Raw genomic sequence first — 122,679 nt, 5'->3', positions numbered from 1 at the left:
CCAGTTGCTTAGGAGAGATCTGAAGTGTGACCCTTGTCTCAGAATTGACAGTAATTCCTGAGTTATAGTGCAAGTAAATGTAGCAAAAGAGACATTTGCCTTGGACCAGGAGCTCACTGCTGATCACCAATGAAGATCAAAGGTGGAATGTGGATACTCCTGCACTGTTCTCTGCCAAGGTGAATAACTGGCTGCAACTGTCTAGGTGTAATTGCATTGCCTATAAAATTAGTAAAATATGGCATCACACCAAAGGAACAAGCACAAGAATGATATCCTCCAAGGCTAAAAAACTGCATAATTAGATGAAAGGGAAAATTATATCTAACTTCAAAGTATAGGTAACCAAAAATTCTTGCCGAGGTTAATTACACTTAACCACAAGCATCAAATTCTCATTCATTTTACCATTAGGTGGCCACTAACATGGTACCATTTGTCTAAAATGGGAGCCACAGGAATAAGCTTGACAAGACATAGTCCCAGGGATGTGATGTTTATGCTCCTGTTGTGGACTTTAAAATGGAATAGGTCAGGTAATTTTGGAGCAGTTAGCCTCTCATTGGTAGAAAAGTTGAAGGATTACTATTTAAAATGACAATGAATTTAACCAAGGGCAATTAGGATGGATTTGTTTATAGAGGCCAGTGTCAACCCCTAATTTTTTTTTGAGGTAAGTTAGGGTCAATAGATTATTCCAAGGCACTTGATAATGTCTATAACAGAGCAGATCAAAAAAAATTGAAGACAAGTGTCAAGTGTCCAAATTCAGCTCAATAACAAAGGGCTACAGGGTTGTGAGTGGAAGGCTGCTTGCAGGTAAGGACTTGGGTTCTGCAGGACTCAGTATTGTCTTTTCATGGTATACACCGATTTAGACAAACATTGGATGGAATTATTAATGCTGCAGAAATTACAAATTGCATGCATTCCTGAGAACAGTAGCCTACACAACTGTACCAATAGAGTGGTTGCATGGGGAGAAAGTGGCTATTAATCTCAAAGCCTGAAGTCATGTATTTGCAGGGAAAACAAGGCAAGAAATAGGAAATGGTAGAATGTCACATGCTGGAGGGAGAGTAACCAAGGGAGTACACAGCTAAAGGTTCCTGATGGTGATGGGCCAAAGTGTCTCCTGTGGTTTAAATTTCTGATCTACCATAGTGTGTGTGGTTTCTTCTGCCCATTTCCAAATCTCAAACTGGACTTTCTCTTATGTCATTGTTTTTTTAAAAAAAAATTTCCCCTTTCTTACGTTCTTGTACCTATGATATCTGGTCTTCCTTTATATATATCACATACCTGCCAACACTGTAAAGACAAAGAAAACAACCTGGATTAAGAAAAAAATGGTTGACAACACTGGTGGAAGAGTTAAGACAAGATGGGTAGACAGTCTGATCATTATAAAACAATGCTATATACAAGGGTAGAATCATAGGATCAGCATGTGGGAAGAGATGTCAGATGAAGTTGCAGCAATTGGAAACAGCAACAAATGAGAGGAAACCAAGGAAATTATGTTAGAGGATGTACTACACTGCAATTATATACCAAACATGGGCTTTAGCCAAGGGGATCAGTAAAGTCTACGTAAAGCTTATCCATATGATAGATGGTAAGCACATCCCCCTAGGACGAAGGGAAAAATATTTTCTGACAATGCATGATGTACAGCATGACCATCCAGGCATCAAAACAAAACTGGTCTCATTCCCAGTGAAGAGCTGTTGAATATGGCACAACTTCAACACTATACACCACACATTTACCAACCAGATGTATAAAAATAGTACACACCTTTAAAACATAACTCAAGCGAAAATTAAGACAACACACTGATAATTTTTAATTTCCTTTCATTCAAATTATATGGGTAGCAAGTCAAGGAAAGGTACAGTACTATAGATCTAGGTCTCCAATATTTCAACAAAGCAGATATCTAAATGCAACACTGATCAATAAGTTATTTAATACTGTCTACTAAAACCAAGCCAAATCCACATCTTAAGTAGAAATCCAGGTGTTGGGGTGGGGGGGGGGAGAAAGAGTGGAGGTGGTATGCATCCTAAGTAAAAAAAAAAATCAGAAGTAGACATCTCATTGCAGAATCCTATTAAATATTAGCCACTGCTGTTCACAAGACAAAAGGAGCAGAAGTAGGCCATTTGGCCCATTGAGTCTGCTCTGCCACTTCACTATGAGCTAAACTATTCTCCCATCTAGCCCCAATTCCTGGCCTTTTCCCATATCCCTTGATACCCTGACTAATTAGATACCTATCAATCTCCACCTCAAACAGCCCCAATGATCGTGCCTCCACAGCTGTACATGGCAACAAATTCCATAAATCCACGACCCTCTGGCTAAAGAAATTTCTCCGCATCTGTTCTAAATGGGTACCCTCTAATTCTAAGACTGTGCCTTCTAGTCCTGGACTCACCCACCAAGGGAAACAACTTAGCCACATCTACTCTGTCCAGTCCTTTCAACATTTGAAATGTTTCTATGGGGTCCCCTCTCATTCTTCTGTACTCCAATGAATACAGTCCAAGAACTGACAAACGCTCCTCATATGTCAGCCCTTTCATTCCAGGAATCATCTTCGTAAATCTTCTCTGAACCTTCTCCAACATCAGTACATCCTTTCTAAGGAAAGGGGCTCAGCAAGTAGATAGTATACATGCTGCTATTGGTTTTACACAGTCCACACAAGTTTAGGTTCCCACTCTTGGATGCTAGCCAGTTTCATTAAAATGGACATTGGGGCAAGGACAATGTCAATGAATAACAGCATAATGCTGCAATTCATAATGAGTACTTGGGGAAAATACTACAGGCACCTAGCAATCCATTCCCAAAATGGAGGGAAAGTACATTTCCCTCATGTGTACACACCCCATTCATTCTGGTATACACAGTTGATGCACAGACATTAAGGGGAACAATTTTCCTGCTTTTTTTAAAAATAGACAATGAACAGTCCTGTTTCACATCAAATATTTATCTTGATTAATTGAATTACAAATAGTAAGATTTGGACAAATAGCACCCATACTGAAACTAAATATTTATAATAGTGAGTTACAGAGAAACATTTTTAAGTGAGCCTTCTTTCATCTTTACACCAGCAATATGCAGCAGCATTATACATTGCTGTTTTAATGCAACAGTTTCATATTTAATGAGCATGTCAGCATATTAGAGAAGCACTACAATAGGTGCTCATTAATACTCCCCTGTACTAATTTAACAAAGGCCCTCTCTGTTCCTGAATTTCCTTTATAGCACATTCTTGGGACCAAGAGAGTGGAAAGTGACCTAATCTTCTACTAACAAGAACTTGGGAAGAACACCCAAGGAGGACATCTCCCAGCATTTCTTTACTGTATTTAGGGAAGACTAGGATCCCTGTTGACAACACAAAACTATATCCAATGGCACACTGCAGTTGTATTCATGCTCTACAAAAAATGTTCATTTGGAAGTGTAAAATATTAAAAATATGCAGGAAATGAAACTGACAACAGGCTGCTACAGAAGCCATAGAAATTTAGAGAACACAATTAGCTCTTAAATGCCCCTTTGAGATTAAGTATCGCATATTAACACTTATTACTACAGAACATATTGAATTCATTGGGAAAACAGAGTATAACACCTGATATACCAAAAATCACCACCTTGTTTTTATTTTAAACAGACAGTACCAAGAGCCAATTGAAGCAGTGCTACTAGATATTAAAACTTGTATTGATGTGCCTCAATTCTATACATCAGTGATATATAGAAATAGATTCCTAATCTATGAAGGGATTACATTCCAGAAACATGATTAGCTCCCATTCACACAACCTATGATCCAACAGGTCAAAAGCAGACAGTTTGCAAGTTCCAGAAAGGGATAGTTTTATCAGACCAAAGCTTAAATTTTCTATTTTTCCCCAGGGATTAGGCAAGGAGGTATTTTTCAAAATATATTCCACACCCCCCCTCAACTGCCCAGATCAATATTAATTACAACACTACTAATTTTTTTTTCTTAAAACTAGAGTATTTTAATAGTGTCCCTGGCTGGTCAAAGCCATAGATCAGATAAAGACCTAATAGTTTCCTAAAGCCATTTTTGTTTGGGCGTGGGGAATGGTGCAGAGCTGTGGAGGGGCTGGTCAAAGCCATAGATCAGATAAAGACCTAATAGTTTCCTAAAGCCATTTTTGTTTGGGCGTGGGGAATGGTGCAGAGCTGTGGAGGGGAGAGGATACAAGAGTTGGTTTTTAACCATAGTTATACATCACATACCACTGAAAAAAGACCAAGTTTCTGAATCTGTATTTTCATTTTAAATAAACACAAACTACCAATACAAATACTTAATTTTATAATGACAAAGCATCTATCCAATAATGTTTAAAAACAAGTATTAGAAATCAAAACAATGCTGCAACAAGCAAAGGAGACTGAGCTGCACTGGAAACAGAATGGAAGTTTAGTACATCAATTGTTATTAGCCCATTTACGAATTATGAAAGAGCAACAAAAATCAAGTTTCCATAAATGGCAATTACTGCTTTCCTTTAACTGTATCTTATACACAATGTTTATTAACTGACTGAACAGAGGTTCAGTATTTACAAAGCTGCATGTTAGAAAGCACTATCAAATAAAGATCAAAAGTTTGTCAACAAAATCTCATGTTGATCTTGCAGCACAATTGGCCAACACTGTTTCTTGGTCAACCTGCTAAATTCAATGGAGCTGGAAAAGGTTCTTTTCTCCCACTAGCTAAACCTACACTTCTAGAATCATATTGTTTTATATTTGAGACTTTCATCCTGACTGGAGCTCTTAAGAACCAAAACATAATAGACATTTGGCCATTTAAGTTTTTCCAGAAGAGCAAAAGGGAAGGTAATTTTCTAGATGAGAAGTTGTATTTTTTTTATTCCAACCCCCACTGATATAAACCACTTCCCTAAGGACTCACTGTTCAACTTTTTAACACCATGAATCAGACTTGACGCTTTTGCATAGCACACTATATTATGCTGGCTGGGAAGAAAAAGAATGTCTTTGGCACGTTAATACACCAGAAGTATTAAAAACAGGGCCAAGTTGCAAAACACATCTTACAAGTACAGATTTCAGACTACTGAATAACATTATATTTCAAAACTTTAAAGGGGAGGAAGTAAACAAAATTGCTGCAAATATCTACAAGTAAATAAAAATTGTATTATCAAGTACAAATGTCATGTCAAAGATTAAAAACTGCAGAAACATAAACCACCCACTGTATTTACATAATACACACCCCAAGGCTGCTTTAAACTTTGTTCTGAATTTAACTTGTTTTAAACTGTACACAAATATACAAATATAGTAACATGGCTATACATCTCTGCTGAAGACATAACCAAAAGATAGGCAAGTGGATCTGCTTATTAGAGTAAATGAAACAACTCAATTCTTTCAAAAGCAAAACATGTGGATGCTGGAAATTGGAAGCACAGAAATTTATGGAAAACTCAGGAGAGAAAGTTAATCTTTTAGGCTAATGACAATTCTGATGAACAGCCACTAACCCGAAATATTAACTCTTCATCTTTTCCCATAGATCCTACTAGTACCCACTGCGCATTTTTCAGGTTTTTTTTTGCTCAATTCTTTCAAAAAAAAAAGCCATCCATTTGATCCAAACAAGATGACCAATTTTGGAAGAGCACTGACAGCCCTAACAATGAAACACTTAAAATAGATTCTTGGCTCTTCTAAACCACATAACGTGCATTATTTGTGGACAAAAAAAATTACCATTGCAATGGCACTGACCACCAACATCACCTGGTTAGCTTGTTCATGCTCTTACACAACTGGTAAGGGCCCACTTAAAATATCCATGTATATACAATTAATAGTTCTAAAAACAAGTGTAAATGGAGTTGCCACATGCCCACACGAAAATAAGTTGTGATGAGTTCAAAATCTGAAGACCATGTGAGGATAAGGAAGATTGGGAGACACCATCTTCATTTTTACTTCCTCTACAAGAATTTCCACAGGAGGTATCTGTAACCATCATTAGCATTACCGATGGCATACAAGCAAATTCATTTGGCTCATCAGTCTGTGATCAAGTTCAAACTACTCTCCACAGAGATCCTACAAAAACCTGGACCCAAGCTTTCTGGATTCAGTCCATCTCGGATTATACAGTTTATTAAAAATGATTCCAATATTTTTCTTCAGTCATCAATCGTGGGTAACCAAAATGCCTGCAAAGAAAGTAGAACAGTCACCAGATACCAACTTAAAATGAATACACCAATATTAAGAGAAGTCCTGTTTTACCAAATAATTCCACCAATATTACTACACGAGTTTAAGATTTTAATGTAGGTTTATAATGAATATTTACACTCCTAGAAATCCTTCGTGCTAATTTGTAAAAGACAGTCTTATACCAGAAAGCATGGCCTCGAGAGAGAAAGTGCTTAAACACACAATAGAAATAAAGTAACAGTAAGTGAGGAACTTAAAAAAAAGGTGAAGAATATGGAAATACAAAGATCTTTAAAACATCTCAAAAAGTTCCCAGATTCAAACTGACAAGAATTTTCCAAATCCATTCACATTTGATTGGTTAGCACATTTAAAAAAAATACAAGGGTTTATTACAAAAATGGCAACTAAATAGAATAATCCTTCTATTTACAAAGTGGCTTTATTTCAGATAAACTGTAGCATGCCAAGCTGAAGCAAAATTGATCGAGTAAAATGCAAATTTATTGATGGTGGAAGGGTAGCCAGGTCACTGCATTGACAGCACTTTCAAAACAAATGAGAAGACACATGGAGGGCAGATGCTTTCTTCTGCTGCAATAACATCTGGCATTTGGCCCATTCAGAAATACGCTGCCTGATGTGGAATTAATCTATGTACAGACCACAAATTATTCCAGCTGAGTTGGTTAACTTATGATGGATAAGCAAAAAAAGTCATAGAAAAAGGTAAATAATGTGACAACCAAAAATTATTTTAACAAATGAGTATGCATACTTACCATGTTAGAACACGCACTGGCAAATGTCATAAATTTGGGATTAAACTGAAGACAAGAAACAGGACCTGTATGTTTTCCATCTAAAACAGCCACCTTTAAACCACTTTCGGCATTCCACACATGAACTTTGCCATCCTCTGACCCTACAAATCAATACACAAATTAAATGGAGCAATCCGTTTCATGAATTTGAAGGAAAAAACACTAATTAAAAAGTTTAGAGAAATGGTCAACACCAGGAGATAGCTGGATACTCTAGTTCAAATGTTGCTTTGAAATGAGTGGAAGGCCCAGGTGGTTCCTCACATAGGGAAATCAAAAGAGCTAATTAACTTCATTTACCTTCAGGGAACCAATTATGATGCATCATGATAACATATCATGGAGAGAATATTTAGTTTTTATTGGTCTCACTTACCCCACCTCTTACTGTCAGATGAAAAGCAATTCAATTGTATTTTAATGGAAAATAAGAGCGGAAAGTTGATTTCTGCAAGTATAATATCAAATGAAAACAAGAATGCAAGCCATGCTGATCCCTACACTTTACTTGCTGTTATCTTGCTTGTCAGAGATAGATGCAATGTATGGAGGCCTCTTCATAGAAGAAAGAACATAGAAAATTACAGCACAGTACAGGCCCTTCTGCCCACGATGTTGTGCCGACATTTTATCCTGCTCTAAGATCTATCTAACCCTTCCCTCCCACATAGCCCTCCATTTCTCTATCATTCATGTGTCTAAGAGACTTTTAAATGTCCCTAATGTATCTGCTCCCACAAACTCTGCCAGCAATGCATTCCTCGCACCCACCACTAAAAAAAACATACCCCTGACATCCCCCTTATATCTTCCTCCAATCACCTTAAAATTATGCCCCCTTATGCCACCTTAAAATTATGACAAAATTATTGTCGCACTTGGAAAGAGTCTCTGACTGTCCACTCGATCTATGCCTCTTATCATCTTGTACACCTCTATCAAGTCACCTCTCTTCCTCCTTCGCTCCAAAGAGACCAGCCCTACCTCGTTCAACCTATCCTCATAAGACATGCTCTCCAATCCAGGCAGCATCCTGGTAAATCTCCTCTGCACCCTCTCTAAAGCTTCCACATCCTTCCTATAATGAGGCAACCAGAACTGAACACAATACTCCAAGTGTGGTCTAACCAGAGTTCTATAGAACTGCAACATTACCTCATGGCTCTTGAACTCAATTACCAAGGCCAACACACCGTACGCCTTCTTAACAACCTTATCAACCTGCGCGGCAACCTTGAGGGATCAACGGATGTGGGCCCCAAGATCCCTCCGTTCCTCCTGCTAAGAACACTCCACACTTGAAGAGTTGCCTCCAGTGAAGTTTCGTCATGTTGAAGTGCAATACAATTTTCTTCAACTCCAACAGTTTCAAAACCTCGTGACCCATACTTCCTTAAAAAAAAATAGGGGGCTGTCATGTCTATCTGGTCTACACTGGCTCTCAAAGCAATTCTGTCAATCTTATTCCCCCAGTAATTTATTCCCTCACATGCCCATCAATTCCTGAAATTCTCCTACCATCCACCAACACTTGGGGTGATTTAACCAATAAACCAGCACGCCTTTGGGATGCACATCCAATTTTGTTGAAAAAAATTAATGAAACCCCCAAAAAACTCAATGCTGATGTAACAAAATGTCAATGCTCTAAACAGAGCGAAATAGTTCCAGTATATAGTTATGGTTGATACATTAACAAATTATTGGAAGTAGTGTTCAGACTTACCTATCATCACAAACTGAGAATCTGGAGTGAATGATGCCTCCAAACTGATACCCTTATTGTTGTTGTATCCCTAAAACAAAGGGCATTTGAGCATAAAACAGCCATGTTTTCACTGATTGAGAAATTAAAGCAGATTTACTCTCTAAAAGTACAATCTTCCTCAGAATTAAACATTGCATTAAACTACACTATGCAGTGCCAAAATAGAAATAAAATTTTCTCATTTATAACTATACCCTTGCCATACAGATGTAGCAAAGCAGAAAATAAACCAATACTCTCTTATCATACATGCACATTGTCTCAATCATTGACAAAATTTGAAAATGTAGTCAAATGTAAGGACAGCAATAGACCAAGGAAACAGACATTATAGGAATGGACATCAGATAAGTGTTAAGAAATGTGAAGTGTTACATTTTGGTAGGAATGAGAAAAGCAATATAAACCAGTGTGTTAAACAAAAAGGTTAAAAGCTGGATCCAAGGCTTTATTAATAGAGAGACAGAGCCAAAGAGCAAGAGAATGAATGAACCTTTATAAAAGATCGACTTAGCCACAACTGTACCCAGTTCTGGGCTCCTGACCTTAGGAAAGATGTGAAGCACTGGAGGGCATACAAAACAGATTTACCAAACCAATTCCAGGAACAAGAGGCTTTAAGTTATGTGGAAAGACTGGAGAAACTGGGTTTGTTCTGCTTGGAGCAGAGGAGATTTAAGAGAGGTATTTAAAAGTCAAGGAGGATATAGACAGTAGGTAGAAACTAGGAAGCAAGAATTAAGGGATGTAGTCTGAAGTGACTGGCAAAATAACCAAGTACCCGAGGATGGGACTTTTTTCCCTTAAAGGAAGTGAGTGATCAGGATAGTAATGGTGACACATTCAATTGCAGCATAAGGGACTTGGATAATATGGGAAAGGGAAGAATTTGTGCAGAAAATAAAGGGGAGTGCATCAACTAGATTATTTTTATACAGCTGGTAAAGATGCAGTGATTGGAATGGCCTCCTTCCTTGCTTTATTTATTCTGAGATGTCACAAGTGGTTTGCACTCCAAGAAAACAGAATAACCCATATAGCCAGAGATCAAAAAACAAATTGCTGGAGAATCTCAGCAGATCAGGCATCATCTGTGGAGGCGGAGAGATGGCTGACATTTTGGATCAAGACCTTGTGCCAGGACTAGAGATCAATTTAGCAAAGTAAATTTTAAAATACACAAGATAAAATTGGTAGGAATGGATATTAAAAGGTGGTTTAAAGATGTTACTATATGGTATTTGACAAAATCAATAACATTAAGTATCTGACTGTACACTGTAGGTACATTGCGTAGAGACTTTTTAAATACTTGATAAACTGTCTTCCAGGAGGCTTCTAATAAAACAGCAGACAGTATAAAAGCTGAATGGAGACATTGATTAAAAAAATGGACTAAATTAAATGGATGTTACTTGAGTCAAGTTGAAATATGCATGGGACAGGTCAGTCTTGTTCTTAGTATACATAGACAATTTTGTATTTTAGTATGGAGAGAACAATTTTGAAATTCATTGACAGCAAAAGTAGGAAACTGAGTAATACAAATTACTTGTAGGTCAGTGAAGTAAAGGAATGGGCAGAGAAGCGACAGATGATATTTAGCACGGAGAAATGGGAGGCAACATTCTGGGAAAAGCATATGGAAGGAAATTACTGAGGGTGCAGAGGAGATTTACCAGAATGCTGCCTGGATTGGAGAGCATGTCTTATGAGAATAGGTTGAGTGAGCTAGGGCTTGTTTCTTTGGAGAGGAGGATGAGAGGTGACTTGATAGAGGTGTATAAGATGAAGAGGCATAGACCGAGTGGACAGTCAGAGACCCATTTTCCCAGGCGAAAATGGCTAACACAAGGGGATAATTTTATGGAGGTAAGTTGTTGTTGTTTTTACACAGAGAGTGGTGGGTGCGTGGAACACACTTGCCAGCAGAAGTTGTGGGGGCAGATACATTAGGGACATTTAAGAGACTCTTAGATAGCCACATGAATGATAGAAAAATGGAGGGCTATGTGGGAGGGAAGGGTTAGATAGATCTTAGAGCAGGATAAAACGTTGGCACAACATCATGGGCCGAAGGGCCTGTATTGTGCTGTAATGTTCTATGTACTGATGGTACACATGAACTATCTGTAGGATTTTAAGTACATGATTCCCTGAAAGCCATTTAAGAAAGAATGGGTACAGGGTACCCAGATAAATTTGCACAAGGTCAGAATAAGATGCAAGTTGAATGCTGTACCCCACAAGCACGAACGCAGAGTAAACCCAACAGAAATGATACCAGGAATGGAAAGAACTAGAGAAATGGTTCACTGCCATTAAAGCCTCAGAGGTTTATTAAAAGCCTCTAAGATTATGGTAGGTTTTGACTGAGTGAACAGGAAAAGTCCCTTTTCTCTATTCAGAGGATCAATATCAATTTGACAACAGCTGTAGGAATCTCTTTTTGGCAGATTATTTTAGTGTGGGCACATTCTTTAAGAGAAAACTGTCACTAATGCTCCTGACATAAAAATAGAGGAACAAGGAGTCTCAAAGCCTGGAGGTTAGACAGAGGAGCAGGAAGAAAATCAGCAGATTCATATACCATGGAGAAATGAAAGGCAATGCATTTTAGGAAATGAATGCCATTCTTAAAAGGTAAATGCAATCTTAATACAAGTTAGAGCCTGACCACCTGCTCACTTGTCTTCTTGCAGCTTATTGTTCACCATCATAACAAGAATTCCACCTACCCCAAATGTTTGCAGTACTGCTCCTTTAAAAGCATCAATGAGTCGAACCATGCCACCATTGGTAGAGACCAGCATAAGTTTTCCATCATTGCTGAATTTCAATCCTGTCCACTCACAAGTCCGCTCATATTGCATCTTAAATGTGGCAAAAGGACCCTAACAAAACAAGTTGGAAATCTTTTCATTTTCTAGTTTAAATGTCATTGAATAATAAACCTAGTTGACTCAACTTAGATTCACTACTCCTTTCTCCATGTCAGCTTGAGTAAGGAGTTAACTACACTGTACTGCCAGATGTATGTACTGTATATTATTGGTTCAGTTACAAACCCAATCATCCACCTATGGAACAATATATTACATTAGAATATGTTTCACAACTGCTGAAAGCCAACCAAGAGCACACAATCTGATAAATAGGCCGTTTTAAAAAATATTTGTTCAAGGAAGTGAATGCAGGCAATGCCAGCATTTATTCAACCATTCTTTGCTTTGATAAAGCAAAGGTTTCTAAAACAAGAAGACCAGGCAAATGCATTATACTTAAATGCACGAAGTGGTGCACTAATCATTTTAGCAAAACTTTGTAAATCGAAGACACATACCCCAAAGAGTCAATGGTGTTACAACAGAAATTGAGAAATGAAGTGCTCACAAATCAAGGAATTATTATACTAACAGAAAACAAGGTCAGGCAGCATCTACAGAAGGAACAGCATCTGAGATCTTTGAAGGTCCTGAAAGGAAATCCAAAGGGCGTCACACTTGAAATGTTACCTGCTATTCTTTCCATAAATGCTCCCAGAACTGTGTTTTTATTTGTTTTTTGTTTGGATTTAAGGAATTATTATAGTCCATCCCCAGTTCCCCCTCAACTGAAACAGCAGTTGAAGATTTGCTGCATAAAAGACCAGATCAGGCAGGGACAGCAGATATCCTTCCTACAAACTAGTTTTATACTTGCCATTATAGAGGATAGCTTGTTTTTGTTTTAAATTCCAGATGTATTTAATTACTTGAATCGATTCCCCCCAGTGTTCAAGAACTCTAGATGCAAGTCCAATAATTCAATTGCTATGTCAACATATTCCCATGCAATTCCACAAATAATAAACAGAAAAGTGTGTGTGTGTGTGTGTGTGTGTGTGTGTGTGGCATGAAGTTTCTGCATCTTGTGACAGAGAACAATAGTACCCACCATCCACTTCTTCACAATTTTAAACTTGTTTCATTTCAATTTTTTCCAGTTTGATGAAGTTTTCATTGTACCATTAACTGTTTTTCTCTCCAATGACACTTCCTGACCACCCTCATACTTCTACATTTTCTGCTTTTATTTCAAAGCTCCAACAAAATTTCTCAAAGTTATCATGCTAACTGGACACCCCTGCACCACACCCCCCCAAAAAAAATTAGAATGTCTATTGTCAATTGAGAAACAAAAGAACTCAAATACAAAACTGGATTTGCACACTTAACTTGCAAAAGCAATGTTACTTCAAAAGCATTAATGTACCAGACACTACATAAACAGTGAAACCTTGAAAGATGGCATAAGGCAACAACACATTGCTCGTGAGTTCAGAAATCATAGCCAAGTCATGATTTGCTTCCACATCTGCTGATACAAGCAGCAGTACACAAATGGATTGAGAATTTACATTCTCAAACTATTAGAATTAACATACACTGTATTACGCACACACACAGAAACTAGTGACATACAGAAAGAACTAGAATTTACTTAATTTTGGAAGGCACTGCACCACAGCAACTGCTGAAATTCAAAAAAGTTAACCAACATGACTGAGAATTTTTACCTTGTCAAATGACCGCAAATCATACAGTTTAATTATCTCAGAATTCACACCAGCTGCAAATATAAGTCCCTCAGGATCAAAGGAACACGTTGGCCTCCCTTGAAGATGCATTAAGCCCTGGGCAAATGATAGGAGTAGAAAATGAGTATCAGCAGGCAACAAGATAAAGAATGGTAGATTATGACCGATTGTTCTGCTTTCCCCACCAAACACACATTAAAGGTAAACCTACATTTAAATTGATATCAACTTCCCCTTTCCATTATTCCTCTGTACTACACATCTGTGCTAAATGAACAACTAATTTGTCAGGTCTCTTCCTCTAAAACCAGCCAGTAGAAAGAGAATGAAAAAAAACTCAGACACATCTTCCTTCAGATTTTGGTATGTTTGGGAAAGCATCTTTTCTCTGTGGAACTGCAAAACACACTTACCTTGTGATAACATTTCAGGAATATATTCAATCGTTGTATTCAACACAACTTGCCTCAATTTGACTGACTTCTGAAGTTAGAAGTAACACTATGATAGATCTTTAATAACAATGTTCAAATTTTAGAGATTTTTTGACGTTATGATACCATCTCACATGTTAGTTACCATTAGCAAAGGATGTGGTCAAGCCTTCTTGCCACCTGCAAAAAGGACAAACTGAAGGAAACTTGCCTGTTGCTACGACCCAATTTTATTCGTTACAAGCCTACAGTCAGTCTCCCACAGCTATCTAGACTACCTTTTCCCACACTGTGTCCTTTAAGAACTCTATCCTAATGACTGTCTCGGTCATATCTGCTCAGAGAACAAGACTTTCCATATACAGTAGGTGCCTCTGAAATGTCTTCCTTCTTGAATAGTGGATTCCCCCCCTACCATTATAGATTGAGCCCTTGACTGCATCACATCTATTCCCCCACACTTCTACTCTCAGCTCTCCTCCTCCTGAATAGTTTATCCTTGCTGTCACATTCCACCCCATCAGTCTTCATGTTTAACAGATCATCCTTTCCAATATCCACCAGTTGCAACAAGCTTCCACTATGACCCTTCTTCCTTCCCATTTCAAAGGCACCGTTTCCTTTGCGACTCCCTGGTCCACTCTTCCATCCTCACCAACCACTCCCCTTACAGCAATTTCCCACCCAACCACAGGAGATCCAACACCTGTCCTTTCCATCCCAGCATCTAGGGATGCAAGCAGTCTTTCCAGGTGAAGTAGCAATTCATTTGCACTTCTTCCAAACTAATGTGCAGGTCTCTTCTACATTGGAGAAACAAAACAGTTTGGATGACCCCTTGCAGGGGTGTCCCCGAGCTTCCCGTTGCCTGTCAGTTTAATTCTCCATCTCACTTGGACCTACTGCACTGTTAACAAAGGAGGTCCAACACAAGCTTGTAGAACATCACTTCATCTTCCATCTGGGTATACTGCAGAATCAATAACAACTCCAGGTAACTGTTTTCTCTGTCCATATCAAAACCATTTGTTCTACAAGTCATCCTTCTATGATATTAGCTCAAATTTTCCTCTGTTAGCAGAACCTGACCTACTGAGCATATCCCACTGCTCTGCATTTCATAATGTAAATAGGTGTAAAACATTGTCACCCTCTGTTCCCATTATCCCACCGACCAGAGGATCTCTACCATTTATCCTGATGGCAATCCTGCTCTCACCCGGTCAGGTATTCCATTTGTTCCCACCTTCCTTCAACTTAAAATTAAAACTAAAACCAACTCATTTTTCTGTTTCACAGTTCTAACAAAGGGTCTTGGACCTGAAATACTAACTGTGTCTCTTTCCACAGATGCTGTCTGGCCTGCTGAATGTTTCCAGCACTTTTTTTTGTTTTTGTTTCAGATTTACAGCATCTGCAGTTTTCTTTTTTATTTTCAATTTCATCCCTTACTGAGACAGTAGTTAAGTTCCAATTATCAGTTTAATATTAAACTTTGCAATGCCAGCAATGAGGTAAAAATTTAAATTGCTATAAAAAATTATCTGCATACAATGTATACAATGTGGGATCTTCCACAAGAAAAGACCCAAGTGAAATATCATCTTTTGTCTTGCAGCTGCAATGACCAAACTGATGTACCTTCCATCTGTGTTACAGTGATAACACTTCTAGGTAGTTACCATGCTAAAAATGGGCATCCTAGTCACTGCAGCAAGTCCTCTTAAAGGACTTATGGAGGAAATGTCAAGTTCAAATGAGTGCAAGTAAAAGCAAGTGGAGAGAGTGGTTGTACTCACTCAATCCACAAACTTTTATTGTGCCACTTAAAGGAAATCTTCAAATTGGTAGTCAAAACAATTTGGTGGATATGTGAAAATTTAGAGGAATACAAAAAAGAATTAAAAAGAATTACATTTAGTGACTTTAACACCAAAGCAAGCTAAGGAGCTTTGCAGCTAACAGATAATTTTTTTTTGAAGTGTAGACAATAGTGAACACAGACCATTTACCCCCTAAAATAACAGTAATGCTTCATATTTTTTCTCTCAATATCAAATAAATACTTAACAGCACTGATTCATGGATAAATCAGAATTATTCTACATATGATTGCTTGAGAAATTGCCAAAGATCTCAAAATGCCCAAATAGCTGTTACATTGCATGGAATCTAAATATATATATTTGTAATGCTCAACCTCTACACAATAAAGAATATTTCAAATTTAATGTTATGTTTTGTGAGCAGTTTAGAACAAGAAATGGCAACTGTTAAAATAGCTTCAGTCAAGTCAAAAGGAACTACATGTTATTCTGCATGTCATGGAATCTCTTACATTTACCACAGCTCAGAGGTAAAGACCACTTATCTGCAGACAGTACTACGAATGTTCACGCAAGTTACAAATTCTGGTGCAAGACTTGATTGATAATGTATTAACATAGAGACAACAGTCTACCACTGAACCAAACATACTACCAATTCCCATTTTCCAAGACTGACAAACATAAATAGAATTATTTACATGACAGCAAGCAGAACTTACCTGGCAATTTGGTGATCGGAGGTCCCATAATCTGATAGTTTTATCCAAAGAACTAGACATGAAGGTGTCATCCACAGGAGACATACATAACGCTACAACTCTAAAACACGCAAAAAAAAATGTAAAGCAAGACTATTTTCTTCATACCAATATTGTTCAAATGAATGGAGTCTGCTTAACAGCAAACACATCTTTGGGTGATAAGGTACTCAAACAGTTCACATTTTTTGTAATTTTCCAAAAGATGTTGTAAGAGTTGACAAAATAGATTAATTTTCAGCAAACAAAAAAGTTAGAAATTATCTTAACATTTCCTGAAGCAGCAGAGAAAAGGCCACCAAGACATGTTTATTGGGATTTCTTCCCCCCCCCCCCCAATTTTGAAATTGAGATGTGTTAGTTGTGTAGAAAGTCTAACTGGTCAGACCCTCCCAGATGTACCACTGACAATGAGCGTTGGATAAATTATTCAACCATTCTCATCAACCCATCTTTGAATGCACTTTCAAAGCTTTCACTTCTGCTGGGGTTTGATGCTCAACTATGAAGCATAATCATACATTCAGCTAGATTACAAGGCATTTTATAAAATGCAATGACATAAAAAGCAAAGTCTTCCTAGCACTGGCGGCAGCAGCATCTTCTGCCTACTAGAGGAAACTTCACATATAACTTCATATTTGTTCCTAGTAAACACCAAATGGAAATTCCAAGGATAATCAGTGAATGTAGCTTTCTCCTGGGCGATGGCTCCGACCAACAAATTGTCTGTCAAACATGCCCAAGCACACAAAAAACTGACAAGGTTTCTACAGGCTACTGACATTTTTTGAAAGTGCACTCAACTAAAAAGGGACACAAGCACATACACAAAACATACTTTACTTTTGAAAGTAAATGATGTGAATATATTAAGAGCAAGATAGATTGCAACAATAACCTATTTTGACACTTTTGCTGCACCATGGTTTGTGAGAGACAGTCAAGAGCTTCAACTAAGAACTTCAATTTCTTATTTTGTACACAGAAATAGTCTAATGCATTTTTGACCAGATTACTACTGTAGTCCAAAAGAAAAGGCTTTTTACACAGGTGGACTTTACAAAAGTTAAAAGTTGATCAATTAACTTGAAATGTAGGTTTGGAGAAGATTGCTCAAAATCCCATGGACAGCAAGAACCACCAACAAATAAACCCTGATTCAAATAAAGCCTACCTGTTCTCCTGAGGTCCTGATGCTCAAGCAGACACTGACAAACTGATGAGGGTAAATAATGGAATGGATGGTGATGAAACTTGGTAAAATGGAAAAAAAGGAGGAAGACAGCAAATAAGGTGACTGATAGGATCAAAAAGTTGCTAGTGTGCATCTCTGCAGCTGCTTCAAGGTGTAGCTGATGAAAAACTTGCTCTCTCCAAGATGACCTACTGGGCCACTAGGTGTTGACACTTGGCTCAATAGCACCCAAACTGATGGGCCATTTGAATTTTTTTTGCTTACCTCTTACTGTGACCATGGAAGTATCTAATGTACTTGTTGTCATGAAGTGACAAGTAACGTATGGTATCTAAAAAGAAACAAGATGATATGCAATTTAAAACAGGAAGAACACTCGTTGTACAATAAAGCTAACATTTTTATCATTTGTTTTAGTGAGATTTACTAGCATGTAAAAATCAAAGGGAAAAATGATTTGTGGTCCTTTGTTTCTGTGACACATTGCATCATAATGTAGTAAGTATGTTATTCCCAGTCTTATTCATTTGTATTAATTAAAGCAGCTATCATACTGCCGATATGGTTTTACAGTCATCTGGCTTCCTCAGTTTACAACACAGTTTGATCCTGAAGATTATGTTTAGAGGTGGTGGCTACTTGAAGATTATTTGCAGGACACAATTCTGACATTAGACAACTGGTCAATTCTGGCAGCACCCTTTTCATAAAAGTTCTGAAGCCACCTGAAGCAGAAGTGCATTCTATCAGGCCTGAGCAGCTATCATCGCAATGATATCAAAAACGAGTTGCTTCTGAAGTGCAGTGATCAATTAGGTGGGCAAATGAAAAGGCACACTGTTCCTTGAAGACCCATACTTGAGATGTTGGAGAACTTCCAGAGGAGGCTTTTTAAAAAAAAATGTAAATGCTCAAGATGAACAGAACATCTCCCACTTCAGATCATAAAACAGGGCCAGATTTTATAAACTAATTGCCCCTCTTTGCAAGCCTATTGTGAGCTATACAATCACAAGATTCATGAATTTTGCTGACCTCCCAAATGAAAATTCTGAATTTTAAGGATCCAAATAACGTTCGATAAATTTTTACAAGCTGACTTATTTTTGCATGCTACAGTGAATTAGAACAGTTTTTTTTTGCAGGAAGTAAGTCTTATAATGGACTGTAGGCTAAAGGTTTAGCAGCTCTGCACAATTCAATACACATTAAAATATTAATCTTTTTAACAGAGGTTTATTCATAACTTCAAATAAAATATAACTTTGCACACTTAAGTACAATGGATCCTTTAATCTTCTGAAGATAGCAGGCGCATCCAAACAATAGCTCTCGGGCTCTTCAGGTGATGTAGGTGTCTGGCCCAGGCAAGGCAGTGGCTTGTACAGTTAACTCCATCAACCGGGTGGTGTCACAAACCCTCAAACTGTACAAACAACTACCTCTGCACAGGCACAGACAATCATGCAGAGACATCCAGCGCATTGGTAGATCACATGGGGCACAGGAAGTAAATACAAAGGTTCTGCAAATACAAAACACCAATGACAAGTCTCTACATTGGTATTCAAGCACTAATGTCAGTAGATCAAATTTGTTTCAGCTGGGCCACAAACCTTTCAAAAGGCAGAGCAGGTCTAATCGATTTTGATCCAGCAATCAATCCACATCACCTCGCATTTTCTGGATAAGTGTTCCAGGTAAACATAACACTCAAAGCATTAAACACACCTAATGTGCAGCTCCATATATCTAATTAACTTTTGAAAATCCTCTCATTGTCCAGGAAAGATCAACATTGGCTGACAGATGTTTTTTTTCTCTACAGAAGGATTATTAGCCTCATCAGATCATGATACCATTGTTCATTCCAACAAAACAATTAGGTAATTTAATATAGCAGTGAACAATGTCAAGACAGATTCAATCATGATTAAAGTTTATATTAAAATTAACTGGATTAATGTGAACTCATTGGATTGTTTAAAGCAGCCAACCTCTGTACACACATAAGCAGCCCTCCCTCCCTACACAAAAAAAGACAGGTCATTGGTTTGTCCTAATCCCAGAGCAATCTATACAGAACACCTCAAATACAGAAGTCCACAATGGTCAGAACAATATATTAGAGACAGCACAAAGAAAACAATGTTTTATTATACAAGCTTTTCAAAATGTCTCCAATGAGTCTTGAAGTTTTGACATCACTTATAATAAAACAGCTAATACAAATTGTTAAAATGAATGCAGTATGTATTAATAACGTCAAGTAAAAAAATATGAACTACAAGGAACTACCGAAAAAACACCATTATAGGCCAAAGGCCAAGTTACTAATTCAGACAGCAATGTTATGCTGGAAGCATATAACTCAGGACAGGTTAAATACATTAAATTCATCAAGAAGATACTATCAATTAGGGAAAGAATACTGATTAATAGATAAACAGCACACAGGAGGAGTTGAGACATCTAAGGGGCCATGACATTGGAGCAAAAGACAATTCTGACAGAATGCTAAACAGTAAATGTGAAAGTCCCATTCAAGGAATAGTTCAGACAGTAAGAAAGCAAACAAGGATGAGAAATAGGTTAATCTATAGAAAAGGAGTAATGAATAAAACAAAATGTAGCTCAGATGTCAGTTGATTAGCCTGCAATATCAAACAGAAAAATAGCATATACAAGTATGGTGGGGTCAGAAGAGAAAGGGAAGCGCGACCAGAAGGAAGAGAACCTGCACTGAAGCTGACAAGAGGAAAAGATACCATGTTGCACCCACACAGAAGGCTAATATCCAAGTTTTCAAGAAACCAATTCTGACTATAGTCTCTGTTAACAAACAGTTCTTTGTACTGAATGTAATCTGTTGTGCTTATAACCTCTATCCACAATAGTTTGACAGTAACGGAAAGGACTTTTGAGTTGGTTTAATTAAATCTTAAAAGTAAAACAAAACTATGAATTGGAACATCTTACTCATGGAATAATTGATATATTCAAAAATTACATACTCCAAAGTGTAAAAAGTCTTCTAACAAATGTACAATAATGAAAAGTAACATCACTGGCATCTTTCATACCAACTATTGTTTCATCAGTAAGCAGAGTTCTCAAATCATCTTGAGCCAGAGATAAATTTGCTGTGTAGGTTTAATATTTACTTTAAAGTCTTACAACAGTTGGACTGAAGTTGAATAATTCATGCTAGATAAGGCTAGAAGTTACAAATAATCAAAGGTATGACACTTTGTTTTGACATATACATTGATAAATAGACACTCACCAACAGACACCCAATGCCAGCCCCTGGTGTCAATATTTTACTATATTCATTGTAGGTTGTTTGTATTGTTCAGATTAACATTAATGGAATCACAAATACAAAGAAATTCTACTCAAATCTTTCTAATAAAAATTTACATTAATTATTCTTGGAACGTATCTTTGAGATTAATTTTTTTTGGATTTAATTTGGTGATTTTGCTTAAATGTTCAGTGATCAGGAATACTTTATTAGTGGTATATTATTTGACATTTTCAAGCATCCATGAGGTGCAGCAATAAGAATCTTCAAGCCAATCTCCTTTATATACATGTACATCATGCATTGATGCTGCATTTATTATAGCTACACAGGCAAGGTCGTTTCTGAATAAAGCTTCAAAGCAAAAGACAACTAATTTCAATGACCAACGTTGATGTTAATATTGCGATCCTGTTATTGATAAGGTTCTTCTGAATACCAGAAAATGTCCAGATACAGCGATGCTATATTATAAAATCAGCGTAGCAAAACATATATCTTATTTAATGAGAGTGATTTGAAGTACTTTCCACTGATAGATAACATTTTACCTCAAACAATTATCATGCAGGACTGGTGACTGAATTGGGTATAACCCAAAGTGCTTCAATTTCATTTTCCTCATACGGGCTCAGTTACTGAGTAGTGCTTGGTTTCATTAAAACTCACTTAAAATATGCAAGATACCAAAATAAAGGAAACAAAAAAATTAAATTCAACATTATTAACATGGGTATTGATATTGCTTGAAATATGATTAAGAGCAAAGCAGATGGGTTACACCCTCTAATAAATGGACATTGAACTGTATACATTCACCTTGTGTTGCATTTAAATTGTTTGGACTCTGGTGATTTTTCAGAAACTGTCTCAATTGCTGCCATTTCAAAACTTCTGAACAATAGTGGAAAAATTCCATGCCCAATCTGTGTTTATGAAGATCAATTCAGCCTGTGTGACACTGCATGTTTAATGGGCTGCCTTATCCTTGAAGTTGGGGGAATTGCTTGGGGCATCTGTGTGCTTCCATCTGGTGATCTGTGTTCTCCATGCCACTTGAATGCCCTTTGAGTGGTCATGTGCTGGGAAATCATAGGAATCAGTGGGAATGTTGCTTCTCCCCCACCCCCCACCCCCCCCCCACCCCCCCCCACCACCTAAGGAGGCCTCAAAAACATCCTTGATTTTTTTCCCTTCTAACCTGTGACAGAGCGCTCGGCTTCAATGTTGGGAATGTTAGTCTGGGAGAGGATCTTGATGATGCTTCTTTAATACTTAAGAGTGGATTTGGAGGACTTTGGAGGGAATATTAGTGGTATCTTTTCTAGTACCTTGAGTTGCCTGCTGTAGATAGCCCAAGGCTCAGAAGCATATGCAAGAGTAGTGATCCATGCTGCCTGGTCTTATGCCAGCTTTGAGGTGTTGATCTTCATTCACCTTTCTCCCTTCAGTCACTAAACACTCTGCTGTTGCACTGAAGCCATTGGTGAATTTCAACATCGATGTCTGCTTTTATTGAGAAAATGCCCCCAAGATGTGGAAAGTGGTTCACATTTTCTCGGGTCCTTCCTTGAATATTTATTGTCAGGGGGTGTTGTTGTACAGTGGGGGTAGGATGATGGAGGACCTTTGCCATATGGGTGCTGAGTTCAAGGCCTTTCTCTTGTATACTTCTGTGAATACTGTATTCTCAAGCCTTGAAATAGTATTTGAATCCACAGCTTTCTGATTTGGACCTAAAAACCCAGTTGACGCAGGAGGTGCGGAAGAGCAAGAAAGGATGAAATGGTATGGGGAAAAGGAGGTGGCTGAAGGGTGTTTCTGTGGCAAAAGATGTGAACTCCTCATTGGTTTGAAGGTTAATGATGTCTTTTCAGAGCATCCTGGAAAGGTGAACAATCGGAAATCCTGGTCCATACTGGTACTAATGATGTAGATAGAGAAAGAGATGAGGTCCTGCACTTAGCATTTGGGGAGCTAGGAAGGGGGTTAAATAGCAGTTTTAAAGTAGTAGTCTAAAGAACAAAGATTAGTCCAAAAATAGTACTAGAAAAATAATACTACTGGTGAGCTTGGAAAGCTGATAGTTCAAGGACCTGATGATCTACATGCTTGTTTTGAAGGTGGCGGCTTTGGAGATGGTGAATGCTCTGGTTGTAATTTTCCAGGGTTCAATAAATTCTGGAATTGTTCCTATGGATAAGAGGGTAGCAAATGTTACCCCATTATTTAAGAAGGGTGGGAGAATGTAATTTTGGAATTTCTGATCTGTAAAATTAACACCAGGGGTAGGGAGTCTGTAATGAAAGATGTGATAACAGAACACTTTGAAATTCATTGGTCAGGGATACAGACAAGAGGTTCAGTGGATGAGAACGAGATTCTCGGATGGTATGTTACCTCCCAGGTGCCAGGGTTAGAGATGTCTCAGATCAAGTCCATAGCATTCTTGGGGGGGGGTGGCGTGGAGAGAGAGGCGGGTACTTTTAGATCATTGGGCTCTCTTCCAGGGCAGGTGGGATCTTTACAAACAGGACGGTTTGCACCTGAACTGGAGGGGGACCAATATCCTTGCAGGAAGGTTTGCTAGTGCTGCCGGGGGGTGGGGGGTGCTTAAACTAGAGTTGCAGAGGGTGGGAACCAGAGCGGCAGGGCAGCAAATCAGCAAATGGAGAGGCTGTGGGGAAAGTAGATGTTAAGACTACAAACAGGGTTGAGCGTGATGGGACTGATGTTCTGATTTGTGTCTCTTTCAATGCAAGGAGTATTGTAGGTAAGGCAGATGAACTTAGAACATGGATCCGTATGTGGAATTATGATGTTAAGAGCCATTAGTGAGACTTGGTTGCAGGAGGGGCAGGACTGGCAGCTCAACGTTCTGGGGTTCTGTTGTTTTAGACATGATAGAGGGGGAGGTATTAAAGGGGGAGGGGTGGTATTACTCATCAGGGCAAATATCACAGTAGTGCTCAGAGAGAACATATTGGAGGGCTTGACTACAGAGGCAATTTGGGTGGAACTGAGGAATAAAAAAGTGACGACCATGTTAATAGGACTATATTATAGACCTCAGATAGTCAGCGGGATTTAGAGGAGCAAATCTGTAGGCAGATAGCAGACAGTTCCAGGAAATAAAGTTGTGACAGTAGGTGATTTTAACTTTCCACGCATTGACTGGGACTCCCACACTGTAAAAGGACCGGATGGGATCAGGTTTGTCATGTGTTCTGGAAGGTTTCCTTGATCAATATGTAGAGGTCCCAACTAGAGAGAATGCAATACTGGATGTCCTCTTAGGGAATGAGACAGGGCAGGTGACAAGTGAGTGTAGGGGAACACGTTGGATCTGATGATCATTAGTTTCAAGGTAATTATGGAAAAGGATAGGACTGGTCCTAGGGTTAAGATTCTAAACTGGAGGAAGGCCAATTTTGATGGCATCAAAAGGAATACGGCAGGCATAGATTGTTTCCCAGCGAAGATGCTTAGTAAGTGGGAGGCCTTCAAGAGTGAAATATTGAGAGTACAGAATCTGTATGTTCCTGTTAGGATAAAAGGCAAGGCTAACAGGTGTAGGCAACCTTGGTTATCGAGGGATATTGAGGCCCTGGTGAAGAAAAAGAAAGTGGTGCACATCAGGTATAGGCAGTTAAGATCAAATGAGGCACTTGGAGTATAAGAGATGCAAGAGTACACTTAAGAGAGTAATCAGGAAGGCTACAAGAGAACAAGGTTGCTCTGGCAGACAAGGTGAAAGAGAATCCAAAGGATTTCTACAGCTATATTAAGAGCAAAAGGATAGCAAGGGACAAAATTGGTCCTCTTGAAGATCAGCGTGGTCATCTATACATGGAGCCAAGATTATGGAAGAGGATGTGTTTGCTGTCTTGAGGCAAATTTGGGTGGATAAATCCCCAGGGCCTGACAAAGTGTCCCCTCGGACCTTGTGGGAGGCTAGTGCAGAAATTGCAAGGGCCCTGGAGAGATATTTAAAATGTCCATAACCACAGGTGAGGTGCCGGAGGACTGGAAGATAGCTAATGTTGTTCCGTTGTTTAAGAAAGGTTCTAAGAATAAGCCAGGAAATTATAGGCCAGTGAGCCTGACATCAGTCGTGAGTAAATTATTGGAAGTTATTCTGGGGGACAGGGTTATATAAGTATTGGATAGACAGGGCCTGATTAGGAACAGTCATCATAGCTTTGTGCGTGGCAGGTCACGTCTAACCAATCGAATAGAGTTTTTCGAGGAGATTACCAGTAAGGTCAAAGAAGGGAAGACCGTGGACGTTGTCTACATGGACTTTAGCAAGGCCTCTGACAAAGTCCCGCATGGGAGACTGTTCAAAAAGGTTAAGTCACTTCACATTCAAGATGAAGTAGTCAATTAGATTCAATGTTGGCTCAGCAGGAGAAGCCAGAGAGTAATAGATGGTTGTCTCTCTGATTGGAGGCCTGTGACTAGTGTGCTGGAGGGATCAGTGCTGGGTCCGTTGTTTATCATCTATAGTAATGATTTAGATGATAATGTGGTAAACTGGATCAGCAAATTTGCAGATGACACCAAGACTGTGGGTGTAGTGGACAGTGAGGAAGGCTATCAAAGCGATGTGGACCAGCTGGGAAAATAGGCTAAAAAATGGCAGATGGAATTTAATGCAGACAAGTGTGAGGTGATATACTTTGGGAGGACAAACCTGGTTAAGAATTACACAGTGAATGGTTGGGCACTGACATGTGCGGTAGAACAAAGGGACCTGGAAATACAGATCCCTAATTCCTTGAAAGTGGCACCGCCAGTACATCAGGTTGTAAAGAGAGCATTTGGCACATTGGCCTTCTTAACATCCCAACTCCAGTACTCACTGCCCTGATTTATGTTGAAGTTGTATAAGACGTTGGTGAGGCCAAATTTGAAGTTATTGTGTGCAGTTCTGGTCACCTACCTACAGGAAAGATATCAATAAGCTTGAAAGAATGCAGAGGAAATTTACACGGATGTTGCTGGGACTTGAGGACCTGAGTTATGGGGATAGGTTGAATAGGTTAGGACTTTATTCCCTGGAGTGCAGGAGAATGAGGGGAGATCTTAAGAGGTATACAAAATTATGAGAGGTTTTGATAGGGTGAATGCATGCAGGCTTTCTCCCCTCAGGTTGGTTTGGCTAGAGGTCACAGGTTTAGGGTGAAAGGTGAAATATTAAGGGGAATCTGAGGGGGAACTACTTCACTCAGAGGGCAGTGCAAGTGTGGAATGAGCTGCAAGCAGAAGTGGTAGATGTGATGCGGGTTCAATTGTAACATTTAAGAGGAGTTTGGATAGGTACATGAATGAGAGAGGTATTGTGGGCTATGGTCCGGGTGCAGGTAGATGGGCCCATTTCTGTGCTGTAGTGCTCTATGACTCTAACAGTAAGAATGAGAGGTGAGAACATGAACAATAATTTCCACCTAGTGTTACAGTCATTCACGGGCAATTTTTTTTTGGGGTATGGGGGGGTGTTGCTGAAGAAGGAAAACTAAGAGAGGATCAGATTTGACTGATCTAGGCTATAGCTCACCATGTCAAAAAGCATAACAACATTAAACTTCAAGGTCTATGCAAATAATTTGTATTTGGCTGAAGTATCAAATAATTGACAATCTTTCAAATTAAAATTTAGTCACCTAGATGGGAGAACACGTTTTGCACAACATGCATCAATTCACCCTCCTTCCCCCATAACTAATTGTTATACTCAACACTAAGAGATAATATAACTTTTGCATTTTATAACGATATGATTCAATTATCATGAAACTGTCCTAACATACAAATGACCAAAAGTTTTCAAAATGCTATGTTTTTACATCAATTAGGCAGAACCTTCATTAAGAATCAAGTGCAATTATAGCATGAAATTTAGAGAAGAAAATAAAGTATCCTAAAAGTAAAAACAAGCAATTATTTGACATAGTTGGTACTGCTGAAAGTAAATCGCAAGTTATTTAAATGATTGATTTATTATGTCATTACATTACAAATTGTTAACCTTATGTAATGTTTGGATTTGTGACATGAAAATTTTATACTCAGACAACTTTACAAGATGCAAAGAACAACCAGTCCTCAAGAATGTCAAAGAAACACATACCTGAAGACCAGAGTTTTGTACAAAACCAACTTACCATCAATTTTGTTTGAGCTGTAAACCACGGTGTTTGCTGCATGTGTGTATCTAATCAGGTCAACTCCATACTTCTTACTGTACAATGTCCTCTTTGGTCTAACAGGCAAGAAAAAGTTTACGTCAACTGACATTAGCAGTAGCTTAAAACCGAATTATTATTTGTTTTTATTTTGGAATAATTGTAAATTACTGTTTAGGACATAAATGGAACAAACAAGTACGACAAAATTAACTAGTCTGACTGCATAATTAGCAACTTCTGGTGCATTGATTGCAATAAATTTTAAAATGAACATCTTAAGATTTGACAGCAACTAGTTGACAGCTTCCAGCAAATCAGACGCTGCTGCATTCCATACAAGAGCAGATTTGTCTGGTCAGAGTGAAGCAACACTCACCTCTGAGCTCAGAGGAAGCAGCTCACAGTAATCTAGCAATCTGTGGTATGGACTTCCAGGTGTCAGATGTTAATTCAAAGGGATCCCTGCCATCCATCACAGGGATGTTATCCAGAAGGTTGAACAGCTAATTTTGCTGAAGGATTTGCATCAAATTAACAGTTCTTTTTAAAAATCACTATTTGTAAATGTTTACAGAGTAGGAAAATGAACTAGAACATGAGCATAAGGTAGAAGGTGAAAGATGAATGAAATTGGAAATTTTAAAAGTGAACTGTATTTTAAAGTATCTGAATTACAATCCATGGAATACATGCAGGCTAGAGATCACTTGGCATTCTACTATTAGAAATTCATGCAAATTGCCACAAGGAAACAATATTTCTCTCCTCATAGGATGTCTAACTACTGAGCAGCTCCAGTACTTGCTATAGTTAATAAAAATGCAAGTTCTTGTCAGATCATTAATTTCTGTAGAAGGCATCAGAGAAGGCAATAAAGCAGAGCGCACACAAGGACCAGCAAATCACCAATAGTTCCTAATTTCCATATTTAACCATGCATTTTCTAAATGCTGCTGTCAGCTTTAGTGTAATGTTCACTATCATTGCACGTGCAAAACCAAGGCCAACATTTCACCTTCCTGCATCTGTGACATCTCTTCTAAATAAGGTTTTCCCTCTCTCTCTATCCATCCAGAAATACCTTCCACTCTAGCAAAGGAGTTCCCAATTCATCAGTCAAAACCTTTTCCCCACGATAGGAGCATCAAAAACAAAAGGGCATGGATTTAAGATGAGATGTAGGAGATTTAAAAAGGGATCTTATTTTTTTTATTTTAAGAGAGTGGCTGATATCTTGAATGTATCTGGAACGAGAGGTGATGGAGCAATCAGATGCAAGTTTATAGGCAAGGCATAGACAGATATGGTCCTAATGCAGGCAAATAGGATTCGTGTCAATGGGTAAAAAGGTCAGAATGGACACGGAGGGCATTTCCGTGCTGTACAAATCTGATTCTATAACTAACTTTGGCTCCTCCTCCTCACAACCAATCACTGAAATTAGTTTTTCTCCAATTTCTCTTCTCACAGCAGTCTTTTGTCTTCTTCCTAGTTCTGCGCACTCATTTAAAAGTGAAATTAGTGGAAAAGATTTTGTATATTGCTGTAAAGTAGGACAAGTCTTTGGCTCAGTCCTTTTACAGAAAAGATGCAGGGCTCAATACTACTTCCAGGAAATACTCGCATAGGCAGATTGCAGCATTGACACTGCCTTCTGGATTGTCATCCAGTGAGGATGCTTTTTTTTGTTGGATATGCTAATCCATAAAGTGGTCACAACCTTGACAGCTGGCATAATGATGACTACAGACAAGGAAAAAAGCTCATATCAGTTTGTCAGTTAACATCAGTAATTATGACAATAAAATACATTTTCATGAAAAATAGTGAACCAGGTGTCTTTTTATTTTTCAAGATGAGAATATCCTTGAATGTGCTGAAGACCCTAATGTGCTTCAGGGAAGAATATCTGTCCACCTAGTTTGCCCTATATGACCTCAATGAAGTTGAATCAACCAATATGTTCCAATGACCTATTCCTCAGAGTAAGCAATAAAGACCAGCCTTTCCGAGACGCTCACAACTGGTCAATGACCACATAGACCATTCACTGACATGACTTCACACAAAAGTGCATGGAAATAGGGAAATTGGAAAATAATTGCACTGGTCCTGTTACATGTCCACTGTATTGCCACAGTTTAGTTACACGACCAAGGCCAAATATCAAAAATAAAGGACAGCAACAAAAGCATTCTCTCTGCTAGTTAACCAACTGTGGCAATATCCACAAACTCCAAGCATGATCACGTCAATGCTTTATTCAACCAAATTAAGCTGCACCAGTCAAATATCTTACCGTCCATCAAGAAAATAATCTGGGTCACCAAAAAAAATCTACCCTTAGCATCACAAATACTTGCTATCGTACTACCATACCTCCTCAATAGACAATCTTGGTTGTAGTGGCGAAAACAAATGAAAATCACAAACAGACTTATCATTGTGAAAAAAATTGTGGCACTCACTGTCCCTGTACCACTCACATTCCCTTTTAAACTAATTACACAATATGACAGAGTTAAGGTTTGAAACTCACCTTGTATAGGAAGAAAGTTGGCACATTAAATCATAGTCATATCCTGATAATATTCACTCTTCTACATTCCTGTCTGCTGAAGTGGTATATTTATTCTATGAACTGGGGCACCTAACATCAATCACGGCTGTGCAAGATTAACTTTTTTTTATTAAACGTGATCAATTACAACTCTTACCAGTGACTGAAAAATTGCAAGTAGCATCAATAAGCAGAGATTATCAAGCTCAAAAGATATAATGAAAGTACCACCAGCATTAAAATGCCAAGATTTAGGTATGGAATGAGCAGCAATCACAGAACTGTACCAAAGCAAGAATGGTAAGGAAATGAAACAATTTCTCTTCAAAAGATAGCTTAAAGATGCACAATGTACAGACCTACATATACTTAAGTCACATCACAACCTTGCCTCTTCTAACTCTAACCTTTTCAGCACCATACCCACTTTATGCGTTTCTTCCACTCTGGGCTCTCACAAGCATCACAACACCCCCCCCCCCCCCCCCCCCCACAATCACACGTACAGCCATGCTTTTCCTATCGCTGCCCCTTTTACCTCGTTTAGAAGCTCCGAAAATGTTTCCCCTAAGCGTTGCCCCCCCCCCCCCATCCTCTAAACCACAGTTCCAAGACCCTGCTTTCACTTGCCACTCTTAAGCAGCTGCTACTTTGGCTCGGCATGGATTTTTCATCTGGTTACACTTAGTGAGGCGCCTTGGGACTCGCTTTGCAACGTTGAAAGCGCCACATACATGCAGGTTCTTTCCCCCGGTATAATGTACGCGCTCAGCTACCGACGAATATTGCCTGGGTTTACACAATCCCCGTTTGTCAGCATTTTAAAAGAGACACTGCAAAGCTGGGTACAGATTTCCACTGGAGATCCCAAGACCACTTCCAGAGAAGCACAGGTCAAAAGATGCTGCTGGCATTAAAATAATCTCTCGCTCTATAATTCATTATTTCCCCATCTTCCAAAATAAAAACACCCACCCCTTCCAAAGGTGCAACTACCCTGATATATTATCCTTAGTCCCCGAGGATTGCTTTCATTCCAGTTTAGGGGGCGGCGAGACCAATATGAGAACTGCAGACTTTATAAATATTAAGTGATATATGACAACTGATTTTCCAGCTTCTCCGGCGGTCTCGGCCTGTGCCTGTCACCCCCGCCCCCCGGGAAACAGGTCCAGCCTTTGTGAAAATCGAGGCCGGGACCTGCAGGCCTCACAGGCAACGTGCTCGGCGTGATCTCCAACCGGACTGGGAGGGAGGGAGAAATGGGGGGAGTTAGAAGCCGATGGTTTCACTCACTTGCCCTCCTGGCAGTCGTACAGGACGATGGAGTCGTCGTCGCTGCTGGAGATGAGCGTCTCGCCATTAGGAGAGAAGTCGAAGCAGTTGATCTTGTCGGTGTTTTCCCGGAACACCTTGGCCACTCGGAAGCTGCGCAGCACGTTATCCGTCAGCTTCATTCTCCCTCCCCTCCTCCGGACGCTGTCAATGAAGAAAGGATTTGGAAGGGAGGGGGATGGGGAAGGGCGAGCGCTGAGGGGAAGACGATTAAATGCTGGGTCCTGCGGCGAGGAGGATCCGAAATGAAGCCGGTGGCAGCGGGTAAAATGGCGGCGCGGACGCAGCAGCCGCCGCCGACACGCCGCCTCCCGCGCGGGGCGTTCTGGGACCAGAGCCACGGTTGGCGGGAACCCGCCGTGACCCATAATGCCGTCGCGCTGGTTGTCAGGGGCAGGAGGGTGGCGGCTGGGCAGAATGGCCGCGGCGCGGAGTGAGGCCGCTGGAGGAGGTACCTCGTGTGTTAGAGCAGTCCAGATACTGTGCTCACTCTCTTCTACCAATCCCACATTTCAGTGTTATCGGTTTATTATCGTCACACGTACTGAGATACAGTGGAAAACTTGTTTTGTAAACTGGTTTATTATTGTTATATGTGCTGAGATAGAGTGAAAAAAACTTAGTTTTGCACACTGGTTTATTGTTGTCACATTATACCGAGATACCGTGAAAAACTTAGTTTTGTAAAATAATCAAAGACCCCACCCGCCCGGATCATTCTCTCTTCTCTCCTCTTCCATCCGGTAGAAGATACAGGAGCCTGAGGGCACGTACCACCAGACTTAAGGCCAACTTCTATCCACTGTGATAGGACTATTGAACGGTTGGCCTGTACGCTGAGATGGACTCTGACCTCACGGTCTACCTCGTTGTGACCTTGCACCATATTGCACTGCACTTTCTCTGTAGCTGTGACACTTTGTACTGTTATTGTTTTTACCTGTACTACATCAATGGACTCTGTACCAACTCAATGTAACTGCACTGTGTAATGAATTGACCTGTACGATTGGCATGCAAGACAAGTTTTTCACTGTACCTCGGTAGAAGTGACAATAATAAACCAAAACCAATACCACATGTACTGAGATACAGTTTTTCATGTCATCCACACAGATCACTTCATCGCATCAGTACATCGAGGTAGTACAAGGGAAAAGCAATAACAGAATGTAGAATATAATGCAACACAAAAGGTGTTGGAGGAACTCAACGGGTTAGGCTGCATCTATTGGAGGGAAATGGGGCAGTCAATGTTTTGGGTTGAGACCCTTCATCTTGACTGGTCCAGATGAAGGTTCCTGACCCGAAACGTCAACTGTCTCATTTCCCTCCATAAATGCTGCCTGACCTGCTGTGTTCCTCCAGTGCCTTTTATGTTGCTCTAGATTTCCAGCATCTGCAGTCTCTTGAGTCTGCATGTAGAATATAGTGTTACAGTCATAGAGAAAATGCAGTGCAGGCAGACAATAAGGTGCAAGGCCATGATGAGGTAGATTGTGAGCCATCCATATAGATCAATATCCAATATCAGACACTTATCCAGTTCTCCATTACACACAACAATGCCTCCATTATTATCTCTGCCAATATATATCTGTGTTTAAAAAAAATTCTTACTTCTGAGCATCTGCAATCTCTTGTATCTCGAAATTCTTACTTGTGCCTTCATTTGTCCCCTTTTCTCCCAGTGGAAACTTTTTCTGTCTACTTTGACTAGTTCCTTCATTATTTTAAATATGAAGCAGTTCAAGAAGACAGCTCACCACCTTCTCAAAGGCAACTACAGTTGGGCAATTAAATGCTGGCTCAGCCTGCAATGCCCACATCCCTTGAGTAAAATAAAGATTCTCTATTGACCTCCTCTGTTGGAAGGAGAACCAGCCCAGTTTCTCCAGTCTATCCAACTAACTAAAGTCTCTCCTTCCTATTTTCTTAAATCTCTGCTTCATCCTCTCTAGGGTCTTTGCATCTTTCTATAGGTGTGGTAACCAGAACTAGACATAATACGCCAGGTGTGTGTACTTATAAATAAAGCCCAAGGTCCTGTAATGTTTATTAAACCACTTTCAATGAAATAAGCACATATGCCCCCTCCACTTTTCTATCACTTTTTAGAATTATGTCATTTATATTGCCTTTTCTCATTCAATCTACCAAAAATGTAATATTGTACATTTCTGAGCACTGAATTTGTCCTGCTACCTATCCACCCATTTCATCAACCTTGTGTACCTGCTTGAAGGTTATCACTATCTGACTCATAGTTCCCTACACTTTCAAATTTTGGGTCGACTGGTTGCATCATGGCCTGGTGTGGGAACTCCAATGCACAGGAACGCAAGAGACTACAGAGAGTAGTGGACTCAAGCCAGTTTCATCATGGGTACAGCTCTCCCCACCATCGAGGACATCTACATGAGGCGATGTCTCAGGAAGGTGACATCCATCATTAAGGACCCCCACCATCTGGGCCATACCCTCTTCTCATTGCTGCCATTAGGCAGGAGGTACAGGAGCCTGAAGAGTCACACCTCAAGGTTCAGCAACAGCTTCTTCCCCACTGCCATCAGGTTTTTGAACCAACCTGAAAAACCTTAATTCTACCTCAGATTATATTTCCCTTAATTTACACTAATGTTATGTTTATTTTTATTTATTCTGTCATGTAAGTTATGTATAATTTGTTAATTTAAGTTTATGTAATTTATGTTTGTCATGTTTATAACGTACTGTGCTGCTGCTGCAAAAGCTGACTTTCACGGCATTTATACCCTGGGTATGTATGGACATGACAATAAACTTGAAACTTGATCTTCAGTTAAGAATGCGCCTTTTGAAGAGCATACATGTGCATATTTGCATGGTGAAACCTGCTGAAGTTTTTATGGTTACTGGAGAAATTAGGTTATTGGTATAATCATCTGTGCACTTGTTTTGGTGAAGCCAATTACATTGCCATCTTGTCTGCCAGCACCTGAAAGAATACACAGTTAATGACTTGGACTTGCATATTCATACTGGTGAAATGGACTATCCCATCATCTTCCTTTCCGGCAGAACATGGAATACTCAGTAGACAAAGGAAATCTATATGGTGGCTTTTTATTTTGCCTCTTTTGTGTTGCTTTCTATGAAGGAGGCTAAGTAAAAAGTGCCCCATAGTCAGTGAAGTACATTTAAAGTGTATGCACTGTTGTCATGTTGAAAACATAGCAATCAATTTGTGCTCAACAAGCGCTCACAATCAGAAAATAATAACAACTAAATAATTGGTTTGTAATATGGATTTAAGGTTAAATGTTAGTCAAGACACCAGAGAGAATTCCGCTGTTCTGTAAAGTAATAGTGACATAACGTGCAGTAACTTTCTATTATTCTGTAAGATATATTCCATGAGAGAGAAGATGGGGGCTTGGTTTAGCACTTCATCTGAAAGACAGCACCTTTGACAGTATACCAACCCCTTGGTGCTGCATTAGAGAATCAGCTTTAATTGCTGTGCTGATGTCAATGAAGTGAGACTTGAACCAAAAAGGTCCTGACATTTTTTACTCTCTCCACAGACACTGCCTGAACTTATGGGCATTTGCAACATTCTCCTTTTGGTTTCGATTCCTGCAACAGCTCTGACCTCCATTTCACAGCTTTTACATGTCCATTTGTTTGTTTTCTCTCTCTCTGACCTCCCACATTAATTTATCAAACAAATAGCTTCATAAACTGCTTTTCACCATAGTAACCCAGGCCTCATTTGGTCTGAACTAATTCCCTTTGTCCTACCTCTCCCACTACCACCCCCTCTGCAACTTAAATCTAACTCATTTTCTTACTTTTGAGTTCTGATGAAGTGTCTTCAGCCTGAAACATTAATTGTTTTTTCTTTCCACAGATGCTGTCTGAACTGTTTAATGTTTCTAGTATTTTCTGTTTTTATTCTGGATTTCCAGCGTCTGCGGTTTTTCTTTTGATTTTCAATGACTTACGGATTTAAGTGCTTCTAGCCAAGAATTTATTGTCCTATGTGATTACCTAAAGCAGATACTTTTACATTCTGTGATAATTATGTGAGAATATAGAAGTAGGAGCAGGTATTGGTTTATTATTGTCACTTGTACCGAGGTACAGTGAAAAACCTGTCTTGCATACTGTTCATACAGATCAATTCATTACACAGTGCATTGAAGTAGCACAGGGTAAAAACAATAACAGAATACAGAGTAAAGTGTCACAGCTACAGGGTAGTGCATTGCAGTTAGACAATAAGGTGCAAAGTCATAACAAGGTAGATTGTGAGTTCAAGAGTCCATCTCATCATACAAGGGAATCGTTTAATAGTCTTATCACAGTGGGGTAGAAGCTGTCTTTGAGCGTGATGCCCTCAAGCTCCTGTATCTTCGGCCTGATGGGAGAGGGGAGAAGAGGGAATGACCCGGTGGGTGGGGTCTTTGATTATGCTGGCTGCTTCACCAAGGCAGTGAGAGGGAGAGTCCATGGAGGGGAGGCTGGTTTCTGTGATGTGCTGGGCTGTGCTCATGGCTGATCTTCTACCTCAACACCATTTTCCTGTCCTATCCAAATACCTTTAATATCCATAAATCTATTGATCTGAAATTTTGAATCCAATCAATGAATGAACCTCCACAGTTCTTTGAAGCAGAGAATCCCAAAGATTCACCACCTGTGTGAAGAAACTTCTCCCTTCAATCCTAATTGGCCCACCTCTTACTTTGAGACTGTGACTGTGTTTGATATTCCTCAGCCAAGGGAAACCTCTTCCCTCTATCAATCCTGTTGAGCCCTCTAAGAATTTTGTATGTTTCAATGAGGTCATTTTTCCAGACTCTAAAGAATAGAAGGATGCCACAGCCAAGAAAATGCACTAGCGCCTCTACTTCCTCAGAAGGCCAAAGAAATTTGGCATGTCCCCTTTGACCCTCACCAATTTTTAACAATGCACCATAAAGGGTATCCTATCTGGATGCATCATGGCTTGGTATGGCAACTGCTCTGCCCGAGACCACAAGAAACTGCAGAGTTTTGGACACAGCTCAGCACAACCAGCCTCCCCTCCATGGACTCTGCCTACTCTTTTCACTGCCTTGGTAAAGTAGCCAGCATAATCAAAGACCCCACTCACCCCGAACATTCTCTCTTCTCCCCCCTCCCATTGGACGGAAGATAGAAAAGCCTGAAACATCTACCACCAGGCTCAAGGACAACTTCTATTCCCATTGTTATAAGACTACTGAACAGTTCCCTAATACAATAAGGTGGTCTCTTGATCTCACAATCTCCCTCATTATGGCCTTGCACCTGATTGTCTGTCTGCAATGCACTTTCTCTGTAACTGTAACATTTTATTCTGCATTCTGTTATTGTTTTCCCTTGTACTACCTCAATGCACTGTTGTAATGAAATGATCTGTATGGATGGCATGCAAAACAAAGTTTTTCACTGTACCTCGGTACAGTGAAACCAATTTACCAATCTCTCCTTATGTGACTGTCATAGAGCCATGCAGCACAGAAACAGGCCCTTCGGCCCACCATGTCCATGCTTACCATAAAGTATCTATTATACTAATTCTATTTACTAGCATTTTTTCTGCAGCATTGTATGCCTTGGTAATTCAAGCACTTGTCTAGATATGTTAAGAGAGTCTACCTCCACCACCCCCTCAGGCAGTGCATTCCAGAGTCCAACCATCCTCTGGGTACAAATGCTCTTCCTCAGATCCTCTCTAAACCACTCGCCCCTTCCCTTCAAACCTATGCCCTCCAGTTTTAGCTACCGTGGCTATAGGGAAAAGTTCCCTGCTATCTAGCTTATACATACCCCTCATAATTTTGAATACCTCTGTCAGGTTCCCCCTCAGCCTTCTCCGCTGCAAGGAAAGCAAATCCAGCCTATCATGTCCCCCTTCATAACTGAACTGCTCCATCCCAGGCAACGTCCTACTGATTCTCTTCTATGAAGAGAATCAACAGTGTGGCAACCAAAACTGTACACGGTACTCCAGCTGTGGCCTAACCAATACTTTATAAAATTATACCTTAACCTCCTTGCTCTTGTATTGTCTCAGTTTATAGAACATAGAACAGTACAGCACTGGAACAGGCCCTTGGTCCACGATGTCTGTGCCGACCATGATGCCAATATAAATTGCACATGGTCTCTATCATAGAACCATAGAAAAATACAGCACAATACAGGCCCTTTGGCCCACCATGTTGTGCTGACCTTTAAACCACGCCTGTCTATCTAACCCCTTCCTCCCACATATTTTAAATTCCTCTATATGCTTATCTAACAATCTCTTGAACTTGACCAACGTATCTGCCTCCACCACTACCCCAGGCAGCACATTCCATGCACCAACCACTCTCTGGGTGAAAAACCTTCCTCTGATATCTCCCTTGAACTTCCCACCCGTTACTTTAAAGCTATGCCCTCTTGTATTGAGCATTGGTGCCCTCGGAAAGAGGCACTGGCTGTCTACTCTATCTATTCCTCTTAATATTTTGTATACCTCTATCAAGTCTCCTCTCATCCTCCTTCTCTCCAAAGAGTAAAGCCCTAGCTCCCTTAGTCTCTCCTCATAATCCATACTCTCCAAACCAGGCAGCATCCTGGTAAATCTCCTCTGCACCCTTTCCAACGCTTCCACATCCTTCCTATAATGAGGTGACCAGAACTGGACACAGTACTCTAAGTGTGGTCTAACCAGAGTTTTGTAGAGCTGCATCATTACCTCACAGCTCTTAACTCGATCCCACGACTTATGAAAGCCAACATCCCATAAGCTTTCTTAACTACCCTATCCACCTGTGAGGCAACTTTCAGTGATCTGTGGATATGACCTTCAATTCCTTTTGTACTATCTCAAAATACTGATGTACGGTTGGACCTATATGGATGACGTGCATACCAGTTTTTCACGGTACATGTGACAATAATAAACCAATTACCAATTTTTGTTTTCTATTTGTTAACCAAATCTCCATCCACACAATGGTATCACCCCAATTCCATATGCTCTAACATTGTTTAGCAACCTCTTGTATGGGACATTATCACCAACTTTCCAAAAATCCAAATACAACTTGATCCCCCTTATTTACTAAGTACATCCTCAAAGAAATCCAAGAAGGGTGAATCTGCACCATCACATTATTACTTTCTAAATGTCTTGATTGGGCATCCCGGTGTATGACCAATTTGTCAGAAGTAGATACGAATCAGCCGAATGGTTTATTCCATAATAACAGCAGCCATCTTCCGCTACTTCTTTCTGTGGGCGTATCGTTCTTCCTAGTTCTGTACTTAATTCAGTTATGACTATCCTGTAAATATATTTGGTCTCCTTCTCCCACTTGAATGGATGCACATTCTCTAAAACAGTTAATGATTTAGTCTTCTGCTAAGGGTTGTTTACCTTTAAGAGGAGAAGGCTAGAAAGAGTTAAGAAAGGAGGAGGAGGAAGGGGAAGAGGCTGGATTGGTGACCGCTCACAATGCCATTCGTTACACAGTCGAGTTGCTCGCTGCCTTGTTTGAGGTTGCATTTCTCCTATTGCTCCAGTGATTCCTAATAATAAGGTAAGCGGACAGAACCAAACGCTTGCGCCTCAATACCACGTTAAACCTTTATCCGATTTACGACAGCAGGAAAGACGAATTATTTCCCGGATAGAACTGAAGCTTTTGACCCAGCGAGGATCGTGAATTGAGCTCTCGACTTTCACCAATCAGCTAAATTGTCAATGTCACTTAATAACGATTAGGTTTTCTATGGAAGGAGACGAAATCGTGGCAATGTTTTAATGTACAGTTCTTCGTTCTAACTATGCGGAGTCGTTTTGGGCAACTTTGAATCAGAACGTGTTTCTTAATCTAAAATTCCGCTGGTGACCAATGTTCTATCAATCATTAACAGCTGATTTTAGAATTGACCTCGGTTGGAGATCCAAACTCAGTTACTTCGTAACTAGTGTGCCGTTTAATCTTATGCGACCTTATTTCTTTATTAAATAATGCACTAAATAATTGGAAACATGTTTAATATTTTTGTTAAGAGAGATTTCAATTCATCGTTATCAGCAATTTTAATTGTAGTTTTTTAAAAATAAATTTTGACCTTGTTTTCAAATCCTTCCATGGTCTTCTTTCTCTCAATGTAAATTCCTCCACCCTTTAAGTTCACCAGACATCTCCTGTCCTTCAGCTGTAGCCTCTTGAGTATCCCTAAATTTAATCATTTGCCTATTGGTTGTGTGATGACTTCAGATGCCCCTTGGCCTCTCATTCCTATTTTAATACAGTCTTTAAAACTTTTTTTAAAAAATCAAACGTTTGATCATTGCCTCAATGTTGTCTTGTGTAACTTGGTACCAAACTTGCTGTATAGTGTTTTTGCTGTGTTAAGACAACAGATAAACAGTTGCAGTTGTAGGAGGAGTGAAGAAAGATGTACAACAGGACTAGAAGCTTGAGAGGAAAGTTTTAATTTTCCTCCCCCACCCTCCAACTTCCCCTCCAACAGTGGGTAATTAGGGTTTAATACTGGCCCTTCACTGAGCTTGTAAAAATCGATAATCAAGGATAATCCACACCAAAGCAGGTAAGTAGTTAAGGTGTATGTCAGCCAAAGCCAAATTAAATGGTAGAATAGGCTTGAAGGGCCGCATAGTCTACGTACAAAAGCCATGCACGAACACACAAGCCAAGTCCCAGTTTGAGAATCAATCCAGGGAGCATCATGGTTTGTTTGGCTCAATCACACGATGTATTAATCCATTGAATCTTTAAAAAAAATCAAAACTTGAAACAACACCATATTTCAAATATTTATTGGCCATTATTGTTGATGTTTTTCACCAAAATGTTATCATAAAATGAAAAGATCATTTATACACTACTAATCCGTAAACTTTCTGTTTCCTTTGATCAATAACCAATGTAATATTCTCACGCATGGTCCCTCACTTGTGTTTTGCTACTAATATATTCCGGCGCAGTACCCTCTCAAAAAATACCCTTTCACTGTCTTTAATTCCCATAGGGTCCAAAAGTATTTTTAAATTTAAATTTTATTTACAGCGTGGTAACAGGCCCTTCCGGCCTAAAGAGTCTGCGCCGCCCATTTTAAACCCAAATTACGTTCTCCCGTGTCTGCGTGGGTTTCCTCCAGGCTACGCTACGCTACTATCAATTTTAATTTTGAGTATGCTTTGCAAATGAGTTTGCACAACCCTCTGACAGAGAATTCCAAAGATTGACAATCCTTTGTAATAAATAGCCAACCTCTTATTCTATGACTATATCTCTCCCCCAACCCATCCCCCAGTTCTAGATTTCTCAGCCCAAGAAGACAAACTCTCTCAAAAATCTTGCATATTTCTCATTCTTCTCATTTCTTTTAAACTTCTCATTCTTTTAAACTCCATTCTTTTAATCATTCAGCTTGGTTTCCTCATAGGTCAACCCTCTAATCTACCAAAAAAGTAGCAATGATTTCCCCACCATCCTGTGGACAGCCTACACTGCCTCATTGCAGTAGAGAAGTGCTAATAACACTGTCTCTGCAAAGTCCTCCAAATCGATTGCTGCATTAGTGATCCAATGTCAGTGTTTTTTTTCCAGGCCAACATCCCCAAGCTTTAAGACTCTGATCCTGTTCAGCCAGGTTGATCATAAATTGGTCATGTCATATCCATGTGCCTGATACCAGGCTTTTGAAACAAGCATTCTGTTCTAAACTCCATCATAGCAAAAGATTTTTGGAATGCAGAAAATGCTTCAAGGATGTTCTCAAAGTCTCTATGGGGGAAAAAGTGCAACAAATTCAGCACTCCTAAGAATTTCTGGTCGGTGACACCTGAAAATGGAAAAGGAGCATTCAGTAGGTACCGATCGCCTTGAACCTCTGACAGGAACACTGGAAGGACACACTTGTGTGTCAAACAACCCACCTGTCTGCTTTGCCAAGCACAATCTGCTCCACTTGTGGGAATCATTAGTCAGCTGAGAGCCCATTGAACTGGAATGGAAACAAGTCATCCTTGACCCTGATGGATTACCTAAGCAAAAAAAACTATAACAGTTTATTGAACATTCATTCTAATGATATGTTTGTTTAAGTGACCAGAACTGTAAATTCAACAATAACCTTGGAAGTTAGGTCAAAATGTTATCATTAATCAGAAAATGCTGGCAACATTTAGCATGTCAGGCAGCATCTATGGAAAGAGACAGAGAATCAATATTTCAGGTCAAGGATCCTTTGTCTTCAACCTGAAATTTGTCCCTCTTTCTGTTGTGTGATTGTCTCAGTGTTTCCAGCAGTTCCTATTTTTATTTCAGATTTTAGTATCTTCAGTTTTTGATTTTCATTAAATCATTTTTTCTTTTATTAATTTAAATAATTTAATTTACATAAAGCAGTATCAGTATTTGGAAGGAACGTAGATAATTAGGCGCAGAAATGGGCCATTTGACTCCACAATTTTATACAACCATGACTGATCCGCTTCCCCAAAAATGAGATTTTCACTCTTTCCCCATACTTCGTGATATATGTGTGTCGAGAAGTCTGTCTCCCTCCTAAATGTACTCGGTGGTTTGGCCTCAAGCCTTTCTGAATCGGACAAGTTCTGAAGGAAAGGTTTCTTCTCTGAGACTGTAACCTCTGGTTCTAGAGCTATCCCACCTATGCCCCCCCCCCCCCACTCCCCTTTCGAGCTCTAAGCATTCTGTATTTCAATGAGATCTTTTGTTATTCTAAACTCTAGTGAATGCAGGCCTGGTCAATCCAATCTCTTCATCACAGTTCCACCATCCCAGGAATTGGTCTGGTGAACCTCTTTTGCACTCCCTCGCTGTCAAGTATATCTTCTTTGGTAAGAAGACCAAAACAGCACACATTACTCCAGGTGTGGTCTCACCAAGGCCCAGTATAATTGTGGTAAGACAACATAATTGCTTCTATACTCAAAACCTCTTGCAATGAGATCAATATGCCATTTGCCACCTTAACTAACTTCTGCACTTGCACGCTTACTTTGTGACTGGTTTACAAGAACACCCTGATCCCTTTTATACGTCAACATTTCCCAATCTATCACCATTTAAGTAATACTCTGTCCTTCTGCTTTTCCTGTGAAAGTGGATAATTTCCTATTTATCCATGTTATATTACATTTGCCATATATTTCTCCCTTCAATTTGTTTACATTACCTTGAAATCTCTTCCTCATAACTAACAATCCCACCCAATTTTGTGATATTAGCAAATTTAGAAATACTACATTTGTACATTTAGTTCCCTCATCCATGGACTAAGATTATGAATAACAAAGGCTCGAGATCTAATCCTTGCAGAACCCCACTAGTCACTGGCTGCCACCCCAAAAGAAAACACATTTATTCCTGTCCGTCATCCAATTTTCAGTCCGTGCCAGTATATTACTCCAAATCCCAAGTGGTTTAATTCTGCACACTCGTCACTTATGTATGACTTTATAAAAGCCCTTCTGAAAATCCAAATATGCTACATCCACTGGGTTCTCCCACATCTATTCAACCAGTTGCATCCTCAAAAGAAAAATTGAGTAGGTTTGTTGAACATGACTTCCTTTGTATAAATTCATGTTGACTTTGTTCTGTTGATACTTTCCTAATGTTCTGTTATCAATCCTTTGTTATAGTCTCTAACATCTCCCTACAAATGATGTTAGGCTTATCAGTCTGTAGTTTCCTGTTTTCTCTCCTTCCTTTGTAATCCCTCATACTCTAAATCGTAATGGTGTATAATTGGAGGGACTTGGCGTCTGATCTACCGGTACAAACCACACCTTAAGTTTCACAATGAGATATGGTGGAAGTAATCTATGCTTAATACCAAACTGAATTGTTACTAATCCACATTCGTTCCCTGGCAGGACGAAATCATTCCAAGGAATCAATGAACCTCAGTAATAAGGATGGCCTCTTCATTTAGAAGATACTTGTGGCTTTGTTCCAATCATCAACTCATTTCCAAGAACTGGCAGCCGAAGAGACTTTTAGTGAGTGCCTCTGTACTCAGCAGAGAAATGTCCCTTAAGCAGAAGGGCCTGGAGATATTTCAGACTGCAATCAATACCGTTTCACCTCAAAACATAATCAAGAATAATATTAGTGTGGAAGGAGAGAGGCTCCTGATACAAAATCAGTCTTTCCCAGTCCATAAAAATGTCCACCTTGCTGGATTTGGGAAGGCAGTGATGGGAATGGCAGCTGCTGTGGAACAGATACTAGGAGACCACTTGGTCCAAGGAGTGATCAGTGTTCCTCTTGGAATTCAGAAGGTTCTTCGTCTGGCTGGAAAAGAGTAAGAAAGAGGAAATTATCATGTGGATTATTCTTTTCTGCTAACTATAAGTCCTAATGACCCTTCCCCAATAAATCCAAGGAGGGATGTCACACTAGAAGAAGCATGAATATTGATTAGTTTTGGGCTTGCTTGAATTGGTACATTTCTGATCCAATGAAATGGGTCCACAGTAAAGCAAGATTTTCCCAGATTTAATTACTGATCTTGCTAATTTGGCTAGTCTCAGAGAGTGTAAGAAAAGGGACCCACCACATTAAAGGAAGTAACTTGGTGCTTCTCTCTACTGATCCTCACAAATGCAACAACTTAATACTACAAATGGCTGGGGATATTGTTCAAAGACAGACCTGTTATTGATTAATATCTTTCATTATTTACATTTAAGCATTAAAAGGAAACTTGATTTAGCTGGATTGGTGGGTGATGATTCTTGCCAGAACCATAAGTCACCACTGTCAGAAGAAGAAGCACAGTTTGTACAGATTCTGTACAATCTAAATCTGAATCTTGCTATACACCTGATCCTTACAGAAATGTCAAATGCCTCCCTGAGAGGGGCTCTGGTATGTCATAATATTTCCATAATGTTACAGTTAGCATATCTATTTTTGGATTGTTTCAAGCAGTAGACAAATCTATTCAGAACTTGAAGCCAAGATATCAGGCTCAAATGGATCAAATTCTTCCAGTTTGCTCTCGTGTTTTATCTTCGTTCTGATTTATGCTTTAAATTTGCAAATCAAGAATAAGACAGCTTCAAATTTACCATTAATGGAAAACTATTTTAGATTAATACCAATGCTAAATTTGTGTTGTATAAACCGTGTAACAAGGTTCTGAAGGAACTTTAATTAAGGTCCAGTTTAACACAGGATTTAAACTCTACTTCCACAAGGCAATTGGTACAATGAAAAATGTAATTTAAATGCACCATGCAACATTCAGCAGACATTAAAACAATTGTAAAACTGTTTATGTAATGTGCCAGATTAAACTTTTGCTGATTAAATTGATTTACCAACCAGGAAGAAGGGAAAATTCATAATTATGAGGCAAGATGATTTCTTTCTATGCAGCAAGTCATTATGGTTTGGAATTTACTGCCTGAAAAGATGGCAAAAGCAAATTTAATTTAACTTTCAAAGGGGTATTGGTTAAATACATAAATACACAGAAGTAAAACATAACCAATTAATGCCCTGTTTTATCTGCAAGCTTTATACAGCATAATGAAGAACAGCTGAGTGAATTTATCAAATTATATTGAGTCTGCATTTGTGTTTCAATTTCATCCCAAGTCAGATGATTTCAACTATAGGTGTAGTCAAGCTGCTACAATTGACCTCAACAATATTGACCAGTGTTTTCACCAATTTCAATTTCTAACCTCAGGTGGGAGAGAAAAAGATGCTACTACTTTGCCTCCAATTTTGGACCAAGGAGGGGGAAAAGTCACTTGTTCCTGTAGCTGTTTCTTACCTAGTGACTCTTGCTAGTAAATGCAGATATCTGGGGACAAACATTGTTGATCAGGCTGCCAACACTTAATCAGTGTTTTTTTTAATGTTTTCGACATGATTCTGGAATGTGGTAATAGAGGGGAAAAATCAACTGGGATTGCCTCTCCTGTTAAGTATTGAGGAGGCTCTGCTTGGAGCACTATTTGTTTAAAATGGATTTGAGACAATTTGCAAAAGGGTCAGAGGGGAGTTGAGCAAAAGAATTCACTTTAGTGGTTGGGCTTGAAACTCTACTGCCTGAAAGAGTGGTGGAAGCAGAAACCCTTGTCATGTTTAAATTTTACCTGAATTTGAAGTTCCATTCTACAGAGCTATGGACTATGAGCGGAGAAATGGGATTAGTCTACATAGCACTATTTTGGCTGGCAAGAATACACTGGGCCAATTAGTTCCCTCCTGTGCTATAAATTTCTACGACACTTTCACATCAGACTAGGTTCAGTTCATTCATAACTTGTGGTGCCTTCCATGGTTTAATTTGCTCTGGTAAGGACCAAATATAGACACTAAGATAGACAAAGTAATATAGGGCAAGAAGAGATCAAAGCACTCAGGACAAGGGATATATTCAGTTGATAAGTGAAACATTGCAAGAAAGATTTGCATTGCAAAATATACCTTTTGCAAATGTATGGACAAGTAATACACTTGGTCACAATTCCAGATTGTCTCCACAGGGATATGCTTTTAAGACCTCAGACAAAAATACAGGCAATGGAAGGAGCCCAACATAATCTTCCTGATGAGAATGCTTTAAAGGCAGCAAACTGTATCCGTAACTTAGCAGAAGAACTTACTGAAAATGACTTGTTACTTGTGCTTATCTCAGGTAAAGAATTCTTTTTGGTTCATGCTTGCCTCCTATCATTGTCAACCATGGCTATAAGTAATGCACTCTCCTCCAAGCTAGAAGGCTCCAGGTTCAAGTCCCATTCAAAAATCTCAGCAGACATTCCAGTGAAGTACACAGGGAGTACTGCATTGTTAGAGGTGGTGGCTTTCAAATGAGGTATTAAACCAAGACTAAGTGCTGTCTTGAGTGGACATTAAAGATCCAGTGGCAGTGCTTAGAAAAAAAAAGTTCCCTCTGGTATCTTACCCAAAATTTATCTCTCTATTGCATTAGTAAGAGCTTCTTGTGCACAAATTACACAGCATGGAGATACTATCCTGGCTGATTTAACATAGAATGCACTTAATGTGCGATTTGCAGAAACCCCTGTCAGTGGCAAATGAAGGGTTGTCAACCTGAAATGTTAACTCTGATTCTCTTTCCACAGATGCTCCCTGCCCTGCTGAGTGTTTTTAGCATTTTTAGTTTTTATTTCATATTTCCAATAATTGCAGTTTTTTGATGTCCTCCCATCGATTGTTCTATTGAATCCCTTGTAACAACTGTATCAGTGCATTTTCTGGGGAAGTCAAGGTTCCTACAAGAGCATAAATGTTTAGTAAATTTTAAAAAATCTGCAGATGCCAGAAATCTGAAATAAAAAGAGAGAATGCTGGGAATATTCAGTGGGTCAAGTGGCATCTGTGAAAAGAGAAGCAGAGTTAACACATAATTGAAGACCCTTCATCAGAACTCCGACCTAAACTTCAGCTTCACTTAATTCAAGACCTCATAGACTTTAATTAAGTGAATAGCCATTTAGGATTTGAGATGCAAAATTTCTTTACTTCAGGAAATGTGGATTTTTCCAGTTTTCTACTCCAGACCACTGTGGATGCTCAGTCACACAGTGTATTCGAATTAATATGATAGATTTTTGGACTAACTGAAAAGAGATATGAAGAGAAGGTGGATAAGTGAACTAAAGGTTGAATGGCAGAATAGCCTCTGGGCAGACGCATTCCTGCCTCCTATTTCCTTTTATGTTCACTATGTCCTGTAATAATGTTAGCCATCTCCAGTTGGAGACACTTCCTACACATGTGGCTTACCAGAACAAGCAAAATATTATGGAGTTCCCATAAAGCACATGATGAAGCACTGCTATCATTATGCTATTTTTTTTATTAGCTAGAAGTGCTTTTTTTAGCTCGCGCCTACTGTGATGAAGTGCTTTGAGAGGTTGGTCATAGCTAGAGCAAGGACCTGGACCCGCTGCAATTTGCCTACCGCCACAACAGGTCTACAGCGGACATAATCTCACTGGTTCTCCACTCTGCTTTGGAGCACCTAGGCAACAGCAAAACATACGTCAGGCTGCTGTTTATTGATTACAGCTCAGTGTTCAACACCATCATCCCCTCAGTACTAATCAACAAGCATCAAAACCTGGGCCTCTGTACCTCCCTCTGCAACTGGATCCTTGACTTCCTCATCGGGAGACAGTCAGTGAGGATTGGTAGTAACATCTCCTCCTCGCAACACAGGCGCACCTCAAGGATGTGTGCTTAGCCCAATGCTCTACTCTCTCTGCACTCGTGACTGCGTGGCTAGGCACAGCTCAAACGCCATCTATAAATTTGCTGATGACATCACTGTTATTGGCAGAATCTCAGATGGTGATGAGGAGGTGTACAGGAGTGAGATAGATCAGCTGGTTAAGTGGTGTCGCAACAACAACCTCGCACTCAACGTCAGCAAGACCAAGGAATTGATTGTGGTCTTCAGGAAGGGGAAGTTGGGAGAACACACATCAGTCTTCACTGAGGGGTCAGCTGTGGAAAGGGTGAGCAGCTTCAAGTTCCTGGGCGTCAACATCTCAGAGGATCTATGTTGGGCCCAACACATTGATGCAATCATGAAGAAGGCACACCAGTGGCTCTACTTCACTAGGACTTTGAGGAGATTTAATATGTCTCCAAAGACTTGCAAATTTCTACAGATGTACAGCGGAGAGCATTCTGACTGGTTGCATCACAGCCCGGTATGGAGACTCCAATGTGCAGGATCACAAGAGGCTGCAGAGGGCTGTAGACTTCACGGGTATAACCCTCCCCACCATCGAGGATATCTTCAAGAGGCAGTGTCTCCAGAAGGTGGCATCCATCATTAAGGACCCTCACCACCTGGGACATGCCCTCTTCACGTTACTACCATCAGGGAGGAGGTACAGGAGCCTGAAGACCCACGCTTCAAGGTTCAGCAATGTTTCAGGAACAGCTTCTTCCCCTCTGCCATCAGATTTCTGAATGGTCCATGAACACTACTTCGTTATTTCTCTTTTGCACTACTGATTTATTTTTGTAACTTAGTAATGTTTCTGTCTTTATGTCTTGCACTGTACTGCTGCTGCAAAACAACAAATTTCATGACATCTGACAGCGATAATAAACCTGATTCTGATTAAACTGTCTCACCAGCACTCAAACATTAACCACTCAAAGTACAACCAATGAACTATAACACAAACCACCTTTATTTATCCTAAGAACATATGCAATTTCTCAGGTTTCTCCAGTACTGATGTTGCTCTGCTAGTTCTACTTGCCCATAACCAGCTGCAGAAGAGTTTCCAAGGTAGCTGGAATTCTGCAGAAGGGAAAATACAAATGGGCTATATTTTGTTTCAGTTCAGCACACCCCTCACATACCACAGGTTTGAAAAACTGCAGAGGTGAGAAAATCAGGAAAAGGATATTTAGCCTTCCAAACTACTCAATCCAGAATCACAAATAACAACTCTCTCAAGACTTTCTTTCAAACTGACTAGCTGAAATTTAACTATGGGAACACTCATTTTGTTTTCTGCTACCTTCTGTGGAGAAAGAAAATTAAGTAATATTGCTAAGTATCTTTTGTAGCTATTAATAGATAAGATATCTTTTATTAGTACATCAAAACACAGTGAAGTGCATCTTTTGCATAGTGTATTCTGGGGGCAGCCCACAAGTGTCGCCACGCTTCTGGCACTAGCGTAGCATGCCCACAACTTCCTAACCCGTACGTCTTTGGAATGTGGGAGGAAACCGGAGCACCCGGAGGAAACCCAGGCAGACACTGGGAGAACATACAAACTCCTTACAGACAGTGGCTGGAATTGGGTTACTGGTGCTGTAATAGCGTTACGCTAGCCACAACACATTTCAATCCTTTTATCTTCCTTCTCTGGGAATTTACAAGCCACCTAGTTTGTTTTTTAAATTTTTCAATATCTAACCTAAATTGTGAGAATTTTATGCTTTGCTCATCTTATCATTGCAGTAGTAACATGCTGAAGACTATATATGCTCTTGCCTAAATAATTTTAAAAAATTGTTTCTCTAGGAGGGGGATCTGCTTTGTTACCAGCTCCTATCCCCCCTATCACTTTGGAGGAGAAACAATACCTGACGAAACAACTTGCTTCTAAAGGTGCAACAATTCAGGAACTCAACACAGTTCGCAAGTCACTCTCTCTGCTGAAGGGTGGAGGTTTGGCAAGAGCTGCCTACCCTGCACAGGTCTGTATCCTTGACGTGTATTTCAGATTGCAAGTTTATTGATTATTAAGCTTTGAATGAGTTTCTAACCACAGCAGTGGTGACCCCCAACATACAATCTTCTGTCTGAGGCAAGGAGGCCAAGGAAGATAACCTGTGTACAGTTTGGGTACAAACTCTCCGCTTCTCTCAGGAGTTCAAACAGAGGTCCGGAGGCTGCAAAATTCAGCTCCATGCAGGGCAGCTAACCCCCTTGCTCTTCTCTTCGGTACAAATGCAAAGCTTAAAGTATTGATTAGATTCTAACCATTCTAAAGCAGTGTGGCTCTCATAGATTTATGCTTCTAAATCCTCATAATCTCAATTACCAGCAAGTTACTCCTCTATCTTTGGAAATTTGCTCACTCAGGAAGCAGTCAAGTCTTCTGTAGAAAATAACACTTTCAATCAGTCAATTCCAAAGCTAGGACACCCTCTGAGCATTTAAGCAGAATCTTTACCTCCATTTAGATGTGCGTGCTCCTGGCCCTAGTCCCATTTAAAATTAACTGTCCAGCCATTCTTCATTTTAAGTCTGTGATAATAAATCTGATTCCAATTTAAAAACCTTTCCCACATTCCCTCTATGTCATTATTTGTTAAAGAGACCACCCTAACTCAGGGAACTCCTAATTAGGAGCCCCCAGGAATACATGCAATATTGGTATCCTTACCAGAATCTGGATTTCCTTCACCACTTCCAGAGACCGAAATCAGTACGTAAGGGAAGACATAACAGTCTTATAATATCTACATATCGTTTCATAAAATTTAACTAAACTATTTCTTGTTTTCCCCAAATTCACTTCTCAATGCATTGAAGTTGTGAGGAGCAGTAACTGAATGACTTTTAGCCTATTTTATCTTCCTTCATCATCAGAAGATGCCAATTTCTCAGATACAGGTTTATGAGTAAACCTGGATACTGAACTGGAAGAATATTTAATCATGTGAATCAATATAACGGAGCACAATCTTGGACTTTGTAATTAAGCCACTGGACAGGAACTCCAGTATGGGTTACAAAGGTGGTGGTCAAGAAGAGGCACACTGCTTGCTGCTTCATATTTTAAACTCAGCTGTGCCCATTTATGGCTCTATCATGCTACTTTATAGACACCACTTCATAATGGAATCAACACGGGGATATTCGGGAATGCATGTTTCAATTCCATGCTGTCTTGTGTGCTCCCCTACTTGTGTTAAGTGTGCTTAAGGTAACGGATTATGTCAGCAATTCAACTCTAGTAAGCATCAAGGATTACTACCTTCAGTAATTGTAAACTCAGTAAAATGTATGTATGAATAATGCCCGACATTTAATCTTGATTCAACAGTAAAATATTGTCAAAAATAGTTAATAGCTTCAGCATGTAATTTTGATCAGAAATTATATTAATCTTCAAGAGCATCTTTGGAATTAATTTTATTTATATAAAAATCTGACTTGTAATAGAATATGTTTATCAGATTTGACTCTGCAATAGATTAAAAGAGCAAGGAGTATAAAGTACTATTCTTTGTTTGACAGGTGGTGAGCCTTATTCTATCTGATATTATTGGTGACAATTTGGAGTTCATAGCTAGTGGCCCAACTGTACCTAACCTGCAAAGTAAGGAAGATAGTTGCAAGATTTTGTCAAAGTACCACTTGTTATCATCCATGCCAAAATCTGTGAAAGAAGTTCTGTCTCAGCCTAGCACAAGAATGGACCAAAAGGAAACCCAAGATTTTGCTCATGTTTTCAATTTTATTGTGGGATCAAATGCAATTGCCTTAGAGGAAGCAAAATGCAAATCTGAAAGCTTGGGTTACAAGAGTTCTATCCTGTCTACTGGAGTGAGCGGAGATGTCAGGCTTGTGGCCAGACTATATAGTCTATTGATCAGATATGTGTGCTCTGTTCTGGCAGCTCACAGTTCAAGATGTGTACAGGCAACCAGTCTGAAAGATGAGATGCTGCAGGTCATTGGAAATTTGGAGCTTCCTGATTTCCGATTGGACAGCTGTTTGGAGCTCTTGGAGAACATGCTGAGCTCTGGGAAACCAATATGCCTTTTGGCAGGAGGTGAAACTACGGTTCAGCTGCAGGGCAGAGGGAAAGGGGGTCGAAATCAGGAGATGGCCTTACGTGTGGCCTTGGAACTGCACCAAGCAAAGTCAAAAATTCCACAGGATCCCTTAACAAAGCCTGAAATTATTTTCCTTAGTGGTGGGACCGATGGACAAGATGGACCTTCCGAAGCTGCTGGGGCATTCGCTTACACTGAACTGGTTGAAAAAGCTTTCCGTGAAGGGCTTAATGTAGAGGACTTCTTAAACAACAACGATTCCTTTACTTTCTATAGCAAGTTCAATAAAGGAGCAGATCTAATCATGACAGGCCTGACAAGTACCAATGTCATGGATGTACAGGCAATTATTATTCAATCAAAGGAAACTTAAGTATTACCTTTTTGCTAAACTGAGGAGACAAATAAAGTGATTTTTAAAGATTGTGAACTTTTTCTACTATTTCTAATTCATGAACAACAGAAATAATTTCTGTACTGGAATTTGTTCTTCAGATCCTCTTTGCACTACATCACATGGAATAAGAATAAACTGATTTTACAAAAACATTCTGTTCCATTCCTACCTCAGATCATCAGCAAAGGGAGCAGAGATTTATGTAAAGTTTCGACTTGTTTGAGTTAATGCAAATCAGATCAGGGTTAGCAGAAAATATGAGGCACTTTGAGAGCCATTGTGTATATTCTTCAGAAATAAAATTTCATAAAATCCTCGAAGTTAACAGCAAGGTGGAGGGCCTTGGTGTCAAGGGTCCAAAGATAGTTGGCTATTTCCATGTCTCAGCTCTTGTCCTGTCACCTTGGAGGTTGTAAGATAAGTGTTCAACCTGGTACTTTAAATGTGTTGAGGCTACCACCTACACTATCCAGTGACTCACAATACTCTGAATATTTCCTCAGGCTTTTACCTGAAATTTGTGTCCCTTAGCGATTGACCTCTCAGGAGAGGGATGTAGGTCCTTACCGTTCACTTGAGCCTACTAGCTAAATGCATATCAAATCTCTCCTCAGCTCCTTTGTTCCAAAGAAAACAACTCCAGGTCTACTTAGTACCTCTTCATAACTATAATTCTCCAGACAGAAATGGAAACGTGCTTGAAAATCTCCTCAGCTCCCTCTTGTGTTTTCATATATTTCCAAAACTATAGAGATCAGAACTGTACATAGTGCTCTATCTGTGGCCTAACTGGTATTTAATACAGTTTGCACATGACCTTTCTACTCTCATGCTCAGTGCCTCAACCAATAAAGGCAAATATCCCGTACACTTCCTTAACTACCTTATCTACATGTCCTTTCCCATCAGGTGAATGCCCGTGTCAAGATCCCACAGTTCATTGTCCTGGCATCTATTTATTCACTTGCTAGGCTCTCCTCAAATGTATAAGCTCATCTTTTCTCTGGATCGAATTTCATTTGTCACTTTCTTCCTGCATCCTATTAATTTATTCCTCTTACTCACCTTGAAAATTTTGGCACCTTTTGAAAACTTTTAATTATGACTTATAAATGTTTGATCTTTTAGGCCATTTTTAATATTTAATAACACTGCAAAAAATGACTGCAGTTTTTAAAAGAATTTGCATTTGGAAATTTGGCAGTGCTCCCTGGTATCATATCTGCAGCCAATGTGGAAGCCCAGAAGTAGAGCGAAATGAAATAGGCAGCATAGCATTACAGAAACCCTTGGATAGGTCACTTATTTGCAAAATGGGAACGAATACAGTACCATTTGGTGCTTTTGTGTATCCAAATTCAGTTGCTGCTCTTCACGAAGTAGTTATGGAACTTTATCAGTTTTAGAGATGTGGGCATTGATGATAAGGCCAGCGTTTATTGCCTATGCCCAATTGCTTCTTCAAGTATGGTGGTGAGCTTCCTTCTTGAACTGCTGCAGTCTTTCCAGTGAAGGGAGTTTCAGGAATTAGATTCGGTGTTGATGAAGGAGAGGTGATTTATTTCCCATTCAACAGTGTGTGCTACATGGAAGGGAACCTGCAGGAGGTGGCATTCCAATGTGCAGGTGCTTTTGCATCAGATGGAAGCTGCAGGTTTGGGAGGTGTTGACAAAGAATGGATAACTGTTGTCCCACCCAAACTTACCATCCCTGAACCCTGCTGGACAGGATGGAAATGGACCCCAATCAAATTAAGTGCCTACAAATCCCTATTATTCACTCCCCTTCTTAGGGGATTATAGCTTGCTCCCGCTCTAGTTTTGTGGGTTGTGAGGTGGTGGATAAGATCAATATGAGAACTGCAGCCTCTTCCACTGATGAGGTGGGTGGGTGGGTAGTCTGTGAAGTGGTGTTCTCCTTCCACTGCTTACACAGGGCTTCTGTGTGCTCTTCAAGGCTCTCCATACCATACCGCATGCTCCTCCAAGCAGTCATGAGACAAAGGTATTCAGGAGCAAGTAATAAGAAGGCAGCTATTCAGTAAGCACAGTTAATAACTTAGTGAGGTTCCCAATGAGAATGACAGATAATAAAAAGATTTCTTTAAAAATTCAAACAAAATAAGACAAAATGTGAAGGCTAAACAACAAATATTAACTTAAAATAAACTTAATTTGGGAAAAAATGGAACTGAACAAACTAGTAAACTGTAAATCAGAATTTTAAAATTGTGAAAGAATAGTTACTTATACATCACACCGGTAAGCATTGCTACTACATTTATAAGATTTATTTACAGCTCTAATTAAATATCAGACTCTAATTAAATAAACTCTTTAAACAAGTATTGCAGTCTTACACTATCGGTAAATAGTGTGGTGTGAATGTTGTGTCTCTAACGCTGTGTGCCTGTGATGCTGCTGCAAGTAAGTTTTTCATTGCACCTGTGCACACGTACTTGTGCATATGGCAATAAGCTTGACTTTGATTTTGACAGTGTCCAGTAACGAGCATGTATGATCTTATATTGGCAAGGTTAACAGCTTATAACTTAACAGTGAAGATAGAGCCACCATGGCTAGTTGTAACTTATTTACTGTTGTTAAGAGAAGTTTAATCTAAGAAGAAGAAAAGTTGAATTCTGTCATTTGCTGTAGTTGTCAGCCTTGAATTGCTGTGGTGCTGGCTTACCAGCAGTTAACCAGCAGGAGGAGTCAGGAAGAGCAAACTAAAGGTAATCATCCTCCTCTGTGTTATTATAATAGATTATTACAACCCACTATTATCTTCAAGCCCAATTAGCGATAGGCTAGAAATGTAGGACCTGCCAGTAACCCGCAGGTCCTGTGAATGAATATTATAAAAGTAGCTGCAGCAGGTAACAATCTACTGCAAACAAGAGCATGAAATGGCCACTTCATCAATTAAAATGGAGAATCGGCTCTGAAACCTCTTGCTGCTCTGATACATTTGTTCGAAAATGCGTTTTATCTCCACAAGGCAGGCATGTAATGTGTGCTGTTAGATTTTTAAGATTAATTTGAAGTACTGAAATAAATCACTCCTATTTACAAAAGTCTGTTATGATGCAGCCCTGCCCAAATTGTCATAAATCATTTGAAGTTAGTGCCAGTAACACTCATTAAACGACACATTTCTAAATTCAATAATAATCAAAACTAATGAATCTGACAACTAGAGTCTGACAAAGTAATTATAAGTTACATTGCTTATTGTTACCACAGCTCCACCCTCAATTCTATAATTCCAAGCAAACTCATCTCCAAACTCCGAGACCTTGGACTTAACACCTTCCTTTGTAACTGGATCTTTGACTTCCTGACCAATAGACCGCAATCAGTAAGGATAGGCAGCAACACCCCTGTCAGGATTATCCTCAACACTGGTGCCCCACAAGCCTGCATCCTTAGCCCCTACTTTATACTCATGACTGCGTGGCCAGATTCTGCTTTAACTCCATCTACAAGTTTGCAGATGACATCAACAGAGTGGGTCGTATTTCAAATATACCAATGAGTCAAAATACAGGAAGGAGATAGAGAGCCTAGTAGCATACTGTCACAACAACCTTTCCCTCAGTGCCAGCAAAACAAAAGAGCAGTTCATTGATGTCGGGAAGGGGAATGGTGCACATGCTCCTGTTTACTTCAACTGTGAAAAGTCGAGAGGGTTGAGAGCTTCAAGTTCCTAGGAGTGAACATCACCAATGCACCAAAGGAAGCATCCTATCTGGAAGCATCACAGCTTGGTGTGGCAACTGCTCTGCCCAAAACCACAAAAAATTTAAGAGAGTTGTGGACACAGCTCAGCACATCACGGAAACCAGCCTCCCCTCCACAGATTCTGTCTACACTTACTCTCTGCCTGCACTGAACTTTCTCTGTAATCTGTAACACTTTATTCTGCATTCTGTTATTGTTTTCCCTTGTACTACCTCAATGCACTGTTGTAATGAAATTACCTGTATGGATGGCATGCAAAGTTTTTCACCGTGCTTTGGTACATATGACAATAATAAAGCAATTTACCAATTTACTAACTGGGCAAGTCAAAGTAATGGGAAACCCCATTTTCTTTTAAAGTTCAGCTTTAAGAAACTGCTATTTTTTCAAAAATAAAATTCATTCAGAATATGAATCTTGCACCTCTCTTGTTTCCAGTTCTGATGAGGGGTTTCAGATCTGAAACGTTGACTGTTTCTCTTTCTACAGATGCTGCCTGACATGCTGAGCTTTTGCAGCATTTTGTGTTTTTGGTTCAGATTTCCAGCAACTGCAGATTTTTAAAATTTTCATTTCAGGACAGATTAGGTTTCTTTGTGTACCGTGTTGCTAATGGTAGGGCTGTGGGAAAATGCAAAAAAAAAGAAATAAAAGGGAAAAAGGAAAACTGGGCTAAAATGAAGATGACAGACAGAAATGGCTACTTCTGATACAAACGTAAAGAAGGAGTGAGTTATCTGAAGCAGGAGAATTTGATATTGAATCCTGCAAGCCGCAACGTGGCCGGGTGGAAAATGAGGTGTTTTTTTCTCAAGCTTGCATTGGGCCTCATTGTAACCGTGCAGGAGACCACCGACAGAGAGGTGACAGTGCAAGTCGGATGATGAATTAAAAGTGGCAGACAGCCTATAGCTCAGAATCACTCTTGTAGAGTGAGCTCAGATGCTCCAGAAAGCAATTACCCAATTTGCATTTAATTTCTCTGTTGTATAAGAGAAATTCGCATGTACTTCTAGACTGGAAGAAGTGCATACGAATCGCTGCTTCACCTGAAGACTGGGTCTCTGGATGGTAGAAAAGGAAGAGGTGAAAGGACAGGTATAACACCTCCTGAGGTTGATTCAGAAAGTGCCTTAAGATGGGGAGTGGTATAGACTCATAAGCACGGAAACAGGCCCTTCAGCCCAACTATGCCTATCTATTCTAATCCCATTTGCCAGCATTTGGACCACATCCCTCCGAATCTTTCCTTTCCATGTACCTGTCTGAGTGTCTTTTAAACATTTGTGGGAACAAAGATCAGACCAAGGAGTCATGAAGGAAGTAATCCCTTCAAAGGGCTGAAAGGGGAGAGGAATACGGGTCTGGTAGTGTAATCTTTTTGGAGCTGGTTCATAATTCGAGAAGCCTCAAAGCCATGAATACTGCCTCGTTATTTCCTCTTTTGCACTATTTATTATTTTTGTAACTTATTTGTCTTGCACTGTACTGCTGCCGCAAAACAACAAATTTCATGACATATGTCAGTGTTTCCTCCCATGTTCCAAAGACGTACAGGTCAGGAAGTTGTGGGCATGCTATGTTGGCGCCGGAAACGTGGCGACACTAGTGGGCTACCCCCAGCAAACTACACAAAAGATGCATTTCACTGTGTGTTTCGATAATAACCCTGATTCTGATTCTAAAATTACAAAGAACAAGAATCTTGTTGGAACAGTGGTGCATCCTATTAGAGAGATTCCCTTCCTTCCACTCACCCCACTCCCTCACCTTCTGCTACTAAAGATCAACTTGTTTCCTCTCTTTCCCAGTTCTGATGAAGGGTCCCAGAAGGGTCCACGGATGTTTCTTGACCTACTGAGTGCTTCCAGCATTTTCTGCTTTCGTTTCAGGATTCCAGCATCTGCAGTGTTTTTAGTTTTCATCTCATTGACTAAAATGTATTAAATAGCAGTTTTACCCCAATTGTTTTGCATTATTGTTCTTTTATATCACCCAAACCAGTTTTTAAAGAAGTACTTCTTATCAACACAAAATCCAAACCTCATGTCAATTGACTTCCATTTTACTCCATTGATTGCCACTGATGATTATCCTCAGTAGAGCACAGAATATATCTGTTCTCCCTTTTGGTTGGGAGTGCAGCCAAAAATAATGCAGAGAAGTAGACACCAGACGTCAGTTTATACGGTTACTGAAGCCTCGAGACAAGAGTGTACTCTAGAAATACCTTATGCTGTTAACCTGATGTCAGCTCTGACTCTTTCTTTGGCAAAGACAGCCATCAATGTATGTACCAACAGGAAGATTGCTGTGTAAATGCTTCATGACATCTGTACTAAAGGTAACATTAACAGCAGTATAATCAGGAACACGTTCTATAGACCAAACGACTAGGCTGCAGATTATCATTACTTTTGGGCTGTTCAAGTGCCATACCATGCGGAGATGCAACTCTCAAAGGTTTAAAATTTTAAAAATCCAGCTGAGGCATCATTTCTAGGACATGACAAATAATCCAAGAAAATATTTGTAGAGGTTTATAAGCAGATCTCCTGCCTGACCTATAAATACATGGGTTAAATAAGTATGTTGGGTACAAAGACAGAACATTTTCCTTATTCCCTCAAAGGTCATATTATTCCCAAATCTATAGGGTACCCAGAAACTACCAAGTCTAAGTAAAGTTTACTTATTTTGCTAAAAGTTGTCAAACACTATTTAAACCAAATGTGTGGTACTGTCAGCTTACACAATTCCTGATGCTTCACTCCCATTGGCGCTGAAAACCCAGTTAACGGTGAAAAATTTCATCGAATACACATCGAGTGACTTAACTTTACCACAGATCTTGCTCTCATTGAACTACAAACGTGTTATTAAATTTAGCACCTGATCAATAAGCAAAGCCCAGTTACAAGATAATGACGTGGTCATGGTACTACAGTTGAAACTAGTGTGGTGCCAAATAACATTTGACAACATTTGCCAAACATTTGGACAAGCAACAGTCACACTAAGATCAATCACATGAACACATAAGCCACAACTCAGAACTCTATGCCACAAAATCCCTCAAATTAAGACTTTTGAATTACATTGTGCAGTAGTTAACATGCTTTGAGCAGTTCATGACCTTGTAAATTTAATTCACCAACATTATTCAAGTTCGTAATTCTGGACATTGTGACTTTATATTCAAAGGAGAAACATTAAGATATTCTTAGAATTTAGAACAAAAATTTGCCCTATCTTAAATTTAACCAATTCTAGACACCAAATATAATTTCAGAGCTGCCGGGTAGTCATCTTTGAGGTAGACTTTGAAAACCAACAGCAAATTTAAAATCACAGTCATACTTATCCCAAAAGATGAAATGTTCCAAGATCACATTACAAGATCTGAGGGAATATATTTCTATGCAAATAAGCAGATCTGTGGTAAAGTTAAGTCATTCAATATGTATTTGTTGAAAATTTTCACTGTTAACTGTTTTCAGCACCAATAGGAGTGAAACATAATCATTACAGTACTGGAACAGGTCACATAGTTTGTTGGAACACTGTTGGTCATGGCAAAGGTGTCCAATTTTGTCTCATGAGTTGAATTTAGCTTCCAGTTTAGCAGTGCCTCCTGTTTCCAAACACCTCTGATCTCTGAGATATCTATGCTCCTCCAATCTTGGCCTCTTCATCAGCACCAAATTAAATTGTTCCTCCTCTGGTGACTGACCCTGCAACTGTCAAGACTTCACATTCTGGAATTCCAACCCATTCACTTCTTTCTTAATTGCCTTCATAAAATCTGCCTCATTGATCAAATTTTCAGTCTCCTAATTGCTCATATGGTTTGGAGACAAATATAGGTCTTGAGCTATCAGGAGAGATTGGATGGGCTAGGTCTGTTTTCCCTGCAGCAAAGGAGGCTGAGAGGTGGTGACATGATAGAGGTGTATAACATTATGAGAGGCATAGATAGGGTATTTAGCCATTGGTACAGTGTCTAAAACTAAAGGGCATAGATTTGAGAGAGGGAGGAGGTTCAAAGGAGATCTGAGGGGTAATTTTTTCATACAAAGAGTAGTTGGTATCTGGAATGAACTGCCAGGGGTGGCAGAAGCAAGAACAGTAGCAACATTTAAGAGGCATTTGGAATGGGTACTTGAATGAGCAAGGCATAGAGGGATATTGAATTAATGCAGGCAAGTTGGATTAGTATGGTGGTTGGCATAGACATGTTCCAATGCTGTACAATTCTATGACTCCAGTTTGATAGCATTCCTGTGAAGTGCTTTAAGACATTTTTCCATGTTAAAGCGCAAGATTCTCATAATGGTCTATAGTTGAGAGTCCATTCAGAAATAAGATGATCCAAATATCAAGCTAGGTCACAGATGAGTTGGATGAGAACACAGCACGAATAGGCCACTTGGCCCCTCAAGCTTGCTTGTCATTCAACTTGATCATGGCTTATCCACCCTCATGCATTTTAGGAAAGGGCGTGGTGGGGGAGGCAGATGGGAGGAAAAGAAATGATTTGAACATTAGCATGGCCCAGTCAAGTGGTTAGTTAATAATCCAAGCCTATAGCCTATTATCCTGCTCATCTTAGCTACATTGGTTTAGAAATGCTGCTGACTGGAATTATCCCAGACCTAAGAGTTGGTCCTTTGCCTATCCTTCTGAAGGCTGGTACAACACCACAGCAAGACTAAATGTGACACAAATTTTTATAGATAAAAGCATCACTACCACTTCAGGCAACGTTAAACTACAATTTCCAAACTAAATCCCTTACAATTCAGGACATTTCAGCTTAGGCAATATTTTTTTATATGCCACACTGAAGGGTCAGTGATCCTCTCTCCACGGAAGCTGCTTGACTTGCTGTGTATTTCCAGACTGTTTGAAATCTGAAATAAAATCAATGGGCTTTTTATGCTTTCTGATTTTCATTCCACAATTGACCTCAGTGCTTTTGGTCTAGAGAAGGGAATGGAATACAAACAAAAAAAAATTGCCATTTCTGATTGCCATGTAGTTACCCATCCTGGAAAATGAATATGCAAATGTTAAAAGAAAATCAATAGACTGAACTGGTAAAAAGGAACTCAAGACCCTATCATCATTACCTCACATGCAGCAGGAAAGCTCCTTTGGCTTATTAATATGCCAAGCACAGTCCCTGTGAAGAGGTACAGAACTTCAGAGCAGTTTTATCCTGCCCTTAGGCTCAGAGATTGACCAGTAGGGTAAAGGTTGGAGAGTTTCCACAGCCCTTCCCTATATGCCCTTGGTAGAGAATAATTTAGGAGCTGAGGAAAAAAAACTCAAAAGAAATATGTACTGTGTAGTATATTTTAACATGAACAATTTCCCATCCCACAGCATACAAGGAATTAGGTATGAAATGAATCATGTATCAACTTTTCTGTCCTCCAAGCCAAATGGATCGCTGGAAAATTTTATGAATTGTTTAATTCTCATTAGAACAAAAGCAAATGTCTCATACAGTTTTGCAATAAGGCTTGCAATACTCTCCCATATGACTGGTGCCTCATTCTTCCTCAGGGACCAACATAATGTTTTCTTTCTTTCTTAAAGCCAGCTGTACTCAATAACAAGTAATGACATATACTAAAGTTGTATTCAATAACAAGTGGTGATGTATCTTATGACATCATGCCAATCCAGTCAGATAGCACTGTAGTATCCAGACAGGAAAGACTTTGGAAATAAATATTAAAATGAATCCAAGGAGCTAGGAATTTGAACTTCCAGTTTATTTATACTAGCTTGTATTTTTTAAAAAATATTGGCTACAACAAATGCAGCTTTTAGACTGGGAGTGATTCAGTATTTAAATGTTATGTAAGAGATTACCTTCAGCAATGAAAACACCAATACAAACAAGTGTTTCTGCAACTAGTTTTTATATATTTAAAACATAATCAAATAGTCTCTCCCCCCAAAAATTGTAAGCTAAATGTACATATATACACACACACACACATACAGCAGTTTTTTTCCTAATATACAGCATCAGGGAAAGCTTTACATGTCCAAACATAAATATATAAGTTAATTAAAATTAGGGGCACAAGGTTACAAAGATTGTCCAATTTATGGATCACAGTGATTTACAAAATGTACTGTTTATGTACAAAACATTTATACTAGAAAAAGGTGTTTCAGTAGAATATACATCACTTCAGTATAATGAGCCCAGGATCTGTTATTTGAAGACTAACATTTGGCATACTGCATTTTGAATCCAGAGTTCCAACATTTTCACTGCAATATAAATGAGAGGTTAACAAAGATACAGAGCAAATAAAAGCTGCAAAATAAAAAGCAACCTGCATTCCCGCAAAACACATTGTAAGACAGCAACAAAACATCTCAGTGGTAAAAGGGTTACAGTCTACACTTTTCTTTCAGTTATTTTGATAGCATCCACTGAATCAGGCTTGAGGGGTTGGTGGTGAATTGGGAAGACAGCCGGCACACCAACCCCTCCAAACATGTGTGATGGGACCTCACATACTGTAATGCACAATCATGTACTGGAGCAACCAATTTTGCCTCTTATACAGGAGGCCATGTACTTCCCTCCACAGAGTAGATAAAGATAAATAAGCAAAATTTCAGTCTCCATGAACTGCTTTTGATAGCCAATTCAACAGAAGCCGTGACAAAAGCCTGAAACCTCTTCCTCTCATGTTATGCTCCACAAGAGACAGCAGAAAGAGGGGTGAAGAGATATCACAAAGTGTCCTTGTAGTGCTGCTGGTGGGGCATTTTCCTGTGGGAGCAGAATACAAATATTACTTTGCAAAACTGTATACTACAGATCAAGAATAACCCAAGGACCAGGCCAATTGGCTGAAGGAATACAACCTCTTGAGCTAAGAGCAAGCAGGAAGGGGCTGGCATAGGATAGAGAATGAAAAACGTTTAGCAGAAAAAGACACTGTTCCTAATTGCTATCTGGATACCTTTGGAGAATGTAGATGTGTACAATGGGTATAGGCAAACTAAGATTGATATATTTTCTCCAACCCAGTTATGAGAGTAAACATAAAAGAATTGATATAGGTAAGAGTACCAGTAGAGAGGAAAAGAAAATAAAATTAGACTTTTATTTAGTTAAAAAAAAGGGAGGTGAAAAAACAAAATATTTGAACATAATTGTAAGAAAATAGTTCCATGTTACTGCAGAAGAAAGAAATCCCTCCTCCCAGCATACCCTATCATAGGACATAGGAGAAGGGTGCATTGTTAATGGTATTTTCAATTGTTATTCCATGGATGTCATCTGGAGCCACAGAGTTCAGGGCAGATGCTAGCATTGAGAAATGCTATCCATGTGTGTTGCAATAGAGCAGCACCAAAAAAAAAATCAGGACCATATTGTGTGAAGAATTGTCTTTATGGGGGAGGAAATGATGAGACTCTGGATTATGACACATTGTAGTAACCAACAACATCGTTTGGTCATTCACATTCTATATTTGTAATGAAGGCACGAGGGTCAAAGCAAGGCCAGTGATAACTTTCAGAAAGGTCAGCTGAATATTGTTCCAACCCAACATTTTTTGCCAACAGGATGGGAAAAACTCTCCCATCAATGGAAACTACACTATGTTTGTAATTAAGTAGGACAAATGTCATTTCTCAGTCCTATTCCACATTAATTCTGATCCTCCTGGTACAAATAATAGATTGTTAAAGTTTCACCTGCACTCAGGCCAGATTTATTTTGATATGGAGGGGGTGGTGTTGGGTGGGAAGGTGTAGGAAGATCACTCTCTCAAACCAAGTACCATATAAAAAAAATCAAAAGTCAAATCTGCTCCTTCAAGTTTTACTGCATTTTTCCAGCAACATGTAAACAAGTGTTCATTTATACTTCAGACATTTAACCCCATTTCAGCAGGCTAGCAGAAACCCTTACAATGCTTAGTATACTTCATAATTTGCTCTCACTCCAAGTACCTTTAAGTGTGAATGGAAGTTTAAATTTTTCTTCAGGAATTTGTTTTAAAAAATATAAATGTTAATTGCAGAGAATCATCTGAACCAATGTACTGTATCTCCCCCAACTGTCAAACTGAATGGACTAGAATCTATCCTGAAACAAGATCTGCTATATTGCTGCAAGAACAGGTTTTGTATCACAACTTCCATTACGGCCATTGAGGAAAAGGGGGAAGAAGAGTTTCATTAAATAATAATCATTAACAAATCATCCACTAATGCTTAAGACATCAAATATGTTTGATTTTGTACAGTAGAAAGTTGATTTTAACTGAATTCTCATTATCCACTTCGAGCAGAGTATTTCCGTGGAAAACTGTCATCTTCCAACAGTTTAGGCTCTTACCTAAAGGCTACTTTCATGGCATACAAGTAGCCATCTCCTAAACAAGTAGAATAATGTGCATAATGAAAATCTAGTTATTTGACTGGTATTCACAACATGCCAGAGTGACAGGTCCTACTTCAGTTCCATTTCCTTGGATGGAGAATCATCTGGCCAACAAGCAAATGATTGTGGGCTGGATCACTCTAACAGAGTCCAAACAGTCACTTCTTCTCCCTCCTGGTCCCACAATTTGTTTTAAAGACACCTCCAGCTAATAGGTTAACTAATTAGGTCTCTCAAAGGCTGGACAAATGACAGTGTGTAGAGTGGGAGATTGGGGGGGAGGGGGGGGTTAGGTGGTGGTATGTTCTACCTGCTTCCCACTTAAAGTTGCAATCAAAATTCTAATACAGGCCAGACACCCTAACTTGAATATTTAAAGCAGCCTCCCATCTATTTCAGACAGGAGTCTTGGACAATCCTTAATAAGCTGTCTGAATATCAATTCCAGTGGAAATTGAGTGCATTAGGGACCTACTGGACTCTCAACAGACAAGCTCCAATCTCACATGATAGCATAGTCAATGTTGGGAATTTTACTTATGTCCACTAGATGAGGGGAAAAAATAATCACTCACAGAAACTCATTTCTACATTTCCATGACAACATGTTGGCACATCAATGTTGTGCAACTTAATAATGAGCATCTACAAAATAAAGCCCTGATTTTTCTTTGTGACTAATTGCAAATTTGAAATTTAAGCTGTTGATTGCCTGTTAGGTTGCATACCCATCTTCACAAAGTTAAAAGTTGCTCTGTGCAGGAGCAGCTTTGTTACTGGTAGACCAAGGTAACAGAATCATTCACCAATTTTACTTGTTATTAAACTCCCTCAGAGATCAGTCCAATATTCTATTAATAACATTTTCAACTTCAACAAGTCATTTTTATGCACAAGTTCAGGTTCTGAAGGATATTTGCCTGTATATAGATGTCAAAATAAAGTTGAACAGTATATTGGTTGTTAAAATTTTAAACTGTTCAAGTGAATTTTTCAGTAATACCTCTTTTCGATAAATCCTCTCAAACCATTCTGTTGCTGGTTTGGAATAGTTTAGAAGCAGTTTGGTGGTCTTAAAGGATAACTGATTAGAGATCCTTGATATTACCAAACCCTGATCAGTGCACTTTTGACAAGTGCTGCAGGTCATTAGTGACATGGGCAACACTCCACTAAATTCATTAGGTTTTGTTTTGAATATTCATTGTCAGGCTTATAACGACACACATTCCTTCTTGTATCTGGCTGTTAACAGATGATGTCAATTTACTGTTCATTTTGAACACTTCAAACACTGGTTCTTTTTAAACCAGTATTTGTTCCAACACAAATTTTCCCTGATACAAGTATCCACTCAGCAAAGCCCAGGAATATTACAAAAGAAAAGCACATTAATGGCATTGAATCATAAATGGCACATTTCAAGTCATCGGGCCACAATACTTTAAACTTTGATGAGCCTAGCACCCAAACAGCTGCATGGATTTCCAGGTTCACATCATCTTCTCTCCACACTGCAAACTAGTGCATGTCACAGCTACAGAATTCACACATCTTCACCACTCACTCTCTGTGACTTTTAAATGACTCGCCACTGGCATTTTCCCTGTAGGAGTGGAGAAAAAACATTTTAGGAATGAAGACTGGTATCATTTACACATCTGTTGACAGTTATCTGAAATGCATAAAGTCTCATTGTCAAATTTCTGGTTGTAACTTTTTCTTAAATACAACTCATGGTATAGAAATAGAATCCATTTAGCCTTCCATCTACCTTACTGATGCTTGTTAAAAGGGCGATGAGGAACAGAAATTATGCCCATTTCTCCCCCTCTTCAGCTGAATGGCATTACCGCTAATTGGTAGCAGTCTCACCATCTGAACCAACTAACTTAGCACACATCAAGGATCTACTAAGTCTTTGGTTACGTTGCTATCTAATGAAAAGCTTCTTATAAAAAAAGAACACAAAGATCAGTTTTGATTGCAAATCTGCACTGGTTTAGTTGTTCACAGGAACTAGGTGGTAGAGGGATTTTCATTTGGCTTCACCATAGAGATTGGGGGGTGTGGGTTATAAAGCCACTCTTGCTATCAGGTGAAAATGCAAAGGAATACCATGATCAGAAGTTACTGCAGTACATAATAATTTAATTATCTCAGAGTTGTACAGCATAGAAACAGACACTTCAACCCACTGCTTTCATTCTGACCACCATGCCCATCTATACTAATCCCACTTCCCTGCATAATTCCATATCCTTCTACGCCCTGCTCATTCAGCTAGCTGTTCAGATGTCTCTTAAATGTTGTTCCTGCCTCCACCACCTTCCCTGGCAGCTCATTCCAGATACCCAACACTGAAAAATTTACCTTTCAGGTCCCCTTTAAACTTCTTCTCTCTCACCTTAAAGCTATGCCATCTAGTTTTAGGCATCCCTACCATGGGAAACCAATTTTGGCTGTCCAACCTATCTATGCGTCTCCTAATTTTATCTCTCTCTCAGGTCATCTCTCAGCCTCATTTGCCTCAGGGAAAGTAGACTCAACTGATCCGAATCTCTCCTCAAGTCCTCCGTCCAGCCAACATCCTTGTGAATCTTTTCGGCACCCTCTCTAGATTAATCACGTCCTTCCAGAAATTCACACAGTTCTCCAAGTAACTAATGTTTTGTAAAACTGCAACATGACGTCTCAACTCTTGTTCTCAATGCTTCGGCCTGTGAAGGCAAGCATGCCATATGCCTTCTTCACCATCTTGTGTAACTATTTCCCAGGGCCCTGCCATTCACCGTCCTGCCCTGGTTTAACTTCCCAAAGTGCATCACTTTGCACCTGTCAGAGTTAAATTCCATCTGCCATTCCCTTTTCCATTTTCTCAGTTAATCCATATCCTGTTGTAACCTAATCTGCTGACATTTGCCTGTTAAACTCAAAGGAATGGAGTTCTCCACTGCCTCAGTTAAGGCAGCGATTATAACCGAGGAGACTTACTAGCTCAACCTATAGTCCATGTTCAATTTAGGAGTTATTACAGAGAGGCAGTAGAGTTATTACAGTTGGTGAGGATAAGGCAAGTAAAAGAAATCAACCAGGAATCACATTTGTGATTGCATACTATTGATTACTGCAAAACAGAGTGGATCTCAAGTCCGTAAAATAATAAGATTCTCATTAAGAAGAATCTCTTTTTGATCAAGTTAAAGTGCACAAGCAATTTTAAAAAAAAATCAGAAATTCAGTTAGCTGACCTACTGAGAGTGTCTGGACAGAAATTGAGTGAATGCATTGCAACCGATAACAGGGCCAACATTTAGACTAATGAAACATACCAACGAGTAAAGTTTGAGGATCCGTCTGGAGTACCACCATTCTGACCTCCACTACCTGCAAAAGAAACTCAAATTCAAAAACTTTGTTCCATAGAAAAAAGTCAATCCTCAAATTTTATCCAGCTGACCTTTTTACAATTTCCCATCTCCACTCCCCCGCCACCTCCCAAAGAAAGATACCACCCATTTCTGTAGCATTTCACTAACAACACATCCAGAACTGGAAAATCCTTCTCATCAAAAATTGAAGGTGCCAAACCACAACCTACCCATCACTCACTGAACAATATGACAATGCTGTCCAATCCATTAAAAATGTTCTTAAATTGCTACATTAATAAAAGTTAACCCTTCTGAGTACAATGTAAAAACACCTGAAAATGAATCCAAGGGCTAAAATAAGCCACAGAAACAAACACAAATAAATACTTCCCCTGAACAGCACTGCTGCCACTATATCACTAAAGTACATTCTAATACTACCATTAGAAATGTCAATCCAATTGACAAATATTCAATGAAAAAATAAAATCAATAAGCCTGCAAATGCTGGAAATCTGAAATAAAAACAGAAAATGCTGGAAATATTGCCTGACCTGCTCAGTTCTCAAGGATTTCCTGCTTTTATGACAGTTAAACATGACTGGTTACAACAGAAGGTAAAAAAAAGAGACCAGTATTCCACTAATTTCATGAATAGATTGGAATAAAATGTACAAAAAATTGCTTCAAATAGTGATTTTTACATCAAGTAATCAGGCAGATATTCTGCGTCAGTGCACACACAAAGACTAAGATGTGCATCGTATTAATGTTTCTTTGTTGGTTTGGGCTGAGGGAGGAATGCAGGTTTGACCAGTCATGCTTCACCCCTATAAAGCTTGGGCATCTTATTCCAACTAGAATCCTAATAGCATGTGTATTTTAGAGGCTTGTAAATAAAAATATTGTGACATGACTACTGAAAAATAAATCAGTTCAATAAATTTGTTACATAACCATGATAGTAAAATTAAAAACTCTATAAAGCTTGTCTCATTCTGATGCATCTATAATATTTACCTTCCAAGATAAATTCATCTTTACTACTCAAACAGAACTTGCTGGATATGCTCAGTGGGTCAGGCAGCATCAGTAGGGAAAGAAACATGTTGAGGTTTTAGGGCAAGGACTAAACAGAACTGAAAGTACGAAGTCAAGTGATTAAGTTGCAAAGTAGGGGGATGTAGAGAGAACAGGAGGGATTGCCTGCGATAGGGAGCAGGCCAAAAAGTGTTGTTTGTAGAGTGCAGCTCAAAGATGCAAGTTGCTGTGATCGAATCTGGAATGTAGTTCTGACATTTTTCTCTACCCCCACAAGAAGTTTGGAGGAGCTGAGCTGCAGTTTTGTGATGAAGGAAGGTGGCAAAGTGTGTCATGGAATTCCAGCATCTGTAGTATTTTGCCCCAACAATATTATTGTTCAGTGATCAAAATTGCACTAGGTTTTCCAGATGAAATCTGATCAAAGTGGTAGACAATTGAAGCATCTGTAGCGGCCCAGACCCGCTGAACTCGAACTGCCATCGGCAGCCGTGGGCACATGCGCGGGAGCTCGACATAGACTAACTGTGGGGCAGGCCTTCCAGCAGGGACCTCACATCCACCGGAGAGGGTCTTGGGTCCTTTTGCGAGCGCGCTTTGTTTCAATCAGTAGGGTGTGCTCCAGTCCAGCCTCCACGTCTCTGCATTTTCTTTTCTGCCACATGCTGCGTTCAGCTACATTTGGTGACCCCAACGCTCCCAGACGGCATCTGGAGCCCGCGACATGAATCCCAACAACTCACACAACGCAGTCCCACTCAAGCTCCTGACTTTCTGGGCCGCTCAGCCCCACGTTTGGTTCGAGCAGGCTGAGGCCCAGTTCAGTATCCAAGGCATTACAGCCGACATCACGCAGTACTACTATGTGGTCAGCGTGCTCAACCAGGACATGACAGTCCAGATCATTGACTTCCTGCACCATCCACCTATGGAGGACAGGTACACTAAGATCAAGGCACTCCTCCTCCGCACTTTCAGACTCTCCCGCCGCAAATGAGCCGCGCAGCTTCTGCGCATGGATGGCCTGGCCAACCGCAAGCCGTCCGAGCTGATGGACAACATGCTGGCATTCATGGATGGCCATAAGCCCTGCCTCTTATTTGAGTAGCTGTTCCTTGCTGCTTCCTCGCGGGTGAAGATTTCAGCGACCCGCGCAGCCTCGCGGCCAGGGCGGACATTTTGTGGCAGAGTAAGTAGTGGGGAGCGGCTTCCATCTGCCTAACCACGACCATGCAGCCTAAGGCCAAGACCCCACAACTGAAACCGCCGAGACCCATGGGCGACAAAGATGAGGGTTCGGACCAATAGTGCTTTTACCATCAGAGGTGGGGGTCAAACGCAAGCCGCTGCCGTCCACCGTGTGCCTTTCCGGGAAACGCTGGGGCCGGCCGTCGCTAGTGGCTTCGATGGCTGGCCATCGTGACAGCCTCCTGTTCTTCTGGGACTGACACTCCAGGTGACATTTCCTGGTGGACACCGGGGCCGAGATCAGTGTCCTTCCCGCCTCAAACACGGACACCCGTGCTGTGGCCCCAGGCCCCGACCTCACTGCTGCAAACAGCACCACCATCCGGACGTACGGCTCACGTACCATCCCGCTGTGTTTTGGCCCCAGCTGTTTTACCTGGACCTTCACGGTAGCAGCGGTGTCACGGCTGTTACTAAGGGCGGATTTCCCATGGGCCAACCGCCTTCTGGTTGATCTGAAAGGCCGGCGTTTGGTCCACGCCAAGACTTTCCAAACCTTCCAGCTCGGGGAAGCCCAGTTCCCAGCCCTCCACCTGGACTCTTGGGTGACGTGTTCGCCAGGGTGCTGGCGGATTTCCCCTCCATCATCACCCCACAGTTCTCCACTACCGGTCCCAAGCACGGCGTGCAGCACCACATTCCTGCACAAGGACCACCGCTGCACACCTGGGCCTGTAGGCTTCCACCCGACAAGCTCCACCTCACCAAGGAGTTCCGGAAAATGGAGGAGATGGGGATCATCCGCCGCTCAGACAGCCCTTGGGCATTACCACTGCACATGGTGCCCAAGTCCGCAGGAGGTTGGAAGCCCTGCGGGGACTACAGGAGACTCAATGACGCCACAACCGCCGACAGATACCTGGTGCCTCACATCCAGGATTTCATGGCCAACCTCCACGGGGCAACCATCTTTTCAAAAAAATCGACCTGGTCTGGGGTTACCATCAGATCCCAGTGCACCCCGACGATGTGCCCAAGACAGCCCTCATCACCTCTTTTGGGCTGTTTGAATTCCTAAGGATGCCCTTCAGCCTCAAGAACATCGCTCAGACTTTCCAGAGGCTAATGGTTGGGCGAGGCCTGAATTTAGTCTTCATCTATCAAGACGACATCCTGGTGGCCAGCAAGTCACACAAAGAGCACGTGGCGCATTTGTGCCAGCTCTGCCAGCGGGCAAGCAACCACAGACTGGCAATCAACCCGGCGAAGTGCCAGTTCGGGCTGACGGAAATCGACTTCTTGGGCCACAGGGTCAACCAGCATGGAGCCGCCCCTCTGCCGGACAATGTCCAGGCCATCTGCCAGTTTCCCAAACCCAGCACAGTCAAGGGCCTGCAAGAGTTCATGGGGATGGTGAATTTATACCATCGGTTTGTGCCGACGGCGATGCGTATCAGGAGACCCTCATTCGGTCTGATGGCCGGCAAGGCCAAGGAGGTGGAATGGGACACAGAGTCCACGAAAGCCTTCGAGCAGACCAAAGATGTGTTGGCGAAGGCGGCCCTCCTAGTACACCTGAGAGTCGATATACCCACGGCGCTCGCAGTCAACGCTTCTGACACGGCGGTCGGTGGAGTCCTGGAGCAGCTCGTCTAGGGCCAGTGGCGACCGCTCACCTTTTTCAGCCGACACCTGTGACCACCGGAGGTGAAGTACAGTGCTTTCGACAGGGAGTTGCTAGTGCTCTACCTAGCTATCCGGCACTTCCAGTATTTCCTCAAAGGAAGGGATTTCACCATGTATAAGGACCACAAGCGCCTCACCTTCGCCCTTGCAAAGGTATTGGATCCATGGTCAACTCGGCAGCAGAGGCACCTCTTGTTTATCTCCGAGTTCACCACTGACATCCACCACATCGCGGGGAAGAACAACGTGGTCGCCGACACGCTGTCTCGTCCCCACATCCACTCAGTGACCACCTCAGCCCCAGGGATCGACTACACGGCGCTGGCACAGGCACAACAAGCGGACACCGAGATCCCGGCCTATCGCACCGCTGTTTCAGGACTCCAGTTGGAGGACGTCCCCGTTGGCCCAACAGCGGTTCAGCTCCTATGCAACACATCAACTGGCAGACCTCAGCCCGTGGTACCAGCAGCATGGAGGCGGCAGGTGTTTGACACGCTACACGGCCTGGCCCACCTGTCCATCTGGGCGTTCATCAAATTGGTATCAGACAAATTCATTTGGCACGGTCTGTGCAAGCAGGTCAGACACTGGGCCAGGACATGTGTACACTGCCAGACCACCAAAGTCCAGCGGCATGTGAAGGCTCCCCTCCAGCAGTTCCAACTGACGCTCGGCAGGTTTCAGCACATCCACATGGACATCGTCCACCCCCTGCCCATCTCCCAGGGCGCCAGGTATATCTTCACCATGGTCGACGGGATCACCAGATGGCTGGAGGCCGTGCCGCTAGCAGACACGTCCACTGAGTCCTGCGCCAGGACACTCATCGCAAACTGGATCACCAGGTTCAGACTTCCAGCGAACATCACCTCCGACAGAGGGGCACAGTTCACGTCAGGGTTGTGGATGGCACTGGCGCAGTTCCTGGGCACCCGGTTACACCACACCACGGCATACCACCCACAGGCCAACGGCTTGGTCGAGCCGTTCCACAGGCACCTCAAGTCAGCCCTGATGGTGCGCCTCAGAGGGCCCAACTGGACAGATGAGCTTCCCTGGGTTCTACTGGGCATCTGCACGGCCCCCAAGGAGGACCTGGCCACCTCCTCAGCATTGGTTTACGGCACCCCCCTGATGGTTCCAGGTGAGTTTGTGCTGGAGGCCCAAGGTCCAGCAGGGATGCCGGTGGAAGTGCTGACAAAGCTGCGGGACAAGGTGGGGAGCCTGGCACTGGTTCTGACCTCCAAACATGGCACTACACCTTCCTTTGTCCCTAGGGATCTCCAGGACTGTGAGTACGTTTTCATTTGCAGGAGCATGCACAAGTCACCTCTGCAGAGGCCGTATGAAGGACCTTTCAAGGTGATCCGGCACAACGGATCTACATGTCGTGGAGGTGGGTGGCCACGAGGAGACCTTCACAGTGGACCGCCTCAAACCAGTGCATTTGGACATTGGCCAGCCCGTGAAGGTGCCCTCACCGTGCCGGCAGGGCAGGTCACCCAAGAGGGACAGACTGGGGGCCCCATGCCCCTGATGGGCGACTCGGGGGGTGGTGGTGTAGCAGACCCGCAGAACTCAAACCGCCATCGGTGGCCGTGGGAGCACGACGTCAACTAACCACAAGGTGGGCCTTCCAGCAGGGACCTCATGTCATGTCCGCCGGAGAGGCTCCCGCATCCTTTTGCGAGCGCTTTGTTTCAGTCAGTAAAGTGCGCTCCAGTCCAGCCTCCATGTCTCTCCGTTTTCTTTTCTGCCACGCGCCGCATTCGGCTACACATCATTTCCTCAGTTTTACTTAATACTTCTGCTTCATTCACTGGGGCTCAGTTGGACTTTGCAAAAAGTCAGAGCCAATGTAGAAATCCATGGTACCCGCACTTAATCGCAGAAACCTTTAAAAGATTAGAAGATGCCTAATGCCATAATAAGTTTTTCTTTGCCAAAAGCCCCAGAGGCTTTTGGCAGAATTCATCTATCACATAATCACTGCAGAGGTTGAATCAAAGCTGTGCCACAAATTGGCTTCAAAATAAATTTGGTTCACCCTTCCCATCTCTTGTACAGCAATTACTTATGCTTTCCACAATATGCAGAGAAGGTAACAGTTGGTATTACTACCACCATCAATTCAATATTCACATCACAGTCTGTGCATTTTCTTCTTTTGTAAAAGTCCAAACAGGTCAACTGAAATACTTGATTGCAGCCAGGAGAGCACCAAGATGTATTATACTTGGCATCAGTGTACATGCAGGAAGAAGATGAAACTAACTTAAACTCCAGGATTAGTCAGTCATGACCTACTACAGTAACTGCACAAATTGCATTTATACCACACCTCTAAAAGTTTAAAAAATCTGAAAGCACATTACAGAAGTATAATAAATTGAACATAAAAGCCACATAAATGTGTATTAAGGAACATTAAGATAGAGAAAGGTTTTGGAGACAATTCCAGTGACAATTCAAACACAAAACAGCCATCATGTATAAGCTAGAATTAAAGGAGAGCAGAGGTCAAGGCCAAAGGTGGTGTTGCCACTGAGAGAATTGAAATGAGGAAAAACATTTGACCAGGAGCCAATGTTGATCAGTGAACAGAGGATAATGGATGATTGGGACCTTGCTGCCTGTAACCCTACTTACATCAAGTTTGCAATGTGAAATGTCGATGCAGGGAGGATTTTTCAACTGGCTAGAGTCTAGAGCAGAATCAGTGTCTCAAAATAAGGCAGCCATTGAGGATTAAAAGGAGGAGAAGTTTCTTCACTTGCATGGTGCTGAATCTTTAACAAAAATCTAAGTTTTGAAAGCAGTCAATAACACCAATTCCAGGGCAGAAAATTCTAAAGGATTTCTATTAAAGAATATTGTAATAGCACAGGAATATATAAGAACACCCATGAATGGGGGACCAGGTTCAAGGGGCTAAGTGACATTTCCCCCTTCCTATTTCTTATGTTCTTTTGGATGAGTTCAATTGTAGGAGAAAGACAGATGCAAGAAGTGGAAGACCATAGGAAATAATGAAGTCTTAAGTAATTCTCAACTGACTGAACCACCTTGGAATGCGAGTGTTGCTGAAATCAATATTATTTCCAAGGTATTTCTTTTTTTCTTTGAAGGTGCATATCTGTATGGACATTGGGCAAGGAACTGAATGATCTTGGTTGTGATCCCACCGAAGAAGCTTGCCAACAATAATGATGAATAGCAATTTGAGTCAAGGGTTGCTGGTGAAACTGCACTTCAGTGAGTCACCATAATTAGAGTGCATACCATGTCTTGAGCAAGATGTGGAGCTACATCCTGCAATAAACATACCAGCTGTCGCATGCTTCTCATTTTTGATATTAAAAGACCTACAACCCATGTCATTATTACGTGCACTGCTATCTGAAAAGATTGATAGCCAGTGTCATCAGCAGCAGTACAGCTACTGAAACTCATATTTTAAAATATCTAGTTGGTCAGGCTTTCTTCTTGTGCTCAAGCAATTTTCTCAGTTCCCTCTTTTCATGTGCTGCTATCTTATTCCACTATGGACATCCTAACAGCAAATTCAAGTATAAGATTTAAAAAAAAAGTCTTAGGTTGTGAAAAACAAGGATCAATCCAGACCAAAAGATTTTAAAATGATTGTCTCTTAATGTCAATAAAGAAGCAACAGTTTCACAGATGCTAACATCTTTAGCTAGTAGTACAACGCCAATCTCAAACAAGTATTCTTTGTTTTTTACTGCTCCAGGTTCTATATGCTCCAACCTTGTTGGCCAACCTTGTGCATTAAGCTTTTTCAAAACCTTCTGTAAATCCAAATACACTACATCCACTGGTTCCTTCTTGCCTATTCTACTAGTCAGATCCTCAAAGATCCAGTAATTTAATAAAACAAGATTAGCCTTTCTTAAATCTATAGACTCTGTTCAAACTTCAGCACAGAAACAGGTCCTAGCTCTTCAAACACTAAGTGCAGGACCTCATCTCTTTCTCTATCCACGTCATTAGTACCAGTATGGACCAGGATTTCCGATTGTTCACCTTTCCAGGATGCTCTGAAAAAACATCATTAACCTTCAAACCAATGAGGAGTTCACATCTTTTGCCACAGAAACACCCTTCAGCCACCTCCTTTCCCCAAACCATTTCATCCCCTAGCATTATTGCTTTCTTGCTCTTCCACACCTCCTGCGTCAACTGGGTTTTTAACATCCAAATCAGAAAGTTGTGGATTCAAATACTATTTCAAGGCTTGAGAATACAGTATTCACAGAAGTATACAAGAGAAAGGCCTTGAACTCAGCACCCATATGGCAAAGATCCTCCATCATCCTACCCCTACTGTACAACAACACCCCCTGACAATAAACGTTCAAGGAAGGACCCGAGAAAATGTGAACCACTTTCCACATCTTGGGGGCCATGTCTCAAAAGCAGACAGACATCAATGTTGAAATTCACCAATGGCTTCAGTGCAACAGCAGAGTGTTTAGTGACTGAGGGGAAAAAGGTGAATGAAGATCAACACCTCAAAGCTGGCATAAAACCAGGCAGCATGGATCACTACTCTTGCATATGATTCTGAGCCTTGGGCTATCTACAGCAGGCAACTCAAGGTACTCTCCCAGACTAACATTCCCAACATTGAAACCGAGCTCTGTCACAGGTTAGAGGGCAAACAAAATCAAGGATGTTTTTAAGGCCTCCTTGGGGGAAAAAAGAAGCAAAATTCTCACTGATTCCTATGAATTCCCAGTACATGACTGTTCAAAGGGCATTCAAGTGGCATAGAGAACACAGAAGCCCAGCAGAAATGGTGCAAGGAGTGCACCAGCTCACAAACTACCCACCAGTCCCTCCTCTCAGGCACTTCATACCCCATGTGTGCTGAAGACTACTGTTCCCACTATGGCCTCAGTCACCTCTAAACCGGATGAAAGTCATCCTCGACGCCACTGAAAAAGACAATACAAGTCTGTACTATGTTGTATCGTTAAACAAACTGGTTGAGTCTCAGATAGGTGGGATTTTTTGCAAAAAAAATAACCATGGTACTCTAAAGTTAAAGTCAACTAATAGCTAACAACACAATTATCTAGTTATTCTTTTGTTTCCAGGACAAATATTCCGTTCAAAATGACTGCTATGTTTGCCTGCAAAGTAACTTGAAAAACAATTTGTTGGATGTTAAATATTGTTGGACATACTAAAGACATAACCATAATTTCATTGCTTTTTACTTTATGCAACAAAAAAAAAACAAATTGCCCAATTGGCTCAATGCAAATGCACTACATTCAAGGTAAAATGTCCATATCTACAGTTAGATTAAAATCACCTAAACAAATATTACATGGGCCAGGAACAGAGTCCACTAATTTCCTAATTCCCCCAAACAGCAAAATGGCTTGATACAGATGCAGAAGTTAAAACAAAAAAAAAGGGAAAATATTTTCCCAATGATAGCTGATCACCACCTTGATGTGAATGTTGCACAGAACAAAGCCATGGAAACAGAAGCACAAGAAATTCTGTTTGAACCTCAATCCGTGCTGAGTTTTTGGTTTCGGGCAGTGAGAACAAGAAGATGGGCAGAAACTTTAGGATTACTTACTGGTGTCAACATTCCTGATTGCAGTTGAAAATTATTCTTGGTCCACAAGGTTAATTGTAACTAACCCATTGGCCCACAAACATCAGTGGGGGGGGGGGGGGGGGGGGGGGGGGGGGGGGGGGGGGGGGGGGGGGGGGGGGGCAGTGAAGATGGAGAAAGAAGAGGCAAAAATAACCGAAGAGAAGAAAAGTAATTGCTGCGAGAATAGAACACGTACCACTAGACTTAAGGACAGCTTCTACCCCACTGTGATAAGACTACAATGAGATGGACTCTGACCTCACGATCTACCTTGTGACCTTGCACCTTATTGCACTGCACTTTCTCTGTAGCTGTGACACTTTACTCTGTACTGTTCTTGTTTTCACCTGTACTACATCAATGCACTCTGTACTAACCCAATGTAACTGCACTGTGTAATGAACTGATCTGTACAATCGCTATGCAAGACAAGATTTTCACTGTACCTCAGTACGTGACAATAATAAACCAATACATGCGAGAGTATTAACACAAGAAATTAAAGCAACTTGACACCAATGCCTCTGGTCACCTGTTCAAGATTAGCTACGGCCGGTTTTAATTACAGTGACCCGAGTTCGACGTCACAAACACTTGACGGTAAAATTAGAAAGCGGAGCTGCCTCTCTCCCCTCCCCTCTCCTCTCCTCCCCTCCTCCCCCCCCCTCCTCCCCCTTCCTCCTCTCTCCCCCCCTCCCCCTCTCCTCTCTCCCCCCTCCTCCCCCCTCCCCTCCTCCCCTCCCCTCTCCCCCCTCCCTCCTCCCCTCCCCTCTCCCCCCCACCCCCTCCTCTCTCCTCTCCCCCCTCCTCTCTCCTCTCCCCCCTCCCTCCCCACCCCCTCCTCTCTCCTCTCCCCCCCACCCCCTCCTCTCTCCTCTCCCCCCCACCCCCTCCTCCCCTCCCCTCTCCCCCCCACCCCCCTCCTCTCTCCTCTCCCCCCCACCCCCTCCTCTCCCCCCTCCCTCCCCACCCCCTCCTCTCCCCCCTCCCTCCCCACCCCCTCCTCTCCCCCCTCCCTCCCCACCCCCTCCTCTCCCCCCTCCCTCCCCACCCCCCTCCCTCCTCTCCCCCCTCCCTCCCTCCTCTCCCCCCTCCTCCCTCCTCTCCCCCCTCCCTCCCCACCCCTCCTCTCTCCTCTCCCCCCTCCCTCCCCACCCCTCCTCTCTCCTCTCCCCCCTCCCTCCCCACCCCTCCTCTCTCCTCTCCCCCCTCCCTCCCCACCCCTCCTCTCTCCTCTCCCCCTCCCTCCCCACCCCTCCTCTCTCCTCTCCCCCCTCCCTCCCCACCCCTCCTCTCTCCTCTCCCCCCTCCCTCCCCACCCCTCCTCTCTCCTCTCCCCCTCCCTCCCCACCCCTCCTCTCTCCTCTCCCCCTCCCTCCCCACCCCTCCTCTCTCCCTCCCCCCTCCCTCCCCACCCCTCCTCTCTCCCCTCCCCCTCCCTCCCCACCCCTCCTCTCTCCTCTCCCCCTCCCTCCCCACCCCTCCTCTCTCCTCTCCCCCCCCTCCCCACCCCTCCTCTCTCCTCTCCCCCCCTCCCCACCCCTCCTCTCTCCTCTCCCCCCCTCCCCACCCCTCCTCTCTCCTCTCCCCCCCCTCCCCACCCCTCCTCTCTCCTCTCCCCCTCCCTCCCCACCCCTCCTCTCTCCTCTCCCCTCCCTCCCCACCCCTCCTCTCTCCCTCCTCTCTCCTCTCCCCCTCCTCTCTCCTCTCCCCCCTCCCTCCCTCCCCACCCCTCCTCTCTCCTCTCCCCCCTCCCTCCCTCCCCACCCCTCCTCTCTCCTCTCCCCCCTCCCTCCCTCCCCACCCCTCCTCTCTCCTCTCCCCCCTCCCTCCCTCCCCACCCCTCCTCTCTCCTCTCCCCCCTCCCTCCCTCCCCACCCCTCCTCTCTCCTCTCCCCCCTCCCTCCCTCCCCACCCCTCCTCTCTCCTCTCCCCCCTCCCTCCCTCCCCACCCCTCCTCTCTCCTCTCCCCCCTCCCTCCCTCCCCACCCCTCCTCTCTCCTCTCCCCCCTCCCTCCCTCCCCACCCCTCCTCTCTCCTCTCCCCCCTCCCTCCCTCCCCACCCCTCCTCTCTCCTCTCCCCCCTCCCTCCCTCCCCACCCCTCCTCTCTCCTCTCCCCCCTCCCTCCCTCCCCACCCCTCCTCTCTCCTCTCCCCCCTCCCTCCCTCCCCACCCCTCCTCTCTCCTCTCCCCCCTCCCTCCCTCCCCACCCCTCCTCTCTCCTCTCCCCCCTCCCTCCCTCCCCACCCCTCCTCTCTCCTCTCCCCCCTCCCTCCCTCCCCACCCCTCCTCTCTCCTCTCCCCCCTCCCTCCCTCCCCACCCCTCCTCTCTCCTCTCCCCCCTCCCTCCCTCCCCACCCCTCCTCTCTCCTCTCCCCCCTCCCTCCCCACCCCTCCTCTCTCCTCTCCCCCCTCCCTCCCCACCCCTCCTCTCTCCTCTCCCCCCTCCCTCCCCACCCCTCCTCTCTCCTCTCCCCCCTCCCTCCCCACCCCCGCGCCTTCACATTACCTTGCCTGTAGTACATGTCATTGACTGTGGCCCCATAGATCTTCCAGGCCATGTGAATGGCCACCAAGCTGCAAACCAACCAGCCCAAGAGGATTTTGAAGACAGTGACCCTCATGTCATTGGTGCTCCAGTCCTGGGCGAACTCGCTGCAGAAAGACACGACGCTCTCCAGAAGGCCCGAGAAAAGCCCGAGATCCCACGGCAACTCCATCCCCGCTCCAGGCGCAGCATCACTCGCGGGCCCGAGGTATCCCTTTCTCCCTCCCCCCCTCCTTTATTTCCCCCCGCGTCCTTGTGCTGCTTCCTAGTAAGTCCACCCAGTGACAGCGATAGCGAGAGCAGCTCGCCGTCTCATGGCCTTCCCTCCCCACCGCCGCCGGCCGCCTCCGAAACACCTCCCAGCCACACGCACTTTCGACACGCGCGCCCTCCAAACAATCTCCTCGCTTGACCCACGCTCGATTTCTCCAACAACGCGGTTATTTCAGGTTGAGAAAACCCATGTGATTTTTAATAGACGTGGAATTTTGCCTATGGTTTATTTCTTTGAGATGTAAACTGCCGCCGCTATCAGCGTATCTGCCAATGCAAATCAAAAACTACCTGCAGGTTGGAGGCGCCCCCTTACGGTATCCGGGAAAGGACAAAACAGCGTTACCTGGAAACGGGGAGCGCGAATTTCAATTTAGGTTTGTCTTTCAAATTGGCGACCAATTAGGAAATAAACAAAAAGCCAGACGTAAGTGGATCAAAATTGCCCCTAAAATTTGTTCCCTCCAAATTTCATATATTGTGACATTCATTCTGGGTGAAGAATTTGCTTCCAGTTCTGTGGGGTCTGAGGAGGTTCCTGGGCATCACCAGACTCTGCCCCAAGTGGAGAGCAGGTCCTTGACCAGGTCAATAGGTGGATGGTATGCACAGGGCGCACTCTACTTGCCATTTTCTTTGGGCTTCTGCATTCCTCTGTCGAAGAGACTCGAAGTACCCAATGCCATCCTGGAAGCCCCCTTTCCATTGTATTGAATCAGTGGCCAGGTATTCCCATGAGTCAGTGAGAAAGTCACATTTTCCCAATGAGACTCTCAGAACATCATTACTTTTCTCTGTCCTCCTAGTAACCTACAACGAAACTTAGACTAACTGTTTTGGGAGCCTGGTATAAAGCATACAAATAATTAGAGCTGGACTGGTGTTATTAAAGCCTCAATATTGGTAATGTTGGTCTGGGAGAGGGGTCACAGTTATTGGTTGGATGCCATTGGATTTGGGGGATATTGCAGAGAAGTGTTCATGGTACTATACCAATGCTTTGAGGTTCCTGCTGTAGGTAGTCAAGTCTCTGAAGCAAGCAGGGATCACAACTGCATGGTAGGCTATGAGCTTGGAGTCAAGTCTGGAGACACAAGAGAGACTGCAGATGCTGGAAATCTGGAGCAACACAATGCTGGAGGAACTCAGCAGGTCAGGTAGCATCTGTGGAGGGAAATGAACAGTTGATGTTTCAGGTTGAAGCCCTTTCTGAGAACTGGAAAGAAAGAGGGCAGAAGCCAGAATGGGGTGAGTGGGTGGAGTGACAGCTGGCGGGTGATAGGTGAATCCAGGTGAGAGGGGGAAGATAGACAGGTGGGAGAGGGGTGTGGGAATGATGTAAGAAGCTGGGAGATGATAGGTGGAAGTGACAAAGGGCAGAAGAACATGGAGTCTGATAGAAGAGGACAGTGGACCATGCAATAAAGGGAAGGACAGGAGAAGAACCGGAGGGAGGGAGGTTGTGAGCGATGGGCAGATAGAGAGGGTGGGGGAGGTGAAAGAGAAGGGGTATACGGGTTGGTGGAATAAGGGAAAATGAAGTGGGGACAGAGGGGAGTAGTTACCAGAAGCTGGAAAAATCAATGTTCATGCCATCAGGTTGGAGACTACCAAAGCAGAATATGAGGTGCTGTTCCTCAAGTCTGCACCTGGCCTCAACTTGGCAGTAGAGGAGGCCGTTGACAGACATGTCAATGGGGGAATGGGGAGTTGAATTAAAATGGTTGGCCACTAGGAGATCCTGGCCATTGCGGCGGACGGAGCGAAGGTGCTCGACAAAGCAATCCCCCAATCTGTGTGGGGTCTCACCAATGTAGAGGAGATCGCACCAGGAACACCGGATGCAATAAATGACACTGATGGATTCACAACTGAAGGACTGCCTCACCTGGAAAGGCTGTTTAGGGCCCTGAATGGTGATGAGGGAGGAGGTGTAGGGGAAGGTGTAACACTTAGCGAGGTTGCAGGGATAAGTGCCTGGAGGGGGTTTGGTAGAGAGGGATGAGCAGACAAGGGAGTCACGGAGAGAGCAATCCCTGTGGAAAGCAGCAAGAGGAGGGGAGGAGAAGGTGTGCCTGGTGGTGGGATCGTGTTGGAGATGGCAGAAGTGGCAGAGAATGATGTGTTGGATGTGGAGGCTCGTGGGTTGGTAGGTGAGGACAAGGGGAACCCTGTCCCTGTTATGTCAGGGGGAGGGATGGGGTGAGGGCAGGTGTGCAGGAAATGGAGGAGATGTGGGTGAGGGCTGCATCGATAGCAGTGGGGGGAGGGAGCCCCATTTTCTGAAAAAAGAGGACATCTCATACATCCTGGAATGGAAAGCCTCATAGAACCATAGAACCATACAGCACAAAACAGGCCCTTCGGCCCACCATGTTGTGCCGTCCATCAAACCACCCTCACACTACCTAACCCCTTCCTCCCGCATATCCCCCCATCCCACACTCCTCCATATGCCTATCCAACAAGCTCTTGAACCTGTCCAATGTATCTGCCTCCACCACCACCCCAGGCAGTGCATTCCATGCACCAACCACTCTCTGGGTGAAAAACCTCCCCCTGACATCTCCCCTGAACCTCCCACCCATAACCTTAAAGCCATGCCCTCTCGTCTTGAGCATTGGTGCCCTGGGAAGGAGGCGCTGACTGTCTACTCTATCTATTCCTCTCAATATTTTATATACCTCTATCATGTCTCCTCTCATCCTCCTCCTTTCCAGTGAACAGATGCAGCGGAGGAACTGAGAAGGAAACAGCATCCTGAGGTGGGTGGAAAGAGGTGCAGTTGAGGTAACTGTGGGAGTCAGTGGGTTTGTCGAAGATGTTGGTAGATAATCTTGTCTCCCATGATGGAGACAGAAAGATCAAGAAATGGGAGAGTGGTGTCGGAGATGGAGCAAGTGAATTTGAGGGTGGGGTGGAAGTTGGTAGCGATGGTGATGAAATTGACGAACTCCACATGGGTGCAGGAAGTGGCACCAATGCAGTCATCAATGTAGCGGAGTTGGGGAGCATTACTGGTGTAGGTTTGGAACATGGATTGCTCCAAGGAGCCACCGAAAAGGCAGGCATAACTGGAGTCCATGCAAGTGCCCATGGCTACACCTTTGGTCTGGAGAAAGTGGGAAGAGCCAAAGGAGAAGTTGTTGAGGGTGAGCACCAGTTCTGCAGGCAGAGGAGGGTGGTGGTGGAGGGGAACTGATTGGGTCTATTATCCAGAAAGAAGCGGAGTGCCCTCAGGCCTTCCTGGTGGGGGATAGAGGTGTAGAGGGACTGGACGTCCATGGTGAAAATGAGGCAGTCAGGGCCAGGGAGCTGAAAGTTGTTCAAGTTGCGGAGAGCATGCGAAGTGTCAGGGATGTAGGTGGGAAGGGACTGGACCAAGGGGAACAAGATGGAGTTGAGCCTGTGGTTTTAATATTCAAACACTCTTTTCCTCAGATGGCCAAGGGCTATGCTGGGCCACTGGAGATGGCGGAGTATTTTGTCATTGATGTCTGCCTTCAGTGAGATATGTAAAGTAATCAGCATCACGTCTTGGACCTTGGTTGTCGGACTTGGTGTTGCGCAATGTGTACAGATTGATGAGGACCTTTGTTTACAGATGGTTAGTATAAGGCCCATTCACAAATATGCTACAACGAGCAAGTCGTCAGTAACTTGAAGTTTGGTCTCTTGATGTGCAGATCTGCAAATATCATCTGCATGCTTCTGTGCATTGTCTGAGGTTGGAGTGATATTGGTCTGGAGTGCAGATGAATAGTTTCCCATTCATCCTGTAGCTTAGCTCCATTGCAGCAGAAAGCTTATTAGAGTTGAAAAGCAACATCGCAGTGAGAAAGATTGAGAAGAGGGTTGGAATGGTGATGCATCCTTGCTTGACCCCAATCTCAACAGGGTTTGATCTGTGGTGGAGTCACTGGTTAGAATTGTGGCTTGCATGTCATCATTCAGTTATAAAATGGAGACAAATTTCTGAACAGGGACACATTTGAGATGAATTCTCCACAGTTTCTTTCAGCTGACAGAGTTAAAGGCCTAAGGTCCAGAATGACCATGTATGCTGGTTGATACGTCACCTTGCACTTTTCTTGCAATCGTTGCATAATATTGTAATATATTAATATTCATTAATATCAGTTTGGAAAAATCTAAGCCATTAATTAACTAGTTACCCAACCGTGGTTAGATGCAGTCCTGAAGCTTTGATCACATGATATGTCAATCTAGGCATATTATTTATTTTAAAGGTTGGGTTTCCTGCAGTTAGGTGTTTGTTTTGCAGTTTCACTTCAGCAGATATTGGATGAGAAGTTCCAAGAATTAAGAGGCCCACCCATCAGCAAGTGTAAGACTGGAAGGGTTGCCAACCATCCTGGATTGTGGAAAGGCTTTCTTGGAAACTGCTGCTTGTGCCTGGAGATCTTTTTATTTTAAATAGTCCATCATAGTGGAAGCAACCTCCCTTGACCCGCTCTGTTGTAAAGCCCTTTCCATGTCCTCTTGCCCCCCACCCAACATTCACAGCGTGTTTTAAATTCCAGATTTATTTAATTACTTGAATTAGATTCCCTAGTTTTTATGTGGGATTCAAACTAAGAACAGCTGCAGACAGTCCCATATTGAATGCAAAATTGAAAATTGATTGAAGAGTATGGGGATTGTGTGGGAAAGTGGACGAGATAGACAATCAGATGTGATTTTATTGAATGGTGGAGTAGGCTCAGGGGCCACATGGAATTTTTCTGCTTCTATTTCTTATGTTCTTATAGAGATGGAAGTTGGTGATCTTGGTGTGAAGTTCAGTATGGGGTCAAATCAGTCGTAAATAATATGACTTAAGGCAGAGGTTGATAGGTTCTTGATTGGAAAGGGGGTTACGGGGAGAAGGCGGGAGAAGGGTTGAAAAAAAATCAGCCATGATTGAATGGTGGAGCAGACTCGATGGGCCCAGTGGCCTAATTCTCCTCCTATATCTTATGTTCTAACTTAAGAAAGAGAAGTAGAAGTACACCATAAAATCCCTCACACCTGCTCTACCATTTACTAAGATCATGACAGATCCTCCATCTCATTCAGTTACCTCCTGTCTCTATATCCGCCAGTTCCTTTCTGCATGTGTTGTCTGGCCTATTGAGTAGATGCAGAACTTCAGTGAAAATAAATGGTTGGTAGGTAATTAAGTACATTGTAGAACTATGAATGATTTCAGAATTATGTGCTATAAAAGCATAAACTTTGATCAAATAAAAGATAACGTGTACACCTGAGTTTACATACAGTTAAATTTCTCCCTTTCATGAGACTGGACTCAATCAAAGCGAAATAAAATTCATTAACTCTCAAAGCACGAATTATTGAAATACTCACCAACAGTAAGTGTTCTGAATATGGTTGTTAAATGCTTCTTTTTATAAAGGGTTGAATGACACTATAAATGGGTGTCTTTCACAAGTGAACTTTGGGTGGTTTGTTCCTTGAGTAAACCTCTTGAGTTATGCAAGGTGGCTGCAGTGTTTAAGCAAGAGGCTCAGTTTAAACACCGCTGAGGGGTGTGCTGCAGAATTGATACTGCTTACATGAACCTGCATAGGTGCCCACTGATGCTTGGCTTTAGCTGGAAGTTGTAAATGATTTCCTTCCATGAAACACTAGTTTTCTTTCACAACTGAGCTCACTGGGAACCAGATGTGCACAAATAGAAGGTCCATAAACACTGACTCGGTAACTGAAAAATTACTGATTAGCTTTCATAGCAACTTAATCTCATGACTCACCTGTGTGAGCCAGGGACTGGGTGTTTGTCTATTGGCAGTGCATCAGCTTTCTGCTTTCATTTACTGCATAGGCTATTTCTCTGAGGGTTTTAATCAGCTTATGGGTTTTAAGTCATTTACCTGACCTGATCAATATGTAAACCATCAAGTTACTGACTTAAGAACTATAATCTGATTAAAAAATCAGAGGGAAAAGCAAGACAAATCCAATCTGGCCAGTTGCCACACTATCAGCCTACTTTCAATCATCAGCAAAGTGATGGAGACATCCTTGACAATGCCATCAAGCACCAATGATTCACTAACAATATGCTCATCAATGCTTGGTTTAAATTCTCAGTGATCACTTGGCTCCAGACCTCGTGGACATAACAGCTGAATTCAAGGGGTGATATGAGAATGATTGGCTTCATATCAAGGCAACATTAACCTGAGTGTGGCATCAAGGAGTTTGGTAAAACTGAAGTTAATAAGAATAAAGAGTAAAACACTCCATCAGCTGAAGGTCTGCCTGACACAAATGAGATGGTTATTGGAGATGAATCATCATAGCCCCAGGCCGGCATTCTAGGCCTAACCACCTTGGGTTGCTTCAGACGTTAGCTTCCCTCAATCATAAGGTCAGAAAGGAAGCTGTTTGGTGATGATTGCACAACATTTACTTCCAATCTCAACACCTCTCATAACAAACCAGTCCATTAATAAGAACAGAAAATGCTGAAAACACTCAGCAGGTCAGGCGGCATCTGCAGAAAGACAAATGCAGCGCGATCAACACTTGGGCATAAGCTAATAAGTGTCAAGTAAAGTTCATGGAAAAGTACCAGGCAATTAATACTTTTCCATAAGACATTGAAGGAAGTCATTTCATCCCATTCTTCCCCCACCTTCCTATCAACTGCCCCAGATTCTACCACTCACCTGGCAATTTACAATCACCAATTAAACTATGAACCTTGGGATGTGAAAGGAAACCAGAGAACTCAGAAGGAAAATAGGCAGTGCAGGTGGAACTTACAAGTGCCTTGCACGTGCAGAAAGAGAAAGACAATTGCATGTCCACAATACTTTTCCAGAATGGTGATGAGGAGACGTACAGGAGTGAGATCGGATGGTTGAGTGGTGTTGCAACAACAACCTTGCACTCAACATCAACAAGACCAGGGAATTGATTGTGGACTTCAAGAAGGGAAGTTGGGAGAACACTCACCAGTCCTCATTTGAGGGGTTAGCGGTGGAAAGGGTGAGTAGCTTCAAGTTCCTGGGCGTCAACATATCAGAGGATCTATCTTGGGCCCAACACATTGATGCAATCATGAAGAAGGCATGCCAGCAGCTCTACTTCATTAGGAGTTTGAGAAGACCCTTATGTCACCAAAAGACCCTTGCAAATTTCTACAGGTGTACGGTAGAGAGCTTTCTGACTGGTTGCATCACAGCCTGGTATGAAGGATCCAATGTGCAGGATCGAAAAAGGCTACAGAGGGTTGTAGACTCAGCAAGCTCCATCATGGGCACAATCCTCCCTGCCATTGAGGACACCTTCAAGTGCCTCAAGAAGGCGGCATCCATCATTAAGGACCCTCATCATCTGGGATGTGCCCTCTTCTCGTTAATACCATTGGGGAGGAGGTACAAGAACCTGAAGACCCATACTCAATGTTTTAGGAACAGCTTCTTCCCCTCCGCCATCAGATTTCTGAACAGTCCATGAACCCATGAACACTACCTTGTTATTCTTCTTTTGCACTATTTACTTATTTTTGTAAGTCTTGCTCTGTATTACTGCCACACAACAACAAATTTCATGCCATATGTCAGTGATAGTAAATCTGATTATGATTCTAGAATGAAATAAATTAAAACTCAACCCCTAACAGCCTAAGGCTTTGTTTTTACAATCAAAAAGGCACACGTCAGGAGCATGAGGGAATACTCTTCGCTTATCTGGATAAGTGCAGATCCAGCAGCCCTCAAGCAGCTTGATGCAATCCAGGACAAAACAGTTCATCCAATCCTGATGCAGGGTCTCAACCTGAGATGTCAATGATCTCTTTGCCTCCACAGATGCTGCTTGACCCACTGAGTTCTTCCAGCAGTTTGTTTTTTGCTCTGTATTCCAGTATCTGCAGTCTCTCTTGCATCTACAAAGCAGATTACTTGATTGGCAGCTCATCCACTACCAGCTCAAGTGTGTACAAAGTGCACTGCAGTTAAACAACCAGACTACTCCGACAGCACCTTCCAAACCCCCAATCTTTACCACTGAGAAGGACGAGGGTACACGGGATCACGTCCACCTGCAGCTTCTCCTCTAAGTCACACAACATCCTGACTTGGAAATATATTGTCAGTGCTTCATTGTCACTAGAATTTTCTACCCAACAGCACATTGAAGTATCTTCACCAGAAGGACTGCAGCAGTTCAGGAAGAGGCTCACCATCACCTTCTCTAGGGCAAATAGAGAGTCTTGCCAACAATGCCCAAACTATTAAAGTGAATAACAGACAGACCCTCAAACTTATAGAAGAGAAGCTACCAACATTTGTCACTGTAACTATATACATGGGAAAGCCTCATTTGGGCTACAAAATGTACATGCAATGTGATATATGTAAACTAGGCCAGAAAGGTGTTGGGGATTTGCATGCTGTGTACTGCTCCACCCTAAGTCCTAATTGATGATTGGGAGGGAAAGATCACTTATTTGTATTCACTTATAAAGTCTGGACCTGAACTTGGAACTTTGGAACAATGTGTGTTCAGGAGAGATTTGATGAAGGTGAACAAGGTCCTGATTGCTTTAGATAGTGTCAGTATACAGAAGCTGTTACCATTGGCAGATAAAACAAGGACCAGGGGACACAGATTTAAAATTTTGACCAAAGTGTTACAAGGGCAAATGTGAGGAAAAAACTGTTTACTGAGTGAGTACTTATCATCTGGAACTCATTAACCAAGGCTTTTAGAGGAATAATAAAAAAACAGAAAATGTTGATAACACTCAGCAGGTCAAACAGCATCTGTGGAAAGAGAAACAGTTAACATTTCAGATCTGGGGTCTGCTGGGTGTTTCCAACATTTTCTGTTTATATTTCAGATTTCCATAATCTGCAGTTTTTTTTCTGATCTTGCTTTCAGAGGAAGTTGGGTTGGCACTTGAAAGAGAATAAGTTGCAGGGTTATGGGGAAAGAATGAGCGAATGGAACTGATAGGGTTGTCCCATGAGTAGCTGAATGGTCTCCTTCTGTGCTATAAGATTTCTATGATTCTTCAATTCCAGACTCCAGTTTTGACAGCCTCTGCTGGTGATTAGTGCGTCAGCGTATCATAACATTCTGCTATTAATTTGAACCCAGTCATTGATTCAGAGAATATTTTAAATTCTCTATTCAAACATGTTAACCAATGCAGCACCAACGCCTCGGCTAAATTCTTTCCCTCCTGCGGGCTCTCTTTATATGATCAGTTAGTCTCCTGGAGAGCAGCTCGCCGCTGGGAAGTACTTTGCTTTGAATTGTGCAAGCCTCCCCTCCCTCAGGCGTGGCCACGTCGGTCGGGAGCGCGCCTTGTCTGAGCCTGGCCTGATTCTAACTGAGAGAGAGAGAGAGAGAGAGAGAAAAAGGAAGCGGCGCCAGAGAGAGAGAGAGAGAGAAAAGGACAAGCAAACCTTTCCACACATACACTCAGAGGCGTACAATACTCACTCCAAAATAAAAATTCTTCTGGTAAGTCACCTTCCATTTTTACTAATGGGGCGGATTATTTTAAAAAAGGGGTGAGAAACATCAACCCCAAACCTTTCTTTTAATCTATAATGCGGTTGTTTCTTTTTGCGTGGGGGCTTTTCCAACGACAGCCGGTCTGTTCTGACGGGACATTTGGGTGTGTGTGTTCAGTGTGACTGGATTTAAAGAAGGTTTTTATTATTATTAAGAAAATACCTTTTTTAAAAAAATCAATGTTGCTCTTGAGATTGTTTACGTTGTGAGTGTTGATCTCTTGGGAATGGATTTTTTGTCTTGTGTATGTTTTTTTTGCCCCATTTTTAGTCATCTGTTGCTGGCCTCCGCCATCTTGTGTTTGGATTTTGTTTTGGGGTGTAATTGACCCAACCCAAGGGAAATGGGGGCATCTTCAGCTTGGGGGGGCCTCCCTTATCTCCTGCAGGATAGAAAATGTTCAGAATAAAAACACTGACATTTAAAACCCCGGGTTTCTTAACCTCTTACCCCCCCTTCCCCTCCATCTTCCCTTTTTTCTCCCAAAGTTGGAGCATCATGTGGGTATCTTCTTTCCAGGTTAGTCCTTTTTTTTCTCTCTCTCTCAACTTGTGGAAAATCCTTCTCCAATTTTCTCTTCTTTTAAAATTTGAAAAGTTTTTTTTTCGCTGTGTTGTTAATTCTTTAATGCGAATTCATTGCTTGTTGGGCTCTTGAGATGCCGGTTAAGTGGGGGTGGAATACAGAATATATTTTCTTTGTAACTGGTGAGAGGAAGCATTTGTAAATCGAGGCCCTTTCTGTTTATGAAGGGGGGGGGGATGATTTTCTTTAAAACCGAGATTAAGTTTTTAATGGCTAAAAGCGTTGCAATGTGTTATTGAAATGTTTTCGCATTTTGCACATCTGTACGATTTGTTTGTAAATTTTAAGTCTAGTCAGACAGTTTCTTATGTTTTAAAAAAAACCCGGAAATATCAGGACATCTAAAATGAGGTAATCTATTTTAAAATGGCAACCGCCCTAAATTTAGATTTTCTTTGGCTTCTGTGTCTGTGTTTTTTTTTCTCAGACTTTTTATATTTCTGTTAAGGTTTTTTGGGCTTTTTTTTTGAAAGAAGGTTTGGGATCTAGAAAATTTTGCTTTACATTTTTTTTGAGTAAACTGTGACCCAAGTTAGGATGGCTTTCAAAAAAAACAAAATACTTAGTATTTGCTCTGTAGTTTTCGTTGATTATTCTCCCCAAAAAATGTTTGTGCACTAGGCTCAAAACAGATTAATTTCCCCACATTTTTTCCAATTTGGTGGGTTGTTTTTGAGGGATTGGAGCTTGTGTTAATGATATTTCGAGATTGTGGCCAGTTCGTGTAGTCCTTGTTTTGAAATGGCTGTTTTTTATATCTTTTAAGTCTCATTAACCTTTTACTTAATACAAATAAACTATACCAAAAAAAACTGAAGAATATGTCAGTCAACAAAAAAGAATACTTAGCAGATGCATCCCCGATGCTTTGGCTGACACTTCATCTCAGGATGACATTTTTTCAATGAAGCAAGCTGTTATTGTTTCCAATAAACTTAAAGGAGAACTGGTTCTGAACCTGCTGGAATTGCAAAAGAATTTTTCCCTACCTAAACATTGAATGTTTCTAATTTTACTGAAAATGAATTACAGTGGCTGATCTTTTACCAGCAATTTTAAGGAACATTAAATGTCCTTGGAATACATCATTGCAAAATCTGTTGTTACTTTGTACTCTTATATTTGATCCATAAACTAGTGAATTTTATCAAATTTATATGACAAAAATTTGAACAAAGCTGGTCTTGAAGAAAGAAAAAAGTTTTTGGTGGCATTTCTCTGATTTTCTTGTGCAAGATACCTAGCTGATGATAAGATGATCCGTGGTTGCATCCCCACTTTCCTGCCAAGTACCTTTTCATAACTGGCACAGCAGTGAGGTTACAATTAAGTGCAGTGGTTCAGGGAAAGGAGAATTGGGAGAAAATGGGTTGGGGGTAGTTGATGGGAGTGGGGGAATGTTACCATGGGTGGACAAGAATACAGAATTGAGATTATAATCAAATCAGCCACGATTTTATAATATGGCTCGGGGCTTAATGGCCTCCTCCTAATTGATGTTCTTGCTAGGTGTGAATTGTTAACTTGGCTTTGAGATTTTCCTTGGTTGGGTAGTTTGAGCCTCATTTGTCTTAATTGGTGTGATGGGAGGGAATGTTTTAAATGGTTTTCTACAAGCAGTTCAGAATTCTGATCTAGTTACATATATTTTCTAGTCAAACTTGAGATGTAAATATGTTATTTGATTGCTTTGGTGTGGTGAGACCAGAGAAGGAAAATGTTCAATGAATGTTAATATTCTTCCAAAAAAAGAGTCTAATTGAGCTTTTAACCATCCTCAGCAAGGTGTCAATTTGTGATGGATTACACCTCTGAAAGAATAATGACATTTATTTTATAGAAAAGGATCGATTATAGAATTATTTTACAACAATAATAAGGTGCATAATCCCTTTTGGAAGTTTGTGAGCCCATAACACTTTCAGATCGCTTTCTGGCTTTAAAACTTTTGTACCTTAATTTAGATAAATTTTAATATCTGATCAATATGTTGGATGAAAGAAATTTGTGTGTGAAAGTGATCTCATTGTAGTACAAAATCAAAAGGCTCTGCTGGAAATAAGAAATAATAGTAGTAGATGTTAGGAATACTTGGATCAGACAACCTTTATGGTGAGAGAAATGGTGTTGATGACCTTTCATCAGGACCTGACCTCCAGGTAGTGCTTTTATTCTGAAAAGTGCAAAACATTCACCTGTTTTATCAGAATATTCTAATCAGGATATTGAGACAGCAATACAGCATTTGATGAAGTGTGGATTGAAAGAGTGACATTTGAAGTAATTGGGAAATATCCTCTACTAGATAGTTGTATCTAGCACAAAGGAACATAGTTGCAGTCGGCAAAAGATAGGGTTGGAGGTCTAAAACCCTCACCACTTTCAGCTGTTTCATCGGACTTCTCTTGCAGCACAAGGTCAGAAGTGCGAAACAGATTTGGGGTCCCCATCGGAAGTGGAGATGTTTACAGAGTAATCGATTCCACTCTTGGGTCTTCATAATGAAACTCTGTTGCTGTGTGCAAGAAAACCTGGGTGACATTCAGACCCAAGTAATATTTGTGCCGTTCCAGTACCAAGCAATAACTGTTGAACAGATGAGTCTAACCAACACTTCCCCAACTCCCTTTTGACTTTCAGTGGCATTAACATCACCAGATCTCTCTCTGTCAACGTTCTGAGGACTGCATTTGACTAGATACTGAACTGGACTGCCTCAGAAATGCTATAGGAGCAGGTCATCGGCTGGGTGTTCTGTAACAATTGACAACATCCTGACTTCCGATGAGTATGTTCCAACAGAACTTAAAAGTTTGACATCATTCAGAATAAGCAACCCCTTGGTTGTTCCCCTATCCACCACCTTCATTCCCTCTGCACTGGTTTGCTATGGCTGCAATGTGTGGCACCTGTAAGATGCATCAGCAACTTGCCATGGCTTCTTCAAAAGCCTCTCCCATATCCGTGATCCTTGCTGGCTCAAAGGAGCAGTTGCTTGGGAATATCTGCAAGTTTCCTCCCAAATCGCATGTCAGTTTGGGGGAAAGAGTAACGACTCTTTACTCTTAGCAGTGGGGAGGAACAGAGGGATCTCGGGGTCCACGTCCATAGATTCCTCAAGGTTGCCGCGCAGGTCGACAGGGTTGTTAAGAAGGCATATGGTGTGTTGGCCTTCGTTAGTCGGGGTATTGAGTTGAAGAGCCACAAGGTAATGTTGCAACTCTATAGAACTCTGGTTAGACCACACTTGGAGTATTGTGTTCACTTCTGGTCACCTCACTATAGGAAGGATGTGGAAGCTTTGGAGAGGGTGCAGAGGAGATTTACTAGGATGCTGGCTGGATTGGAGAGCAAGTCTTATGAGGATAGGTTGAGCGAGCTAGGGCTTTTCTCTTTGGAGAGGAGGAGGATGAGAGGTGACTTGATAGAGGTCTACAAGATGATAAGAGGCATAGATGGAGTGGACAGTCAGAGACTTTTTCCCAGGGCGAAAATGGCTGACAGGAGGGGTCATAATTTTAAGGTGATTGGGGGGGGGGGGGGGCGGGGTGTGATGTCAGAAGTAAGTTTTTTTTTACACAGAGTGGTGGGTGTATGGAATGTACTGCCGGTATAGATGGTGGAGGCAGATACATTGGGACATTTACGAGACTTGGCTAGCCACATGAATGATGAAAAAAATGGAGGGTTATGTGGGAGGGAAGGGTTAGATAGATCTGAGAGCAGGATAAAATGTCGGCACAACATCGTGAGCTGAAGGGCGCCTGTACTGTGCTGTAATGTTCTAAAATATCATTCGTTCTTTGTCATTGTGTCTAATTTCTGGAGCTCCTTGTCTAATAGATTGATGGGAATAACTTCACCACACCTATCACAGTATTTTTAGAAGGCAGGAAGCCACATCTTTCAAGTGCAATTAGAATTGCTAATAAATATTGGGCTCCTTACTGATCCCTGCGCCCAATAATCCATTCAATTAAAAATAATACTGGTGGTATAATCACAAATGCTCTAGGTTTTAGCATATGAGCTTGGTTCACCTCAAGCTGGGCGTACACTTCTGGTCTATTTACTAATAACTTCATTCTAAAGCAGAGCACCTTAAGCCATAGCCCGATATTGGTTGTATAAAACTGTACTGCTATCTTTTTACACCTCAAACTAATACAGACTGAGGGTCCCTAAATGAGTAATTCTGCTTTTTGAAATCAACCCACATAAATTCTCTACAACAATTCCATTTAGAGTTGGAGCACAGTAACACACAGTAGGACTACTGTTTCCATTAAAGTGATAGTTTGACTAGTTTTGATCACTTTTATTGCATTCTAGATATTGGATGTTGTGGTGCAGGGGTTTCCTTTATTATGCTGTGCTGAATTGTACTGAAATTATCTGAGCTCTAGTTATGTCTATTTTTCTACTGATTGCATTAATAAATTACAAACAACAGCCTAATTATAGTATTTTAATCATCCCAAATGCCTCTGCTCTATACTTTTTGAAATTGTGAGCAAAGCTGTTTATAGAACATTATTATGATAAAGAATTATGCACAGAGCAGTTTTCATGTATAGCTGCAATTGAGAGGATACAGTAATTCCACTTCCATATTACTTCCTAATTGTTTTCAAATACCTAAATAGTTTAATTTTAAAAGATAGTATCTACCTTGAGATGAAGCACGAGGAAAGGATACCATGATTTCAATTTATCTTGTTCCTCCAGTGATGAACCTTAAATTAAGCCCTTTTAAATTCACCAACCGGCAGTGTTTACCTGCTCCAATGTTTGATAACTCCAAATTTGCTGTTGGGTCCAATTGTTTTTAACATGGTGGGTGGGAGGGGAGGGGGAAGAGAGTTGCATTATTCATCCAGTTGGCTTGGTGATAGGAGGCAGAGGGTAGAGGAGGAAGGATGCTTTACAGGTAGGAAGTCCGTGATTAGTGGTGTGCTGCAGGGATTGGTGCAGGAGCTTATCATCTGCACTAACTTTTTAAAGGTTATGGATTTGCAAGCCTACATATGTTTGTTCTGTTTGGAAACCTACGATTTTGAGATTTTCAATCGGTCATTCATCCAAAATAAAATACTTCATTACGCCTGGTGCTAATCTGCCCTTTTGAAGCAAATTGATTTTTTTGCTTGCAAAAGTGACTTTTATACCAATGTCTATGCAAGGAAGTCTAGTTTTTGGCACTTGTTCCTTAATGTATATAGTCTATAGTTTATTTTTCATCTTGTATATATTGCTTTTTTTTTAGTTTGCTTTTATCAATTTTCCAATCATTTTGTCTGCTATGATTGACTTTTTCATCCAACTGAAATTAATTTATTTTGAATTGATCATCTGTTTTTGGAGTAACAGTGAAATTAGAATTAAGTCATGACTGTTTACTAAATTTCTTGCTTATGGGTTGGTTACTTTTCTATTCATGAGTTTGCCATATGAGCTTGAATAAAAGGCTCCAATTTGGGTTGTGTAATTCACTTCAAACAGTAAAAATCGTCTTTGATCTTCAGTTTCTCTAAAACTTGACTCCTCCCATTATCCTCAAGTCATTCCAAACAATTTGTTTTAAATGAGATTCTAGCTTTCGATAGAATCTCTCCAATTAAAGAAAAATTCTAGTTCTGAACTTCTGGCCAGACTAAGTTTTTCAAGCTGAAACTTTAATATATTTCTGAACTGTATGATTTTCTTGTATTATTAAGTTGCTGGGATAATTTCCACCCTTAAACAAGATTGCAATTGTTTTTTTTCCTTGAAGAATGCAATATCTTGGGTTTTATTATGCTGTAAGAATTTTAATCTAGGATTGTGACTGGATAGCTCTGTCAGCATAGTTGGCGTGTGTGTGTGGGCTAGTGGGGGAAAACAACATCTTTGGATGAAATGCAAATTATCTGCACTGGAGAACCAGTTTTAAAAGAAAATTATCAGTGGAAATTAAAAACAGTTTTGAAGATGGGCACTTTTTTTAAATAAAAAGCAAAACAAAGTATAATATTTTGCCACAGAAATCAGTGTGGACTGAAGTTTATTTTTAAACAAATTCTGTTAGAGGGTAGGAAGAAGAGAAAGTAATTGGAACAATGCTCTTCTAGGCCTCTGAAGGCAGAATGGGCAATTAAAAGTTATTCTCTAATTTATCAACCTAGACTTTCTTTGCATTGGAGAAGCATGTACCAACAATTGCTATACCAATTGCAGTTAAATTCTGAAAAATTCAGTGTTATGATTTGATTATACTGAATATATAGGTAGTCTTGATTTGACAGAATATTATTTTTATTGTGAGCAGAAAATGTTTTGATTGCTGGATAGCTTCTCGCCCCCCTCCACAACCACATCTGTTTCTCTTAAAATATTCCTCCAGCCTGTGTGCTTCATGAATGTACCAAGTTTGACACACAACAGGCTCAGCTGTCCATCACCAGATATAAGTGGAATACATAAGAGCATAGGAAATGGGGGTTGGCCATCTACCCCCTCAAATCTGCCCTGCCATTCAGTATGATCATGGCTGGTCTGCCCTAGTCTGTGGCAGTTTCCCATAACCCTCAGTTCCAATCCTTCAAATATTTATCTGTCCTCTTTAAATAACTCCATGATCTATCCTTCACCCTCTGGTGTAGAGGATTCCAGAGATTGATCACTCTGTGCAAGAAGAAATTCTTGTGTGTTAACTGAATGCCCTCTTATGACAAAGCCCCTCATTTGAAACTTTCCCACTGGTGGAACCATCTCAAGATCAATGCTGTATTCCCCCTTAGGACTTTGTATATTTCAATAAAACCACCCCTCATCCTTTTAAACACAATAATAAAATCCAACTTCACGATAGGACAGCTCTCTCATCCTAGTGAATCTCTTCTGGACTACCTCCAATGCTAGTATATCTTTTAAGCAAGTGGACAGTAACTGTATACAGTACTCGGTGTGGCCTCACCAACATCTTGGTACCAAATGTTCTCTATTTCTAAACTCCAACCCCCTTGCAACAAAGGCCAATATGCCATTTGCCTTTCTAGATACTTGCTTGCAACTGCTGGCTAACTTTTTGTGATTCATGGACAAGAATGCCTAACTCCCTTTGCACTCATTTGCAATATGGGACCAAGACTGCTTGTTCTAGCCTCGGGCACATAAAACATCTTCCTAAGATACATCTTGCTGAGATCCTGTATAGTTATACTCTCTTTCAGAAGTCATCACTAATCTAGGATCAGTCTTTTGAGCCCTTGGGGTATTGCATCACCTCATGTTAACTAAAAGACATTTTCCCTGTTCCTTCCATTTTCAGCTCCATCTCTCAGCCTTCTTTCAGCAAGGTATCACCTTCACCTGTTTAGTTTGATCTCACCTCTATGAAGTACCTTGGGATTTTCTTAAATAAGAGCCTTGGAATTGCATGTGGTGTCAACTTGCAACCTCATAACCTACTCTTCTACAGTACTGGCATCTTCCATGGAGGGAGAATCCACAGCCATAGCACAAAAGCAAAGTACTGCCGATGCAGGTCTTCTGAAATACGAAAAAAAAAACTGGAAGTGCTAAGCATCCTCATCCTCAGATGGATAGCATCCTCAGGGAACTAAACAGTTAATGGTCATGGATGTGAAATGTTCTATCAAAACAGATTTTACCTTACCAGCTGAATGATTCCAGGATATTTTAAACAAAAATTGTTCCACAGATGTGGGATCATCTTCAGTAAATAAGTTGATAAAGCCCTTCACTACTAGTTCAACACTCTTAATTTTTCCACTAATGCTGTTAGAATACTTAATTGATTTTTTAGATGCAGTCTTATTCAGTCTATGTGAATATTGGCAAGATCATGCCCTCGCCTTCAGCTTTTACCACCAACTCCATTTATGACCTCGCAGCTATCTCAGATGGACAGGACTGTCTTAATCAAATCTTAGCTGAGCTTCCACTCCCCAGGCTGGCTGTCACAAAGGCCACCTACTTCCACCTCCAACACCACCTTCCTTCACCCCTGCTCTAACTCATTTGCTGCTGGAAATCTCATCCATGTTGTTAGAGCTTTCCAGATCTCTGATTCTTCTAGACAACTTCCTATCCTTATCTCCATGTGTTTTAGATTGTGTAAAATTCTGCTACTTGTGCTAATTCCCACTTGTTCTCATTGATATATGTAGAGTATATGACTGATGCCTGTGCTCATCCTGTTCTCCATTTTCCTATGTCTCAAATGTAAAATCCTTTAAATCTTGCCCACCTGTCTTTAACCTCCGGCAGTGCCAATTTTCCCCCTTCAAGCACTTCACTTCCATTAATCTGCTATAATTTCCTCCCCTCCTTTGGCACTTCTGCTTTTAACTCCTTGGGTCCCACACTCTTTAAAGTCCCTCTCCTCCTTTCAGGCCTGCCATTACATCAGACTTTCTGAACAAGCTGCTGAGTGTTTCCAGTATTTTTATTCTTATTTCAGATTTCCATGATCTGCCACTTTTCCCTAAGCTTTTGTTCACTTCAAATATTTCATGTATTCTCATGGAACTATCAAATGGATTAAGACCTATTCCTGTGTTACAGGTGGTGTTACAGATCAGAGTTAATTTGACCATTGGCTTCTTGCAACTAATTTAATTTTTTCCCCTACTTGACTGTTCTCAGAATTCATCATATTTCTTGGGTAGCAGTAAGAGGAAAATATCTAAGACCCATCGATGAATTGCAGATAATTGGAGTTCAACTACTCTTTTTGACCCATAAGATCTTGTCAGTCCTTGCTTTGATTGCCCATTTTGTGAATTTGTATCTAATTCAAAATTTAAAGGTGGTTTTTCAGCTAATGGTTCAAAACAAAGCAGTTGCATAGGTCATTATTCAGATTGTCAAATTCAGTTTTTATTCTTTTTCTTTTAGGATCTGGATATTGCTGGCAAGGCTTGCAAATTTTGTTTTCCTCAACTGCCCTTGAACTGATTGGCTTATCTGGCCATTTCAGAGGGTATTTGGAAGTCGATACACTGAAGGTCCTCGAGTCACTTGTAGTGCAAGATGGAGATTTCCTTGAGGAAATTAGTGAACCACGTAGGGATTTTATTAAACAATAATCCAGTAGTTTTTTTTTGTTATCATTAGTAATGACTTTTTAAAATTCTAGATTATGAACTGAGTTTTACATTTCACTTGCTGAGCAAGATTTTGGGTTACTAGTAATTTGTAATTTAACCACAGTACCACCATCTGTTAAACTCAAAATATAAAATCTTAAATCCCAGACACATTTGGAATTATTAAATATAGGTATTTCTGTATCTTCTGTGTGGTATAGAAATTAATTGCTATAAATTGTCTAGATTAAATTTCAACAGTAATATAAAGTTGAGCCAACTTTTGTATCTAACATTCTGAAACTCTGTAGTTGAAGCATTAGGTTTGTACTACAGCCTTGGGATGTAAAGGTTATTACTGATGTTTCACATACCTGATTGTCATTGGAATGTGCAGATGGTCTAAAGTTGACTCGTGTCAGGCAACTTTTTCCAATTCATTACATTTACTTTTTTTGTGTTTGTCTAGCAGTGCAGATAAGAGGATTCTGAATTGTTTTTTTTAAAAAAAACACAGGTGTGGAGCACTAATCACGCACTTAATCTCAATGAAGATTCAGCAGTCTCTCGAAGCTTAGTGCTGCTACAAATACTTCCTATAAAGAACCAAATTAATTTTCAGAAAAGGTGTTAAAATTTTCCAATTTAATGCAGAAGCTCTGAAGTAACAAAACAGCCTTTTTTTTAAAACAAAAAACCTGATATGTGAAAGAATGAGCACAGTGATAAACTTTAATGCCAAATGATTTGTTACCTTGACAGGATAATGAAGCAAAATAGTACTAGAATAGGTAGCCTCTTTATTTCAAGCCCACAAATGCAAAAGTTACTTCACCGGCAAAGGATTGTCCATATGCAAAACAAGAATAGCCACATGAATGATAGAGAAATGGAGGGCTGTGTGGGAGGGAAGGGTTATATAGATCTTAGAGCAGGATAAAATGTCGGCACAACATCGTGGGCTGAAGGGCCTGTACTGTGCTGTAATATTCTATGACCTTAAGAACACAAGTGGTTTTCTTGTGGAATATCCAAATTAGCTTGCTGACTACTTCCAAGACTGTTCTGGTTGGCTTCACAGTTTCAGACTATGACACGATAAGAGTTTGAATGCATAGTCCAAGTCATCACAGCTAAAATGTCACCATTGTGTGATTACCTTGCAGAGGATATAACGGGGTTATATCAGAACTATTTTAGAAACTTTTGCCTTTAGTTGTGTTCCAAGGAAAGAAACTTTTAATGGAAGAAACTACATCTTTCTGTAGTATCCCAATACAAGTAAAAGAAAGCTTAAATAGAGAGGGAAATTCTCTAATGTCCATCTGCAAACTCATGAAATATGACCATATGCATGCTTCAGCAGTGCAAACTCATACAAAAAATATTTGGATAACATTATCAGTTTTTTTTTGAGATGATCAATGAAAAGATGGGTGTCCATAATCATTGTTAAATCTCTGACAAATCTGAAGTTCTTATAATTTTGGTGCTTCAGAGATCAATTTGCCTGTGGATTCTAACAGAATTCAGGACTTCGTATGGGCAAAATGATCACATGTATTGGGAAGTGTCAGCGTTCATGCAAAACGAATCAGCTTTTGTATGTGGATTGTTTGCTGTGCATAAAAAGGAGGAATTTGGGGAGAAGGGAAGACATTTATTTAGTTACATGAATAAACTTGGGATATTCCAAAATTCTTTGGAAACAATTCAAATACTTTTCTCAGAGTGTAAACAATTTTTATGCATTGTCAGGATGCACAAATGTGATAATGGCCAGATTATCCTTTAACCAACATCAGTATTACTAATTAATTGGCCCAGTTACTGGAGAGAATTCCCTGATCTTGAACTTCCATGGAGCAATTTTTAGTACATCTCGGTCTTGCACCTCATCTGAAAATCTCTACAGCAATCCGTTCAGTCCTGCACTAGAGTGTCAGCCTGGGCTTTGTGCTCTTGCCTTTTGAATGGGATTTGAACACACAACCTTCTGACTTGGCAGAACTTGCTTAAGGTGAAGGTGTGATCACTGAGCTGCAGCTGACTTGAGGGAGCAAGGGTGAAAAGTAAAATTTTTATTGCCATGCCTATTTAATGCAAGGAGAGATTCTGGCAAAGCCAGAAAAGTTATGAATGTGTGATCTCCCTGCTTTTTGATGTACTAGCACAGTTTGAATTACAATTTTCAGACTTCCATCAAATGTATTTTGTAACATATTCATAACTAGCCCAATGTTTAATAGACTTCAGTAGTTGTAAGAATCCAAAAGGGAAAATAAAACTAGTTTGGTTGAATATTGTATTTGAAACTTCAATTTCCACTGCTGTGTCCAACTGCTCTACTAGAAACAACCTTTTAGTAAGATTGCACAGAAATGCCCCACTTTCAAGTTTTAATATAATTTGCCATCTTTTTAATGTTTCTATCACTATTTCCAAGATGTGTTACAAAAGTTAGTAATATCATATTAAGATACAAAAATATCAGTATGTCAGTTTTTGTATGCAACTGTGTTAAAACTTATGGAGGTTCATTAGCAAATATGCTTTCCAGTTGTCAAATCAGTTGAAGAGTAAGTGCAAGAATATAATTCTCGTGTTTGCACTTCGGCTTTAAGCTATGAGCTAGAGTTCCTGTGTTGAGAGCAGTCAGGAAACTGCGTCCAAAGTGCACTTGAAATTGCACTGCTTGGGTTGCAGTTCGAATTTTTGCTAAAAATACTTCGCATAATCAAGCTTTTCATGAATCACTTGTTTCCATTAATGTTGATGCACTTTCTAGTGGGTCAAGCTTATAACTGTTATTAAATTGACTAAGATTGGATTCATTAGACACATCTAAAGATTCTAAATTATTCTAATCTACTTCTGAGTTATTTGATTTTAAGTCACTATGACTTAAAAATCTGTACTGAACTATTTGCTACTTCCATTGAACACTGATCAATTTAATAATACTTTAGATTTGTACCTTGGCACAATTGGTGGCATACTCCAGTGTTGAAGATACAAGAGATTTCAGAAGCTGGAATCTAGAGTGAAAAACAAACTGTTGGAGGAACTCAGTGGGTCAAGCAGCATCTGTGGAAGCAAAAGGATGGTTGGCGTTTCTGGTTGAGACCCTGCATGGGGACTGAGTGTAGAGGGGAGATGGCCAGTATAAAGAAGTGAGGGGGAGGGGTGAAACTGGGGCTGCTAGATGATGCTAGAACCAGGTAAAGTAGGAGATGATGGGCAGATGGAGCCAGATGGGGGAGTTTTGAGGCAGGCTGGTGGGTGATAGGTGAAACAGAAAAGGGAAAATGAAAATTGTCAGGTGGAGCCAAGTGGTGGGGAAGGTAGAGACAGAGGCTGGAAAGTGATGTGGAACCAGATAAGGGAGGGATGATGGGACAGATGAAAGCAGGTGGGGAAGAGGGGATAGGAAAGGTAGGGCAAAGGAGAAGAAATCCATGTGGATAAGTGTGTGGGTGATGGAAGGATGGAACCAGGTGGAGGAGGGGAATAAATCTAGATAATGGGGGAAGTGGGTGGGGGGGGGGGTGGTTAAGGAGCAGAAAAGGTGAATAAAGGGAGAGAGCCCTGGATGGACCAGTAGGAGTGGGAAAGGAACATGAGGTGTGGGTTATCTGAAATTGGAAAATTCAATGTTCATATCTGTTGGGTTGTAGACTACCCAGGTGGAATACAAGGTGTTCCTCTAGTTTGTGTTTGGCCTCACCGTGGCAGTGCAGATGGCTGAGGGCTGACAGGTCGGTGGGATGATGGGAGGAGGAGTTGAAGTGACGTGCAACTGGAAGCTTAAGGTGGCATTAAGGACGGAGTGTAGGTGCTCCACAAACCAATCGCCTAGTCTGTTTGGTTGGGCCAATGACATCAAGTGCAGTAGATGAGGTTGGAGAAGGTGTACCTGAATCTCTGCTTCACCCGGAAGGGCTCTTTAGGTCCCTGCACGGTGGTGAGGAGGTGTAGGGGCAAGTGTTGCACCTTCTACAATTGCAGGGGAAAGTGCCAGGGGATGGGAAACAATGAGTAGACAAGGGAGTTGTGGAGAAAGTGGCCCTTGCAGAAGGGGGTGGTGATGGGGTGGAAAGAGAAGGTGTGACTGGCAGTGGGATCCCATTGCAGCTGGTGGTAATGGCAAAGGATGATGCACTAGATGTGGAGGCTAGTGGGATGAAAAGTAAGGGAACTCTATCTGACTTGGGGGAGGAGGAGGGGAGGCGAGAGCAGGAAATGGATGAAATGCAAGTGAGGGCTCCAACTGCAACTCCAATGCTGATGTGGCCAGAGCCTGATTCTGCAGAGCTGAATCCTTAATCCTTAAAAGAAGACTAGAAATTCAAGTCTGTTTTTGAAACTTCACTTGCGTTTTAAATTCTCAGATCTTTCAGTCATTCCACCATTGCTATTAATGTAAGCAAGCAGCTCAGCCCTTTGTGTTTATTTTACAGTTTACTTTTCTGTCTTCCATCCGTTCTCTCCAAGTCTTATCTTTGGCTGTACTTTAACATTTGCTCTCTGTAACCCTGACTGATAAGAAAATGTAGATGATATCGCACTTGGCTTCATGTAGTAGACATGCGGTTGCAGCAGAATTGTATACAATGCGATTTATCTGCTTCTGCTTGTCGTATGATCACCTTTGTCACATTAATGGCCAAGTGATCCATTTTGTTCAAATGGAAGGATCCAATGCCTCCCACCACTTTTCAGTGGTTTTCTCAAACTATAGCATGGTTAAACTTAGAAAAAATTAGGAGTGGTACTGTTGATCCTTTGTTTAAATTTGAGGAAGTTTGGAGTTCATTTATTCAATATTTCCATATGATATAAGCTGACCCTTTTCAGATCCCTCTCAATAACCCTTGAATGCAGAGGAGCGGAGTTGATGACATAGTAATGTTTCTTTTTCTTTTTAATTGAAGAAATGCGAGTCCAGTTTTTGAAGTTTTTGGGGTTTTTTTGGTTTATTATCAATTTTTTTGATTTGGGGGTTCTTTCATATAATTAAATTTCATTTCTTTTCAATTTTTCCTTTTGTATTTGTTCACTTAGTAAGAGAATGGGAGGTCTAGATTACTTTTTTTTACTCCTTGTGATTATATATTTTAACCGTTATGATTGCTGTCCTGATCTCTTAGCACCATGTGTATAATTACTAATGTTATATATATGTACTAATCTGAAAATTAATAAAAAGATTGAAAAAGGAAAAAAAAGAATTGTATACAATGTTTGTGATTGAGAGCCATGGACAGTTTCCGTACATAAGAGCACCATCCTTCTGGCTTGGATTAACCAACTATGTACTTTTGAAGTCTATATAAATCAGAGGAGTAGTGGTTTTATTTGAATCACAAACAGGGACTATTCTGCAAGCATATTTAGAACTTTAAACACTATAGAAAAAGGGACTATAGTGGTGTGTTGATTCAAGACAGATGCATTGAATTTGGCAAGAAATGGGGCAAGCATGTTTTTGTTTGATAGATTTTTACTGTCATAAGTATATGAGATCATAAAATCAAGATTGTGTTTGTGTTGTGGATGAGCAGTATTTTGTATTGTGCACACTGTCCTCTTAACATTAGCACTGAAATACTTAATCTAACATCACAAAACGTGGCTTTTAAACAGGGCCAATACAAATATTGGAAGCACACACAGTGCCATCCAAAGGAAACCATCCCACTAACCCCATACTTAAAGTTGAAAGTGACCTTGTTAAAGGAAAGTTGAAATTGTTGGTTTTCATAATTATCAGTTACTTTCACTGTTCTTTCCCCAAGTTTCATTAATGGAAATATCTGTAAGTAAAAGTAGTACAGATTCTTTAGAAACTGTTTCTTTATTAACTTGAATTTGGGATCTTCTATAACATGCATTAAACATGAGCATTTAATTAACTGTGTGCATTTGACTCTTGCCATGAGTGGTCATTACTAAACAGATGGGGTATTGTGACTGCAATTGAAATGATTTTTTTCCATTTTATTGACAGTGAATAGATTTCACAGTCTGCAAAATAATTTGTTAATGTGCAAACTTAATTCTGTCATTTGTAAGGGTTGCTATTGTTTGTGAGGGATAGCATGGGGCCAAAATGCATCAGAAATGCATAAAAGTTAGTGTTGTGGAGAATTTATAATTATATAAGCAAACACAAATACATTCATTCATTGTCAATTCATTATTTCATTTGTATCCAATTGCCCATTTTTTAAAAGCAAGGTAGAATTCTAGAAACTTTCAATAGCATACGAAGTATGGTTTGTCTGTATATTATTTAGACATTTGGTTGGAATTTGTTTTTAGCTCTTGAGTGTCTTTGTTTGTGAACACTCTGTCAAACTATTTTTCTTCTTGAAGGCAAATCTGTCTATACATTAAAGTTAACTTCCAGAGCTTGAATTTGAGTACATTGCTCAGTAATGTTTAACCTGGTCTCTAAGCATAAACTTGAACAATCTGTGATTTTCTTGGACTGAATGACACTGAAGTGTCATTCTGACTTGAGTGTCAGAATGACACTGAAGTGTCATTCTGACTTGAGTGGTGCTGTATTATCAGAGGCATCATTAATCCCACAACCTGTGATGTTAACTTCTTCAACTAGTGCATTTGCTATATGTTTTTCAATTTTCTCTCTGAAGAGTGGTTTATGTCAGAGGGGCAATGTACCCTCCTGATATTCCAGCTTGATATTCCACCCATGTGGATATATCCTTTGTGTGTGAATGTAAAGCATGCATCAATGGGTTACTTGGTTGTGGAAGAGACCATCACAACTAATCTCACTCCCATCCTCTGATTCTGTTTGCATTTCCAGCAAGGGTTGATGAAATGGAAATCTTCCTGCAGCTACCCCCAAGCCTCTCAAAATACCCCCTGGCTTGGGACCAAAACATTCAAAAGGCAATAGCATGAATTCTTTCTGTGGCATTTTCTTAAAAAAAAGGCTAGGATGCATACTGGAACATGTACACTCATGTCTCTGACAACAATTGCTGGGAGAAAAAAATGAGCAGCTAAACTCAGATGGGCAATATTTTACAAAATGTAAAAAGATGTCTCTGTGGTGCAATGATATGGATGCTTATCTACATGATATCTTGTATAAAGCCAGCCTACATGATATTTGTAGTTGTATGGTGTGCATGTAAGTAACAGTCTGCCTTTATCAGATATAACCATTCCTTGATTTACAAAAGGTGTGTATTCCTGTAAAAAAAAATCATTAAGCAAAATTTTGTTAATTAAATCAACAGGACAAAATATGGGAATTTTGTTGGTGTATTCCTTTGCACACAGGTGCGCTATTCATCACAGTGGAAAAATAGCTTAAATCCAAGATATGTACCCCACAGAGTCACTGAAAATAAACATTTGTAAATCGAATATTCACGAACCATGGATTTGCTGCACTTGATCATTATAACAGTGCACTATTATCAGTATCCTGTACAGTTTTGTGACAATTAGTAGCAATATTCTGTATGGCTTCAACCATACTGCATATTAAATGCAACATTTCCTCTAGGCTTACTGTTAAGTGAAGCCAGCATGTTTCGTAAAGTTAGATTTGTACAGTGCCTTCATACTGTAACTCCTGTGTTTTTTGTGTATAACTTTTAAAAGTATGGCTGTATTTTTATAGACAAAAATATTCCAATATGTTTTACTGGGACAAAGAATGAAATGGATGGCAAGGCAATAGTGGTTTGGGGTTTTGTGAGCAAATGGCAAAAGAAGTGGGGTTTGATGGAGGATCTTAAAGGAAGACAAAGGTGGTGATTTTAGGAGGGGCTTTTAAATGACAGAAGATAATGCTACCAATATTTAGATGAAGGAAGGGGAGCAGTATGAGTGAACTTTATCAGTTTAGCTGGCTTGCCAGTTTCTCGCATCTTTTTAAGTTTCTCATGGTCTATATTTATTTACCCAATGCACATTTCTGGAATGATAACATAAATATTGCTGCTGGATTTTCCCACACAAAGCACACATTTTGAGATATCCTAGTCTGTACTCAATTGATGGTGCTAAATACAGTGCATAATAGGAAAAATCCTTTGTACTGTACATTCAAGACTGAATTTTGAGGGCACCATTTGACTACAGCAGTGACTACACTTTGCGAATGCTGAAGTAGGCCTTGGGGATGAGCCTTGCACTCAGACTGCCTCTGCTCTATCACACTGCTCTTTGACAGTGAAGGACCACAATGAGCCTTTGGGGGGTGGGGAGGGGGGGGGAACAGGGACGCGAGAGACCGCAGATGCTGGAATCTGGAGCATCAAACAATCTGCTCTGGGTCCGTCTTTGGCCTCGTTAGTTACATGTGAATCCACAGAATTGGCATTGGAAGCAAGCCCTTAATCCAGAAGGGCCACCCAAAAAAAGATGAGTGTGTTGTCATGTAACAAGTATTTGAGTAGCATTTATACTTTTTGGTTCATCCTCATTTCTGGTTGTCAACATCATCCTTGCTGCATCAGATATGCTGATAGATAAAGACAACTTGTAGTAAGGATATACAGTGCAACATCAAAACTTAAACGCCTTCAACTTAACACCTATGTTTTAAGTAAAACGTATTAATTGATTTTCATCTTGGGGTCATGATAATATTGTATATCTGAAACTGTGATATAACTATGTATTACATAGTGTGCACTGTATCTGGCAATTGTAACATGGGTGGAAAAAAATTGCTTGGCAAAAGTCCACTGAAGAGCCTTTAGTCAACAATTTTAAAGCAGGGCATGAAACTAAAAATAAAGACGGTTTGTTGCTCAATTTGGTTTCAGTGGAATCCATTATGAACAATTAGATTATTTTCTTATCTGTAATTAAGTTGCTGGAAGATGCTGATGCATGAAGGTTGTGCATTGAATTCACTAGACTTAGGAATTAAGCAATTCTATAAAGGGATACTTTCCTTTTGGACTTTGACTGTGTATTGAAAGATGAGGAAATTCAAAGTAGATTTCAGCCATTTGAAATAGGCTTAGTCTGGTTTAGAAACTGGAATGTGGATCTCTGAATCAGGTTGTCAAGCTTGCCAGTATCCTTTGAGTTATTCTGGAAACTAGGTCAGACTGTGAAAGGTGGGATATCCTGTGAATGCAGATTTGAATAGAACTGAAGTATGTTTCAGCAACTTGACTGATGTTATGTATCTTTTGAAACCAAGGTGCATCATGGCAAGGATTTCATCTTGTTCTGTATAAAGATTCTTAAATTTCAGGGTCTAAATTATGTTTGGCTGTTTGCAAAACAGAAATAACACTTCTTTTTGGTGTTGATTAGAAAATATATTTTGATGGTAGCAATGCAATATGGACCATGTACACACATCTCAAAAGTTTCAACCAGAAGCTGAAATCATTCTGAGAACACAGCAATGGGGTCAGAAGATGACAATTTTCTAAGGCTAGTGTGGTTGCTGTTGTAATGTGAGGGAACATAATAACCAATTTGTGCATAGCAAGATCTGTTTAAACATTTATAATATAAATGACCAGATAATCCATGGGTAAAATTGGTTTGGAGTTAAATATTGGATAAGACTTGAAGACCATTCCTTTAGACTCTGATATCACAAAATCTTGACCATTTTGTGGGAGTGGATGGAGTCTTTGTTTAACATCTAACAGTACAGCACTGAAGATGTGTTTTCTCAAGTGGCACTTGAACTCACAAAAGTAGTATCCGGAATAGCTGGTTGATGTAGAGCCAGGAATATTACCACTGAGCCAAATCTGTAACCTTTTGGGTGTTCAAAGTATTTTGATGTCTCTTATTGCTGAAGCATTGATGACCAAAGCCTGTCTGCATATGTTAAATACTGTCATTTATTTACCAGCAGTCTTCATTGAGACGTACTGTATTTGTTAGTGCCCAGAAGGAGACCATTGGCTCCTCTAATTCACCCTGGATCCCCTCTATTCCCCCCTTTTTTTCCCCTTGCAGCTCTGCAACTTATTTTCTCTTATGTCCTCATCAACTTCCCTTCAGTTCTTTTGTCACTTACTCCACAATTTTAAGCAGCAGTTAACCTACCAACTTGTCTTCAGGATGTGGGAGAAAACCAGAGCACCCAGCCAAAACTGGGGAGTACATGCAAACTAAATTCAGACGGCACTTGAGGTCAGCATCAAACCAGAGTCTCTGGAGCTGTGAGGTAGCATCACAAACTGCCATTCCACTGTGCCATCCCTTGAACACAGAAAAAACTGAACATAACTGTGTACTCTTAGTTGAGCACAGCCAGATTAGACTGCAGTACTCAAAAGAGAGAAGATAACTGTCTGAAAGGAAAGAATTTGCAGGGCTGTGGGGAGATGGGGGAGTGGGACTAACTAGATTGCTCTTAGAGCTGGTAAGGACTTCACTGGCCTTGTGGCTGCCTTCCAGACTATAACCTTATAGTTTAATTTAGAGGATAGACAAAGATCAAACTCATTTCCTAGTCTACTGAAAGTATTTTTTTTAAAAACAACACCTTTTAGTTTATAATCCTCTTGGCACATGACACTTTAGTTTCCTGTAAAACTATACTAATACTGCTTTTGGCAAAAGGTTAAATACTTTAAATTCTGCTATGAAATAAAAAAAACATTAATAGACAAGATATGGCTGCAAAGTTGAAAGCAGTTACATAACCTTTCAAAAGGGCACTATCTTTTCCAGATGCTGCTTCTATGTATATGCACTTTAAATATGGCATTGTATAAGATCTGGCCAGTTTGCCCTATAAAGCTTGTGCTGTCACTTGTATCCCACACACTCTTCCATCTACCTAATCTTTCTTTGAGCATTTCTTTTTATTCCCTTTGCCCTTGGGTACTCCAGTTTCTTTTGTAACTTCTCTTTGCATTCCTGATTTTTTTTAAATTCTCTCAGTTTGTAGTGTTCCCTTTTTGTCATTCTTGAGTATGCTTTTCCTTTCTCTCAATTTTGCTCTGGTTAAGGACAATAGAATGAGTCACTGTTCTTGTGCTTGCTTTACTGCCATGTGAACATGTGATGCTTTTCCTGAAGTACCTTCTCTTCCTGCTTCTGAATAGCTATGTCGGGAATCCCACAAGGATAAGGTATTGGCCTATATCTTATCCACATATTGCTACTAAACTAATTTGGCAGGACTGTGTTATCATTTAATCTGCTTTTTGTCCAGTGGATGACATGCGGTTGGACCATAAAGCAGCAGAAGGACATCAGCAATCAGCAGTAATCAGGGTCAAGGAGTAGGAAAGAGTTCGAGATCAGGCCTTTCAATTTTTAGCTCTTGTAGTGACAAGGAACACAGGAGGTGGGTAAATACCAACATCAGGTTTGGTTCTTTGTGTATGTTGATAAAATCCGGCTCTACCACACCCTCCATTCTTGATGCAAAACCATTACCTTGAATAAGGTAGTGGTTACCGTTGATGCTCATCTATGTAAATGGACAAGGGGGAGCACTTGATAGCCCTATAACAGTACCAGAACAAGCAGTCGGGCAAGGAGGTAATGTGAGGAAAAATGGCAGCTGGAAGTAAAAGATAGTGGTGGTGATGGGGAATGAGGTTTTTTAGCTTCCCAAAAATTGTTCCAACGTTTGGGTAGATCATGGCGTAGGGTACAGATCACCCATTTACCTGTCTTTGTTCCATATCCAACCCCTAATCAGTAAAAATCCACTTCTGACCTAACGATTAAAGGAAAATCCTTGAAGCAGCTGAAGACTGGTTGCCATGATGTTCTGGAGCTGGAATAATTGAGTGCAACTATTATCTGTATGATTGCAATCACTGCAGCATTTTCCTTTTGGCCATTAACTTCAGTTTTACAAGGACTTTTTGATGCCACACTTTGGTCAAATGCTGCTTTGATGTCAAGGGCAGTCACTTTTTGGCTTGCCTCTGAATCAACTCTTTGATCCATGTTTGGACCAAGACTGATCAAGTCTGGAGTGGGGTGGTCCTGGCGAAATCCAACTGGGCATTAGCGAGCACGTTATTAGTAAGCGCTGCTTGATAGCACTGTCGATGATGGCTCCTATTACTCTGAGAGTAGACTGAGATTTTCTTCTATCAGAGACATGGGTCTTGAGTACTACAGCTGGGAAGTGGTCTTGTCCCATAGCCTTTACTTTGATATCAATAGGGTGATTGGAACTGTCTTCTGTGGGAACTTTGGGAGAAAGGCATGATGGGTCATCTGTTCAGCACTTCTGGCTGAACATGTCTGTGATTGCTTTAACTTTGTCTTTAGAACTCATTGGGCCTTGCCATCATTGAGGATGTAGGTGTTCTTGGAACTGGCACCTCCTGTTAGCAGCTTAATTAACCATAGTCATTCATAACTGGATGTGATAGTACTGTAGGGCTTTGATCAGCTCTATCAATTTCCCTTACCATTTTAAACACTTGGTCATTCTGTAACCATCTAAACTTAGTGTTCATACATCCCAGCATTTTAATTTAAATCTAAATACCTATTTTATTGTGGTGCATCTGTGCTGTTAGCTCCAACATAATGCTCTTTTCGATGCAGTCCCCAAAAGTGAATGGAGTAGATGGGTCCAGTCAAGGCACTGTACAAATTGCTTGAGGAAGGTCAATGTTCTATTGTTTTTATTTTTATGTAGCCACTTTCTTGTCCTAGCTATTCAACTTTGTGTGTCAAGTGGGTGCAAAACTGCTCATCCCTTTGTTTATTTCAAGATAGCAGTGGGTTGGTTTTATTACTTACAAGCTTTTTCTTTTGTAGCTAAGTCTGGAGAAGTTTTGAGGTAGAGATTTTTGACCATGTCAAGCAAGAAAAATCTTTTTTTTCCCCCAAATATGTACTTTTTGATAAGTTTTTTCCATTACTGACTTCTGAACAAAGGTCATAATTTATTCAGATATCTCTTCTTGAAACGTATTGAAGATTCCTAGTGCCTGAAGAAAAGTGTGTTATTGGGCAGGTCCAAACCTTTAACGTATTGTTTATCTTTGCTACAGGGAAATTGTTGGAGCTTTTACCATATATCTGATCAATTGGTTCAACATTGAAATTCATTTTTATTCAATTAATTTACTGATGTTACCCCTCATTTGGGAAATTGTAGAGTTGCACGCTAATATCATTATCTGTAGCATGCATGTGTAAAATGGAAACACCTGTAGCTCAGCTGCATGATCTGTAAGGGAGGATATGTCTGTACCTGAGTGTGTATTTATGCTGGTTTTGTCCAGAAGACTCGTGTCAATACAGCCCAGAGTCTGAAGTCCCTTGATCAGTAGCCACAATTTTTATTTGATTATCCTTGATCAATTTACTACATTGGAGCCTATAGTCTACGCTTTCTTTACCTTTCTACCTGATTTTTTTGTTCATTGGTGTCATGGCACATGGTTCCAAATGAATTGGTTCAGTTTCTTTGAAAATGCCCTAGCCACATGGAATACTCGTCACAAATATTAGTCATTCTTCCCAACTAGTTTGTGATCTTGTGTGTAGTTGAGATAAACCTCTTCCCATCCTGTGTCACCTCAACCAATCCCATTCCTTTTCAATTGTTATCCTTTTCAATGTTATTTATCTTTCCTGTAAAAAGCACTTAATCACCATCTAGTGACTGGTTCCACACCATAATCAATCTCTGGGTAAAGGTGGAGGAATTTAAAAAGAAAATGCAGTTGGTGGAGAATTGAAATGATTTCTTTGGAAGGAAAGGGGTAATGAAGAGTTGCAGTGTAACACTTCAGTGATAATTCCTGAGGCCGGTGTAAACAATAGACTTCAGGGCCAGCATCACCAAAAGTTAAGTTCTTTATTATATTAGAGACCACGTTGGCAGGAACACGGCAAATTGGTAGTTGACCCTACCCATTACCTTGCATGAGGGCTCAATAGGAGCTGATTTTAAAAAATGAATAACTCTCCTTGCATTTATATAGCTAATCATAATGTGTGTCTCACAATGGACTGATTTAGTCTTGTACACAGATACATTAAATTCATTTCTGTAATTCATAGAGAGTAGCATTTGTAAGAAGCCACTTAAATTGATGGTAACATTGGTTCCGCATGCCATTTCCTTCTGATTGACATTCAATCCGCCCATTTAAAGACATTTTCAGGGTTGCTTAGCAGTAGCAAGAAACATGAGGCAATAAAAAGGACATAGCAATATAAGTAAGTGTATTTCAGTCATTTAAGTTTTTTAATACTAGCATTCATGGGTACTTGTGTTCCAAAAATTACTCTTAATTTCCTCAGCAACCTTACAGGTTTTAACCTACCCCTCCATCTGAATATGCTGCTCATATTTTAGTATATCATTGGGATCTGCTGTAAGGTTTCCCTTGGTTACCAAAGGAAGTAATCCTTTTCGCAGATCGAGAAGTTCCTACACCTGAGTCCAATAATACACTGAAATATGAGCTGTATTTCCCAGGTGTTGGAAAATGCTGCATCGCTGATGACTAGATGATTTGTATGCAGAAAAGAAAATGTGCTTTTTCTTAAACAGAACTATTAAAAGAAATTTCTAAAAAAAAAATCCCATTTTTTTATTATTGAGGGTTCATGACAGAATGGCAAGTGGCTTTGAGTACATAAGGTGATGTAAAATAATTACTGGGTTTAAACTTTTTTAGGAAGGGTCTGCAAACAATTTTGAGGTGTTTATAATAAAACAAAAATACAATTGCATAAAGTATTAAAGATTTTATTTAAATCATGTGGTTTGTTAATTTTTGGCAATTAACTATATTTTGGGGTGGAACATTCTGTAAAATGGAAAGAAACAAGAATTGAACATTCAGGTTTAGAAGGAATTGATTATGCCTTTCAGTAGTTAAGAACAAAATCACAGTGCAGTGTTGACTTTTTAACTTCCTCATTACTTGCATTATGTTTTCCCTTTTGAGTGAGCAAAAAATAAACTGCGGGATGAACTGCATCCTGCTGCTGGGTCTCGACCCAAAATGGCAACCATCCCTTTGCCTCCACAGAAGCTGCTTGACTTGCTGAATTCTTCCAGCAGTTTTTTTTAAATCTTCTCCAGATTCTCGGATCTGCAGTCTCTTATGTCTTCCTTTTGAGTGAACATGTCCTGAAATCTAAATTTGCCTGACAAACGTTCAGTTAAATTTTACAAAGAAGCACTTTTTTTTTGAAGTTCATGAACAATAATGTTTCTGGATAGAGTAACTCTTTTGAAGTGTTGAGAAAGCTGTTCTTTATTAAAAAGACGTCCTGGTTTGCCCTAAATATTGCAATGCTGTTAGTCTTGCTGGTCTTTGTTGAGGAAATACAAGTTCTGTGTTAATTTATAAAGATTGTTTGGAGATGGATCTTTTGGTCTTTATCCCAAAAAGCATTACAAAACAGTTTACACATTGTGAAAGTTTGTACTTTTGGGATGAGGTACGGGAATTATGGTCCAATTTTCTTTTCATTACGCTTTCCCTCCACTTTTATAAGCTATAATACCCTGCAACATTAGAGGATAACTTCACTTCTAACCAGATAAGAAGAGCAAATAGAGGTGGTATTTGGGTTTCTGTCAGGCCTTTAGCAATCCTTGGCCTTTGCGTCTTAATTTTCATGCAATTATGCCATCAAAATGGACAGCTTCTGAAGCAGCAAATCTGCAGCAACCTGAAGCCTTGCAATAGCATGCTGGAGCACTGATTCAGAGCTATTATCCCACCCATTTGTCAAAGAAATTGCGTCAATTAACTTATGGTTATACTCATTCTGTTTCCTGGGAGTTGTCTAAACCTGTAAACCAGGTGTTGTTGGATGTGATTAAGAATGTGTGCCCAAATAAAATAAAATGTCCACCTTGTGGAACACGTCAACTTTAGAATTTTCACCTTTGTCTCCCCATGATCTCACCCTCCACATCTGTAATCTCCAGCCCTACACTCATTGCTCACATCTGTAGTTCTCCAATTCTAGCCTCTTGAGAATCCCTAATTTTTAATTATCCTACCCTTTGGATGTGCTTCAGCTGTCCTGAGTTCTGAAGTGTCTGCCTAAACTCCCCAATGCTACCTCTTAAATTTTTTAAGTTGCTCCTTAAAACTTATTTCTTTGTCCACGCTACTGACGTCTGTCTTAATATCTTCTAATGTCATGGGTATCCGAGAGGCCTGTGAAACAATGGGGGCATTCCATTGTGTTAAAGGCACTATATAAATGTTATTCAAAAGGATGTTTATTTAAAACTCCAAATGGAGGTGAGTTTTCAGAGGTGGGAGTAAGCTGTGTAGGACACCAGAAGGGCCTGAGTTTCTTTTCCACTCTGTACCAAATGAGTTATTTTCGGTCTTTGGTCATCTCCAGTGGCCTTGGCTTTCCTGGAAAAGATCACGCCCATGTTCCCTGTGGCTCAAATCCTAATTCTAATTTGAAAATCTGATCTTAACTACACCCAGGACATGGTCTGTACTTGACATTCATTGGTGTTATCCAAGACCCTTGCCATTAACATCCTGGGGTCATGGGGGTGTATCATCATTCCTTCATTGCCACTGGATCTATTTTGTGGGTGTACATTCGGCAGAGACTGTAGCAATTGCACAATACAAAGGGCAATGCCAGCCGCCCATAACTTTAAAAAAAAATCAATTCAATTTTCTGGTTGTTATAATATGTATCCTGTAAATGACATATTAATTTTTAGTTTGTAATTAATCTGTTCTTTTTACAGTGATGGCTGCCATACGCAAAAAACTCGTAATAGTTGGTGATGGTGCTTGTGGGAAGACATGTCTACTAATTGTCTTCAGTAAAGATCAGTTCCCCGAGGTGTATGTTCCAACTGTGTTTGAAAATTATGTAGCAGATATTGAAGTGGATGGAAAGCAGGTTAGTAGTAAAATCTAGAATAATATATTGGCGTAACATAGATGTAACATTTCAAAAATTTTAATGACCATATTTTATTGGTCCATGTTACTGTCAAAATCTAGCTTTTATGGATAATATACTATTTCCTCATTTGTTTGAATGTGTCAGTATAGGCACCTCTTTTAAAAGCGGTGAGAGTTAAGGAGTGATTGGGAAAGGGCAGGCCAATGGTGAGCTGTAAGGGAATGTTATTAAAGCTGATTAAGCTAAACTTGTTGAAACTTATGACTGTATATTGTTTTTAACATTTTCTCGTGTCCATTTTAAGACTCATCTTGACCATAACGTTGCCTTGCTCAAATTGAGTAGCAGAGCAACTTCTGAAACTAGGACTTGGTTTCAAGATTGCAATTATTTTTATATAAACTTGCATACCACTGACAACACAAACAATAGGTTACTTGCAGACCTTGTACACCACTTTAACCTTCTCCAATCCTTCATCTGTCATTTCTTTCTCCCTCTGTTTATCTCGTTTCCCCTTTGGTTGTCCTAATCGCCACAGTCACTCTTCTGATAACAAGTTGCATCTTCTTGAGGCGTAGGAGTTCCTTCTGAATTACCTATTACCTTCTGGTGTTTATTTGTGACCTATTTTCTTTCACAAGTGCCTTGGGATTGTCTCAAAAAAAACATTAATGGACTCGTGGTTTGAGACTGGGCACAGTAAAGGAAGCCTACTCCTTGGAGATTTTGATTCAAAGCATCATTTTAAAAAGAATGATGAATCTGACCTTGCTAAGTTGTTAGTTTTCCAGCAATTCCCACAAAGTAATTGGCTCATAGCACACATCCACATATTCATCAATATGTTTGAGTTCCTTAATATTCAAGGTTATTTTTACTTTGAATATTTTCAGCAGACGGGGTTATCTAACTATGAAGTTTCACTACTTGAAGAATGAACCTATATGAGTTGTCTGTCCTATATGCAGAGATTGTTTGTTTTAATTCAAGGATAGGGTTTGAATTTTCTTCATTTGAGATGTATGAAAATTGATTATTTTGATCTTCTCCAGGTTGAACTGGCTCTCTGGGATACAGCAGGACAGGAAGATTATGATCGACTTAGGCCTCTCTCCTATCCAGATACAGATGTTATTTTAATGTGTTTTTCAATTGATAGCCCTGACAGTTTAGGTGAGACTGTGTACTTTTCTTTCTTTCTTCAATCTTTTTATTAGTTTTCAAATTAATACAGATTAATATATCAATGTTTATACATGTAATACAAAGAGATCAGGAGAACAATCATGATATGGATAATCAAAGAACAATAAGGTATAAAAAAACTGTAGATCCAATGATCTGTTAGTGAATGAAAAGATTTATTATAAAATATAAAAGAAAAAAAATCCCCAAAACAATAAGAAAAATTATAAACAATATATCAAACCAAACTAAGCTAAAGAAAAAAAATTTAAAAAAAAAACTGGACTAAAATTTCTCAATAGAAACAGAGCAATATTATGTAGTCAACTCCGTTCCTCTAAATTGAAAGGTTATTATAAGGGGATCTATATCATGTGAAAATATTGAATAAATGGACTCCAAACTTCCTCAAATTTAAGCGAAGGATCAACAGTACCACTCCCAATTTTTTCCAAGTTTAAACATGATATAGTTTGAGAGAACCATTGGAAAGCAGTAGGGGGTATTGGATCCTTCCATTTAAGCAAAATGGATCGTTTGGCCATTAATGTAACAAAGGCAATCATATGGTTAGTGGAGGCAGATAGATGGCCAGACGCTATCCTTGGTAGAACAAAAAGTGCAGTGATAGAATGAGGTTGTAAATCAATCTTCAATACATTTGAAGTAATGTTAAAAATATCTTTCCAATATTTTTCCAAAGAGGACAGGACCAAAACATATGTGTCAAGGAAGCCACATTCGATTTACATCGGTCACATATAGGATTTGTATGTTGATGAAAACGAGCTAGTTTATCTTTTGACATATGGGTCTGAGACTGTGTACTTTTGTTGCAGTGATTAATCTTACTCCAGTCTTTTAGCTAAATTAATCTATAACCTGAAGTAATTTTGCTTTTGTTAGTTTTGAAATATCATCTGTGTTTGCTGAGTTAGAAATCACCTTCTAAAGGAAGAGTAATTTTAACAAATAAAATTAAGGCTACCTTAATGTACAGTGCTTTTTTAAAGTTGTGTGCTATATTTAACTCTTTCTGAAGGTTTCATAATTTAAAAAGGAAAAAGAAATTTATCAACCTTTTCACCTATCAGAGTTTTAAAATTGCCTGGAAATGAATGCTTATTTATTTCCTTGTACCGTTATGTAATCTGTAAGGTTAATGATTGATGTGATGACTGAAGTCTAGTCCTGCAGTTGCATTATAATTTGTCTGATGTCATAGGCTTTAATTCCCCTGTTGCATTATTCAATCCGGAGATTCTTCAGGGTGATTTCTTCATGGCATTGCTATGGTTATTTCTTTCATGATTTTTGTTTGAAACAAATCTTTTGAAAACATTGTTTTGGAATTGCTTGCTGGTATTGAAGACTCTTGGGTGTCTCCACTGTGGGAAGTGCAAAAACATTGGGCCAGACTGTTCTCCATCAAACCTGAAGTAGTCCCATGACGACACTAAACTTCTCCAGTCAGACAGCTGGCAACAGCTTAAGTCATGTTACTATCCCACGAGCTGTGTGACATGTCCTGAGCCTTGCCCCCAGCACTACCCTGATGACCTTGTCTTGTCAAGGGCCTGTTTGAGTTTCTAAATGTCTGATTTCTAGGGATACACAAACAATTGAAATTGTATTATTAACACTTATTTTAACACTTTTCATACTTTAATTAATTATTGCTCTGAAATACTGTTAAAGGTGAACAGAAACCTTAGCTAACCTTGCCTGTTTTAATTAAGGTGACCATAATGCAAATGAATGGAGCTGTTCTAGATATCAGATGGCATAATGTTGGTGGGTATGGCATAAAGTGTATCTGGCCCCTCAGCTCAGTAAGTTATTTAATGCCCTCAGAAGTCTAGAATGAATTGCAGCTACCAGGTGACTCTCTGGAACTGCTAGTTATATCAGTGAGATCGGACCTTGGCCCTAATGCATTTCAAAATAAGATTGAGAACCGTGATAGATTGAAAACACTTAATCATGGAAGTACAAGTTTTTTAAATGTGCAAGAACAGAGATCACATTGAAGGTGGCAGAGCAGGTTAAAGCAGTTAGTAAAGCACATGGCATCCTGTACTTTGTGGCTTTTGTACATTATGGCTGTATCTATGAAGATGAGCTAAGCTTGTATACAACATACTAGCCAGGCCATAACTGGTGTTTAATGCTGAGCACCACATTTTTATTTGAAGCTTGGGTGAGGATTCTGAAGAGATTTGCTACAATAATTACAGAGATGAAGAATAACAGAATATGATTATAGAAGGGAGTTACCTCTGCCATAGCTGTCAGAAGTGTGTCTTGATGTTTCTAAGATCATGAAGGATTCGGAGAAAAGAGAAATTTCCTTTTAATAATTGTGGAGAGTCGACAACCAGAGCACACGGATATAGTTCAGTCAACGAGGTGATATGAGAGAGCTGCCGCCTTACTTGAGTAATTAGGATTTCGAATGCTCTGCTTGATAGATCCAATAGGATCTTTTCAATTGACAATTACATTTTCAAAACAAAATGGAGAATGTAGTAGGTATATGGATCAGGGATATAGGGGGAACAAGACTATTTGGATTGCTCGTCAAAAGAGTTGGGGAACCTAAATGGTTTCCTGCTATGCTGAAAATGATTGATTCAATGCTTTGAAAGTAAAGTACATTTATTCTTTCCCCAAATTAGAAAATATTCCAGAAAAGTGGACCCCAGAAGTGAAACACTTTTGCCCTAGTGTGCCCATTATCCTTGTTGGGAACAAAAAAGATCTGAGGAATGATGAGCACACACGAAGAGAACTGGCAAAGATGAAGCAGGTTAGTAGGTAACTAAGGAAGAGACTGATCAGATTCATGAGCACCTGTGTTTGTTTTAACGAAAAAACAAGGTGAAGGTTAAAGCATTTACTCTGAGATAATATCATTTTAATTTGTTATTTTAATTTGGGCGTTCTGTTTTACTATAAGTAGCTTACGTTAAATTTAGTTAGCTTTGTACAAAAGCAACAGCAAGGTTGCATCTATTCACTATAGGAGTTTTGTAAATATTAATGGTATCTGTGGCTCTTTTGATTATTTTTTTCATAGGGCTCTTATGAAGCCAAGTTAATCTTGGGAGGCATAATGTACCTGACAGTTTCACTGAAGCATTGCCCTGCTGAGGGATTGCCTGTGTGATCTTGTCCTGTGATACTGAGGAGAGAGGTGGTGGTGGTGTTAAAGTGAAGACGTGGGGGGGGGGGGGGGGGGGGGGCGCGCAGGGGAGGTGCGGAGGATTGGTGGAATCAGCCCAAATGAAATTTTCAACATCCAAGTCTTTGGGGGAAAAATTAAGTCAATTCTAACCTTAAATATGGCTGCACTACTGATGACTAAACTAGATAAACTTTACCATGGTAAGTCAGAACTGTTGTAGAGAGTAACTAGAGCTAGTTTAAGTTTTCCTATTAGTCAGATAGTGATTGAATTCTGTTTGTTGATGTTTTTAAAGTAGTCTTCTGTCTTGTACAGGAACCTGTGAAACCTGAAGAAGGTAAAGAGATGGTCACCAAGATTTGTGCATATGGCTACATGGAATGCTCAGCAAAAACTAAAGATGGTGTGAGAGAAGTTTTTGAAATGGCCACACGGGCTGCCCTGCAAGCTAAGCGCCCAAGGCATAAGGCGTTTTGCAGTGTTCTATAAAGCACAAATGCAAACAAGTGCACCCTACCATATATTTACAGTCACTTGATTTAAAAAAAATCTTGAATTGATGTTTGTTAAACCTAGTACGATAGTGTCTTGATTATACTGGCCTCTCATTTTATCTATATACTGTTCCTGACATCTCAGTTTGCTACCAATATTTAAAAGCCAACAAAGGTTTTTTCTAGTTCAGTGGTGTACTGATGTATAGCTATGGTCATTTTTACAATATGCATGTATCCATCTAAACTTTGGTTAAACATTACTGTAGCTTTTTTTTAACCTATCTACTTTACATGATCAACAGGTGCAGCCTTACTGGTAGGAAAAAGCACTCAATCAGCTTGTATTTCTTGACATAAAACCAAACTAAGAAATTAGTTTGCCATCACTGTTTATAGATGTAGCTTGATTCAACTTTTTGTATAATTGGATTTCTTAATGCTAATACTGTAGCCTCAAATGAAATTTTTAAATGTATTGGGGAAAAACAAAATAATGGAAGTTGAATTCCTTTATGTAAAAGCTTGGTAATTTCTGAAACATAATTGATGTAAACCAAATCGAGCTTGTGTACAATGTGGAAATTTTAATGGTGGGTTGAGGGTGGGGGGTTGGGTTAGATGTTGAGAGACATTAATTCTGTCTCTGCTCCAGGGCACTTGTGTCCTTACAGATTTAAATAAGAGGTCCTGTTCAGCTTGTGAAACAAAGCTAGGCAGTCCTTCAATAAACAAATATGTATGGTCATTGGCACCATGCATTCAATGCCTTCTATTTATCATATGTTGGTATATGTAATGCCTGCCTTTTATGTTTTTGTTTAACATTGAAGATGTATTTGAGGTTGTGAATGCACCTCACCTGCAGTTCCCTAGGTATTTTTTTTTGCCTGTGTCAGTAAATAGTTACCAGCAATACTAATAGCAAAATAAAAGCCAGTTGTTTTATAAAAACAACTGTCCGAGCCTATTCTTTATATGTGTTTAAGTGTGGAGGTATATTCTAATGAAGTTCCACCATGTAAAGTTTCTACACAGAATTCTTGTGATTTTTTTAATCTTAACTACTAGCAAATTCAGAAAATGTCCGGCTTGTGCAGCAGCACTGAAATGCAAATAACTGCAATGAAACTGCTAAAGACAGTTTGAAATCACTTTGAAGTATTTAACCTTGAAATAAGGCAGTTAGTAGTTTGAACAATGAACACTTTGATTCAGCCACCACTTTGTTTAATTTAAATCCTACACCCTTATGACTAAGAATTTACAAATGCAAAATAGACCATTTCCCTGTCTGGACCTATGCTGAAGTTTATGGTCTTACAAATTTACTGGGATGTTTATTCAGATGTAGTCATTTTACTGTGGGGAAATTTGTGTTTAAAACAAACTTTGTAAAACAATTGTGCAAATGTAGGAGGACTAGAGGGGAATTGGTGACAAACACTTTTTACCTAATGAGATGGGGTGTGTGGATTGCCATGCCTGAAAGGATGATGGAGGCAGAAACCGTCGATGCACTCAGGTTTGTGGATGACCACTTGAACAACAAAAGCTCATGAATCGACAGCTGGGAAGTAGAATTAACCCAAGTCAATTTTTGATTGGCAAGGACATGCTGAGCTGGAAGCACAGGTTCAACAACTGGGTGAGAGAAAGGAAGAGGTGAAATATTCGGGATGTGTATGGGCTGTCGTTTCCCCCACCTGTTTAAATTCTCAATTTCTCTTGATATTCCTGAGACCCCCCCCCCCCCCCCAACCCTAGCCTAATTCATCCAAGATCTTAACATCCCTTTATTTACGTACTCATCCAGTTTTCCTTAATAGTTCTCCTCCTTAACCTGCAACTTGTCTTATTTTCTTATTTAGAAACATCTTTTAAACTCTTCCTGCATTTGATGGAAGTATATAAAATTGAGAGGTGTAGATAG

At 40.6% G+C, this 122,679-nt stretch overlaps 4 protein-coding genes across 6 annotated transcripts; 2 read left to right on the top strand and 2 right to left on the bottom strand.

Annotated features, from left to right (window-relative positions):
• Positions 1-4,315: 4,315 nt before the first annotated feature.
• On the bottom strand, positions 4,316-31,396 carry wdr82 (WD repeat domain 82). The gene is made up of 9 exons (XM_052018112.1): positions 31,027-31,396; positions 27,147-27,244; positions 17,937-18,003; positions 16,436-16,535; positions 13,433-13,549; positions 11,613-11,768; positions 8,833-8,902; positions 7,065-7,207; positions 4,316-6,275 (listed from the first exon to the last, which is right to left on the bottom strand). The coding sequence occupies exons 1-9, from the start codon at positions 31,185-31,187 to the stop codon at positions 6,246-6,248; spliced, it is 942 nt and encodes a 313-aa protein (XP_051874072.1). The 5' UTR covers positions 31,188-31,396; the 3' UTR covers positions 4,316-6,245.
• Positions 31,397-38,568: 7,172 nt separating this feature from the next.
• Positions 38,569-51,921, top strand: glyctk (glycerate kinase). Of its 2 annotated transcripts, XM_052018177.1 has the most exons (6): positions 38,612-38,666; positions 41,858-42,030; positions 43,007-43,437; positions 45,638-45,789; positions 49,177-49,352; positions 50,902-51,921. In XM_052018177.1, the coding sequence occupies exons 3-6, from the start codon at positions 43,049-43,051 to the stop codon at positions 51,814-51,816; spliced, it is 1,632 nt and encodes a 543-aa protein (XP_051874137.1). In that variant the 5' UTR covers positions 38,612-38,666; positions 41,858-42,030; positions 43,007-43,048; the 3' UTR covers positions 51,817-51,921. The 2 variants fall into 2 exon arrangements, with proteins under 2 accessions (XP_051874138.1, XP_051874137.1); XM_052018178.1 differs by lacking the exon at positions 41,858-42,030 and having other exon boundaries at positions 38,569-38,666.
• A 9,586-nt stretch (positions 51,922-61,507) lies between these two features.
• tcta (T cell leukemia translocation altered) lies at positions 61,508-79,904 on the bottom strand. The gene is made up of 4 exons (XM_052017740.1): positions 79,456-79,904; positions 67,348-67,402; positions 65,583-65,621; positions 61,508-62,389 (listed from the first exon to the last, which is right to left on the bottom strand). The coding sequence occupies exons 1-4, from the start codon at positions 79,664-79,666 to the stop codon at positions 62,350-62,352; spliced, it is 345 nt and encodes a 114-aa protein (XP_051873700.1). The 5' UTR covers positions 79,667-79,904; the 3' UTR covers positions 61,508-62,349.
• Positions 79,905-88,293: 8,389 nt separating this feature from the next.
• Positions 88,294-121,716, top strand: LOC127571280 (transforming protein RhoA). 2 transcript variants are annotated; one of them, XM_052017536.1, is made up of 5 exons: positions 88,294-89,274; positions 115,714-115,871; positions 116,933-117,053; positions 119,744-119,874; positions 120,568-121,716. In XM_052017536.1, the coding sequence occupies exons 2-5, from the start codon at positions 115,716-115,718 to the stop codon at positions 120,739-120,741; spliced, it is 582 nt and encodes a 193-aa protein (XP_051873496.1). In that variant the 5' UTR covers positions 88,294-89,274; positions 115,714-115,715; the 3' UTR covers positions 120,742-121,716. The 2 variants fall into 2 exon arrangements, with proteins under 2 accessions (XP_051873496.1, XP_051873497.1); XM_052017537.1 differs by lacking the exon at positions 88,294-89,274 and adding an exon at positions 89,691-89,847 and having other exon boundaries at positions 120,568-121,705.
• Positions 121,717-122,679: the final 963 nt, after the last annotated feature.

Source organism: Pristis pectinata, chromosome 6 (assembly GCF_009764475.1).
Source record: "Pristis pectinata isolate sPriPec2 chromosome 6, sPriPec2.1.pri, whole genome shotgun sequence".
Taxonomy (NCBI): Eukaryota; Metazoa; Chordata; class Chondrichthyes; order Rhinopristiformes; family Pristidae; genus Pristis; species Pristis pectinata.
The sequence above is the reverse complement of the archived record's forward strand: the minus strand, read 5'-3'. Positions and strand labels throughout refer to the sequence as shown.

Bases quoted from the DNA above. Each gene is read 5' to 3' on its own strand.
- wdr82 (XM_052018112.1), bottom strand. From the start codon at position 31,187: ATGAAGCTGACGGATAACGTGCTGCGCAGCTTCCGAGTGGCCAAGGTG. The intron at 18,004-27,146 runs GTAAGTTGGTTT...GTTTCTTTTTAG, and splicing joins CAGCTCAAACAAAATTGATG to ATACCATACGTTACTTGTCA. The intron at 13,550-16,435 runs GTAAGTTCTGCT...TCATTTGCCCAG, and splicing joins TCCGATCACCAAATTGCCAG to GGCTTAATGCATCTTCAAGG.
- glyctk (XM_052018178.1), top strand. From the start codon at position 43,049: ATGGCCTCTTCATTTAGAAGATACTTGTGGCTTTGTTCCAATCATCAA. The intron at 43,438-45,637 runs GTAAGAAAGAGG...TTGTCTCCACAG, and splicing joins CTTCGTCTGGCTGGAAAAGA to GGATATGCTTTTAAGACCTC. The intron at 49,353-50,901 runs GTCTGTATCCTT...TTTGTTTGACAG, and splicing joins GAGCTGCCTACCCTGCACAG to GTGGTGAGCCTTATTCTATC.
- tcta (XM_052017740.1), bottom strand. From the start codon at position 79,666: ATGGAGTTGCCGTGGGATCTCGGGCTTTTCTCGGGCCTTCTGGAGAGC. The intron at 67,403-79,455 runs GTAATGTGAAGG...TTTCTTTTGCAG, and splicing joins TGACATGTACTACAGGCAAG to GTAGTGGAGGTCAGAATGGT. The intron at 65,622-67,347 runs GTATGTTTCATT...CCACTCCTACAG, and splicing joins TCCTCAAACTTTACTCGTTG to GGAAAATGCCAGTGGCGAGT.
- LOC127571280 (XM_052017536.1), top strand. From the start codon at position 115,716: ATGGCTGCCATACGCAAAAAACTCGTAATAGTTGGTGATGGTGCTTGT. The intron at 115,872-116,932 runs GTTAGTAGTAAA...GATCTTCTCCAG, and splicing joins TTGAAGTGGATGGAAAGCAG to GTTGAACTGGCTCTCTGGGA. The intron at 119,875-120,567 runs GTTAGTAGGTAA...TGTCTTGTACAG, and splicing joins AACTGGCAAAGATGAAGCAG to GAACCTGTGAAACCTGAAGA.